Genomic DNA, 114,557 nt, shown 5'->3' on the forward strand with positions numbered 1-114,557 from the left:
GATTTACTCACCCAAGCACTTTCACAGATATCCTTGTGGTTAGCATAGGCTGCTGTACCTAAATCAGTAAAATCAAGAATAGTGTAATATAATAGTAAACTGTTGTGCATTTATGCAAAGTGGCAAACAGACAAAAATCTGTGTGAAGGCTCAATGTTCAGATAACTTCACTTACTAGAAAAAATGAGTGTTTTGTCCCACTGTACCAGCAGTCCTTTCTGGTTGTATTGGGCTCGGAATATGGCTTTGCAGCACCATACAATAGATGAGAGCTGGCATCATATGGCCAGTACGAGGAGAGGCCTGAGAATATTCTTGTTCAAGGACTAAAGAGGATCCTATCTCCCAGGGGCTTGGGTTAAAGTCTTGCTGTCTGGAGTGAGTGCCAGTGGAGTGGTGGGGTTTTAGAGACATTGCCATGAAGAGTCACATCACACAGGGAAGTCAGCGTAAGAGCAAGACACACACTAGCACTGGGTGCTAGTGAACACTTTAATCTTCCATATTTGAATCAGCAATTTTATAGCCAATTGTAAACAAGCTCTAAGTAAGGCAGAAGTTATAAAATGCTTTGGTTAAATCCCATTTAGAGTACTACAAGCTGGGTCGCTTATATTAGACTCTTTCACAGCCTTTTTCATAAAAGCAGGGTTAGAAAGGAGAGATGGACACTGGAAGGAATCCAAGGGAAGGTAGTTAGTGTAATACAGTACATCACAGTCATAGAGGCAATTGGATCAGAGACCAATCAATATTAGAAGGAGGCCAACCCCCCACATTTATGGCACATTTGGGGAAGTTTTTGGTCAGTCAAAGCAAAAGCAAGGTGGCTGTAAGATTCTATTCTGACTCAGTAAGGTCATCAGTACCATATCAAGAGAAGCACTGTTGTAAATACAGAATCTCACCAAACCTGTCTTACCACATGCATCATTGTATCATCTAGGTGCTTTCTACCACCAAATGTGTTTGACATTAAGGCGAGTAGAATAGATTATTTTTAAACTCAACTGTTCCTTTGGTAGTTTAATATGACATTGTCAATTCATTTAGGTTTGAATTTTACGTAGTTAAATACTGTACTGCATCCGTGGAAGAGGTTATGCATTTTTTACCTGAGTATTTTTAAAGGTTGCTTGGAATCCCATACATTAAAAGAAAAATATATCTCACGGAGTTCATGCACAGGATTTATCTCCTTTAATGAAGGCAACTTCCTGTGACAAACTCCATGTGGCTCAAAATGGTTTCAATCAAGATCTGCTACAAATTTCCATTTGCAGAACCTTCAGGGTATAAAAGAGATAGGGCCAAATCTGTTCCATACTAGTAGGATCAGGAACAGTTTGCCAGCACAGCCTTTTTCTGCTTAAACATTCAGGACCAAGTCACCACTTGCTCTGCTATTAGCAGCTATATTGGCATTGCCAGTATAAACTGTCAAGCAGCAGACCTAAGTGAACACTTCATAAACACACTTGGGAGTAACTGTTAAAAAAATGTCACTAAGTTAGTCTAATAATTTAACAATTTATTAAAAAGATTTCACTCATTCACTCATTTCTAGTTGTGAACAGACTCACTTCTGAATATAAACCAAGTTCTAATCAGTAGGTTTATATCCACCTACTGCCTTGATTTTAAATTAAATCTACATGGCTGTGTATGAAGTGTCCAATAACAAAAAACAGATTACTATCAAGGGATGCTTATTGTTTTCAATTTTTTTAAAACTCCCATTAACACTCTGAATATCATTCTGGAGTTTTACATCATAGATTTTTTAAAAATGCCTCTTATAAACTCAGCTAGTGTACAGTATTTTTCATAATTTTTAATATGTATTATCTGCATTAACATTGTAACAGCTCCATTTTGTGGATTAACATGATACTCAGTACAGATTTCTCAATTTGGTCTTCAGGTAAATAGAGTTTCCTAAAGCTGCCTAAATATAAGCCGTTTCAGTCCATCATGAAAATACAGATTTTTCTTTTTTGAAATGGAAAACAAATACTTATATAAATAATTGCATGATAACAACAGAGAGTAACAAACTGGAATTCAAAGTTTAAGCCCACTCTCCAGCCTTCACTCACCTCACCGTATGAAGGAACAAGACATTATGTGAATTAAAGACTGAACAGCAGCCTAAACTTTTAGTTTAATTTGGAAATGTAAGGTGGAATCTATTACCACAATTAAAGTGAATAATTACCAATACATTTTAAACTGTTCAACCGCAGAACACACACTTAAAAAAAAAAACTTTTATTATAATAATATGGTAGCCACTGTTAGAAAACCACAACAGCTACTCTTAATGGAGACCCCAGAGGGTCAGTGTATGACATCAAAAGTTTTATGGATAAACTGGTCAGATTAATTTCTACAGATGGGTGTTTAAGCTTAAAAATACTGAATATACCTCTGACAAGATAATTTTTACTCTCTTTTTAAAAGGACTTGTGATAAAGAATTTTATCTTTTCTAAATGAAGAACAGTCTGTTATCTTAAACATACACAATATTAAGCGAGACTCTTGTTTTACTTTAGACTGGAAAAATATGCCAGGGACAGTTAAAGTCAACACAAAGTAACAAACAGCAAAAGGTAGCAAGAAAGAGAAACAGGTAAGTGCAGCTCTGGTCAAATTCATAGCAGTTCTTTACGTCAGTTAACGGCTCATTTACATTGTAATTTCTAATCAGTTACATGCAAGCCCGAAGAAGCATTTGATCACTACACATGGTAATAAAATTTGATTAAATTTATCAGGCAACTGCTAAAATATGAAAATTTGCAGATGTAATAAAGTAGCTTTATCTGAACTTTAACAGGACAGACAAAAGTAAATCATTCCATTGGTTAAAAAAAACCCTACATTCAGTTTTTTACGAAACAAAATTTCACATGAAAAGTATTGTGTGATTCCAAAGTTTCCGGAGTAGAAATGGAGTGATTTGAAATGTCAAAGACCCCATTATTTTGCAAAGAAATGAAAATACACCTCAAAAATTTCTAATTCCACATGTGAACAACAAAATACTGCATATCTACCAACAACTGCATTGGGTAGGTCATTATGAAAGGCTAGCTGCCAAGATGTAGGAAATGGCTCCTTGCCTCTGTTCCCTTTAAGGAATATACAATCGTTTGAAACCAGTTCACACTAAGCGCTTATCATGCTGCCGTTACACTGAGATACTCAGTCCTTAAAATAATCCAATAAAGATTTTATAAAGCTGCAGACCTCCCCAACACTGGATTTCTCCTCAGTGTACACAGAGTTAGTTCAGTAGGGGGTGGGGAGGAGCAGGGTCACAGCCTCTGGAACAAGATGTTTTGCAGTTTGATTTTTTTTAAATTACTGAGTTTTAAGGCCACCTGTGTTGTTTTTTCAGTGCTGAAAGTTGAAGTCTGATCACAGGGCCCCTTTCCCCACTGCGTGAGAACATGTTCCAATGTTTTAGGTGTTATATTTAAGTGTCTCCTTTTGGCACCATGGAGTTGATTTTTTTTTTTTTTTCAAAAAAAAAAAAGAAAAAAAAAAGAAAAAGAAAACTCCACTAAGTTTCTAGTTCTGGCTGCCTTGATCGCTCACTGCAACAGATGGGGTGTCCACATTAACAGCTAACACTATGCTTTCTCCATCCTCTGTTTTGATACGTTTAAGTTCTTGTTGTTCTGACTGGTCTCCATTCTGGCGTTTTGTTGGAAGAGATGCTGATGCGGATGCATGGGTTGCTAACATATGCAAAGGACTTGCAGCAGCTGTAAGAAAGATAATGAAAAACTTCAGATTCCAAATTAATTTTGAAATAGATAATACAAGAGTCAAACTAGCATTGTTGTTAAACATTATGAACATTATGAATTCCTTTATTATTTGTTTGACAGCAGCGCATTAGAGGCCTCAATCTGGATTCAGGGCACATTCTTCTAGTCATTGTACAAACATTAGAATCCCTGCCCTTGAAGCACTTACCATTTAAATAGTCAAGAAAAAGGGTGGGAGAAAGGAAATATCTTCATTCTGTGGCCAGGAAACTAAGGCATAGAGAGATTAAGTGACTTAACCCAGCATCACAGTGGTGGTAGATGACAGAACAAGGAGCAATGGTCTCAAGTTGCAGTGGGGGAGGTCTAGGTTGGATATTAGGAAACACTATTTCACTAGGAGGGTGGTGAAGCACTGGAATGTGTTACCTAGGGAGGTGGTGGAATCTCCTTCCTTGGAGGTTTTTAAGGCCTGGCTTGACAAAGCCCTGGTTGGGATGATTTAGTTGGGAATTGGTCCTGCTTTGAGCAGGGGGTTGGACTAGATGACCTCCTGAGGTCCCTTCCAACCCTGATATTCTATGATTCTATGATTCTATGATCACACATGGAGTCTCTGGCACAGCTGGGAAGTGCTCTCAGATCTAGTTACTTTCTTTGGCAACAAGGGACTAGCATACTATGCTGAAGTTATATTTTAAACCTTCACTCTGCACTCCATTTGCAGATTTCCCCAATATACTGATGTAAGCCAGATGAACAGAATCTGGAATTTCCAGAAAAATATTTACAAAACCAAAACCAAACAACAAAACTCACTGTTCTGAGATCAGGGTTTGAATGGTGTACAAATAATGCAATGCTGACCACACACACAACAAGAAGGATAAAACCAACTATTGAGTGGCTGTTCATTCAGTGAACACTGAATGAGGCAGGGGTCCTGTAGAAAAAGTAGTATGTGATCATGTAATTAAAGACCGTATCATAATGCATATGGGGGCTAAATTAAGGTTGCATGGGGGCAGTTTCTGTATGCAATAGTGTAATGTATACAGCAAATAAAACACTGATGCACTGTAGAACAAAACCTATCATATTGCTTAATTCCTTTTTGAAAGCAGGCTCTTATACATAGCAAAGTTCCACAGTCCTGTATAGCTAAATTAGGGGGTAGCTGATTAAGTGCATTGCTACAGTTTAGCAGACTGAACAGTTAATGCTACGTAAAAGAAATTTAGCAAAGTATTCTGCACCATACTGAATAAGTGAAATGTGTATCTGGTGCTTTTTTTTTTTTTTTTAAATGTTTTTCCTCTCAAAGTATTTTAGTTCAATTTTTAGATTTAAAGGACCAGATTTGTTGACCTGGCTGAGCTGTGCTCAGCGAAGTATCATGGGAAGATGGGGAAGACAGCTTTAAGTCACCTTTACTTCTCCCAAATCCTGAGGCCACCTTTGGTTCACAGCATAAGTTACTGTGGTCTGAAAGCTGCGTAGCTGATATCTGACTGTTCGTGCCCCAAAGTTATTTTGGTGGAGATTTTGCTCTGTTGCATGATGTATGTGTACTGAGTAGGGCCTGCTGAAGACTGGGGATTCTATAAGTGGCTGAACTGTTGCTGTGTAGAGTGTTTGACTAATCCAGCGTTTCCCAAGTTTTAATGTTTAGGTTGGTGGTGGGTGTACTTGAGAAACCCCTAATTGTTACACATTATATTGTATTTCCTGTTGGAATATATGAATAAAAGGGATAGAAGAGAGACCCAGCTGTCCTAAGAGCAGTATATAAACCTCATCTGAAGTCATGTGGCCAGAGAGGAGCCAAGGTCCTAAGAAGCTCTCTCCCAAAGCAGTTGTCCTCTACTTGTCAGCATTTAGGAAAAAAATCACAGGTCCTAGTACTACTGTATAACATCCACTGCAAATACTACTAAAATACTATTATGTTAGACAATGAAATATCCAAGGACTTGGAAATGATAGGCAAGAACTTTGAATTTAACAAGGACACCATCAGGCTACATACAGGAGCTTCCTTTCTGCACTCTCACAGCTCTAGTGAAAATATAATTTCAGTTAGGGGGGAATAAATGTGACTGAAAAGTGCACAAACCACTCTAATTTTATAGACACAATACACCTCTGACCTTTGTAAATATGTCTTGCAGAAAAAGGATGATGTTATAAAGATGACAAAATGCAGATTTTTAGAAAACAGTTCATATTCTTCTTTGATGTTTACACTACAACAATCAATGAACCCAATGGCCAGGAATGGGGGCAATATACAACAAAAAAAATTTCTTAGATTCTTAATCCTATTTTTGGCCAAAGGGCAATGTTTTCCGCAGCAGAAAAATCCAGCTCCCAACCAGAATAAATTAATGGGCAAAGGAAATAAATTTCAACATCACCTTGAAAAGGAAGCTAGACAATATATGCAGCACCATGTTTTGTAAAATCAATTCCTGTATATAGCAACTGAATCACCAGCATCTGGAATATCAGCATCAGTATTTTAGTCAAGATCAATTTAACATCCTGCATCACTGTAATTTAAACTAACAAAAGACTGTTCAAAGACTGATTTTGCTTTTACCCATTCAGAAAAGACATTAATGGTTGTAATGGAAAATGAAAATTAAACAGGGATGAGTGCCTATCGGAAATTTGGTTTGGAGACTAGACAAGGTTTCATTAACACTTTATTAAAAAGAATTAAAAGCTACTTGTTCATTCCAACAATAGAAACATGCATTTCTGATAGATACTCTGATTTTAAACTTGATTAACTCCTAATCTGACCTCTGAATAGCTAGCAAGGAAGATAGATACTTCAGATGGAAAAAAAGAAAAAGAAAAAAAAGAGACCACTGTCATTACATAAAAAGCGGTTTTAAAACCCAGATGTTTAAAAAGTCTGAGCCTTACTTTAAAGATTCTACAGTTTCTACATGAAAAAGCTCCTAGGGAGAAAGTAATGTATTCTAAACACAAGCAACAGTAGGCGACTTCAGTCACCTGCATATAAGCCTGTTTAGAGAAGTAATCCCTTGATTCCATAAATACTTGCTTCTTGGAACAACTAGCTTTAGCACACACAAGAGGAAAGGTGACTTTGGATTTGGGGTAAAATTTTCAAAAACTCCTAGGATTTAAGAACTTAATTTCAAAAACATTTTCAAAAGCAAAAATGAAGGGAAAACTGAAGTGTCACAATGACAAAATTTAGGACACTCAAAAAAAAGACTAAACTTCAGACGGACCTATCAAAGCCAGGCAAATAGACACCATGATAGTAGTTCAATTGCAATTTGGAAATATGCAAAGTGGTGCACACTGGACAGAATAATTTAAACTAATAAACATTACAGCATTCTATTTTAATTGAAACCACTCATAAAAAGGACCTAGCTTTCAATAAAATACCTGCTCATATCGAGAATACTATCATGCCATTATATAAAATGATGTTACATTCTCATCTTGAATACTGCTTTTAGTTCTGGTCATCCCATCTCAGAAAAATTTAGCAGATACAGAAGGGACACAAAGATGATCTGCTACGACAGAGAAATGGAAAGGTTCCTATACAAGACACTGAAAAGATTAGGACTGCTTAACTGAGGAGACAAATAAGAGGGGGCATATAGTAAATTGTTCAGAAAAAATAAAGAAGATGGTCCAAATTATTACCATAATTCAAAAGGATGCATCCAATTAAACTAAATGTCAAACAAAAATTTAAACTGATAACAGGAAATGTTTTGTTTTGTTTAGAAAATAAAGGTATTAACTTGTGCAAACTACTAGCCAGAAGACAAGGCAGCATTCAAAAAATGACAGTCATATGGATATGACCATCGAGTTACAGTTAATAAGAGAAAATCTATGAGATATAAGCCTCCATGCTTCTGGGCATAAGCAAATACTTGGGTTAAGAACACAACTTCCCTTTTGAGTAGTTACTCCAGAACTGTCCATTAAAGGGGATTATTGCAGCTTTATCTGAAGCACCTGGTACAGGGCACTGTCAAAAATAAAGATGCTGACAATAAATGGATCACCCGTCTGTTCCAGAATGGCAAATTCAGGGTGGAGTGATTAAAGTTAAGGCAATTTTAAATTATTTAAATCAAAGATTAAATCAGGCTGAAGCTTTGTAAAACTAATTGAAAATGTGTGCTATGGCAATTTTAGATTTAGATTTATAATGAATTATAAATGAAGTGGTTTTTGTTTTTAAATGCCTTAACTGAAAGGGGTCTATTTGAATTTTATAAAACTGCTGTGGGCAAAAAAAAAAATGCAATATTGAAAATTAAGGTTCTGATTCTGCAAATACTGTACATACACATCTAATTTTACTCACATGAACTGTCCCACTGACTTCAATGGAACTAGTCATGTACTTACCTTTAAGCATGCATCTAAATGGTTATAGCATCAGGGACTAAAATTGTATTTTTATTAAAAACTTCTCCTAGTGACATAAAATCTTTGTCATTTCAAAACAAAATGGTTTCAGTGATAACAATGAAAAGTTACTCAGATTTTCAATAATAATAATAAAGTTATCGCAAACTTTTTTTTGTATACAAAGGCCAATATTTTTAAGAATAGAAGCCTAAAATTAGGTTCCGAAATACAAAGCCAGGCACCCAAGAATGGCATTTTCAAGAACTCTTAACTGACTTCAAACTGCAAACCTTGATGGAGGAATATAGCTTTGTTGAAGCATTCCAGGTATCTTGACTTGTGGAAGCTCATTATGTTGGAAGGAGTTGTTGTCTGACAACCCCAATAGCCTGTGCTATCTTTGCATTTTATGTTTGCGTTTGTGTTCTTCTCATAGTAAGGATGTTCACAAAAGCCTGGACTTGACTTTTCCAAGCATACATGAACAAGTTAAGTAGGAAAATTTCTTAGAAAGAAGTTCCTATGTAAAATCTGAAATTCCAGGAACAATTAGGAAACTTAATTAAAGAAACAAGTACGTATAAACTGAGAAGAAAGCAAAGAATTGGCAACCATGTAGATTAATCTTCTTTAAATAATCAACTGTAGATTTTTTTTAAATCATAATTTTTTAGTTCACCTTGGGCATATTTATTTCAAAGGGAAATTGTCAAAACAAATAGGCATGAAATTAGATTTATCAGCAAACCAAACCAAAAGCTGTATTTGATATGAATGTACGTTTGTCCTGCCATCCAATCAGACTGCCTACTCAAAAATTGAGACGTCAGAGGGTATTAAGACAGGCAAGAAGCTTTAAAAGAATCCTTCAGAATTCTTGTAAATTTTAATATTTTTTATTCTTCACAAGCTTTGGGGAAAAGTGGAGCAGAAGAATGACCTAAAAAGCTGACCCACAAAGAAGCCTTGCACCCAGTTTGTTCTTGACCACCCAGAGGACTGGCTGTCCATTTCAGTCCTATTGCAGCCCTTGCTTTTCAAGAACTAAAAAAAAAAAAAAAAAATTTTTTTAAAAGTCATTTTTAGGTTGGGTTTAATTTGGGAGTTGTAATCCCTGACAGTGCCCCTTTAAGAATTCCAGAGATTAACTTCCCATTCTGGTAACAACCAGTGAAAGGAAACACCAAATGTCTGTCTGTCTGTCTCTCTCTCTCTCACACACACACACACACGCTGCAGCTTGCAAACGGAAACTGTATGTGCAACTCTAGTTGCTTTCAGTGTGAGTACAAATGAGATTTTACAATGGACATTCTGAGAAATTGTACAAATTTGCTCATTCTGAAGGCAGTTCCTACACTGGAAATGTTTGTGGCTATAGGCAATATTGATCAAAAGCTTACCAGCGTTGCCCTGTCCTTGTATCGCTGTGGTGATAGGTACTATGTGCGTTCCATTCTGCGTTACAGTTTTTATTGGTAGCTGGTGTTGACCTAGAGGTGCCTGTTGCACTATAGTAACTGTCTGTAAGGGCGTGGTCTGAGATGTCTGAATGATACGACTAGCAGCTCCTATTGTAGCATGGCTAATAGCAGGTATAGGTTCCACTTTAACTGGAAAACAACAAAAGTTATTTAATATGTTATGTTAAGACAAGACAGCTTAAAACAGAACATAACAAAAAGTGATTTAGTTACTTTATCCCTCCAATGAACATAATTAATCTGACTAATAACCTCAAAGCATCTGAAAAAGCATGGAATAAAAATTCTATTTTAACTAGGGCTGTCGATTAATCGCAGTTAACTCCCGTGATTAACTCGAAAAGCTTAATTGTAATTTTAAAAAATTGCAGTTAATTGCAGTTTTAACCGCACTGTTAAACAATAGAATACTAATCAAAATTTATTAAATACAAAAAGTGTACACTGCTCACTTTCTATTATTTTTTATTACAAATATTTGCACTGTAAAAATGATAAACAAAAGAAATAGTATTTTTCAATTCACCTTATACAAGTACTGTAGTGCAATCTCTTTATCATGAAAATGCAACTTACAAATGTAGATTTGTTGTTTGTTACATAACTGCATTCAAAACAAAACCATGTAAAACTTTAGAGCCTGCAAGTCCACTCAGTCCTACTTCTTATTCAGCCAATAGCTCAGACAAACAAGTTTGTTTACATTTATGGGAGATAATGCGGCCTGCTTATTATTTACAATGTCACCTGAAAGTGAGAACAGGCGTTCACATGGCACTTTTGTAGCCAGCATTGCATGGTATTCATGTGTCAGATATGCTAAACATCTATATGTCCCTTCATGCTTCGGCCACCATTCCAGAGGACATGCTTCCATGCTGATGATGCTGAACTCCTTGGGGGAGAATTGCATGTTTCCTGCTCTTTTATACCCACATTCTGCCATATATTTCATGTTATAGCAGTCTCAATTGATTACCCAGCACATGTTGTTCATTTTAAAACACTTTCACTACAGATTTGACAAAACCCAAAGAAGGTACCAATGTGAGATTTTTAAAGATAGCTACAGCACTCGACCCAAGATTTAAGAATCTGACGTGCCTACCAAAATCTGAGAGTGATGAGGTGTGGAACATGCTTTCAGAAGAGTTAAAAGAGCAACACTCTGATGCAGAAACTACAGAACCCGAACCACCAAAAGAGAAAATCAACCTTCTGCTAGTGGCATCTGAGTTAGATAATGAAAATGAACATGCATCGGTCCGCACCGTTTTGGGTCATTATTGAGCAGAACCCATCATCAGCATGGATGCATGTCCTCTGCAATGGTGGTTGAAGCATGAAGGGGACATGTGAATCTTTAGTGCGTCTGGCACATAAATATTTTGCAACACTGACTACAACAGTGCCATTTCTTACTTTCAGGTGACATTGTAAACAAGAAGCAGGCAACATTATCTCCTGAAAATATAAACAAACTTGTTTGAGCAATTGGCTGAACAAGAAGTAGGACTGAGTGGACTTGTAGACATTGTTTTATTTTTGAGTGCAGTTATTTATTTACACATAATTCTACATTTGTAAGTTCAACTTTCATGTTATAGAAACTGCACTACAGTACTTGTATTAGGTGAATTGAAAATTACTATGTCTCGGTTTTTTACAGTGCAAATATTTGTAATAAAAAAATAATATAAAGTGAGTGCTGTACACTTTGTATTCTGTGTTATAACTGAAATCAATATATTTGAATATGTAGAAAATATCCAAAACTATTTAAATAAATGGCATTCTATTATTGTTTACAATTGCGATTAATCGTGCAATTAATTTTTTTAATCGCTTAACAGCCCTAAGTTTTAAAAAAAAAATTCACTTGCACCTATGAAGTGATTTTTTAAAGGCAAATAAGGCATTAAAGGTAAATAAGACACATTTATATAAGACTTACTGAACTAAGCCAATTCTCACCTTTTACTTCCTTGTGATCTCCATTCTCTTGAGGTTCTACCTTGGGCTGGGTTACCATTGCAGCTTGTGTAACCACTGCCTGTCCAGCTACCGTGTAAGTGTTTGCTGGTGCTAATCCAGTCACATTTGTGACTGACACAGCTGGTATCTGATGAACAACATGAACTGTCTGAACTACAGGCTGCTGGGATGTTGATGTTGTCACAGGAGTTGCAACAGTGTAGGTGACGGGTTTAATAGTTTGTGGTAGCTGCCGTTGTACAGTAATTAAAACAGGTTGGCTAGATAGAGGTGATCCTATCAAAAAAGGCAAAGATAAATTACACTGGAAGTTTGAATCATGTATATGTTTTTTGTTAATCATCCTCTTAAACACAATGAACACTGAAGCCTTGTAAAAGCAACAACCCTCACTACTCCCTTTCCCTGGTTGCTACAAGAGCTAAAACATGGAAAATAAAGACTCTTATTGCACCTTACAATTACACCTTACAATTTTAGCATGTAGAGTTGGAATGATCGGACTGCTGTTGCTGACTCCATGCATCTTGTCACAAGACCTACACAGGCCTTCACTGTATCATAAGGGATATCATTAGGAAACTTGATAGCTAGAATACAAATAAAACTACCAATACAACACAGGTAAATATGGGGGAGTAGGGAGGATAAATCAATACAAAAGAAACATCCCACCATTCAACTCCTTAGCCCTTCCCAATTCTGGTTCTCTTGCCTTCTGCTTTGGGGGTAAGAGCAAAATGGCTACAAATGTGTACTATAAATAAGTAAGACATTTATTTATTTAGTATAGCAACCCTTGATCCAGGAAATCACTTTGGTTTTCACCAACCATTCTTAATGGAGCTTTTTATCCAAATTCATGTTCTGCACATGGAGAATCTGTGCTGCACAAAAAGATATAATCGTTTTCCAGAAGAGATGTCACTGATATGCCACTGTTTTCCTAACTGAGATAGAAGTACAGTCTCTGCTTACCAGCAAAGCAAGCATCTATCTGTGCTGGAATGAACTTACATAAATACCAGGAAGGAAATGTATCGACCGTATTAGCCATTTTCAGGAAATATTTCACACACCGAGTTTATGCACTTCTCCATGCTTTGCCTTAAAAGTTAATTATCTATCTGAAAACATTCACTGATTTCTTAATTTAGGTGTGAATTCCACAAAGACTGTTTCAGGCAACATATTTTACAAATTTTCCCTCATCACCCCACACCAAAAAAATATTTTAAAAATTCTCACCTGGGGCACTCTGTGCAAATCGTGCTTCTTGTATTACTGCTAATTTTGGCTGGATAGCACTAGGCTCAGGTTCCATTGGGACTGGAGATCCTTCCCTTGACAAACTCTCTGGGGTCTGTACGCCACTGGAGTGGGCAGATAACACTCCAGAATGATTAGGAGAAGCTGGGGCACTTCTGTATTTTAAGAAAATGAAAGCGGCAGCTGGTATGTTTTAAGTAATTGTGAAAGATGAGTGACCTTGCTTCTAAAAAAAATTGTAATATATCTACTTTCCACAAGGGGGAACCCTTTGCCTTCTACCAAACAAGTACCCACCAAATCCATGATTTTGATTCTGCATAAAGCCTCTGTTATAACCAAGGGGAGAATTCAAAGGCAGGCTTTGGCTAAGGTTAATGTAATAGAAACATTTGGACATTTTCTGATGGAGTGTTTTCAAGCAATCCATGCAACAGTACAAATGTTTTTTCTAGGGGGGCAGAATAATGAGCGGCTCTATCTAAGGGTAAGTCAAAGGAAGCCAGCAGCAGCAGAAAGGGGACACAATCATTACATAGCTAGTAATTAAGTCTGTATATTTCACCATTAAGAATACTAGTAAAACATTATCAAACGAAACACAATTTTTAAAGGCATGGGAGGGATAAAGTTAGCAATTAAAATTGTAATTGTGTAACACTAAAGTACAGAAAGCCCTTCATATGTTAACAAGCTAACAATTACTTAAGTAAACTGAGCCAGTACATTAGCACTAAAAAAAGCAATAGAAAACAAACCTCGTGCATGAGGACAATCTTTTACTGGTGTTTTAAATTAAATAACTAAACTTGTGATTTTAGTACTGTATACAAAACTATCTAGTTTGTACGAGCCTGAAGGTTAAAAACAGCCATTGTTTTTGGTTCTGTTATAGAATTATAATTCAGTCTTACCGTACCAACATATTACTATTTAAAGTACTGTTCTCTCTTACTTCCAGCAGGAAATTTAACATTTAAGGTAAACTTCTGAAAATTAAATGTCTTTTTGTTCATCTGTTTTTCCTTACCTAGAAGAGAGTGGTCCCAGAGGGGTTCTAAAGCAAGGTACTCCCCTAGGCCGCCTTTTCCTAAAAGCCTGCTCTATTAATTTGCTTTCAGAGGCAGGGTCTATCCTCCAGAATGAGCCTTTGCCTGGTTCTTCCTGGGAACGTGGTACTTTGATGAAATAACGATTCAGAGAGAGATTGTGGCGTATTGAATTCTATGGAACATAAAAAAATATGTAGAATTCATATATATTTTTACTAAAAAGTCAGAATGTGGCCTAGTGCAGTGGTCTGTAGTATGGGAGACTCAGGGTTCAGGTCTCCAGTTCCTTAGGGTAGCAGGTCCCTGGTAGTGCTATAAAGGCAGCATACTAAGCCTGGGGAAGGGAGCCTTGGCATTGCTCAAACCTCTCCCAGCAATTAAAGAACAATGCTAACAAGCTCCTAAGGGAATCTCATTTCAATCCTCTCGCAAGAAAGACAGTAGTCACAACGCATGGTTTCCAAAGTTGTGTGGACATAAAGCAGTGGATAAAAAGAAGAATTAGTAGTACCTGAAATACCATACCTTCCTCCACTGCTCAACTGAAAGTCAAAACTGTTCCCACTGGGCTGCTAAAACATGCTATATTCACTGATTCTGGTGCAGAATTTGTACAATAATACTCTATCATTATTTCATAGTAAGGAAAGGAAAGGTTTTATTAGAGAAATTTCAGATACAGCTAGATACTTGGGAGTTCACCTTTCCTTACCAGAAGCCACACAAAAGGAGGAGGATTCTCTTGGCAACTTCAGTTCCCAGTTATTCTTCCCCAAAACAGGGAAAGATACCAATCACCTGACAGTCTCAACAGAGGCCAAGGATTCAGTGGGCCTAGGAAAACTCTGAATGGCAGTCGGTCCAAATGCAGTTCTCTAGGGTGATCATCATACCATGCTGTGGTCTGCATATTACCATATGCCCAATATGCAGTGGCATGAAGACTAAAATCTGTTGCCACTTCATAGAGGACTTGGATGGACATGTATGAAGGTACTGGTGTTCTGATGAAAGGGGAAAAATCTATCGTTGACTTTATATGCATCATATACATACATACACACACACACACACACACCACACTGAGACCTTTCAGAATTTGGTAACTCAGGTGGAGGGAAACAAATACAACCATTCAAGTTTGTACTAACTTTAACTGTCCAGTTCTGATCCACTGAATGTTAGCACTGAAATATCTGGGGAAAATTTTCATAACATTCCAAATCAACACTCTTCAAAATCCTCAAAATTTAATCCAATTCTAGTCACAGGTCAGCCTCAGATGCGATTCATGACCTTGGCAGCAGGCTTAGAGAATTTAGGGCAATGTTACTCTTGTACAGTTTCTTCAATGCAATCTGATGCTAACAAAAGCTGTTTCCCCTGCCAGTGACAAACAGAACTAGCAGGTGGTGTGAAGAATATAAGTTTATCAGTTGTATTTGTGTCTCCATCTGCTAGAAGAGAAGATTAAATCCAACTTTTCTAGATTGGAGGAAAAATACACGACAGAATGAGTCCAACATGATGGATCTTCAAAAAAAGTTCTAAGATATACATGAATATATCTATAGCCTCATTAGGTATTGAAACAATTATCTAAAACATAGCCTGAAGCATATAGGTTAGTTACCAAAATTGTCATCTACTGCCTGAAGCCAGAGGCTAAGAGTATTGTTCACAAATGAGGTAAGTTACCTACCATTATGGCAATATTTTACATGACTACTGACCAAAACAGCCACTCTGTTTTATTATATTTTCCTATTGTTGTTACGCATTAGTGTAATTCTTACTTAATTCTCTGAAACATAAGGGGTGTGCTGTGCCTGCCATTTTGTTTTTGCAAAGTATTATGCATCTAAACATTCAGTGATCTAACACCTAATTTTAAAACTAGAGGCCATAATGCACATCTGTATCAACCAACTAGAGTCTATGGAAAACAAGAGTACAATACACACAAATATAGATGTACTTTAGACAAAATCCTGAAATATATTTTATACAAGGTGTGCAAAAATATTTTAAACCCCAATTACTATTATTAGAATAGAACTGACCATATAAATACACACACACACACACAAAAATAATACTATATTATGTGTGTGAAAGAGGGGGGGAAAAAACATACATAGCGTGAACAATTTACTAGACACCTTCTAGCCAGAGCAAGAGCTGAGAAGTGTGAGGCTCTCTGCCAGCCAAGTCCCTATTGAGAAGCCCATAAACCTGGTATCCTCAAGCTCCTGGGATTGAAAAGGGTACTGGGATTCCTACCAGGGTGATCCATCTTTTATATACCCCTCTTGCTAGTAGGTGATCAAATCTGAAACCCCTGTCCGCCCTACTGCTGGGAAGGTGGAAGCATTCTACTTGTTGTGAATGTGAAAAGTAACTCTTTGCCACTACCCCTCCTCAGCTTGCATTGGTTGTACCTTCCCTGAAAATAACTCTGGTATCTGCCTCTGTTGCAGATAACAACTTTTCTAAGCAACAGAAGCAGTGAAATTGACATTACATAACTGACATGGTGATTTCAAAGGCATGCACTGGGTTCTGAAGAGCAGCAGAGAAACTGATCAGTCCTGCTAATTGCTCTCTGCTGTCCCTTGGTAAAACTAAAAGCAGCAGCAGAGGCACTGTAGTTGTATGTCTGTGTACTGGGGAAAAAAACAGTGCATTGGTTTATATTCAATTGGTTATCCTGGTAAATGTTTTGGTTAGAAATTTGTTTATTTAAAAGCTTAAAATTTTGCAGAAATAGATGGATTAGCCTTCCACACTCAGCAGTGATAGATTCTCATCAGCAGTTAAGTGGGCAAATGGAACTTTCTAGTCACCTGTGTGAGCACAATCAAAAATGAGGTAGTCAACAGTGCAAGATAAAGCAAGATATGTACACCTGTAGCTAAGGAGCTGTAAGGTCAAGACCATAGCTTTCAACAAGCTTGTATTCCGAGATTTTGGGATCTTATTTTGGCTTGTTGAGGTAACACAAGCATGTTAACGCAAGCAGAAATTCTAATAAAATATTAATTCTTTTATGGCAAAAACACACATAAATCCATTTCTACCTATGTTTATATTTTTCTCCACTAGAAGTCCTGTAAATTCCCCTATTGGAACTCTAGGGAATACTAAGGCTAGAGAATGATGCTGCCATAGTACACCTACGCTCCTGCCAACCTAGAGATTTTAAGATTAGAAATCCATTACATATGAATTTATGACCCATTCAGTCCACCAAAAATCTACTGAAGGGCTGTCATGGTCACTTAATATAACCAGTATAAATAAAACAAGTTGACTTGGATTATTTACTATCATTCATTTATCATACTAATAGTCGTTTTTATTCATGACTTTTAAAAGAAATACTAGAAATGAAATTTACCTGCCAGCCCTTGTCTGCTGTTCTGTAGTATGGATAGTTTTTAGTTATGTGCGTATAAATTCCATTTAGTGTAAGCTGCTTATCAGGTGCCATTGTAATTGCTTGTACTATTAGTTGTGCATAGGAATAAGGTGGTTTTGAGTCATCCTATAAAAAAATAAAAGAACCCTTAAAATATTTGCCTCCATAAACTTTACAGTAGTATACCTCTTTTCTAAAATTACAAAATGCAATAATCAACTTCATTTTTTAACACTTCTGGATGACCTGAGGATTTAAAAAGGAAAAGCTAAAACCAAACTTACATCTTCCAGTCAGGAGGATTTAAGATGACAGTAAATATCAAAAGAAACTAATACAACATTTAACCAAGGACCATGAATCTAAATGTCTAAAAAACGATGAGCATGCAAGTAACTAAAAGCCAGTACAGACATGAAACTCTTCAATGGAGATCTATATTTAAAAAAAAAAAAAAATCAAGATACAAGGCACACTGAACCACAAAGATCTCTGACTTCAATCTGTTTTCAATTTCTAAATGCCAAATCATGTCTAAGTTCATATACCTTGGATAACAAATTTGCAACATTGGTACATTGGGCTCAAGGCTTTATTTTTATTCTGTGCAACATTTACCTTTGGGCTATCACCACCCGATGCTTCCTTGTCATTTTCTGACTGTGAATTGTCAGCCATTAAATGTAGGTCAGATGGTATTACACGACTCATTTTGTACCCTGAAGAGCCTGCACCACGCGGGCTAGATGGGCAGGAATTTGCAGCACTGTAGAATATAAAAAGAGGATCCTACTATTTTGTTATACAGTATATCACCACGTTATGTCTAATCAAATAGCTCTAGCTGTAGGAAAACTCACTAGTGTTCCCAGACTGTCATTAAGGGTCTGTCAGTATTTCCATTATAAATGCTTGGAAAATGGGATTTATAACTTGCTGTAAGAATCAAAATCACTCCAGGAAGAAACCTGTCAAATGAGGTTTCAGCCTCTCTCTTCAAAGAAAGAAGATTAACTGTTTTGTAGGCTATATTATATTTATGTTAGCTTTGCTGACAATATGTACATTTTAGTTGGAGGTTCAATCTACTTATACAACCAAAAATTCTGGATACTCGTCTGAACCTCTGATCTGAAAGTTTTCAGAAAATAGGTCTACATGAGATTTCCACCACGTGCTTGTTCTTAGCTTAGTCAGAAACACTGATAATGTGTCTGGACAAAACAGCATGTTTGTGAAAATATAATAAAGTTACAAACTACAAGAAAGAGTTCTGGGTGATTCTTATTTAACCAAATATATACTTCAGGTAAATTGACTTAGAATTATATACAGACACTGAGCTGTATGAACACTATAAATCCTCATGTAACGTAATAATCGAATAGGCCAAAGACTGGGGAGATGACGACATAAGTGGAAAAGACACCAACAGAACAGTAGCCAAAGGTAAAATTTGATAATTGGCAGTTTGCTAAGGCTCATTAGTGTTGGGAAGGTACAAAATATTAAACTCTAAACTTTAAATGAATTTCTACCATATCTTTTGAAAGTTTATGTTTTTTTCCACCTTTTATAGTGCACCCGGAATCATAGCTGTATAAACAGCTATTCTTCCAGAATTCCCTTTTGTCCCTTTACAGTTGAGAAACAGTCAGTGAGCAATCATTTCTCTGCTTACATATTTTCATGTAAACCAATAAGCCCCAAAAATGTTTACATAATGACAGGATTCAATTATGCCCTCAGCAGCATAAAAAAAAAAACCACATATATGAAAATAAAAGCAGGAATCTGAGAAGTCTGCCAGGTCCCCATCCACTAGCCTTGTTACAAATCAAAGATACTATTTTAGATTAATCAAAATACATAAAATTTAAAACTTTAAGGAAACCTAGAGTTAAGGGATACCATCTGGACTGACGGGACAAAAAGTTGTATCTGCCAAAATTTGCTTTGCAAGCAGACAGGAACATCTTGCTGTCTCTCACTGCAGTGCCTGCAATGTTCTTGCATGTAGACAGAGTAACATACAAAAACACTGTTCTTGAAGAGAAACTTCTTATCTCCACAATTCCAACATTTGAAGTTAACTGTTAGTGGACTGTCCAACAGGGAAGATGGAATGTTGTTAATGTTGTGTGGAACAGGCCTTGTTTTGAGGGTTAAGAGTCAGAGGATCAGCACTTTTTAAAAAGTGTTAGTCACTGCTGTGCTATGTAAGTTTTGCGCATATCAACTGACAGTATCCCTTTACTTAGCTCACTGTACCATGTATTTACACAGCAACACATATGGTATAATCAAAGCAAGTTTACAAATCCTTCACACAACTTGGTGAATTAAAGAAGAAAATGTCAAGCTAGTCAAATAGACTCAGAACTGCTGTGATTTTTAATGGTATAGTTTAATAGTTGTTTAGTAGCCTTGGGAGATAACTGCAACAGCTGAGATAATGCAAAAAGCAATGGTGAAATACTTCTTGAAATATTTATGAATGCAGTCATTTCTTGTGGAAGATAAATTTTTCCTGGTTTAAATAAAAAATCCAAGACTGCTATACTATCAAATAACTTTTTCCAAATGCACAATTTGCAAACACCATCACAAAACTGGAATCAAGATCTCTGCTCTTGTTGAGTATCAACAGATTTACCTCTGAATTTAAACTTCATAACAGGATCCAAATGTAAAGATCAACAGAATTAGACACACTAGCTTTATATTCCTTGAATCAAGCAGATCTGCTAGAATCTGGGAGGAAAAGGTGGAATTTTCAAAAATATTTAAGTGACTTTGGTGCTTCTGAAAATTCTATTCAAAATGCTTTTATAATAGTTTGCAAGAAGAGCAATTAAACCTTTCGTTTAGTTGAACTTCAACCCAACAAACAAGTCAAATGATGGCTGCGAGTCTCTAATCAACACAGCTAAACTGACAGACCCAAATTAACCGCACCTACCAAAACATTTTTCAACACTATACTTCTCCTGATGCTATATTGAAATACTATAAATAAGAAACTTAGTTTACTGACTGTAGTCACTAGTCAGTAAGAGACTTTTTTTAATCCTTAGCTTTCAAAGTAAGCATTGCCAAACTACTAAAACATATTTTTCTGCTGACAAACTTACTGAGGGTACTGGATTTTAGTCAGCGGCTTAAGAATAGCACTAACAACGGAAATAAAAATAGAAACTACATTAAAGCGTTGTCACAGGTATAATGAAGACCAAAGGCAAGAAAATTGTAAGTTAAGATTGATGCTTAACTCAAACTCACTCTAGTGTGTCCAAACATTTCAGCCACTGGGAAATGTGGGCTCATTCACTGCTCTAACCATCCTAGAATACTAGGAACAAAAGGATGCATTCAGAGTACAGCCCTAACACAATTTTATTGCTTTTGTCAATTTAAAGTCAGACTTTAATGACAGTAACAGATTTGGATATTTATGTGAATAGGTAGCCACTGGAAAAAAAACAATGCTATAATTTTACTCCAAGGCTCATCTGAGGCTGCTCTGAACTCCAATGTAAGCATTATTACATAAGGAAAGCAACATCAAATGAACTACATCTCTGTACTGATTCTGTAACCATATATTACCCTACATGCAATTTTGCAAGTTTTAAATACCTGATAGTTCCTGTGGGAGACGGGAGAGGGCTGATCAGGTGCGCCATGTTGTCTGGAATGTTTATTGTTAAGGGAGAGATCTGGGGTTGCACAGGTTTCACTGGAGACTCTGGGGACTCCTGTTTTTCTCTCTTTTCATTGGACAGAGCTGTGAATGTTATCTTGATGTTTGTGCTGGGAAACCTGAAAGTACATCTGAAAAATAAAAACAAATATATATGCAACTTGTTTACAGGTAATACACAACAGACTTTTTTGAAAAAAGAAGAACAGGAGTACTTGTGGCACCTTAGAGACTAACAAATTTATTAGAGCATAAGCTTTCGTGGACTACAGCCCACTTCTTCGGATGCATATATGCATATATAGTACTCCTGTTCTTCTTTTTGCGGATACAGACTAACACGGCTGCTACTCTGAGACTTTTTTGAGCAACTCACAAGCAATACTTAACCCTGATTAAAGTAATAAACGTGTATCTTGGGTAATGATTTGCAATTATCTTCATTTTACACACAGGCATAGAGATATAGTAAACACTAGAAAGTCAATTTTAGACTTCAGAATACAAATAGAATTGTATTAAGAATATAAATTATTTTAACGCTGTAGCTCTCTCTAGATTTCCTGTAGTCCATCTTGAGATGAACTGGAAATATACTCCAAATGGGGTATTATTTTGAAAACATCTGAACAATGACATCAGAAGGAATGGGTTTTGTGCATTAACTTGCGAATTGTTTTTTATAGTATCCCTGACAATCAGTATTGCCACAGAAAAATCTCAAACCTCAGTTCAAGTATACTGAACTGTCATTAACTACTTAAGAGAGCTAACAAGTCCTCCAACATCCATTCATCCGTAGCATTTTGTTCACTATGGCCCTGATCCTGCAAACACTTATGAAGTTACTTAATTTTACTCTGAGTAGTCCTATTGTGAAACTACTCAGAGAAGTAAAGTTAAGCAGGTGCATAAGCGTTTGTAGGATTAGGGTTTATGTAATTTCACTAGTACACCTCTACCCCGATATAATGCGACCCGATATAACGTGAATTCGGACATAATGCGGTAAAACAGCGCTCTGGGTGAAGGGAGCGGGAGGGGGCTGCGCACTCCGGTGGATCAAAGCAAGTTCGATATAATGCGGTTTCACCTATAATGCGGTAAGATTTTTTGGCTCCCGAGGACAGCGTTACATAGGGGTAGAGGTATATTAGTTAAAAGCAATTTTTGTTCTTTTTCTCCTAAAGTACTTTATTTACTATGCATACAGCAAAGCTAATGGTGCTTAACTGTAAAAGCAATAGGTACTACAGAAATGAACAGTCATGGCAAATGTAGCTTTAATTTAGATTCAGAAAAATAGACTGTTTAAAACAGATTTAACACAAAAAATAGTCACTTATAAACAAAAAGTTAAACCATATGTCTGTATGTTTGCTTTAACTGTTAACTGTTTTAAATTTGATAAAATCCAGTTATATAAATATGCAAAAATGTTAATTTTTTGTATATATTCATTAAAAACCCATCTCTAATGAACTTTTAAAACATTTCCTTCCCCCCTCCTTCATTAGGCAAGCACTACAGCATATAGAAATTAACCCAATTAAACAGGAGAATAGGCTATTTATAGTTTAACTGTACACAAACAGATTGAGCATACCTCAATTTAATTCTGTTACTAACCATGGCACCAACAAAAAACATTTCAGGTAATTTTACCTTTTGCTCATGATCAGCAATAATCTAATAAATGTTAGATGTAGTGCTGCCCTCTCCTCCCTGGAAATCTGTCAGATATGCACAGGACTGAACTCATGTTAGATATGCAAAGGACCCAATGTATGGCCATATTTACATGCCCCTCACTGAGAGGCTTTGCCAATGACAATCTACAAACAAACTTTAGAAACCATATTGTGAAGTGATCCTTTTACAAAGATCTACAGTAGAACCTCAGAGTTATGAACACCTCAGAAATGGAGGTTGTTTGTAACTCTGAAATGTTCATAACTCTGAACAAAATGTTATGGTTGTTCTTTAAAAAGTTTACAACTGAACACTGACTTAATATAGCTTTGAAACTTTACTAGGCAGAAGAAAAATGCTGCTTTCCCTTTATTTTTTTAGTAGTTTACTTTTAACATAATACTATACTATGTTTGCATTTTTTTAAATCTCTGCTGCTGCCTGATTGTGTACTTCCAGTTCCAAATGAGGTGTGTGGTTGATCGGTCAGTTCATAACTGAGGTTCTACTGTAGTTTTATTAAGAAAGGAAACAAAGCTGCTTTGGAACAGGTGCAAGCAGCATTTGTTCCAAGTGTCACTATAACTTTGACACAACATTTAATGATAGATGCATCTAATGCAAACATGGACATTCACTGCTAGTGGCCATGGATCATGTTTTCCTGTGTTACATGCTTAAAGAGTAAGAGGGGGGGAAATGAGACTGTGACCTTCCTTTCAATCTCATTTCGTAAGGACCATGTCTGAGTTTAATAGACAACTTGATTCCGAAGCATGCTTGATGTACTAAATTGGGAACAGAATCTATGCCAAAACACTGCACATGGGTTGCAGCAGGAAAGTGAAATGGACTAGACTCTCCCTCCTTCACTATGCAATCCTACTTAATTGTTTTTAAACTAACAGCCACAATGAAGGACTGTAGCTGAGAAATGTAGAAAAACTTGAGTAAACAGTAATGAAGACATTACTGCTACACCATAAAGTTGGAATTCCTTGCTCTTTCTATAGAAAATAAAAATCTTTCTTCCATCATTTGTCTTTTCCTTAAATATCTGATAGAAGGAATAAAGTTTGTTTTGCTGGTCAAAGCCAATGTTATCCCAACCAACATTTCTCTCAACAATGACATCATCACTCTTCAAGAGCACACAAGTAGAAAGCAAGCAAAGGCATCCATTTTGTCAGCACAGAAGAACAAGCCAGAATGTTTACTTTAAGTAAACATTAACAACAGAAATTGAGTAGCAATATTGTATGTTTGAGACCTAAATATTTAGACTTTTGTGGGATAGACTTTTCTACATATTTTATGTAACTATTTTCCAGATTCAAGTGTATTTACTCCTCAGTCTCAATGACTGAATACCTTGTAGAGAAGACTCATTTCAACTGAAGAGCAATACAGAAGCAGTTGTACATAACTTCAAGTGCTGATTCAGTGGTCAGACTGGTTATTGCATAGTAAAGGATACCATCTACTAGTAAGCAGGCAATGCTTCAAAATGCTGCTGGACTTTTACTGGGGGGTGGGAGAGAGGCTTCATAACCTAAACTGAAGTACAGGCAAATCCAAAGCCACAAAATGTGAATTCCAGGTCAACTTCAGCACAAACCTCCTCTTCCTACATATCTATCTACACTCCACTAAAAATTCTCCCGTCTTGTGTTGCCATTCTATCTTCTGATCACTTCTTGCCCCCTGGCCATCATACACAAAGATATGGAATAGCTTCTCCCCTGCCAAGTCCAAGGCCCTGACTCCAAAAACTATGTTTGAGACCATTACGGCTCTCAAGTGTTGGTCAAGTGTGAGAAGATAGGAGCTTTGGGTAATCAAAGCTCTGTACTGGATATTAAACTCTGTGCCAAGCTTAACATCACTTGTTACAAGCTAGGTACTATATTTATACTGTGGGACCATTACCAACACACTTTTCAACATTTCAAATGCTGGGCTCTGAAAGGATGGTGTTATAAGGAGGATATAATACGCTTCCAGCTAAATTTCTAATCTAGTTAAACATGTGAACACCTAAATATTTGCATTTCATCTTACTGTACCACTGAAACCTTCCTGCTCTCTCACACATGGGAAGGTATTGCAGTTCACAATGAGAAATCAAATGGGTACATTTGGGATTGATCAAAAACACTTAAAATATTTTCAGATATTTTCAAACCACCCGTAACAAGGTGAAAAGTTTGTGTCATATTTCTAAGTGGTGAAAATAAATATTTCCAAAAGCGACATAACAACATGGTTTTACCTGCTCCAAAATTTGTAACTGATAGCATCCACTTTTAGGTCATTTAAAAAAAGAAGAATGAATCAGGACAACTGTACTTGTGTTGTATTTATTATTTACACAGCTCCAAATGGAGGACAGGTCCCTGCCCTAAAGCCCTTATCATCTAAGCAGAAAACATACCGAAGACAGACTAGAGGGTGGGAGTAAGATGCAGCACACAATTTTTTTATTCTAAACAAATAAATCCAGAATGCACTGAGGGAAACTGGGGAGGCCAGAGGGGTAGAGAAAAAAAGTGAATCCACAGATTGACTGTTTCCAATCACTCCTTTGGAGCAAGGACTGTCATTTACTATCTGTTTGTATAGCACCTAGCAAAATGGGACTGGGCAGGCATTACTGCAAAGTAAATGTTAAATAAATAAAAATAATTTCATAAGCTGCTAGATAATGGTCTCATTAGAGGAGCAAATGTGGACAGTATGGTTGTAATTGTCACATCCACATTTAAAGCATTCCCTCTTGGCTTTACCAGCTCTGTCCATACTGGAGGGAGAGGGGGGCAGAATTATTCACTGTAAGTCCTCTTCTCTGAATTTATCACCTGACTGGATTCCCAGTCCTGTCTCAGCACCCAAGCATGAAACAGGCTAGAACGCCTAGCTCTCACTGATGTGTCCTTTTGAGGCACCAGTATTTCAAGTCCTATTGTCAGACCCAGTGCTTCAATATCCCCTAGAACAGTGGTTCTCAACCAGGGGTAAGCGTACCCCTGGGGGTATGAAGAAGTCTTCCAGGGGGTACCTTAACTCATCTAGATATTTGCCTAGTTTTACAACAGGCTACACATAAAGCACTAGTGAAGTCATTATAAACTACCATTTCATACAGACAAAATGAGAAAGTAAGCAATTTGTCAGTAATAGTTTCCCATGACACTTTTGTATTTTTATGTCCGATTTTGTAAGCAAGTCATTTTTAAGTGAGGTGAAACTTGGGGTACACAAGACAAATCAGACTCCTGAAAGGGGTACAGTAGTCTGGAAAGTCATTGGATAAGAGGGAAGATCCTTTCATGGATTGAGAACTGGTTAAAAGACAGGGAACAAAGGGTAGGAATAAATGGTAAATTTTCAGAATGGAGAGGGGTAACTAGTGGTGTTCCCTAAGGGTCAGTCCTAGGACCAATCCTATTCAACTTATTCATAAATGATCTGAAGGAAGGGGTAAACAGTGAAGTGGCAAAGTTTGCAGATGATACTAAACTGCTCAAGATAGTTAAGACCAGAGCAGACTGTGAAGAACTTCAAAAAGATCTTACAAAACTAAGTGATTGGGCAACAAAATGGCAAATGAAATTTAATGTGGATAAATGTAAAGTAATGCACATTGGAAAAAATAACCCCAACTATACATACAATATGATGGGGGCTAATTTAGCTACATCTAATCAGGAAAGAGATCTTGGGAATCATTGTGGATAGTTCTCTGAAGACATCCACGCAGTGTGCAACAGCAGTCAAAAAAGCAAATAGGATGTTAGGAATCATTAAAAAAGGGACAGAGTAAGATGGAGAATATCTTATTGCCCTTATATAAATCCATAGTACGCCCACATCTTGAATATTGCATACAGATGTGGTCTCATCTCAAAAAAGATATACTGGCATTAGAAAAGGTTCAGAGAAGGGCAACTAAAATGATTAGGGGTTTGGAACGGGTAGCATATGAGGAGAGATTAAAGAGGCTAGGACTTTTCAGCTTGGAAAAGAGGAGACTAAGGGGGGATATAATAGAGGTATATAAAATCATGAGTGGTGTGGAGAAAGTGAAAAAGGAAAAGTTATTTACTTGTTCCCATAATATAAGAACTAGGGGCCACCAAATGAAATTAATGGGCAGGTTTAAAACAAATAAAAGGAAGTTCTTCTTCACACAGCGCACAGTCAACCTGTGGAACTCCTTGCCTGAAGAGGTTGTGAAGATTAGGAGTATAACAGGGTTTAAAAGAGAACTAGAAAAATTCATTGAGGTTAAGTCCATTAATGGCTATTAGCCAGGATGGGTAAGGAATGGTGTCCCTAGTCTCTGTTTGTCAGAGGGTGGAGATGGATCGCAGGAGAGAGATCGCTTGATCATTATCTGTTAGGTTCACTCCCTCTGGGACACCTGGCATTGGTCACTGTTGGTAGACAGGATACTGGGCTGGATGGACCTTTGGTCTGACCCAGTACGGCCATTCTTATGTAAAGGTTGAGAACCACTGCCCTAGAACATTCAGTTTGAAGCTGTCTTGTAGTGATCAAGACATGGTTTGGCAACACCATTTGCCCCTACAGAACAAGTCAATTCCTTCTATCAGCACCTCCATTTTTCAAATGGAAGTATATTATAAGGACTTAGCACTGATAACTCTACGAATCATCCTGGTTTCAAAATCTTCAAGGGAGATTCCTTTTAGAAGACGTTGTAAAACTTTCACTAAAAAAAAAAATCTGGAAAATGGGTAGGAACAATAAAGGGATAAGGAATGGGAGTGACAAGGATCCTCTATCTTCCCCATTGTACTTTATTTCAAATAGAAATGAAAGTAAACAACAAGAATCTTGGGTCACTCTGTAGGTTTTCACTTAGGATTTCTTTGATGGCAAAGTAATCACCAATAATGTGATCCACAGTCTCTCTTCCTCCCCTTCTCTGATTGTTGAACTGACCAAGAGAGAAAGAGAGAGATCAAAATAAAACCATCCTTCCCCTGGAGTGTCATTTACATCATAAAAAGGATCCCCTTTTCTTTTGGTTTCAGGATGGCTTCTCAATAACTTAGACTTTCTTCCCCAGTTTTGATTCCTCTCCTCTTTTACACAATTTTCTTTTACCTTGTCTACCCTTCACTGTACCAGAAAACCACCATGATCTTCACTGAAGATTGTTCAGCCTACAAGGAAGCATGACCCTTCCAAGGCGCATTGTATATAGACAGCACTTCCACCACAGGCTGACAATGTTGTGTGATATACATAGCTGGGGGGGAGGGTGTGCCTGGAGATGGGGCAGTTGCTATTAAGATGTTCCAGTGCATGCTTGCCCACTTCAAGACCTGAACTGTTGTTCATTTATATTTTACATAAAGCAACTCAACAGTTTTATCCAAAATAGTTCTAGCAAGTTTGGAATGTTACACAGCATTTTATTTCTTCCCTATTACTACAGCAATATTTAAACTGTTAAGTGAAAAGCTTTGCTACCAAATTTATGATCAAGGTGTAGAATTGGCTGCCATCCAGTCTTATTTAACATTACAAATTTAGGAAGATAGGATTTTAAAACATTTGTAAGCTGTTTAGATATTTAATTCATCATGAAAATAGTATATATAAAGAGCCACAATTGAGTCTTTTCTCCTTTTGCTGCTTCATTGATTATTAGTTTGCTAGGAAAAGGCTGACAGAAAACATATTACATAATAAACAAAATACCCCCCCCCATTTAAATTTTCAGTTTGGTACAGTGAATATACTGTTCAGTTATCACCTAAATTAGACCTGTAAGAGTAGAAGGGCTGTTCGGATTCAAAGAGCTGTGCTCAGTTTGCTTCAAACTCCAAAGCAAAGCATAGAAACCACTAAGGGCTTGTCTATACTTACGCGCTAGTTCGGCGGCAGGCAATCGAACTTCTGGGTTCGATTTATCGCGTCTTGTCTGGATGCGATAAATCGAACCCAGAAGTGCTCCCTGTCGACTCCGGTAATCCTGCTCAGCGCAAGGAGTACGCGGAGTCGACGGGGGAGCCTGGCTGCCGCGTCTGGACCACGATAAGTTCGAACTAAGGTACGTCGACTTCAGCTACGTTATTCACGTAGCTGAAGTTGCGTACCTTAGTTCGAATTGGGGAGTTAGTGTAGACCAGGCCTAAGAAATCCCAGAGATGGGGTAAAGCACTGCATTTTTAGATACTTAAAAGTGATAAATGTTTGTCAACTTGAGGAGTAACAAGTCTATCCCCCAGTGAGAAAGGGAGTCTGTTCCTTCACTTATCCTTACCACCAGTGCCATCCCACATCTCCAACAGAAGTAGGTATAAAACATAACATACCATCAGCTAAATTTTGTACCATGAAACTTCAGGTTCATGGGCACTTTGCCTGGCAATATGCAAACTGAACGATTCACTCCCAGAACATTTTGTAACATCAGCGTAAACAAGTTGGGACTATGTTTAAGAGAATTCCAAATTGACACATTTTGCAAGTCACACACCAATCAACTCAAACAGACTTCAAGAGCAGAGTTGTTCTTTTTAATTCGGCCCTCAATGGAACCAACATAAATGAAATGTATGAAAAACAGGAACTAAGATACTATGCTTTGTTTTAGAGTTAAATTTACAAGATATTCTTAGCAAGATTTTACATTCTAGTATTGTTGCTTAGTTTACAAATTCAGCATTGCTTAAAGTATTTCTGCTTAATATGATTCATATGAAACATGCAGAAACAATTAACTAAGTCACAAATACAGTCAGTCTTCAGAATAATGTGATCTTCTCTGGACACTAAAAATTATTTGTAAAAAGCAAAGATAGTTTTTAAAAGTTTTGATTTAATAATGTAATGACTTCTATAAAACTGTTAGGGTAAACTTTAACACTAACTCCAAAGCAGCTCCCAATTTAAACTATAGGTAGATATGTAAATCCATCTAGACAGTTCCATAAAATTAATTCAAACAATCCCCATTACTGTTTTAGATTTTTATCTCAAATTCCTCAGCATTAAATGTTTTTATTATGTTAATAACTGAAATGCAAGCTATTCAAAAGGTTTAAATATATTTAAAGAAAACAAATAATTGTTCAGAGATTCTCGTAAAAATTCCTTCCAAGAATATCCAAATAAGACAATCACTAAGGGCTTGTCTATACTTACGCGCTGGTTCGGCGGCAGGCAATCGAACTTCTGGGTTCGATTTATCGCGTCTTGTCTGGACGCGATAAATCGAACTCAGAAGTGCTCCCCGTCGACTCCGGTAATCCTGCTCGCCGCGAGGAGTACGCGGCGTCGACGGGGGAGCCTGCCTGCCGGGTCTGGACCGCGGTAAGTTCGAACTAAGGTACGTCGACTTCAGCTACGTTATTCACGTAGCTGAAGTTGCGTACCTTAGTTCGATTTTGGGGTTTAGTGTAGACCAAGCCTAACAGTGTAAGAAATGCTATAATGGAGACTTACAGGGGGAAAGAGTACTCTTTTCTTGGAATAAAAAAGGGAATGACATTGAATCTTCGCCCTAAATGAGGAGGTTTTGGTGTATTTTTTTAAGCTGCTTTTTAATCAGTACCATTTTTACCCATGTTTCCCCACTAGAAATTCCAGCTTTAGGGATTTTGTGACTAAGTTGTAAAAATTCACGTATGGTGTGAAGAGAGAGTGAGAATTTTTTCATAAGATTTCACAAAATTTGTTTACTAAATATTACAAGTCAAACGCAAGAGTACTGAAACATGAAGATTTCAAACACTGACAGCTTCTTAAAAAGGAAGTTTTCATGCCTCTTCTATTTGCTCTAGGCCACACCCTTTGTTGGCAATGTAAAAAACTACTCAAGCAGGAGAGCAGTGTTGCTTCCTATAAACAGGAAGACAAATTTTGGATCAGGGTATGGGGGTGGGGTTTTTAGTATGTGTGTTTTGTTTTAAAAAAACCCTGATTTGGGTAATTTGCCACCAGTTTCCACTTCAATTAAGTTTGGCCATTTACTGATTATGACTCATTTTTCTAAATGAAATCATCAAGAGCAGCTGCACGTTAAGTAGGGGCAACTAGCTGTTAGGGGAAATGGGGAGAAAGCATGTCCTCATGGATTCTTCTGTCAACTACCTCCACATGCTAATATGCCTTAGTGCACTGGTTTTCAAAACTTTTTTTCTGGTGACCCAGCTGAAGAAAACTGTTGACGCCTGCGACCCAATGGAGCTGGGGATGTGCGGTATGGGGTGTGGGAGGGGCTCAGGACTGGTGCAGAGGGTTGGGGTGTGGGTGGGGCCAGGAATGAGGGGTTCAGTATGTGGGAGGGGGGCTCTGGGCTGGGGTGCAGGAGGGGGATCAAGGCTCTGGGGTTGGGCTGGGGATGAGGGGTTTGGGGTGCAGGAGGGGCTCAGGGCTGGGGAAGGGGGTTAGGGTACAGGAGGGGGTCAGGGCTCTGGGGTGCAGGCGGGGCTCCAGGTTTGAGGGGGGCTCAGGGCTGGGGGTAGGGGTACGGGAGGGGGTCAGAGCTCTGGGCTGGGGGTGCGGGCTCTGGGGTGAGGCCAGGGATGAGGGGTTTGGGATGCAGGAAGGGGCTCTGGGTTTGAGGGGGATTCAGGGCTGGGGCAAGGGATTGGGGCGTGGGGCTGGGGTGCGGGCTTACCTCCGGCAGCTCCCGGTCAGCGGTGCAGCCACAGTGCAGAGGCAGGCTTCCCACCTGTCCTGGCACTGCAGACCGCGCTGTGCCCCAGAAGCAGCCAGCAGCAGGTTCAGCTCCCAGTCAGTGGCGCAACCAGGGTGGAGAGGCAGGCTTCCTGGTGCTGCGGACCGCGCTGCACCCTGGAAGCGGCCAGCAGCAGGTCCGACTCCTAGGTGGAGGTCCATGCAGCTCTCACCCACAGGCACTGCCCCCCCAGATCCCATTGGCCAGTTTCCAGCCAACGGGAGTGCGGAGCCAGTGCTCGGGCAGTGCGTGGAGCCTGGTCCTCCCCGCCCCTGCGCCTAGGAACCGAACCTGCTGATGGCTGCTTCTGGGGCGCAGCACGGTGTCAGAACAGGTAGGAACTAGCCTGCCTTAGCCGGGCAGCACCACCAACAGGACTTTTAATGGCCCGGTCGGCGGTGCTGACCAGAACCGCTGCAACCCAGTGCCTTACATTCCGCGACCCAGTACTGGGTCGCGACCCACAGTTTGTAAACTACTGCCTTAGTGAAACTTCCTTACAAGTTTCCATCATCTCTACTTCTTAATTGGCGAAGGGCTGAAAGTTGCAAAGTATATTCTCCCACCAATATCAGAGCATCAATGCCTCTGCAACAATCAGCTTCAAGATAGTTTGGGGGGCAAGACGTCAGGACTATTAAATTTACAGGTAGCTCTTTTTTGCATGAGGAACATTTTTCCACTTAAACATTTAAGTATTTTAGCATATGCTGTTATTGTTCACATGCTCTAACTATGAAAAAAAACTACCACAGTGTCAGATTTGTGATGCAAAAACTTGCATGTAAATTAGGATTCAGCACAAAAGGGGTGTCCCACTATGTCAAGATTATACTCCAGTTGCATATTTTCCCAATCGGTCAACATAATTTTGCAGAATCTCAAGGGCAGGCACAGAAATGTGCCAGTAAAACCATATGCTACCACACTGGAGATTCAAAGTACAATCTTGCAGCTTGAGTGGGGAAGTGAGCACCTTGAAAGTCTGTAGAGATCTCAATACCACTTCTGAAATGGCTACTGACTACTTCCAGAAGGATCTGGAACTAGCTCTCTCCTCTGCCAGAGAAACAGGATGTCACTATGACACAAAGATATTGAGGGTGGCTGAGGAAGAGGAAAAAAATAAATATTCACAAACACGTTTACCTTTATCAGCTAATGCATACTTGGGAATGAATAAATTTCAAACATGAACATAGGTATTTAACATCTCTTTCCCTTTCAAGGGGTAATTAAACCACAAACAATATATAGTGGCATCCCAAATTTTCAGCCAGCACCATAATTCTTCTATTGCAGTCAGACATTTAATGCCCTTCAAGTATCAGCCATACAAAAACTGGCATTCATCAGTTGCAAGTAATACTGAAGCTAGTCTACATTCTTGGAAGTGTGCTTTGCTGAATTAGAAATACATATACTGAAACTACAAATTCCCACCACAAGATCGTCTGATTCTGAAAAATGTTAAAGCCACCAAGGGGGTGGGGAAAGAAACAACCCTAAAGAAACCTAATACAGTAGCCCTGCACAGGCTGCAAGGAATAGTGAAAGAAACTGGCCTGCAGGCAGGAATGTAGGCAGCAGTTACTGTAGAAACCAAGCTCTTCACTGCTTTTCTCTAAGCAAAAGAAAGAGACAAAAGAGCTGGAAAACAGCGATCGATGGGAAGCAGCTTATAAAGCTGCTTGTCACATCTGCTGCAGCAAAACCAGACACTAATTCATTAAAACTGCTCATGTAATGCCTCTGGAATTTGAGGCTCCCCAGTCTGTGAATACAAAAGAAACTCCGCCTATGGAAATACTGCATTTTCAAGTATTTAGCATCTCTGTATACAAAAGCAGTGTGCAGTCTGGTTGTGTGGTCTCCATCAGTAAATTTCATCCTAAACTGATAAAGTTTAATTCATTTCTTTAAAAAGATACTTAATATGCCCATACCTGTACCAGACTTACAAATGGCTATTTCAGCACCTTACAAGTCATACATCACTGCACTATACCATAGCTTCTAATTAAAAACAAAAAAGTAAAATCAATTCCTATTTCTTCCTTTCATACAGTTGCATTTTAGAATGATTCTCCTATTACCACCAAATATTTAAGCCTACATTTTCAACTGTTCTGAAACACTTTTACTAAAAATAACACATTTTATAAAAAAGCTAAAGGAAGTAGACACTATATAAAATAACGGTACTATATTCCTTTACTATTGTGCGGGCCAGCCACAGATATCCAGTTCAGCATTTCCCCCCTTCAGCATATCATGGGGGTACTGCTTGGCTGCAAAGGAACATGTGGAAACACCGCACTCTAACAATATAATCATTCACTTCTAAGTAAACTGTCAGCAACAGATTTGCCTGCAAAACCCTATTAAAACCAACAAATACTTTAAAACAGAGAACTTTAGTGTTGTAGTATCCCTTACAATAAAAACAGAAGGGGGAAGTAGAGAAAGAGTGCTGTCATGAAATGTTGAGATGTGTGCATAATTATAAAAGGCATCTATGACTCACAGGTTAGAACAAAGGGGTATATGTATTACCTTACCAGATACCCATATTCTATCACAAGTTATGCCAAAATCCTCTGATCATTAAAACAGCTACCTGCAGAGGCAAGTCTGCATATATGGGACTTTACTTCTGAATCAAGAGAATGAGGTCTACTTAACACTAGGGGTTTGTCTACATTATACCCGCTACAGCGGCACACCTATGGCGCTGCATCCGTGTTGTTGTAGCACCATAGCATGTAAACAGCCGCAACAGCAACAGAAGTATTTTTTCCATCACTGTATTTAATCCACCCCCAAGAGAGGAAGTAGCTAGGTCAACAGCTGGTCAACCTAATGATGTCTAATTTTTTATACTCCTCAGTGACACAGCTAGGTCAACCTAAGTTTTATGTATAGGCCAGGTCTAAGCTTCTGAGAAGCCCAGTCTCTCTATCCTTGGTAATACTGTCCATTACCTCATCTGTTAATTCATGATTACTGCAGCCCACTGAAAAAGTGAGCCAGAGGCTACAAGTACACCTCTACCCCGATATAACGCTGTCCTCAGGTGCCAAAAAAAATCTTACCATGTTATAGGTGAAACTGCGTTATATCGAACTTGCTTTGATCCACCGGAGTGCGCAGCCCTGCCACCCCTCCCTGGAGCACTGCTTTACCATGTTATATCTGAATTCGTGTTATATCGGGGTAGAGGTGTAGTATTTCATATTTATCCCAACTTCAAGCAGACAAATGTTACAGAATTTTGTCGGACTCCTCTCCCAGCTGCATCCCTGTTAGGTCTACTCCACAACTGGCCATGCAGTGCAGCGTGAAGTGCTAAAGGACATCCATGGTTTTAGCTGTGCTCTGAGCTTTATGTTTTTAACATAACTGTACTGCTAATGGATGTGTTTAGATCAGTGGTTCTCAACTCGCAGGCCGCTTGCAGCCCAATTAGCCCACGTAACATCCCCAGGGGCATACAAGCAGTATATATATTGTGTGGGTGCAGATGACATAACACAGAGCTGCATATGTGGCCAACAATGGGTAAACAGGTTGAGAACCACTGGTATAGATCCAAGTACAATGTATGGATTCTCACTCAGGAAACATGCCTCAAGAGAGGTCCTGAGAAGATACAACCGTAAGTATGCGTAGTCACAGTTCATAATTACAGTATGAATAACAGGCAACAGAAAAGTACAATATGGGAAAGATTAACGAAGAGGAAATATATAGTAATCATATTACTAAATCTAACAAGACATTCATGTTATTGGAAATCCTTTTTGCACAGAAAGAATAAATACTACAGACATAGATCCTTGCATCAAGTATTCTGAAGAGCTTTCATTATCCCCATTTTACAAATGACGAAACAGACATGGAGAGGTTAAGTAACTTGCCAAGAGTCAATGGGAGAGTCAAAAACAGAACCCAGTTTTCTGATGCTAACTTAAAACTTATCATCTAGAAACCAATTCTTAGAGCTCTTAGTTTAATTCTTTTATTCTAATTATACCCACGAGCTCATGAAACAGAGAGGCCCTTTGCGGCCTGTGACCCTTTGTTCTAAGCTTTTCATCTTCACATACCCATCTTCTCTCTAAGACGACAAAGTAAAGTTGTTAGAATCCATGACCAGATATCATGTCAGGTTAATTTAAAAAACATATTGTAAGAATGTTCTACTTTATGTGACTGCTCTAACCATATGCTTGGAAAAGTTATGAGAAACTTATGCCTTGATTTCAGGAAGTCCAAGCTCCTAGAAGTGACCAATTGTGAAAAGAAGTCTTCACCCTTGTTTACAGGTTCTACGCTCAATGCTGAACAACAGAGCCTAGTTACTTTAAGACATTTTGAGAATCCTGCTTTCTTGGTCAAAGCAAATGTGAAGATGTTAATGACATGCTGTCACATCACTAAAGACGAAATAACACACCCAAAAATACCTGGGCCAGTCTAAGCACCCGCCAATAGCAGAAATCAGATTAAGAATAAAATTTATAATCAAACTAAATTAAAGAGAAAAAACGAAATATATTTTTGATCTACAACCATATACTTCTACATACACACATGCTACCTTCTCTGTCACATCTGTGATGTAATAAAAACAAACATCCATTTACATTTCTATACCACCTCCCACCAGAGGATCTCAAAGCACTACAAGTATCAGCATAATGAATTAAGCCACACAACACACATGTAAGGTGGGTATTAACCCCACATTTCAGATACAGGGAAGAGGCACAGAGCGGTTAGTGACTTGCCTGAAGTGTTATAAGTAGTATGCAGAAGCACTAAGAACTAGATTTTCCAACTCCTGGTCTTTGCTTTAACCCTATAATCATTCCCCTCCCTCCCAACCTCTCCCTGATGCCACTTTGAGGGGGAAAACTTATCTACAGTCCTGCTAGCTGAAAAATTCCTTTAAATCAGGTTAAAGAATTTCTAATGTACGAACTGACTGCACAAGAGCAGTAGAGTGTCTCAAAGCAGTTAAAAGTCATTAGATTGTAGACAGCAAGGTGAAAAAAAAAATCTTGAAGTAAGTCAGAAGTTTGTAAGACCTGCACTTTCAGATCAATGGATTTATTTTCTTAGATTTGTTTCTGTGTTAGTAAACTACCTCTCCCACCATGTCCTTCCCAAAACCACAGCTGAGAGAATTTGTAGTCTCCTGCACTTCGCCCTCAGGCAAAGTGAGCATGATGGCAAAGCTACGTATCAGGTGCATGCATTCTCTTTAGGATCTGTATATACTCTGTTTGTGTTGTGGGGCTGTAGATGTTCATGTACAGCAGTTACATAGACATCTCACTACTTACGCATCTATTGGAGCTTACACAACAAATTTCTGGGAAATTGGGGAGATGACTACACGCTGAATTTGCTACTGTTTCTGCCTCTCTGAAAGAACTTCACTGCTGTAAAAAGGATGAACTAGGAATAGGAGAAATTTGTCTGGACAATGAGAGAAAGCTAACATCAGGAATGCGTTCTCAAAATATAAAAGTAAAAGTAAAAATTCAGGGCATCAGATTAAGACACAGCCATCAAACAACCTACTTCTTAAAACAGCTTTGATATTAAATTAAAATGACTAAAGAAACAGAACTTGCTTCTGTCAGGGGCAGCTAGCAATAAAGGAAAGGCTCATCAGCATTTAAAAACATCTAAAAAATTCAAGCTGACAGTATCTCTAAAAATGGAACCTTCTCCAAGACAACAAAATTAAAGTTAGTATCTCTAAGACTAGCTGATATTTTTTTAAAAATGCAGTTATATCCTTAAAAGTAAATATATAAAATATTAGGGGGGTAGTATTACTCTTAACACATAGATTGTTGGGCATGTAACTGAGATCCTAACCACTTGGAAGTATTAAAAATCCCAGAACACCTTTCACAAGTCCAGTCATGTTAGACTCCTGTGTCACGGCTAAATTGTAATTAAAGTATTTACATTCTGCTACCTACATTCCCCCATATCTTTTCAGCTAGCTAAGCAAGTGATACTTGGTGTGGGAAGAAGTGAGTGATATGAAACTAGAACAGCTTCAGATAGCCAAAAACGGAGCTCCTAGCTTGTCTTACACTGGAAGGTGGAGATTTAACACTGGGATTCATTTGTTGATAGTATCTTTAAATAAACTGTTGTTCAATTCCTGTCGCAAATGACTGAACACAATTCACCATTAACTGTGTTCTGCTTCAGAGGCAGATGCATTTCAGTAGGTGGGTAGCAAGGTATACAGTGTTCAGAGCGATCCTCCAGGATGAAAGGTTCTATATGAAATCATATTCAAAGATAATATTTAGTCCAGTCAGACGTGATGAATCCCCAACAGACATTTTTGCTTTAAGTCATACATTTTGTGCTCTTTTAGGAGCAGTTTCTTTTGGTTTTATTGCAGGATTGCCTGCAAAAAAAAAATTTGATCCTGTGACTTAGCTTTGCTGATCCATTACATTCCCTTAAAAGCCAATGGAGAACAGCTTTCCACACTAGAAGCACTGAATTTCTACTGTCTCCCCTAAGGCATTTTGGAGGATCAGAAGAATCTCTGAATTTTAACCTGAAGGTGTGAGGATTTCCACCATTTTTAATCAATTTCCATTAAATTCTTGTCCCTCTTTAGCCGTGCTAGACCTAATCCAAGATTGGAATTCCATTAAACCAGAGTTTAAAATTACAGGGTAGATGACAATTAGTCCTGTACTATTTAAAAGCTTCCACAACAGCAACTAACCCTGTACCACAGAATCCCCCCTTCCCTTCTGAGGAAACCAAGTTGGTCTAGCTATTTAAGTTGGTAAAATACTTTGGGATCCTTTTAGACAAGAAACACTACAAAAATGCAAGATACAAAGTCTGCAGCAGGAAGGGCATCATAGCACCACTAGACCAAAAGGGAAAATTTTTGCTCACTTACTCCAACAATTAAGTTGCCTCAGGTGAGCAAAAATTTGCAAATCTGCTCTAAATGTATTAGAGCTTGCTATAAAAAAACCCAGCAAAGTTTGCTCAGTCCAGTTTCTCCAGCATATCAACTGGACTTCATTTTTCACTGAATGGGACTGTCAAACTGACATGTAAACCACTTGTTATCTTGAATTCTCAAAGTTTTCATATATTGTGAAATATCTTTTTCCTAACCTTTCACAGCTGACACCTGATGGATTTTAACCTTTTAAGAAAAAACTGAAAATGTAATACCATTATTTAATTTTTTCCACGCACAAATACTGGATAATATAAAAGTAACAGTTCATATTACTTTGTAGTACAAACGGTGAAATCAAAAATAGATTTGCCTATTTTAAAAAAAATGTCACCATTCATATGTTCTTTTCAAAATTCCACCGCAGAATTTACCTTTATGTCAAAACAGAGGAGCATGGAAGCATTTTAATTACTTTTAAAAAGGTTTGTGCATATATTTCACTACCACTTAAACCAGAATTCCAGTCATTCTTTACAATATGCCCCACAACCACCGTATTAATATAGTGTCATGTTTACACTCAGACATGAAGATGGTCAATGTCTGAATATTTAGAAAGCTTGAATTAGGTTTCAGCCAGATGCCATGGTGATGAGAAAACTTACACCTTAGCAATAAAAACTTCAGTTACTTAAAGCTTCCTAATTTCCAAGCACCTGCTACTGTTCACTGATGGCAAAAACTTTCTATCCTGAAGACATTCCAGGAAAACAAAAACGAACAAAACCCTTACAATTGCTAAAGTAGGTGCCATTGAAAACTGGATATTTACCACATTATTTATGGCAGTTCTGTTTAAGCATATCACAATACAGTGGCAAAGGTAAATGCTACCAACCAATAAGTATCCATTTTACCCAGCTTTCCTCATTTTTAAACTTATACTTCACAATGTATTTATACATTAAGATGATCTCAGTTAATATTGGTACCTGGAACAGTGAAAGACAATATACTATTTCTATTTCTAGACTTTACAAGAACTAGTACCAATAGAAAGTGTGTGTGTGTGGGGGGGAGAAGCTAGGGGGGAGAAGAGGAAGAAAATAAAAAAAATAATAATAATGGTATGTACATTTGTTGGGGGCACTTGTGTGGCTTTATCCAGTATTACGCTATTCTCTATGACCATATATATCCTTTCCAGCATTTAGAGAAAGTGGTAAAGGTTTTGAAATCAAATGGGAGCTGAAAAGGAAGACTACAGACACATGGACTACTTAAAGACTAACTGTAAAGACAATTAACATCTGTAACAGTATGTAAAACTTCAAACTTTTCCCATATATAACAAACTTGCCATAAAACAAGAACTTATTTTTCATTATTTTCTATACGAGTCAAAAAGTTTTAATTGATATTTTAAAACTAATTTTCCCTTCATTATCATCAGGAATCACAATCACTAAGCTTAGAACACTAATTAGCTCAGTAACAAAATTGTATTTTAAAGCTAATTTGCACTCTCATGAGATAATTCCAACTATTTTAGAAAAAAAGTCATTGACTTTCACCTTTATTTAAGGGTTAGGAAGGCAGTAAGGGAAGAGACCACCAGATGATGCAGAAGACTGGCAATATGATATGAAGCCCTTCAGCTTTAGATCACCTATTCAAATCTACCACAGGTTAGTAGTGACAAAAAATCCTTATCTACTAGCATTTTTGTTGGCCTATATGAAATCAGTTGTGTCAATCTAATTCTTAGTGGATCAGAATCCCCACTAGAAAGCTACCAAACAATTTCATAGAACGTCTCAGCAAAGAGCACAGACTTTCTGACTAACAAGGTTATTGCCGAATCTAAGGGGCCCAAGGCATAGCAGCATTTTGGAAGCTAAGGGAAATGATACACTGCCTTGGAAAGGGCAGGACTGTACATCATGTTTGCTCCTTGTCTCACTCACCATTTTCTCATGGAATGGGATACAGACCCTGAAGGGAAGCTATTTCTCCCAAGACTGAACAGAGATTTCCTGATTTCAGAGCATCATCTTCAGATAGTTGCAGGACTGTGTGACTGTGGACTTTGACAACTCCTCACAGAAGCAGTATCATCACTTCACTGCCCCCTCCTCCAGGCCAGGAATCAGGAGTTTGGTGACTGGGACTACGAACAAGATGCCTCCCCCTAAACAAGTGCAGTGGGCTTGTTAATTACTTCCCAACTGGTAAGCCACAGAACTGCAATACTTAAACGCACTGCCACTCTAAAGTATTATCTGAAACATCAAAGACTAGAGCTTCCTCACAGTCTTTTCTCATGAATACCTTTCATGCCATGTCTACACATCTTAGTGATTGATCTAGGTTTATCAAGCATCTCCGTCTCCCCACAATGAAGTTCCTTCCCCAAGCTGCCATGGCTATAGCAGCTTGTGTGTCTTTCACACAAGACCACGAAAGGAATTAAGGGTCTGATTCTCATTTATTTTAAGACAACTTTACAGCACTCTGGCAGTGTACAATGGTTAAATGTCATTTACATCAATTTTACACCCCCCTTATGCTGCCAGAGTGGGGGAAAGTAGCCTTAACGTAAATACTATCAGGCCCTCAAAGTTCAAGGTACCAACGGTTGCCATAAAGCACTACTGAAGACAGGCAGGGACTGTGGTAGTAGTAGAAAACAGGTGGCACTCTTGCTTTTGAAATGTGCTGCTGTTGGTTGTCCTCAGCAGCGATTCCCTAGTGTGTAGGCCACTTTCATTACAAAGTTCATTGCAAAAAGCTAAACAGTAGAGCCCTGAAAATCCGTGGATATCCACTTCATATCTGTGGACCATTTTTGCAGATAGTGGATTGGATGCAGATACAACCACGCAGGGCTCTGCTCACTGGCTGCGCCTGGCCACTGTGTCTGGCTCAGGCAACCCGGGCGGAGCAGTTTGCTAGGGGCCAGCAGCTGGGGCTAGGCGACAGGTTTGAGTCAGGGCTGTCCAGCACCTGCTCGCTGCGCTGCTTCCTGTCCAGCTCAGGCCCCTTGGGCAGTGCTAGCATCCCCACCATGGCCCGACCTGGCAGCACTGGCCGCGCTCCCAGACCCGGCCCACTGGCTCCTGAGTGATAGGGCCTGCCTCTGGCCATGGGGATTGGAATGGGCGGGGCCCCGCCGCCCCACCCCACTATGATGCAATACGCACTGCTGCTTCTGTGTTACCATTACTCGCAAGCCCTGGGAGCAGTATGTAATGAGACGTCCGTCCCCCGCAACCACCTCCTCCGCGACACCCCTTCTCCTTGAGACCCAGCCACTGAGCTGCCCCTTACCCCCAGTCCTCACCCTCGTGCGGCCTCTTCCCTGCAAGACCCTGCCCCCCCACTTGCTCCCTTCTTCCCCTCCGTTGCTAGCCCTTGTGAGACTGTTTGCTGGTGCAGGTGCGGATGCATATACAAATAAAAGACGGCTAGCAGATTGCGGGTCGATCTTAGCAGATGCAGATACACATTTTTGTATCTGCGCAGGGCTCTACTAAACAGAGTCAAACAGCAAAGCTTAGAAAAGACAATAAGGGTGACTCTTTGCACTGGAAATGATTGGTGAACCTGAAGTTCAAAAGGATGACTGTACCACCTAAATATTTTTAAAATATGCTGCCAATTTCTGAATCACTTATATTGTAAATGAAAAAAACAGAATTAAAAACATTTTATAAAAGTAATATAGTAAAGTACTTCAAGGAGACCCATTTTAATTATGATAAAATTCCATTCTCCTTTAGTGGTTAATAGTACGGATCCCCCCCAGTTATAAATATCTCCACTGCTTGAACCTTCCATCTATTTTCTCCTTTCATAATGTTACACAGATATCAGGGACTACTCTTGAAGTTTTAATATTTCTTGTCCTATGTAAGCAGCTAACTTATGTAAGAAGAGAAATCCATAAATTCCCTGTTAAAACAAACAAGAGGAAGAGAGTTTATGAACAGAACTATTAAAAACTTAAAGGAATGAACTACTGCAGCAACACATAATACTAGGAGCAAAAATGTATCCCCTTCAGAGTTTACCATACACAATTCAACGAGTAACACGCACTACCTTAGCTGACTGCAAAATTCAACAGAACTGTATGTATTACAGCAGTACCTGGAAGCCTCCATGTGCTAGGCACTGTATGGAGACAATGAGAGAGAGAGTCTTTACCCTGAAGAAGCTTACAACCTAAACAGGGAATACAAAGGATGGGAGAAAGAAAATATTCCTATTTCACAGACAAGGAACTGAGGTAGAGATATTAAATAATTTGCTGGAGGTCACATAGGAAGTATGTGGCAGCCCAAATGAGACATACATGTCACTCAGCAGATGAATATATACTAATTTCGTTTGGCTTGCCTGTTATTCCACAGTACCCCAAACAATGGCTTTGCTTGGCATGGATTCATTTGAGGGAGTTCTGTCAAATATTACGTGTGGCGGCAGTTAAACTAATTCCTACAACTGCTAGATTCGATTATATAAAATGGCTATTATAGTATCTATTGATCTCTGAGGCGACTGCCTGCATAGATCCAGGAAGGGTGCATGAGCTATGAACTTTTGAAGAGTAGTGATCTCTGGCTGGGCACACGACCTCCCTTTGTCCTCATGCCCCCAAACAGGACAATATAAAAGGTGGCACAGACCAACCGTCAATCAGTTCTCTTCTAACACAGTACAACTCCAAAATACAGAAAGAGTGTGTGCAATATGGGTACAACTGATTTCTGCAGCAATCAACTTTGTTCTTCAATATACATAACCAATTCACTCTGAGGCTGCCAGCAAGGGTCCTTGCCAGTTGGTGCTAATAGTGATATGAACATATGTCCACTGCAAATAGACAGAGATCACCAACTAGCCACCAGATAGTAACTTTTGATCATTTGGGCCCGTTCTGGATTCAGAACCGATGAAAGGATCTATTATGAATTCCCCCACATGATGGTATTTGAGTTTCACTTCTCTGCAATTTTACACCTTTCTTGGGGGGGGGGAGGGGGCTACCTTTCCTATATAGATGTTTGTGATGTTATTGTAGCTATGTTAGTCCCATAAGATCACAAGAATGGCCATACCGGGTCAGACTAATGGTCTATCTGGCCCAGTATCCTGTCTGCTGACAATGGCCAGTGTCAGATGCATCAGAGGGAATGAACAAAATAGGGCAATTACCAAGCGATCCATCCCCCCGTCATCCAGTCACAGTTTCACAGGCTGACTGTGAGTTGTATGAAGTAGTACTTCCTTTTGTTTTAAACCTGCTGCCTATTAATTTCATTAGGTGACCCCTGGTTCGTGTGATGTGTGAAGGGGTAAACAACATTTCCCTATTCGCATTCTCCACACCATTCATGATTTTATAGACCTCTTATCTCCCCCTTAGTCATCTCTTTCTAAACTGAACAGTCCCAATCTCTTCAACCTATCCTCATATGGAAGCTGTTCCATACCCATAATCATTTTTGTTGCCCTTCTCTGTAGTTTTTCCAATTCTAATATCTTGAGATGGGCTGACTAGAACTGCACACAGTATTCAAGGTGTGGATGTACTCTGGATTTATACAGCGGCATTATGATATTTTCTATAATATCTATCCCTTTCCCAATGGTTCCTAACATTCTGTTGGCTTTTTTGACTGTTGCTCCACACTGAGCAAATGATTTCAGAGAACTATCTATGCTCTGGTCCCAGGATACGAGAGAGATAAGGGTGAAGTAATATATTTTATTGGACCAACTTCTGCTGGTGGAGGAGACAAGCTTTCAAGCTTCACAGAGGTCCATTTAGCATGTCTTCAAGCTGGCTAGTCTAACAACTTATATTTCAGTACTATTATATTACTCATGCCATCATAGTATTTGAGAACCTCCCAAGTATTTAAAAATAAAAGCCACTCACAGGGAATAGACTTATTAGCCCCCAGTCTTTGCTCCTTATTAGCGCTCTTCAGTATAGCCCCAATCCTACAATTGTTCCTGTATAGTCAAGATCAGGGTCTAAATCTCCCTACAGGCTTACATACATTCTCCTCCGTAACACTTCCACAGAAAGTTTGAGCAGACAGCTCCTACAAAGACTAATAATAAGTAGGACAAAAGTGCATTAGTATTAACACATCCAACAGCCAATGGTTCCTTAATCAGAGCCCAGGGACCTCTAAGTTGAAATGCAATGTCACTGTAACAGCAGCAACCCAACCCCCAGGGTATTTACCTATATTTATCTGGAAATAATTAGCCCTGCACTACTCAATCTTCCAGTGTATGAAATCCAACTGGAACAAGAAGCTAAATCCAGTATCAGAACCAGACGAACAACAACTATTTAAAAAAAGTTTTAAATCTAATAGAACATCTCTGAAATAGGGTAGACTTAAAACTAATACTAGAAGAGTCTTCTACATTAGTTACACATCTGGAATCAGTCACAGTAAATATTACTTGTAGAACAGTTTATGATTAGAATTTTTTTTATTACATTAATTCCTCAAGAGCAGAGACTAAAGCAAATGATTTCAACAGTTATTCCTTCACTTCCATAACTGCAGTTTTTTGCTATACTTTAATAGTAACTTTAGAAATTCCAAAGTGTACTACTACGTGCAATTGTCAATTTTGATTAAACTGCCAAAGATGATCATGATGAAATACTTTCTTCCTTGATTTGCTCTCCTCAGCCTCCAATCTGTCCCTCAGCTTGATACCTTAAATAGTCAAACCACGTTCTCTCTCATCTCACTACTTTTCTTCTCTATTATACACACTTTTTAGATTGTAAGCACCTCAGGGCAGGGACTGGTTTTGTTTCATAAACCTCACGTACAATACAGCATATTGTGTATACCAACAACAGACCATCCTCTCTGTGTAGATAGGATAGAACACTATCCCTCTTGGTCCCTGTCAAAGCTGCTCCTAAGAAGGCCAGAGGGATTGCTAGAGATAATGCTCCCATACTCAAACAAAACCACATTTTCTTTGATTATACTTTTACACTTCCCTTTGGGAGCTGAGTCAGCTGCATCAGCATGTGTGTTTTTGTGAGAAACAGACTTCTGCAACAACCATTATTTTTATAAAGGCTGATATCTTGCTCCATGGAAAGCAAAGCAAACGCTAACAGCAGTGATAGCTAGCATCAGCAGAGTATATAAGGAACAACTTCTACTAGTTCTTTCTTTAGAGGGTTTAAAGTACATCCATTTTGGCGGTAACTCAAGATAATATTTAATTCTCTCAAAAAAGATTCCTGGTTACTTATTACTGCCACTCAGTCCTCTCAAGATCAGCTTTATTTATAGTCCAGTAGTAAGCTGGGGCTAGTGATCACTTCCAGCCTCACCAATCTTCTAACCTCAGAAAAACAACACTGTTATAAGCAGGACTGTCCTACTGAGACAGAAACTAAACATACTCATGGACAAGGTGGTGTATATGAGGGTTGGGTCTGACTCTACCTAGTGGCAGCAAAGACTAAAACCATTCCAAATTGTCTGAGATTGGGGCTAGTAATTCCAAAGGGTTTACTGGGAAAACTGGAGAGCTGTGTGTTAAAGGCACTGGAAAGGGAATTGGGGGATCGGGGTTCTACCCTAATCTGGGCCAGTCTTCCTGTGTGATCTCAGGCAAGTCATTTAGCCTCTCACTACCTCAACTTCCCCATCAGAAAAGGGATAATAATAGTTCCCTACCTCATAGATAGTGAGGCCAAATTAATTAACATATGTGAAGATATTACAATGATCACAGATGAGCCTAAAACTGAGAAAACTCTTCAAATATAAAGCAACAGAAAGTCCTGTGGCACCTTTAAGACTAACAGATGTATTGGAGCATAAGCTTTCATGGGTGAATGCCCACTTTGTTGCATGCCACAGGACTCTCTGTTGCTTTTTACAGATTCAGACTAACACAGCTACCCCTCTGATACTCTACAAATATAATTATTCATCTTCTGTGATTCTGTCATCAGAGATCTAAAATACTCATGCCCATCTCCACCAGCTGATGCTCATTCTGTACAGTCCCCACACCCAATCAAGCAAGGAAGGACTTCCTTGAAGTGGGAAGAGTACCTCGCTTGATCTAAAGAAACTGCCAGTTCCCAACCATAGAGGCAGAAAGCTTTAACAGGAGCTTATTACGGGACAGGATATAAAGAGGAAACCGTACTAGGCTGAGAAATGTAACCTCCCTCCATCATGTCCAAGGAAGAATTTGATAAAGGAAAGCCTGGAACCAACAGGGACAACCTGAAACTTCTGGGGAGGAGCTACACAGCCCAACATCGTGATGACTCAGAGAAAGTGGACTTTACTGAAGAATGAAGCCAGTCGGAGACTATTTGGAAGTAATTTTCCCTGCCTCTGGAAACAAAGGTGAGTGTCTGCCTGGGCCCTGATAAAAGCAGAGACTGTGTATTGGGAACTTGGTCCCTGTTCCTGAGAGTGAGGGATTGCATTTAAGGGGGCAGTTTTATTTTAGTTTCTCTAAGAACAGGTAACTGGTAAATCCTTTAATAAAGGCCCTATTTCATATTCCAAGTCAAGGCTAATAAGTAATAGGATACAGCAAACATATTGGGTCACTGTTGCTGAAACTCTTAATGGAGTGTCTGAAGAGAGTCCTGCATTGCCACCAGACGTACAGGGCCAGTACCATCTCTGTAGCGTATGGCTGGCTGAATCATAGGCCACCACCTAACTGCTATTCCAACCTGCAAAAATTCCTGTTGAGAAGAAAAGGCTCATCCAGCAAGCATGCTTGATCAAAATATAGTTTCAATAACGTTTAAATATGCTGTTTCCTGGAAGATAGCAACGTTATTACTGAAAAATTGGACATTCACAGCTTTCAATATGGAAACGGAGACAATTTGTCAAACCCAAACAGTTTTCTCTAAACATTTTGGGTTTGACAAATCAGCACTTTCTGACTAAACTGTTTCTTGACCAGCTCTATTCACTGCACACTCTGACACTGTGTTTGAATAATTCTGGGACATGCTGGGAATATGAATTGGTTGCATTTCTCAATCTTATGAACAGGCCAGTACCAGCAACACTTTGTAAAAGCAGAAAGGTCTACACTTCAATTTTTAAGAGAACAAACAACTGAAGCTCTTCTGTGGTTTTTACCTACTGCATCTCTTTCCTGTATGTTGCCAATGTGCTTGTTATTTGATCATTTCAACTGACAAATGCACTGTGGTTTTCAGGTCCAAAATCTGTTTGTTGGGATTATCAATATCTAGAAACCTGAATGAATAACTACAACTGAAAAGTCTACCCTAAACTCAAAACTCATTTCTGCCTTCATTTCAAAACACATACTCATATTGAAATGGTAACTATTTTAAACCATAGTATTTACTCTTGATCTAGGTGATGTGGCTGCAAACTTGCTGTAAGGAAAAGGCAGTAAACTAGCACTCCATGACATCATTTTAAGTCAGACTGTGGGTTCCATAATTCAGGTCATTTTAATAAAAAATAGCTAAGATTATATTACAAACTCTTCAAGACCAATACTGTTTCTTTATATGTATTTGTACAGCATAGAACACAATCGGATCAACATTTTGCCTAGGGCCTCTTGAGTGCTTCCATAAAGTTATATTAATTTTATATATTTAAAAAAAGAAGCAGAAAAGGGAGATGGAAATGCTTGCACCATCAATCCTTTCTAGTTGAACAAAAAAGCATCCCGGGTCCATGCTTTTTGCAACCAGAATCTGCTGCAGTTGGTGACTGGCCCCAAGACAAAAAAAGAGGTGAATTGATGGCTGTGGAAGTTGGGAGATCATCCATGGGACAGTGTCACAGGACAGTGTCCCCCGATGGACCCAATCAGTCAGCCCAGAACATTCACACATCATAAGAGATAGATTGCTTCCTTCAATAGGGCATTACTCTTGATGCACTTGGGGTATTTCATGCTGGCTACCAGTGCTCTGTGTACTTATGCTGACATGCTGTGGAGGCAGCAAACTGCATTTAGACAGATTTTTCCCAACTAATTTACATTAAACTCCTGCTGACTTTATTTGCCAGCTTGAAAGTCCAAAAACCTTTCATAGTGGCTATAGAAATGAAAGATGCTGGCTGATGCAATTTGAGCTCCCTCTAAACCAAAGATTTTTCCTAACTGCTTCATCCATTTTCCTGTCTGAAAGATCCTTGAGAGTGACACTACTCTCGCTCACAAGGCAGTGAAATGATGCAGTCGACCTTAGGGTCTGCTAACCAGGTGTCCTTCAAGGACAAATCCCACTATAAAGCTTCTAAAATTTCTAGGGCATAGCCAAATCTGCTTCAGAAGTGGCAGTCTGATTCTACCATTTGCACAGAGGGGTGTGGAAGAGGAATTTTCTCTTATTTTTCTTCCCTTTCTCACCCATGTAGAAAATAAGCAGTGTCAATTCTTCCTGCATTTTTTTTATTTTTTGTCCTTCAAGTGGTCCTGAAGACCCAGTTATTCAAGACACCAAACAGGAATTCAGATGACAAAAAGATAGGCAAGCACATGTCATCTAGATCCAAACCACTTCAGCATCTTCAGGTATTTCCTGATGAAAGTCAATGGATGTGTGTGGTTCCTGCATCAACCAAGCAGAAGTGGGTGAGGGGAGAATCCTAAAAGACTTCCAGAAGTTTTTTCCAGGTGGAGGACATGGATCCTTTCAGGAGGAAAGTAAGCAGGTGGCATAAACCTTATTCAGTTGCCTGCTCCATAAGCAGAAAATCTCCCTTCTGTGATAAATGAGTGTTCTGAAATAAAAACCAGGGCCACCCACCTCCTTTGCATCCTACTTCCTCAACAACACCTGTAGGTTGTCATTTTCCTCCAGTCTTCAGTATGCTCAAGCACTATCTACACTGGGGACACAGGAGAGGTACAGGCCTTGGAGCATACCAAGATAACATGTTGCCATCATCTTGATGCAAAGCCTGCATTTGAGCTAGATCTGCAATGCTTTGGAGCACAAGGTACAAACAGGCCCTACAACAAAGGGCAGTCAGTGGTGGGGAGTTGCAATCAGGGTACCTGTGCCTTTTCTTCCAGTGATCTTCTCCATGTATTTAGATTTAGGCCAAGATGCAGGAAAATTCTCAGCCAAAGCCAGGAAGCAGCTGAGGAGCTGACTTTTGGGACAGACAAAGGAGGAACAGTCATAAAATGTTCTTCTGACTGAATGCCATAGGTAAGGAGGAACACACCCAGGATCTATGCTCCTTGCATTTCCTTTTTGAACTATTTTAATAGTTTAAACAAATATTTATAACCCCCATCACACTGAGAAGCTCTCCAAGTGCTCTCATGACTTTGCACTGTTTTTCTCTTGCATGGCCAATGTGCCTTCAGTGGCTACGCTATTTTCCCTTTTCCTTTGGTGCCTCTGCAGCCTATCAGCAGCATCAACTTTTGTCTCACCCCACTTGCCTTATGGGTGAGCTTACCTGCTCTTATGGCTGCAGTTACCACCTTTATGACTGATGAGACTCCAGATCCTCCTCAATAATGATATTTCTTCAAATTAAATGCCAAAAACCAGAAGCCTCTTTACTCTCTTATAGGCTGACAACCGCACATCAGTCACTCAAGCTCTCATCATCTTCAACTTCTTCCCCCATCTTTACCTCTTATCAAATATTGCTACATCTCCCTCTTGAACATTTCCAAAAATCCACCATTTCTACTCCATCCCCAATGTAAAAATACTGGGCTATGTTTTTATCTTTATCATATGACTACAGTAACCTCCTCTCTCCCCTCTCCAATCCACACACACTAACCATAAGGCTAAAATCAACTTCCTTGTCTGATGCTTTTGTTATAATATTCCCACTTGCTCAAATTCCCCCGGCTGCTTATCAACTCATTCCAAATCAAGTTTAAACTCCTCATCCTTACATTCAGGCTCTGCATGAGGATGTTCACTCTGAGCTGTCCTTATTTCTCACTACTTCCCTTTTCATATTCTGTGCTCTATTAACTCCTTCTGCCTCTTCCCTCTCACATGTGACTTTTTTTCCCATACAGGCCTCTACACGTTAACACCCCCCGCCCCTTGTGTTCCAAGCTTCCTAGATCTCCTCCTCCAAGCACTTCCTACAAAAATCACTATTGCTTCATCCTTCACCATTCCTACACCCAAACACATTAACTTTTATTTACAAAATTAAAAGAAATGTAACACCTGGAACCAACATATTTGTGCAAGTCCAAATTATCTGATTTGTGTGCCATATGCCTCTTTTGTCTGATTTATACTGAAAATTTATTGGGGCAAGAGTTTTATCCATAAAGCACCCCCATATTACCATATAAAATGACAAATTAGGTTTCTCACTCATAGGCTTTATTTAGCACACCCATTTTTAGTTCTTTAAAAAAAAAAAAGCTGACTAAGTGCTTGTAACTCCACAGCCATATAGGATTTTTAGCTTCAGCTTGGTACAGTAACATTTTATAACATTGTGATCCATAGCCTCAAAATATCAAAATTCCAGGTCCAAGTTTTTGCAGAAATATTTGTGCTTAAATAGCAATTTCACTTATTTTTTTTCGCGCTGTAGTAGTTTTGGATTCTTAATCCAATTACATATTCTAACATTTTAAATCAAATACTCTATTCCCGCTCTCAGACACACAAATATATTTTTCTTCTGACCTGAATAAGCACAGGATTCTGTAAACATTGGTATTCTAAATAAAAATGATTAGCATGTACATAGCAGTTTACATGCTCAAAGCACTGTACATTCACACACACACCCCGAACACCCTTTTGTGGTAAGTCGTTATCCATATTTTACAGATGAGAGAAAAAGGACAAAAAGGTTAAACAAACTGCCCACTGTCGCAAACAAGAAATCAGTAGCAGAGCTAGGATTAGAATTCCTAACCCTGTGCTCATACCTCCAGATCATAATGCCTTCTCTTTTTAATTTTCTTATTTACTTCTAGAAAATCCAAATTTAATTTACATTAAATGTGCAAAAAGAAATAACCTTCTCCAGTCTGTTCACGTAGTGACCTGACTTACTACTAGTATCAGGACTAACAGAAAGGTTTTGGCCTTACCAGCTGTATTTCAGTTCAAGAATTTGCACAGGAGTTGATGTATTTTTATACTGTTAATAAGCAACTGATCTTTGACATTTATTGGTGTAAGCCAAATTACATGATTAAGAAAAATGTATAAATTACCAAATTTGTTTAATTATTCATGAAGACATATCTAATCTTATTTCCCATCCCTCACAGAAACCTAAACTGTGGAACAAACCATACTTGACAGTGCTTCTTTAAGAAGCTTATATACAATTTCCAGTATTGTAGCAAAAAGTACAAAATAGAAGCACATTTAAAAGCTGTGATACAAATAACACAAGCAAATGAGAAGAGTCTTAGAAGATCTTAACTGTTCGAGCTGAAGGAAATTTTTGAACCTGTCTACTACCTTGAAATGTGAGGTGCTACAAAAATCATTATTTCATGTACTTTGCTTTGGTGATCTGCTGGGGTTCCCAGAAGTGTGAGGCACTGTGTTACCCCTCTCAGCCTCAGCAAGTGAGAGCTTTGGGGCAGCTAAGCAATGTGTCACCTTCCTGACACACCAGCTTGTCTGCCTTGCCAACAAACTCTTCAAGACTCTGCAAGTCCAAACCTTGCCTAGAAGATAACAATCAGTGAACTCCAATTCTCAAGTTCCTCAGAGACGCTTTTCTCTGTAATGTTCAGCCCCTCCTTACTGTAGCACCCACTAAACCTTAACAAGTGTGCTGTTCCTTTAAAGAGACAGTACATAGATTATTAAGTGGAGTTGCCAAACCCTCCACTTAAATCAAAGCAGAGTTAGTTTATAGTAAAAGTAAAACAAGTTTGTTAACAAAAGGTCATAGGTTTAAGTGACACCAACTAAAAAAAAATAAGATAGAAATTATTACAAACAAAAGTAAAAATACACCTCTGAGTTTATGTCTACACTATCCCTTATGTCGGTCTAATGTAAGTCACTCAGGGGTGTGAATAAGCCATCCCCTGAGCTACATAAGTTACAACTATTAAAGCGACCATGTGGACAGCTCTGTCAGTGGGAGAGCTTCTCCCGCCAACTTAGCTACCACCGCTCATTGGGGATTGATTAATTAAGTCAACAGGCAAGCTCTCTTCTGTCAGCTTAGGGCGGTTAAATTAGAGAGCTTACAGCGGTGCAGTTGCAGCTATCTACTGTAGCCATAGCCTGAGACTAAATCAAAACTTAAACTCGAATCTTTTGTTCAAAGAAGTTTTTTTCATGACAATCCTTTCAGCATGGCCGGCCTGCTCTTTAGCCATAACCCCAACACGCAGAGCTCAAAGTGTTTGGTTTATTTGACAACTCAGGTAAAGGGTAACTATAGGGTTCTTTCCCGTTCTTCTTCTAGTCCAGTAAACCTTTGAAATACATAAATTTCTCTCTCTTGCTGTGGTGTAGATACTATACTACCTTCGCCCCCACTTCTTAGCTTGATATCTTTGTTTACCTTATATGTAAATATACCTTCACTGTCTCTGCCTGATACCCACGCTGGTCTGAGAAACAAATACACATTCCTTTGTCTAGGGCAGACTGGTCTTATGCACTGCTTGCCAAACACATTTGAAGGATTTAATTTCAGCACACATTTATGACTTTTTGTACGCAACCCATACATATACCATGCAATGATTTCCGAGACCAGCATATTACAGTTTGTACATGATACCTTATACGACACCTGTTAGACACAGATTGTGACAACAGTGTGTTAGGTATAGTGAGTATGTCAGGCCTTTCAAGGGTTGCTGACAGAATAGTGAACCGCCAATGGGCTGTGTCACACCCACCCATCAAAGTCATAAAACCCCAATCATTCCAAAACAGTAATGAAATTTCAACTAAGGAATATGACATTCATTTCCAATACCATCCAACAAGGAATAGTTGCAGAATTAACAAATTTACTCCCCTCCCAGCTATAACTAGGTTAAAAAACTCCTCAAAGGCAGAAGATCACAGGAAACAACGGTCATTACATTTCAACTCTGTATAGTCAAAATAAGCGAGGCAGTTGATAAAGCCATCACCGTCTCAAAAACTCAGTATGAACTTTCATGGGAGATGTCAGCTAGTTATTACTTAGTCCGCTATAAACTTATTAGATGTAGTAGAAGAGATGACCTCAGATTACTGCATGACCTAAAGGTTGAAACTTTTTTCAAAATATAAGCCCTTTGATTTTCTAATATTTATACACTTTTAGACAAGAAAGTTAGGATTAGGATTTCTTGAAGACATTCTTGTATTTTTCAATAAATGTAGCAGAGGCACAAGACAACTGAATTTCATACTTTGACTGGTTTAGTACTGGTATTGATATGAGGAAAAAATATTTGTATTGTGCACTACACAATTACCACTTCCCAGAAGTACAGGACAGATCCCTACAATGTGATATTACTTCACAGGAGAGGACAATTTTCTAAAATTCAACCTTGATTCAGGCTTAAAACTTACATGGCATGTCCTAATTACTTTGACATCTTTGGGTTGTGGTATATTATGTACAAATGTTGATAATTGGCCAAAACTATTCTCCTGATGAAGCATAACAGCCCAACAATACAATATTACTCCATTTTGGAAGGGAGAGTGGAAGATACCACGGTGCTTATTTTCCCTATTTTCATCTTAAATTCCCCATATTAATCTTAGTAGCAAAAGAAATAGAATGCAAAACAGCTTGTTACTCTGCTCCCCTCCCTCCAAAAACAAAACAACCCCACCACATTATGGTTTAATTTCAAGAGACAAATTGTAGGAAATCATCATGTTTACTATATGCATGTATTACACCATGTATGCAATTGTGAAGTAGGGATTTCAAAAGCGTTCTTGTATTTCTACAGTATGTTGGTCAATTCTGAAAGGCAATAGGTATTTTTCAGGCTTTATAAAACGGATATAAGATGTTTTCAATTTGTCTTGTAACATTTACTGCTTCTAAAGCAAAAAAACATATCTCTTCTTTCACATGATTAGAATTGTAATAGTGTGACAGAAAAACTACCAATTCTTGAATGTATTTCCTGGTTTCTACTAATTCATGTAACAATACAGAGAATATATTTCCTCTTATAGTTAACTCAGGTGTATGGTCATTAGTAAGCTTACTAAAAAAAGGCAGTAAAACTCTCCTATGTTAAATCATTTTACAGAGAGATACTGAGGGCGGATATACGGCACCATAAACAGGTTTACATATACAGAAAATATAGCATCATATTAGTCTGACTGCATACTGCACTCCATACCAACAGATTAGTATCTGAATATTTATATTACTGTAGAACTTTAAACATTGATACTCAAATTGATAATCTCAGTGTAGAATTGTGAAATTTTGGCTTTTGCATATTGACAAAAGACAACTGCTACATAAAAGACTTTATATAAATATCACATTCATTTTTGTAGTCTCATTTCAAAGAGCACGTGTTTTATCTTTATTCACAACACATTCTTTTGCACCTTAATCTGTTAATGATCAATGCAGTGTGGCTTCACTGTGCTTGATGTTTGAGATTCTACTTCTGCTACCCACAAGTTTAAAGTAGCCACAACTCCAATTAAATATATCCCCAATTAACATTAGTCATTTTTGTCAATAGACAGCACGTTACCCATTCTAGACCATAAACTAAACAATTCTGAAGTCTGATTCATAGGCTGCAGCCAAAACCCACACTTTTCTTAATATTATGCTTAAAATTATTAAACAAATAAGTTACTTTAGTGGTCATCTGTATGAAATTCTCAGCCACCCCATCAAGCCCCCAAATGCACCACAATATTTCAACTTTGTGTCCCTTTCAAAAAATTTTATCTAGGGCAGTGGTATCAAAAACCCTGTCCGTGTGTCAAATACAGCTTGCTTGAGGTATTTATCTAGTTGCTGTGACACTCAGATTTTTCAGAACATGAGCTTTTTGTAAAAAATAAAAGTATCCACTTCTTATATTCATCAAGCCTTTAAAACATGAACTGAACATATGCCAAGAAAACTAGAAGAATTGTCTTTCTGAATCTGCAGACTCTGGGCAACAGCTCCAGGAGAGCGAGGTTACCCTCCCATCCATCTCAATTGTTAACTCAATCCTGGTGACACTTTTCACATCGCATGTGTGCAATTATGAACCTAATTTATACAATAAGTGGACTTGTGCACATAAATCAAGCAATTGCATTCACTAGTGTCCAAATAAACAAAGGGCACTGAAATAGTGTTGGTTTTGGAGTGCCTCATTTTTTCCCCCTAAAAAACTGATGCTGAACACAACAGTAACTTCACTAAGTAAAAGTTCAGGTAGTGTACAGAGCCTTGTTCTTTGTACAGAACCTCTTAGTTTTAATAAGTGGGAGAGATGCTGTAATTTAATTGCACTAATAGAGCTCTAACTTTGTAGACCTGGACAACATACCATAACTAAAAGTGTAACTTAATCTTCTCCACAGAATAAGTGAGACTCTGAAAATTACAAATGTTAAATATTTATATGCCAGAGTGGTGCGAGTTTGTGTGTGTGTGTGGGGGGGGGGGGGGGTTTCTATTTCACAGTTGCAAGAGGAGACCCTGAGTTACGTGGTGTGCTGAATATCTGTACTTCTCCAGTGAGTTGGAAGTATTATATGTCTTGCTACATTATATTCATACTACTATTTTGCAAATTAAATGGTATTTTTTATTAATTCATTTTTAGGATGCCAAAACCCATCAGTAATCCTTGATATACAAGTCTGTGGTTTAATCAAAATACCCCAGTACCAGAGGTGGTGTATTAGGACACTTAAGGCCAAAGTTTCAGGTACCTTCAAGCACTCAAGTGTGCATTACTGCCTTTCCAAAAAATAATTCCTAACTACTGATAGCAATATGAAAAAAATACTATAAAAACTTAATAGCATTGTTACCAACTGCTTCTACTCCCAGCAAAAAAGATACTTTTCATTCTTCAAATGCACTGCTGAAATTCTGTAATGTACTTTGAGTTCCTATTGACCAGCTGACAGAAGGACTGAACTGGTGGCTCCTTCAAAACTGTGATTTGTAAACTCTTACAAGTACAACCACTGATTTTACTTCCTTAAGACATGCTATAAGCAGCTATTACATCACACTTATTTTCAATGTCCTAGATGTGCTGTAGTAGTCCTCATCAGATAAAACAAAAATTTATACTGCACTATGGTGAAATCTACCCTTGTCAGGTGGAAGAGGTTTACTATTATAGGTTTACCGTCTATTTCTGGTCAACATGAGAGAAATATATGTAATACACACTTTACTTTAAAATTCAATTCTCCAATTTCATTACTATTTATTAGCCCAATCTGGTTTCCAATGAACCCAGTGGGAGTTCTGACACAGACTTCAACTGGAGCCAATTCAGAAACTGTATTTAATAAAAAATGGCAAACTGTGGGTCTTTCAAAGGTAATTACAACAGGTTTTACTTAAAGCTATGCAAACTCAAGTAGTTTAACTGGTTTCTGAACACTTTATGTCATGCTTCAGAATGCTCAGATTGAGCAAAGCCCTATTTATTGTTGAGTGTAAAGTTGCTACTAATTTTTTCCCCCATTTTGTTCATCTAGCAAAGTGACATGCAGTCTGTGTATATGCAAATCTGTTAGGCCTAGGAACAAAAACCACATTGCTCCCACTAATAGTGCCTCCTGACTGAAAAGACATTTACATTATGATTTAAAGTTTCAGAGAAGTGTAATCAAAACAAAGTTACAGTGACTAAGACAGTCAACTAATCAACAGTAATTAAACATTACATGGTGTTCATCTTTGTACCAATCTTTATTATTGAAACAAATATGCCACTTTGTTTACCAAACTGTCAAAGCTTCCCTTTTCCCAGATTCTTAAGGTTCGTATTCTGCAGGAGATTGACAAATTTTATTTCAGTTCCCCACTTCCAGGAACAGGTAGGAATGTAAACATTAAAATTTTAATTATATCATGTTCAAATATTAATTGTACTGAAGTCAGAGGCCATGAACCTTGTAATTGTAGATGCTTAACAAGAACAGTGACAAAAATTAGACATTTCAATTATTTTTTCAAGAGTAAATGCGTTTGTGGTATTTAGTTTTTGTCTTAAGCGTCATTGTTTGCATTACCACTGAAAAATTGGGAAAGGTTTTCTTTCATCTTTACTAATTGTGCCCTTTACCATTAGGACACCAATTTCCCTGGCCTTCTACTGGAATTTGAAACTAGCCTGGATTTTTGTTTACTTCCTTATTACTGCACCAGCACTTAAACTGCTCTGGGAATAAGGTTGCTGAGTTAACTACTGCAATTGGTTGCACACACACATGTTCAGATCCTACAAAAACAGTGGCCATTAACAGCAAAAACAACAAACAAAAAAACCTCACACGTATATTCAGAAGATTATCCCATAGCACCCGAAAGCTTAATTCCAGAAGACATTCATATTCAAGTGTAACAGTTTAAATACAGGTAAACTTCCAGGCCTTAACTATTGGAATACCACCTTGGTGTAAAAGTTTACAGCAGTATTTTTTATCTTTATGAAATGAATATCATACATCTACAAATACTCTTCATAACAATTAAAATTTAGGATTAGTCTCCAGCCTCTTAATTAGGTTGAGAAATATTTAAAAATTGAAATGAAGGAGGGGACAAGCAGGTTTCAGATTTGCTTAAGCATATTTGCCACTGGACAATCTTTAAAACTATAATTTTATCACAAGCCAGGCATATTGCTGGCAATTTACTACTGTATTTTTTTTTAAGTCTGAGTAATCACCTTGGCCATAGGTGGAAAGATATGAAACTTGCATCACTCACTTTTAATTTTAAAATATATTTTAATTTCAAATACATAACTTGCTAATTAATATATTTAGCTCACCTGGACTCAAAGTAATTTTATTTTTATTTAATCTTTGCAGATAACGTTCAATGTGTCAATTTAAATCCATAGTGAAATTCAAGGGACATGGCTTCAGTGAATAACATTAGTCATCAACATTTCATAGTAATTACTTGGTATAAGCAATTGATGTCTGCTTTAGATTTGCCTAAGCACTGCTGCAAAAGACCTGCTAAACTTAGAAAGGTACGACTACGCTATACATTTTTTTAAGGCTTAACTTCCACAAAAGTGGGCTTTTAAATATTTCAGAAATGATACAGATCATAAGCCATTCAACAGTATTTAGCAGAAAGTAGATCTCATTCAACAGCCTACTGGTGACATTATCAATTTTGCCTGCTCTTACAGTTTTAAAAGTTATCCTCACATCTGTCAAAGAAATCATAATCTATTTAGGCCACATCTACACTACCCGCCGGATAGTAATCGATCTATCGGGGATCGATTTATCGCGTCGCATCTAGACGTGATAAATCGATCCCCGAATCTACACCAGCACTCCACCTCAGCAGGAGAAGTAATCGGCGTCGACGGGGGAGCCGCGGCGGTCGACTTGCTGCCGTGAGGATGGCCAGGTAAGTCGAACTAAGACACTTCGACTTCAGTTACGCGAATAACGTAGCTGAAGTTGCGTATCTTAGATCAATCCCCCCCTAGCATAGACCAGTGTAAAATGTTGTTCTACAATTTCTGATAATGGCTGCAAGTGTACTACCCTGTTTACAAGGCTCAACTTAAGGACATTCTGTAACCAGGAAATATTACTTTAACCAACTTACAAAGCTTAAATGTTAATGTTAAAAGTATGCAGTCCAAATAATCGTGCAATCATTTGATGCAATCAATTTCAAACAAATATTAATTTACTTAACTCCACCTATGCTCACAAGACAATTTAACCTTATGTAAAAATTTCCCTTTGTTCGCTAAGCAAAATGTTGTGATGCGTGTAAAATTACCCTGAACAGAAGTTAATTCTTATGGGGGCTGAAAATGTTATGTGGCAAAATTACAGACTTGAATTGTATTTTGCTTTAATCCTTTTAAGACCCACACTGATAAGGTAACAGGAGAAGCACACAGTAAATGTAATGTGATTTGCTTCTTATGACCTTAGGTATTTAGTGGAAATTTGCTACCAGATTAAGTTGCTCAAATTATTTTTAAGTCTGTTTGCTGTACATCATATACAAATTTAAAGACCTGTTTAAAATTAAATACATAGTTTTGTTAAAAATAGTGCATTCTTGCTCCTGTATTTAACAAATATCCTTAGATAAAAATACTTTAAAATAATATTTAAAAGCCAGTTATAAAAGGAAGAATAAATAGATTAGCCATATGACAGACATGGTTATTACAATAGGAAAAAAAAAAGCAAAAATAGAAGTTACAGTTGTTAGAGGTCAAACAAGTCATCCAACTGTATTTATGGATTATACAGCACTACACACTAACAAACCCTTTCAGAATTATAGCATTTCCTAGAAAGCACAGGTTTAAAATAGTATGATTTTTATAGGTGAACTGCTTAAACGACATAAAAAATGTTAAATAGCTAAGCCACACTCTCAGTCTCCAAAATAAAGTTAAAAACCTCCGCGGTAACAAGATTCTGTCAGTGACAGCATGCTTTCTATGAAACACACCCCTAAAACATTTCACAACTACTCCTCCAGAAATAATGAAAAACAACCTTTTCATATATTTTAGTGAAGATACGCTATGTTTTTGAAATATTTTGGATGCACAGACTGTGACCAATGCCTCACTTTTCACACATAACTCCTCAAAGGATGGAATGTATATTTGTAGTTCAATGCACCCTTAAAAATACCAGGCCTAACACACTTCACCAGAAAAATATTCTGCAGAAAAAGATTAATATTTGCTAAAAGTGAAGGAATATATTGTTGTTTGCAAACTTTCTCTTCATTGTTAAATTACCTAAAAAACTACATGTTAAATTTCTGAGTGTATTAATATTTTAGACATAACTCAATTTAGCTAACCATAAATATAAAACTAGTCTTAAACTACACAGAAGATGCAGAAAATACTACAAAGACTTATTAAAACAGGACAAATGGTACCACAAAATTTGCTTAGCGCTGATCTGAAATCCCAGATACGTGGATAAACATGTAACTGAGTTCTCCTTTGCAACACACAAACAATACGCAAGAGTGTATTCGATTCTGTTTACCAACAGTAATAGCTCCAAGCAGTGGTGCAAGCTGATTTATACCCACAAGGTACTATTACTGAACACTGTTATGTGCCAGAGAAGACAGAGGGAGAAGGATTATCCCTCGCCAAAACACAGCCCCAATGCTCCTGTGATTTTATGTTTGCCACCTGTATCTTACAGGCCAACCCAAAGGAAGATGAATGTTGGTGGAATGGATACAGCTCCGGGGCACCAGCCGGGGCATCCCGCATGCTGGACAAGGAAGCAAAGACCCACCGCGAAGCCAGTTTACAGGGATGGCTGCAGCGAGCACTGGCTGGGTGCTCTGGGGGACGTACGGATGGGATTCATGATGCGTGTCCCCGGCACCGAGAGGACTCCCTGCCTGTCATGCACCATGTGCCAGCAAAATGGAAACGGGGCAGCCGGCGTGCGGAGGCAGCACCACCCGCCCTCCAGCAGGGGGTCCTCGGGGAGGCTGGGGCATGGCTCGCTCCCCGGGGCGGCCAGGCCAGAGGATGTCGGGCTGCAGCCGTCCCGCTCCCCCGTACTCACACTCGGGGCAGCTGCAGCGGGGGCGCCCCCCGCCTCTGGAACACGCCGTCCACGAAGACCCCGTTCTTGCCGAGGCAGCGCAGGTAGAAGTCCCCTCCGCCGCCTCCTCCCGCCCCGCCACCGGTGGCGGGGGCGTCCCCCTGAGGCAGCGGCGGCCCGTCCGCCCCGGCCGGTGGCGGCGGGGGGGCAGCGGTGAAGATCTCCAGGTGGCGCCGGGAGATGAAGCTGGAGTGGCCCATGCTCACGTCCACCGAGCCCTGCGACGAGTTGCGGCCGATGGTCACCGAGCGCTTCTTCATCAGGTACTCGAACTCGCGGCCCTCCAGCCGGGCCACGGCCGCCGCCGCCGCCGCCGCCGCCATCTTAGCGAGCGAGCGAACGGGCCGCCCTCCCTGCGCCCCTCCGCCCGCACCGGCGCCGCAGCCGCCGCCAGACACTGAGCAGGGAAGGGGACGCCGCTCAACCCAACCTGACGCAGTCCGCCGCCCGCTGATGGACAGCCAGGCAGGGCCAATGCATGGCCCGCACGCCCATGCGGCTATGCCGCGCCAACCAATGGCGAGAGGCGCTGGGGCCAGCGTAGCTCAACAAGTTAGCGTGTTAGCCCCAAGAACAAGGCACACACCCGGAGGCCGGGAAAATGCGGAGCGGAGCGCATGGGAGGAGCGGGAGCGGCTCAGCGAGGCGCCTCCACTGCCAGCTCCAGCCACACTGAAAGCAAAGGCGAAGTGCTCTCTAGGGAAGGCAAGGGCCAGCCTTAGCCCAGGCTGCTGCAGGGACAAGGGAGACACAAGTAGGCCAGTCCCGAGCCGCCCAAGGGCGAGACGAAACAGTTCAGCTAACAGCCCCTCGCCCCAGCAAGAAGAGGGCACTATGCCCGCTGCTCTCCTCCCCCCAAACCTTTCTCTTTAAGGCAACGGGACAAGTGCTTCAGCCCCAGAGTGACAACTCTCACTGGATGCCCATGAGGCATGGGGATACGCTAGCCTGTGCCTTAAAGGGGACTGCTGTCACCTGCAGGGACGCCATGCTTTACACACACCAGGACACTTCCAAAGGGATGATGATGTATTTCTCCCAGCCAACAGCCTGGGTTGAACCCCAGTCTGATGCTGGGGAAGCGGGGGGAGTTGCCTAGTCCCACACAACCCCAGGGGGTTGACTAAGGCTACACCATCATTAAGCAGCCATCCCCTGTCCTTTAGTACACAACAGCAGCCCATCCAGAAGAAATACTATCATCAGTTTTTGAGCCCTTGTTACCCCCTTCCCTGGCTGCTTTCAGAAACAGGATGTTCCTTTTCACCATCAACCACTCGTAAAAGGAAATAAAACAACAAGAATAGAAATACCTAAGCTATGTTTACTGTAGGTACTATTTGAGAAATAATGTGTTGCCTACAGCTCCTAGGCTGTAAGGATGGCTAAGTGCTCTATCAGCACAAATGAGTTTTTGTCCCAAGGAAAAAAAATAAGGTTCTCTCTCCCTGCAAAAGATATACAATGTTAGCTAAATTAGTTTAGGTACTGATTTAGTTCATGGGTACAACCCGCTAGTGGATACTGAAACCAATTTAAGAGTGTCCACATAAGGCACTTGCACTACTTTCAGTAAGTTTCTAAACTAATGTAGTTAAATCTGTATAAATTTTAGATGTAAACAAAGACCCAATTATTCCAATTTTACAGACAGGCACTAAAGCACAGAGGCCAGTGCCTTGCTTGACCTTGCAAAGACTGGATGAGCTAAGACTCCTGTGCGCCAAGGTAATGATTCAAGCACAAGACTGCTCCCACCCTCCAGTCAGGCTGCTACCAAAAACTACTTAAATTAAATCAGGCTTTTCAATTTCTGAAGACAATCTATCTTGTATTGTACAATACATACACCACCATGAGCAGAAAGCCTGTCTTTACCATGTGAGGTGATACCAGCTGCACCTCCCATATCTCCCAACAGTTGAAGGGCAGGATGGATCAGAAGAGGCCTAACAATATGACTGTCAGAGACATTCTGCAGCAGCTAAGCCTCCTCCCTCAACACACTAGAGATTTTGCTCTGTTGATTCCAGAGGAAGCTAAGTAGGGTGTAAAAGAGACTAACTTTCCCACATGCATCCTCACACTCAGGCCATGGTTTTGCCTGTAGTCTGTCTCATAAAGGAGTTACTTCAATTTTTAAAAAATTTTACGGAGGGCTCTGCTGTATCTTTAGGTATGTCAGAAGGATGCAAGTTTCTCCTACATATGTTACCACCATCTCTTTCCCATCTATATTTACAATGCAGATATCAGATGAACCATGACATTCGCTAAGGATTGTTCATGGTTTTAATACATTAGAGGAAGGACCTGAAGTATAACAATATGAAAATATTAAGAAAGGCCCTCGCTAACTGCACTCAATACTTTGCCTTCAAAAGAACAACACCTGTGTACTTAAAGTCTGAATTGGGACTTTAGATAGCACAGCTATACATTTCTTAGTTTCTATAATTAGCAGCGTGATGTTGCACACTGATGATGAAGCCTATTTATATTTATACGTAGATATAATCCCCATAAATACTTCAACAGAAAAAGTCCTCAAGAGATTTTTGTTTGGCTGTTAGATGACTCCAGTAGATATTGATGAAATAGTGGCTAACAAGTCATTTTATTTCCAAACCAAATGTCAAGGTGTTTAGAGACATAGGTATGCTTCTCTACAGAACTTAAAATACATTTGGAAATGTATTTTTTCATGTCCTAACCAAAACACAATTCACTTATTAAAAGGCATAGCAGATATCTAGTCCAAAATATGAAGACTTGAACTAAAGGTTTTTTTAAGTTTAAATTAACAGGTATTTAACTGTAAAAGTGGATACTAAGAATATATATTAACTAACAGGCTTAAAAAAACCACATTGCATACTATGTGCAAAGTAATATCAAGCCAATGTTCTGTGATCTTAGGATCAAATTCACTGCTGGTGTAAGTAGGTGCTACACTTTTCAAGCCAATGGAGTTGCCTGCTTACACCAGCAGTGAATGAGTTCATTAGACACTCACATATTTGTTACTCTGTGATCTTCAGAGAGATATGTGCATTACCAGTTCCAAATAAAAAAAAAAGTCAGACATACAGTAATATATTGCAGTGGGTAAGGGTTAAGCTCTTTTGATTAATCTTGCACATATTTTGGGATTTAGGGACAGATTTTCTCCTACGTGAAGATATGCTAAGTACAGACAGAGCAGGGGCTTCAAGGAGGCAGTTATGACTCCTGATTCTCAACCTGTCCCACCACTGGCTCGGATGTAAATTAGAGCAGCCTAGGGGATGCTCTAGTTTACAATAGCTGGCTATGGTCCTTAAGGTAATACCAGCTGAGAGTTGCCATAAAGGAGCTCCACCTCCTCCTCACCACACTACCTACACTCAGGGATGGAGGGAAGAGGAAGGTTGGAATAGGAGCCAGGTAAATTCCCAAATGGCCAGCTGCAGCCAGTTCACTTTGCATTGCTCTTATACCTGCACTTATCATCTATTTATGCTAGTTTAATAGCGGATAGCATTCACAAATTAAAACTGTTGAGAAAAAACATTAAAAAGCAGTTAGTATTCACATGGTGGGAAAACATGAAATATACAAACTGAATTCATTTTTTTCCCTTTGCATAAAGACTGTACAGAAAAATTATTTAAATATCAACAACTAAATTAGACTATAGATTACTAAATGCAATAATAAATTATCTTTTGAAATGTCCTGTAACCAGTATGCTACTCTGCAAAAGATTATACACAACATTCAGGAGTAAGTCATGTAATGATGTATTGATAACAGCTATTTTAATGAGGCGACAGGAGGAATTTTTCTGCCAGTACTTTCCTCATTGAGGAAAAAATTCATCCCCCTTCTCTGTAGGGAAAGAGGGACCCATGACAACGGGACTCCCATTTGTGGTTCTGCATTCTGTTCCACAAATGGGACAGAGAGGCTGGACACAGTGGAGCCATACCCTCTGCACAGAGCTCAGCAGTTCTGTGCTTAGCCTCCGTACAGATGGGGCCAAAAGATTCATCACTGCATATATCCTCTTGTTTGGAGGTGGGGGGCTACATAAGGGACCACAAATTATTCCATAGCAGCTTCACAGCCTTGGGGGGGCGGGAGGGGGGAAAGAGAGATTCATCTGCCCCATGCCCATCCTGACTATTTAGACCAGGATCTGGGCTGTAGATATGTAGAATCTAATCTTTTGAGGGGACTGAGCATGTGCGACTCCCACTGAAGGCAACTGGAGTTGTGGGTGCATAGCACCTCACTGGCTTGGGCCTGATTTGCTAAACAGCTGAATGTAGTCTAATCCACTCTGACATATTATAGCAGCACCTGTTAGCATCACTGTAATTAAGGGTCTGTCAGCAATTCTGTTGAAGAGCCCTATTTTCAGTGTTTATCACTCAACCTTAAAATGAACCAACTGATACTTGGTATATAAGGTCTCATCCAAAAAGACACACACACTATCCATTTTTAAATTAAAATAATTCTGATTTTTTTTTCAGGATCTTGTTTTATACTCAACACACAATGGGTATGATTTACAATATATCTTCATAGACAGTTGGTATTATCTATAATACTCCAAGCCTGTATTACTAAGACAGGGAAAAATAATTTAAAGAAAAGTTAGAGGATTTCTCTCATGCATTCTTACTGTATGCACGTGCCCTATTTATGGATAAAGTATCATTTTCTAGAAATACATATTTCCACTAACATGACAAAATGGATTATGGAGCAGCCCAATTGATCTGTGCATTAAGAGTCCCTAAAAGTACACATTGGCAACTGAAGTTAACAGCTCCCCAAACCATAATGATCTATCAATAATCCCTGTGTTACAGAAGTCTCTCATATAATTCCACTGAGATTGTTTTTATTCACAAAAAATGTTGACATATAAACCCACGTAAGTAACATTATGGATCCAATTCAATACAACAAAATATTTCAAATTCAGAAGTTCCACTCTATCCTTAAATTATACTATTTCACATAGTTCTCATTTTACAAATATAAAAACATTCACACTGGCCTCATGTAGAATGCAGGTAAGATGAAGAGAAACTTGATGATCCTTAAATTGTCAAGAGCTCTCTTTCCTTAAATTATGTGAGTTTTTCCCTGAGGAGCACACACATTTTCTCTGTTTATCATCTTGCAAGGCCATTGTAAGGAGTAGTAATAGCTCCCCAAAACAGGCCCCAGTCCTGCTGAGATTTATGGATACGTTTAATTTTAACCATGCAAGTGATCCCATTGACTAATGGAACTATTCTCATGCTTAATTGTTTAAGTCTTTGCAGGACAGAGGCCATAGTCTAATGGTTTGCTTTGCAAATGGCAGATTATTTTGGTGAAAGGCAAGATTTTTAAAGTTAAAATTATGGGTGTAATTCTAAAAAAATCTATAAAAAAATCCAACAGGGTGAGGTCTGGTGTGGAAATCTCTCCTTTAATAGAAAAAATTGCCATGTGTACACTTAAATATCTATAAGTTGTTGCAATGACTTGAAATCCAGCAAAATAAAAAAATGTCATCCCAGAATAGTTATTTTTATTTTCAATAAATTAATTGTATACAACTTTCGAAAAACAGCACTTTCTCTCTGAAGGCAGAAATTTTAGCCTTCACAATATAGATTTTAACTATCTTTAAAAACAGTACAAAAATCTTCATCAAAAGGTGTGATAATTTTTAGGCCATTTTAAAAGTAATTTAAAAGCCACAAATAAACACGCCTCCCTCCTCTAGTTTGCTTGTACACTCAGTTTTGATTTGTTTTTGGTTCTTTTTGGCAGGGAAGGGTTTTTAAACCAGACCCTCTAATCTGCATCATGCTTCTGTACTAATCTACTTGGTGCTGAAACGACAACATAGGTGGAAAAAATCTAAAATAAATTCCAAAAATATACGTCATTAGTTATTAAAATACCAGATCAAAACTAATCAGCTGTCTTTGATATGTAAATACTAATTATCATCACTAAACATTTAAAGCTAAGTATTATATGGTACTGCTGAGAATAAGGACAAGTCAGATTTTCTCTGCGGTAGTTTATAACCCTAGGTTAGCTCCAGTCCAGCAAACTGAGAAATCCATGCCAGTTATTTTATCCAACACAAATGTCTGCAGTTGGTTTACAAACCATGTTACCCAGCATGCTCTAGGTCCCAAGCTGCTTATGGAGGTTGCAACGTGCAGAGCAATAATCTCTGATTAACCAAAACCATGTAGCACTGGAACAGCGAATAAAATGTATGGAGATGTCTGCTTCATCAGTAGGGTACAAGCTAAACCCCTGCCCCTTCAAACTGCATTTTACGCCACCCTGCTGGGAGAAATATGCAAGCTTTGAAACTGCAGAGAGACATGTGCTTTCTAGATGACATCATCAGCAATGTCTGGGCAGTGACCTAGGCAGTGTGTGTTTGTAAACAGTGAGAAGGGCCCTGGGGGTGGAGCAGGCAGAACAATCACCACCTGAGCATACACCAGCCAATTATGTCCATGAAACACTGCCTGCAGTTGCCCGAGAGACTGTTTCAGAGGCAATAGGTAGTATGTGTTTTTAGAGATTACAACAGTTTCTAATGAAAGAAACCATGTGATGCAGCAGAGCCAAGGGCAGCTCAAAAGGACACTGTCAACTTGAAATCTAGTTAATTTTTTTTTTAAATAAGTTAAGTTGTTTCAGGTGCTATACCAGCCCCAAGTTCCTATGCCAATTTTTGTAGTTTTACAATCCCATTTCCCTGTTTTTGAAAATATTTCCTCTCCATTGTTGCAGTGTGAAAGACCCACACAAAAAGGGAGAAATTATTATGCAAATAAGACAGTGAAACTAATGCCAACCAAAATGTAATCAAACGCAAAAGCAAAGTTAGCTAAAAAATAGGGGGGGGGGGGGTAAATGGTCTTCTCATTTCTAAATTGTTACAAGAAACAGAAGGTTAACACAATCAGACGGAAGTATGATTTTTAAATATGCAACATCCCCCACCCATAGAGAGTAATAACTGTGTTTAAAAAGACCTACAGATCCACATAGGCACTCAAAGGTACCCAACAATAGGGTTTTTTAAAACAATGCATAGGATTATTATGTTTTACTTGGAAATTGTAACCCCACTGTTCATTACTTTTGTAGTTCAACCTAGTATGGGATTTAAAATAATGTTTGCCAAATAAAGTGGCAATAGGATAAATTTTTCACTGTTCTGTTTTATTGTTGCTATTTTAACAATTCATTGAATATGGGGATAGATTGTTCAAAGGCATTTTTAATCTGGTATTTCTTCCACTTCTACACCGCAAAAATGTTAATTTTGCCCCATAAAACAAGTCTTAATATCACAGAAGCAAAACACACACTGATTGCAGCACTGCCTGTATTTAGTATTTATCATCGTGGTTAAGGTTGGATGCTTATCACAACCATTGACAAAAGTGAACTTCAGTGTTTTTGTTCATATGCTAGTCTTGTTCACACCAATCAGCTTGCTATTGAGCAAAACTTTTCCATTATTTTGTAACCATATTTGGCCATTTACAATAATTTGGTGTTTTGCTAATTAGATAAATTTAATAATTATTATTGACACCTATGGATAAGCAGTTACTAAAATATTATGCCATAACTTTCTTTAAACTGAAATTATGACTTTTGCATTTTTTCTGTAAGAATTAACCAGCCTTAATCATACTGTATTGTGAAAGCGCTTCAAGGAAACATCATATATTGAGACTTATTAAACAACTATTTTAAAATGTTTAGGCACTCTTTAGAATAATTTCTACATATCCTCAAATCAGTAGACTTGAGTAACATGGCAGGATGCACTATGAGAATTAAGAGTGGTTAGTCTTTCTGTATTAAACCCTTGATAGGATCTTCCCCCATTGTAACAGTAACCACTGGAGTAAATGGGTGCTGACCCGGCCATGTGACAGGGGTTTTAACCTCTCATAACTCTGACCCATGTCAGGTAATAAAGTTTCAGTCTCTTATCAGCACAGCCTTATTACATGGATCAGATGTAAATTAAACCTTGTCAAAAAATGGAGTAAATGAAGCATACATCACGCAATCTGTATAGGGACCCTGACCGAATTGAAGAAAGTAGAAATAGCGGTTGTAGGTTATACCAGTATAATTATATCAGTTTTAAACAATAGTGTCATAGATCAACAAGCCCTAGTGTAGATGTAGTTATATTAGTATAAAGGTGCCTTATACCAGTGAAATTATTCCCCTTCCCACATGGGAAAAGCTATAACTTTAAAGCATCTTTATACCAATAAAACTGCCTTCACAGGGGAGTTTTATACCACTTTAGACTATACCAGTATATTAGTTAAAACAGTATAACTTCTTAGCATAGACATGCCCCAGTTTTCTTGGAAGCTAATGGTGTTAAAGAGAAACTAGATAGGGTGAACCCCTCTACAACTGCTGTAAGTGGAAGGCCTTGAGGCATCTGAGATCTATAATACTTTTCTGTGGGAGCATGAAGGAACTACAAGACAGCTTGATAAAGTCATTCAAATATTTGAAGAATACTCTGATCGATGCAAGAATATCACTGGGAAAGACATATTTTCAAAACCAACTCCCAGGTGAGTCAGTTGACCATTACAGGCCTATATAGTAAAGCTAAGTCATGGAAATTTGACTTGTCAACACACGGACTAGTTGGAGACTGGTTTTACCAATTATTTTTTGGTAAAACCAGTAACCAGACCAAAGAAAGGTTTTGATGAAAATGGACTGGATTTTGCAAAGGACAGTGCATATTGGTAGGACTAATGAAACCTGTACTTCCCTCATGACAGGGTATTAGATGCACTCCAATTATTTCACTTATTTTGATTAAAAATACATACCAAGGCGTTAAAGACAGCATAAAAGAGTAAACAAGCAGCAGGAACCAGATTTGTTTGCAATAAACAGAGGAAATCATGACACAAAAGTGTCCAAACAGGGGTGCTGAGTAATATATGCAACAAAAACAATCAGTTCACAAATGTGTGTTGCTCTCAGCACAAAGGCAAATACAAAAGCAAAATACATTTAATGAACATACAGTTGGAGTGCAAATTTCTGATAACACAGCAACAGGAGTTGTTTATTGAGTAACTTAATATGTTTATAAAGTAAGGTTCCCCAAAGATTGGTTTGTGAAATCAGAAATAAAATGAATGGCAAGTGAATTTAAAAAGAATGGAGTTAAGTGCAACATATACATAGCAATCATATATAAAAAGATTATCTAATGCCAATATTAGAATTTTTAAAAAGCCTAACTTTTTTCATATGGCAGGTACAAAAATGATCCCAAGTGATAACACCACACCAGTATGTCTGTTTAAGGATGGCTATCACTCTGGGAGTTTAAAATAGTTCAACAGGAAGTTCCATATGTGCTTGAGTTGGACAGCATTCTACAAATGCAGACGAGCAAATGTGTGTATAGCTTATGTACGCAGCAGGATGCAAAACATGTTCTCAGATTATGTGATGAAGTGTTTAATGTACTGGGATGCATTAAGGATATAAAACATCACACTGATAGAGGTCCCAATGTGCTGCCTATAATACATGCACCACATAAAGTCCCTGCAGCACCAAGTAATAGAAGATAAAAACCTGAACATAACCAGATAGTAAAATTAAATGTTATTGAGCAGATTCAGACAACATGGACCCCGTAATAAAAAGCCAAATTAAGTGATCTGGAAGTAGAGTGAGTAATGAGGTAGCAAAATTTGCAGATGACAAAGTTATTCAGGTTAGTCAGGACCAAAGAGGACTGTGAACAGGGCCGGCTCCAGGCACCACCAAAACAAGCAGGTGCTTGGGGCGCCACATTTCTAGGGGCAGCATTCTGGCGCCGGCCATCACAGGTGCCGACTCCGGGGCATGGGGAAAAAGTGCCCCCGCCACCCCAGCTCGCCTCTGCCTGCTCCCCTGAGCGCACCGCCGCCACTCCACTTCTCCCCCCTCCCTCCCACGCTTGCTGCGTGCGAAACAGCTGTTTTGCGCAGCAAGTTTGGGAGGGAAGAGAAGCAGGGCAGCGGTGGTGAAGCGGAGGCGAGCTCGAGAGGGGAGTGGTTCCTCTACCACCCGTTACTTCCTGTGCCCCCCCACCCTAGCTCACCTCCGCTCCGCCTGCTCCCCTGAATGCGCCGCTGCTCCGCTTCTCCCCCCTCCCTCGCCTGAGAGGGAGGGGGGAGAAGCGGAGCAGCGGCACACCCGGGGGAGCAGGCAGAGCAGAGGTGAGCTAGAGCGGGAGGTCGCGGGGGCTCCCAGGAAGCAAGGGGGGGGGAGAATGCAGCACGCCCGGGGGAGGAGGCGGGGCTGGGGATTTGGGGAAGGGGTTCAGAAGGGGTGGAGTTGGGGCGGGGGTAGGGGAGCACGAAAAAAAAATGGGGGGCGGACAACATTTTTTTTTGCTTGGGGCAGCAAAAATCCTAGAGCCGGCCCTGACTGTGAAGAACTTCAGAGAGACCTAAACAAGTTAGGTGAATGGGCACCATGATGGCAAATGAAATTCAATGTCAATAAATACAAAGTAATGCACATTGGAGGGAACTATTCATACACCATATAGGGTTCTAGATTGACTGTATCAACTCTAGACAGAGACCTGGGCATCACTGTAGGTAGCTCAATTAAAAAAAAAAGTTTTCAACAGATGCGCATTGAGCAAACAAGATGCTAGTATACATAAGAATCGCAATTGTGAATAATACAAAGAATATTATAATGCCTTTATGTAAAATCAATGGTGCAGACTCTTCTTTAATACCATGTGCAGAACTGGTCACCCCAGTTCAAAAAGGATATTGCAGAACTAAAGGGATGTCAAGGAAGAGCACAAGAACTATCAAAGGCATGAGAAAGCTTCATGAAGAGATTGAAAAGATTGGGATTGTTTGCCTAAGAAAGGAAATTAGTAAGAGGGCACGACACAAATATATAAAATAATGAATGGCATGGAGAAGGTAGATCTGGAGCGCTTTTTTTTTTCTCCCTGTCTCATAGCTCAGGAAAAAGGAGACATTCAATTAAATTAAAAAGTGGGAAATTAAAAACCAATCAAAGGAAATACTTTTTCACACAACATTGACTAATCATTGCCACAGGAAGTTGTTTAGGCCAAGAATTAAAGACTCAAGAAAGGACTTGATAGTTATGTGGATATCAAGAATTACTGGTGTTATAATTAAATGACAAGAAATTCTACGAGATATCTTAAACCCTGTACTTCAGGGCTTAAGCCAGTCTCTAGACTGTAAGCTCTTTGGGGCAGGGACTGTCATTTTCTGTATTTGTATGGTGCCTAGCATAATGGGGTCATGGTTCATGACTAGGGCTCCTAGATACTACAGCAATTACAAATATACAGTAACTATTAGAGTCCCGGATGAGTCCTTTTCAGGAGGTGAGGAAAGAGAAATTATCCCATATCTGTCTATTGCAAATTCTTATCCCTTCCTCTGACGCATCTGGTACTGACCACTCTCAGAGACAGGATAATGGTCTAGATGGACGTTGGGTCTGGTCCAGTATGACAATTATGTTCCTATAATGATTCAAAACCTCTGAATAAGGCCAAACGGTGCTATTTCATGGGAACAATTGAAGAAAGATAATGTCTAAAAGTTCAGAATTCATGACAAGGGTTATGACAAGTCCAATTAGATAGAAAATGTGCAAAACTCTGCATCTTCAACCTTTTTTTTGGAAGGTATGCGTTTAAGAAACTTTCATTTGGGATTGAATGCACCTGTGGTACACCAAAGCTACATGTCCCAGATTTATAAAGATCTGGACAGGGTAAACATACTGATGATGTGATTTGGGGAGAAAATAAGAACACAGTACAAGACTACAGAATGATCAGGAGCAAGCCATAGGAAAAATCTTAACAAAATCAAAAGGAACACATGCCAAATTGGTTTGAATGAGATTAGTTATGCAGGAAACACATACTCAGTGACAAAGGATTTCAACCAGACCCAGAAAGGTAGAGAAAATCGGACAACTGTAAAGACTTCAAAATGCAGGAGCCTTTCAGTGTTTCATGGGCACATTAACATACCTAGTTTGTCACAATTAAGTACTCCACTCAGAATTCTGTTTGAGGACAATAAACAGTGGCACTGGGATAATCAGCAAGAGAAAAAAATTGGAAATTAAGAATGGTCACAGAAGCACCAGTGCTGAAATATTTTATAAGCATACTATGACAAAAATGTCGTACAATGTACCCCCATTGCAAATGGGGAAGAATGTTAAATTCCAAAACAGAAAGCAGGCAATATACCATTTCTATCATATTCACCAAGGTCACATGACCCTAAAAGTCTCATGAGAAAAACAGAGAACACCCAAACAAAAACAAGTATGGCAGTGGTTCTCAACCTGGGGTCCCGTAGGGGGCCTCGAGCAGGTTTCAGGGGGGTCTCCAAGCAGGCCCGGCATTAGACTCACTGGGGCCCAGGGCAGAGAGCTGAAGCCCCACCACATGGGGCTGAAGCCCAGTCCCTGAGCCCTGCCACCCAGGGCTGAAGCTGAAGCCTGACCAATGTAGCTTCATGGAGGCCCCTGTGGCGTGGGGCCCCAGGCAATTGCCCTGCTTGCTACCCCCTAATGCTGGTCCTGGCTTTTATATGCAGAAAATCAGTTATTGTGGCACAGGTGGGCTGTGGAGTTTTTATTGCATGTTGGCGGGGCCTCAGAAAGAAAAGGCTGAGAACCTCTGATCTAGAACACTACTGGCAGAGCTCCTGCTCTACCAGATGTAAGAACCACTAACCACTAAAACACCAGGAGCAGCAAAGAGAAGCTCCAAGTATCAGATCAATCTCAGCAATCAAAGAGGCCACTGCAGAAGGAACTGTTTTAAAAACAAGAAATGCCTGTGTGTTCAGAATGCCACTGATGTTCAAAGATAACAAATACTGACAGATGTCCAATAAAAGGCAGAATAATCCTGTCATCTTGCAGGAGTTCAAGTATTCTTGCCTGGCCTTCATCCTACCCACCTGCATTTGTGTATTGTGTTAATTAAATTAGTCTGTTGTTATTTTTAGCTGGTATTATTGTATTTACATTTGATTTTCAGAAAGGAGAGAAGATGCAACAGAAGCTGCTGGAGTCAGTAGATACTGACCCTGTCATGATTGCAGCCAACAAATAAAGGTATGCAAGCAAATGTTTCACACATTTATTACACCTAGCATGTTCTGAAACAGTCCCCTGACAACAGAAACTGCCCTTCTGGAGCAAGATTAAGCTGAACAGAAGAAAAACACAGAACAATTCACTTAAGTTTGATTTTTAAAGGTGCTTCACTTTTTTAATAAATTGTCATTTAATTAAATAACCTTGCTACATGTAGTTTCCCAATAACATACATATATGTTAGAAGAAAAGTGCCTATTTTGCCAAGCACTACAATCTGAGTTCACAAAATGAAAAATCCTCCTCACTGTGTGTAATCTGTGGCAAGTAAAGGTGGAGTGGAAACCTTAATTTAAAAAGGTACTCTACTCTTAGAAATGCAATAGCAGAAAAGATAGCTGCAATGTATACAAGCTTCTTAGTTATGCTTGTACATTTGTTGTTTGCTATGGGCTTGTTGGCTAATGTCAAAAGATATCTGTGCAAATCCTGAGCTGAAATCTTGCTACTAAAAAACTTTTACAGTTTTCCATTTGAGAATATAGTATCACAATTATAGCAACCGAGGTAATTAAGCTGGGTGAAACAGAAACTAACATTTTCTGACTCAAGAAATAAGAAACTTTGAAGAAGCAAAAATGAAGGTGATGTGCTATCTGCAGAATCTAAAATACTGTTTTTTCTGTTCCAAGCGCAGAAACTCAAAATCTAAAAAAGTCAGTTTTCACTACTAGCATTTTTAAAGACATTTCTGCAACACTCTTCTCACCATCAGAACACTTTCTGGAACAAGATGGCACTGAACACCACAAAATCTACACCAATGATTCACCACAAAAGGAAATCAGTGCAGTTCATGAAGCACAGGTGTGATTTTTTATGCCAATACATACTACCAAGATGGTGGGGTGCTGCATTTTATACTAGCTGAATCTTCCAAGTGGTCTTCTAGCATAGCCCAAGGTAGAGCACATTGCAGTAATGCTCTCAAATGGCTCTATGACTGTGTAGTTTCCCCCATAATGCTGACTAGATCTCTTGGTAGCAGTTGTGTTAGGATTTTGAAAGCTTTTGTTGTTCAACATTTAAATGCTTAGAAATCGTCAAAATAGTGTATGCAGAACAACACTGCATGTACTGACAGTCATGTCACCAACTGCAAGATTTCTATATACTAATGGAACAGACTAGCAGACCCTGTCTACTAACAATAGGCTCCCACAGATATTAATCTTGGCACTATCACTCTTTAATATTTGTATCAGCAATATGCCATTGACCCAGACTTTTGGACAGCGGATGATCTCACATTCACCATTCAAGTGAGCACTTTTACCCTAGCAGAATGAATCATAGAAGCTCTGAAAACACTGGAGGAGTATTATTGATTATGGAGACTGACCAAACCTTCAAAAAAACAACTGTCTCCGCATTCCATCTGAGCAACCATCATGCAAAGAAGCACCTAAATGTCACTTTCTGCTACATGAAATTTAGGCACGAGGATTTCCTGAAATACCTTGGAGTGGTTCTGGATCATAGCCTCACATACAACATCTGACAAAGACCACTGTCAAAATAAAGCCTAAGGATAATAAAATCCACAAATTAGCTGGGACCAATAGGGGAGCAGATGCTCACACCTTGCAGACAGCCATCTTGGCACTTGTCTTCTCAGTAGCTGAATACTGCGCACTAGTATGGATAAAGTACATATGAAACTTGTCAACATGCAATTGTTCACTGCTATGGGAATTATCACAGGAGTGCTGAAGTCAACACCAACAGTCTCACTTCATTGCATATATCTCACCATCATCCCTCCAAAGAGGAGCAGCAATAATACAGCACTATGACAATGCAATAAACAAACCCAGATTTTCCCATTTATGAAGATCTCTAAACTTGCCCTCCCCTCCCCCCCCCGCCCACCTGACGATGCTGTCTTAGGTCCAGGAACCCTGTCTGAGTAGCAGCCAAAGCTCTTAAAACTTGGGACTGTCATCAAAAGACAACTGGCTGAGGCTGTGAGAAGACAGCAGGATCAAGAACAGATAATGGATATTACAGACCAACAACGTGGCTTCACTGTGCCATCTAAGATATGGATCAAAGTGAACCATGTCAGAACCTCGCACAGGTGTTGCAATTATCTACTATACAACTAGAAGAAGGACAAACCAATATGTGAATGTGGAGAAGATATCCAAACTATGGACCACCTAGTCAACTGCTGTCCTCCAAGATCCTTCTCTGGAAGGACAACCTTGGTTCACATCATGTCACTACAAGCCACAGAGTGGATGACAAACTTGAATGTCAATCTTTTATGTTGCTTTTCAAGTTGCCACATGAAAGAAAAGAATAAATCACTTTCCATCCTGCTTTTATATTGGTTTAACAATCAGATCAAGAAATACATGGTTGAATCTTGTCCAGTTCTCAGCTAGGATCTTGGTTGTGGCAGAGAGTTTTAAAGGTGGGAAAGCTAATGGTCAAAATAGGGATCCCTAGGTATTGAGATCTTGTATCAACAGAAACCAGAGTACTTCCTGGGAAAATACTTTCTCAGAGGCATTTTAAATCCATCATCTTTGTGTTTCACAAGGTATGATCTTAACACCTCACTATGGACATGTCTACACTGCATTGTAAGCTCAAGGTTAGTGGGACTCCAGTTGGTTGACTCGTGTTAGGGAACCCTGGGCTTGAGCATCTACAGTTTGGGGTTGGAAAGCTGACTGTTAGTAAAGTAGTGGCAGAGGCAACTGAGTGGCTTACCCCAAGGTGCCATGCATTAAAGATATTCCAGAGGTAATTGCTGGCTTTGGGAGAATGGGGTTTCCTACTTGTGCTGGGGCCATTAATCTGACTCATGTGCCCATAGTTTACCCTCCTCAAGGAGCGCGAGTACCTAAACTGCAAAGGGTACTCATTAGTTATGCAGGCACTAGTAGACTATAGAGGCAGATTTCCGAACGTCAGCGTTGTCTGTACTGGAAAAGTTTGTGATGCCAGAGTTTCTCGCCACTTGAGAGTCTGCATTCATGGCCACACTGGGACATTATTCCCACCAAATGACATTGACAGAAATAATGTTGCTTTCCCCATTGCTATTCTGGAGGACCCCGCATACTCCCTTTTGCCTTGGCATTTGAAACCATTTCAGAGACCCTGGCAAAAGAAGGTTTAATTACACGCTCAGCATGTGTAGAATGGTTGTTGAATGTGCTTTCGGCAGATTAAAATCACATTGGAGGTGTCTACAATCTCATTTGGATGCCAGTGTCATCAACGATGTCAATTACTGTGGCTTGCTGTGCTCTTCACAGCCTTTGCGAAGCCTGAGGTGAGCTATTTCCCCCTGACTGGACCTCTGATAGCAAGGGGATACTGGATCAGTACCCTCAACCAGAAAGTACAGGTACCACTGTGGGAGCTGGTTGCACCGGACAGCAGAAGTCACAGATGCTTTGTGTTCTCACATTATGAACTTGCATGGCCCAAAGGAAGAGGAGGAATAGTACCTTTAGGAATGTGCTTGTGAGGAAAAAGTGGCCTATTAATTATTTTGAGGGTGGGCAACGCTTGGGAGGGGTGTAGGCTTGATTCACATGCAATGTAAGTCTGAATGACATGATGAGTAATGAACTTGGCTGTGGGGGGAGACCAGAATGGGTGTACAGACAGTTTATTGAAATGTGAATTGATGTACCTTACCTAAATAAAAGAAGCATTGGTAAGTAAACCTATCAATTGCTCCTGAACATATTTTAGCTTTACTATCTCAAGCCATAATTCTATGATGCGATGCAATGCAATGCAATATCAATAAACGTTCTCGAAAATATAACATGCTTTATTTGTAAACATGTTCTAAAATAGTAAAACACACAGCGTTGGGCAGGCCAGCTGCCATTCCAAAACCACACACCCAAAAGGGCAGGAAATAGTTAATACATGACATAATCCCCCTATCACTAAATGTTCCCTGGCCCAACAGTCTCCTGTCCCTTCTTTACACATTTCCCCCTCACTTGGTGGTGGTGGTGGTGTGTGTGGGTGGGTGGGGAAGAGAGGAAGATTTCCACCAGACGGGTTGAAGGTGGCAGCGGTGGTGGAGGTTTCCTCCAGAGGGGGGATTGGTGAAGGAAGGCTGCACAGGGTTTAGTTGTCCTGCCCAGCCACTCACGAGTCCTGAATGCATAGGCCACCCGACAGAATTATCTAAGTTACTGCTGGACTGAGGGTATGTTGCAGGAACATCATGCCATGGAGTTGGAGAGGCAGCTGGAGATAATACTCTTCAGCCAGTATGGACAGGAGTTGCTGAAACAGTTCTCTGTTGAGCATTGTCCTCCTCTCTTAGCTGCCATTCCTATGCCAGGCACTGCTTTGCAAGTGCCTGCTCCCTAGTTGAAACCTGTCCTCCACCTGGACAGCAAACCTCAGCCTGTCCTCCTGCCTGTCAACATGCCATTGTTCCAGTCTTTTGTCACTCTTCTTCTGGTACTGGACTTGGCTGGTCTGTCCTCTCAAGAACAACAACACTTCCTTTTGGAATGTGAAGGTACGTTGAGCCAGAGATCGAGTTCCTGAAAAAGAGCAGGCGATACATAGGTTGAGGGTCCTGAAGTAGGACATGAAATAGGGGGTAATTGTCTAAGCTAGAGCACAGAATTAATTTTTGTGGAATCTCAAGGACAAAATGTAATATTTCTAAAGTGAACTAACACATAATGTGAAGGGGATGCTTCAGTCCTCAGACTGTCTCTGGATACAGCCTTGTTAATCGCAATCACAGAAGTGCAGAAACAACGGTAAGTTTAAAATTATAACCCTTTTTTGTGTTTCATAAAATTGTCTTAATTTCCATGGGGGGCAGAAGGCTGGTGTATATAGTGCCCTTGCTGCAAAAGGCTTTTTCTGTCATTTCAGGCCTTCCATATTGTGAAAGACAACTGTTCTTGTTGTACCCTGTGGGCAGAGGGAGATGTTACTCCAAGCACCTGGAGGGAAACCTGCAGTGTATGCAGCTGAAGTATTCAAATGTATAGTGACCAAACAGCAAATCTGTTGTTGGAGTGGACTAGTCAGCTATACAAGGGGGTGGGGGGCCTAGAAAATACACCTTTCCCTGCAATGTGATTGACTATCTGGAGTCCTGCTTCACAAAAAGTTTGCAGCTATCAGCAGCCAAGATTGGGTCATAAGCCATGAGGGAATTAATATGATGCTGTGTTAGCTCACATATGGCTTACTCGGTTATTGCTGCACGCGAACATTCTGAAATTTGCAGCTTTCCTCCACCCCGCACCCGGCATAGTTCTGGGGAAAAACTGGCAGCCCACTCATACTTTGGAGAAATGATTTTGTGACCCACATACTGCATGGATTACCTCTAGCTGAAATGGACTAAATTTGGAAATAGAATACTGTTTCCCAAATACAACACACTCAGTTCACTGTTTAAAGGCTGCTCCATGGACCCCAGAGGAGTGATTACAGAGTGGCAAATTTATTACTGAAAGGCAAACATGAATGACCCTACCAAACATCTGTGACTTAACAGTTAAAATAACAGCTGTTTATGAAGTTTGAAATTCCAAGTTGTCATTTTGAACTCCACATGGGGTGGGAGTGGAGACACCAAGGCACTGTGATACAATCTGCCATTGGTGGCTGCACACTGCTAGCCGGGGCTTATCATTTTTGCATTGCTTCTTACAGCAGAAATCCCTCCCAGTACTGTAATAATAAACTGTACATTTCAGTCATACACTTACCGGGCTCTGGGGTGGCTTCTTTCTCCACCAAGTTTTCTATAGATTCGGCAAAGGGCTGTTCCTTGAGGGTGGGGGGAATCAAACAGTTCTTCTAAGTAGGGACCAAGAATTTGCTGTCGATCCTGATCCACAGCCTGCTCTCGGGATGATTTCATTAAAAGAGTCACTTCATGCTCCTTACTGGGAGCCTAATGCTGGCTCCCATCAGTCTCCATGCTGGATTCAGTGACCAAGAGGGCACCATCCTGACTGACAAGATCTTCATGAAATATGGTTGGCTCTGTGTTGGGCACAGTGCCCAGAACCTTGTCAAAGTCATCATAAAGTGGGCATGTTGTTGAACAATTGCCCAAGGTGTGGTTCTTGTCCCTGGTCTTCTGCTACTCGCTCTTCAGCCTCTTAATGCGCTCCCTGCATTGATCACCTGTCCAGACAATGTGCAGATCTGCTAGTATGTGTGGTCATTTTTGGTGCTTTTGCTGAAGTCCACAGTTTTACTTGCTTTACATCAGAAATTCACCAAAATTTGGCTGTGCTCCCATGACCATGAAGCAGCTCACTTTGAAAAAAGCTTGATTGGCTTACTTTCCATTGCAAACCCAGGAGGTTCTCTAATACTGTGCTTTCAGTTTGGTGATCAGAAGAGAATGGGTTAGCACAGGGTAGGGAACCTATGGCACGCATGCCAAAGGCAGCACGCAAGCTGATTTTCAGTGGCATTCACACTGCCCAGGTCCTGGCCACCGATCCGGGGGGGCTCTGCATTTTAATTTAATTTTAAATGAAGCTTCTTAAACATTTTAAAACCCTTATTTTCTTTACATGCAACAATAGTTTAGTTATATATTATAGACTTATAGAAAGAGACCTTCTAAAAACGTTAAAATGTATTACTGGCATGTGAAACCTTAAATTAGAGTGAATAAATGAAGACTTGGCACACCACTTCTGAAAGGTTGCCGACCCCTGGGTTAACAATTAGCTGAGCTGCTGCCATTCACCAAGGGGTGTGGCTTCAATTTTCAATACAGTGGATTGCAGATTGTTGAGACTAAGAGAGGACTTAAGGAAATTGTCCCATGGAATTGTGGTACTTCTGGCAGACTCCCAGGACCTGAGTAAAGCGGGGCTGTATCTACACTGCAAATCAAAAGGGCTGGGACCCTGGATCTCAGCTTGACTTGTGCTTGGACCCTCCAGCCCTGCAGGGTCCTGGGACCCGGGTCTGAGCCCTGGGACCCTGGGTTAGCACAATTGCAGTGCAGATGCAAAGGGGAGTTAGGCTTGAGCCCGAGCCCAAGCTCAAGCAGGGGCTTACATTGCAGTGTAGACATGCCATATAAGGTCTTGTGCATGCTCCTTCTCTTTCATTCATGCTCTGTTTTGATTAAACAAAAAGCAAAGAGATACAAATCATAAGAGCATGCTTACCATAGCTTTACCCAGGACTCATTTTTGGGCTACCTTTACACATTCCATTTTTGCTTTAGGATTTTCACAACTTATTTTTCTGAAGCTTAGACATACATATGTTCCATATGTTGTATATCTATTATACACAAAATATTAGAAGCCTATCAGTGTCGACAGACCCAAAAATCTAATATTAAAAAAAAAAAATCACCCCCCAAAATTCTCCATTTTTAGATACTAATTTCTCTTATAAGAAAGACAGACTATTACTCCAAACCAGGAGCTGCAATAACTTCTCCTGAACCAGGGCTTTAATAAGCAACACAAACAAGACTCAATATGTACCAGGATCACAGATACATGCTACACCATTTATCACTTATCACTGCTGGCTCCATGATTCAGAGCCAGCAGGGGTCTGAAGTTGGTAAGAATCTTACATTCAGACATTTGGAAAGCAGGATTTTAGTCAGTTTCAGTTCCCTTCTGGTTCACAGGAAAGGAGCCGACACTGCTGTAACTTTTTTTTTTTTTTTTTTTTTTTTATGTTTTTACAATGCAAGGAAGATATTTTAGAACAAAATGTGTCATTTCTAAAGGGGGGAGGTTGAATTTTGGAAATCATCCTACCGCTTTAAATAATAAATATCTAATTGACATTCCAATCTTAAAAGGGGATCTGGAAAGCTGAAATTAAAGTTGACTTAAACCCTAAAACATCCACTGAATTGCACCACTAACCAGGCTTTTTTTTTTTCGGGGGAGGGTGTGAGGAGAGAAAGGGTCATTTAGCACAAAGTGTTCATTAACTTAAGTTCTTTCCAAGAGTTCTGACTTCCAAATTTAATCAAGACACTAAAATAAACAGTTCATTAACTTAATTGATACCAGAGATCCTGTGCAATTCATGATGCAGAACGATCTAAAGTGTCTTTAATAAATTAGTAATTGCCAAAGGATTTCAAGAGGCAGAAATAAAGGAATTACAAAAAAATTAGCTAAGATATTTCTTTGCTGAATGCCCTATGCAACCTGGTTAATACAAGCTGTCAGTATTTCATCTGTTACTCATAATGCTCAGAAAAAGGCAGCATTATTCTTTTTATTTCCTGAAGTTTATCATTTTAAAATCGGATCCTTAATAGTACTAAGTTTCTACTACTGTTTTTAATTGGTCACTGAAAGTTAGCCCATGTATTTGTCTAAAGCAGCGGTTCTCAAACCGTAGGCCGTGACCCTGTTTTAATGGGGTCGCCAGGGCTGGCGTTAGACTTGCCGGGACCAAAGCCAAAGCCTGAGCCCCACTGCCCAGAGCTAAAGCCGAAGCTCTTGAGCGTTGGCCCCCCACGCCCATGGCGGCGGACTCAAGTGGGCTCAAGCTTTGGTCCCCGCTCCTGGGGTCATGTAGTAATGTTGGTTGTCAGAAGGGGGTCCTGGTGCAATGGAGTTTGAGAACCCCTGTGCCTAAGCTACCGCTCCTTCCAATTGTTTTTGTAAATGACTGAAGTGTTTGGCGTTAACTATCTTAGACTGGAATAACGAAGGGGTTTTTTTATTACAAAAAAAGCATTATCTAGACAATATTAAATAGTCATAATTTAAAATCTTACCTTAAGACAATAGCTTGCATAATTACAGAGCATATGCTACATGTAGTAGAAGCTTATAGAAATATTGTGCACATATGCAATAATATTTAAGATCAGAAGAGTGTACCCTGGAATTTTCTGAATGTCTATTTCCACAGAACCGAAAAACCCAAGGAACTATATCAAATGACAAGATAAAAAAATCCTAAACTGGAGTTATGGTTTAAAAAGAAAAGTAACAAAATTAAGAGGAAAACAATTTGGAGAGCACTATTGAACTAAAAAAAATGTGTAATGTCAAGAAGCAACAAGTTAAGGTTCAATTATAAGAAGTTTGAAAATCTGGAAATGCACAGCTGGAGTCATCCAAACCACCTTTGCTCTATCCCCTATGACCAGCACTCTAGGCCCCTGCCATTTGTGGCACATGCAAGTTTGATATATGTATCTCAGTTTGACAAATCCTGAGAGTCTTATACCTCAGGGGATTGGTCCTAGTCAATCTTGAAAGTGTAACTAAGGATTTTAAGAAGTTTGCCAACTCTGGATATCTTAAATCTAAACTGTTTTAAGACTCTCCCTGGAATTTTTATTAAGACTCAAGCTTGTGGTTTTTGTAGATGTATCTTAAATAGAAGTACATGAGCCTCACATATAGCATCTGTGATACACCAGATTGTCACCATCTAATACGCTGAATGCTTTGATAGGTCAGTTGTACTTATTTTCAGTCTTGTAAGAAGAGCACACAGAATTTCCTGTGGACATCTTAAATCCAGTGTATTTTCAACTACAGACTACTGTATAAATAGCCTGAAAGATTAGTTATACGGATTACAGCACCACCCACTATGTACTAAGTGCTTTCTACACATATCTGAAGAGAAGTCCCTGTTCTGAAAAGCTTACATGTTGCTGCTACTACAGCTATCTTGAACTAAGCAATACTTCATAGTTCACAAGCAACAAGTAATTAGCCAAGCTACTCATGTACAAGATTAAAGCTGAATACTTCCACAGTTGTCATAAACTATTAAAGTGTCAATGCAATATCAAAAGGTTCAGGATGTGGCAAGATAATGATCCAACTTTTTCATTTGGAATTGGTTATGCCCATGGATAAGGCATTCATATGGATTTCAATAGGCAGGATTTTTAGCTCTTCCAGCATAATCTGTGGATATATTAATATTTTAGTGGGTTAATTAAGGACCATTTGGTGTGATATATTCTGCTTACATTATCAAAGCTTATTTTTGTGGATTTATAGTTCCTACTATTAGCATTGCAGCTGTCTGATGTTCAGGCATAAAGTTACATGCAGCGTTACACACATTTTTAGAATACATGCATGCACCCAGCACAGACAATACATACATCGGATCTACGCACATATTTTGTAGCTTGCATCAGATCCATGTACATTTATTAATGTATAATGCTTGCATTATATGTGCCAGATAAGAACTCCACCAAAATCAAGCTGGACTCCCTCACCCTTTAAATAAAGGCTCACCTGTGGCATTAAGCCATAGCCTTGTGTTGGCACAGCATTGTAAAGCATTCTCCGAGACCTCTGTGGGTGTATTAGAGGGAGTGAAATCTATGACACCCCACTAAGCGGTGTGTCACACTCTTATCTTTCCCTCCCTCCCCTCTCCCATTAAGGCTGGACAGCAAAGCTAGCAGGCATGGATGGGGGCAAAGCCATGATCTTCCCTACTCCTCCCCCTTTTTTGAGGGGGAGCTTGCCCTAGGCAGAAGTCACTTAGCAATAGCACCTGCACACCCACATGCATGGGAGCTGCAACTCTATCCTACCCATGCAGGAAGTGCAAGGGGGAAGAAGTAACTTATGCTTCCAACCACACTGCACAGCTGCATAAGGGGCAATCTACAATCTAGCCCCAAAAGAGTTAGAGCCTCCAGCCACCCAAAAATTAGTCATAAGTGCTTCTCCCTTTTTGAAATTCTCTCTGATATTCTAATGACTTTGAGCTGTAAAGGGGCAAAGTAAAGAAATTTCACGTAGTCAGAACACCCATGTTTCAAAAATGCCTTGGCCAGTTTCTCCTTAAACTACCTAGAAAGAGTTTTGTCCTGGCAGAGGATCCTGCATGCAAGTTTCCACTTATTGTGGTTAGAATGTGATGAAATAATGCAAGGAGAAATCAACCTTCACTATATCATTAATATTTCCATATCCATATAAATATGGAGATATTATAACAAGGTATGCAACCCCATGCTCTGTGAGCTCCTACACAGTTTTCACAGTGATATAAATGTGGAATAATCAATGCACCAAATATACTTAAAAACAAAATAAGATGTCTCAACAGCAGACATTGTATTCAACCCCAACCAGCACAGCCCATGCTCTCCCTAAATGCCTGGGAAATTAAGGCCCTTGCAGTATATCTGAAAATTCATAAAACACTTGTTACATATACTTGTGCAGACAGTTTGTTGTGCACATGCAAAAAAAGTATTTAAATTCAGTATTTTTTTATACCTGCACAATGCAGACAGCCAAACATGTTTATTTTAAGTTGGGAAAATAAAAGAAAACTACTCCTATGCTGACAAGTTATGTCTTTTTTTAAACTTTGTTACAGTAGTGGTGAAAAGGACAAAGAGAAAAGAATATAGTAAAGCAAGATGAGTGCACATACTGCATCCTATTCTTTGTAAAACCATTCCAGCTTTCCAAAATAAAAGAAATTGGAGTGTGTTTATACACAAATAAACAAGCCTATTGTTTCATTGACTATTGCACATAAAGCAATACTAAAACAGCTGCATTTCACATATTAATAACTGATTTAGTTCCATATATAAAATACAACAACTTCAGAGAACAAGTGAATTTTCCATAATACTTTTTGGTCAAAGATTTAGTAACATTGGTAGAGAAAGCATTTCAATATAAATATTTGAGCCTTGTTACTAAAGAAGCAGCATCACCACAAACTCCAAAATTCTTTCGCAAACATTTTGATGACATATCACATGTAGAGCAGTTTTTAAATTTTACATCCAAGTTATTACTCTTATTCAATATAAAGTAAATTACATTTGAAAATAAATGAAATGAGAACTGCTTAGATCCACCAGCTACTTTCACTCCTAGAAGTTGCCTAGTCTATTTCTCAACACCCCAGGTGAATTCCACCCATATGTCCACTCACCATAGACTCTGGGTATCATGGTGGTGAGGGAGAACTGGAGTTCTGTTAAGGAATGGAGGGGATGGGAGAGCAGTTTCTGGAACAGGGAGAGGAAGTAGAATTAGAAAGTAGCTGTGGCTTAGGACAAGCCACAAAAATATTCAGATTGCAGTTCCTCTTCTACTTCATCTCCCACCCCACCAAACTGAAACCCCACTGCCCTCACAAAATGATCCCCCATACAGTCCTCTCCTTCCTTGACCCTCACACACAACTGCTTCTCCTCTCATGCCATCAATCATAGCCCCCCCATCCAAAACTTCCTACTATGCCAACTCGCCACTATTACCAACACCAATCACCCCCTGCCCAGCCCCTTTAAAAAAAACAGCCTTTTCCTCCTCTCTATTCCCTGCTTAACATTAACTTTTACTTAATTCCTGAATGCAAAAAAAGCTTTTTAGAATTTAAGAGCTCACTGTGATTAAGTAAACTGGTTTATTGCACAGCTGCAGTGCTGTCTCTAACCACCAGTTCTCCTCCATGCAGTCCATGGACGAACTTTGCAAGGAAATTTGTTTTAAAGTGTTGTTATATCCAGCCATTCATAACAAAAATCCTGAAGGGCCTATCAAGCATACATTTAGAACATGAAAATCATTGACCAAGATTTTCAAAAGTGACTAGCGATTTTCTGTGCTCAACTTGACACACTTTAAAGGGGCTCTTTTAAGGTATCTTGAGCTGGGTACACAAAAAAATCAAAGCGAAGAAAATCACTAGTAACCTTTGGAAAATCTTGGCTTCCACTTCTACAATAATCATGGTTAGAGCTCAGTCTTATTTACTGAATACTTTGTACTAATGTGCCTTTCTTCTAAGGTTCAAAACACACTTGAACCTCACAATTCCTCTATAGTAGGTATTCTTCCCATTGCATCGATGAAGAAATGGAGGCACAGAAAGAAAACTGACTTCCACAAAAATCACCCAGCAAGTCTATGGAAGAGCTGAAACTAGAACCAAAGACTTCTATATCTCTATTATATATCCTAAGTAATGTGCGTGACTAGTTTTCCCTTGTTGATTTATGACTGCATGATAAATCCTGAATATAGGCATTTATAATAGAAACAGAATTGTTAATGTCTCACAAAAAATGGATGTTCATTCTATATTAAAAACAGTTTTGATTAACTACCCTATTTTCTTTATTCTTTACTGTATAAAGGAATACGCCTGCATTTCTCCAAGGTATATCTGCTCCCACTGCTTATTCCTCACAAGAACTACAATGTAGACATCCAAACATGTTTATTTTAAAGTTGGGAAAATAAAAGAAAACTACTCCCATTCTATGCAGACATCAGTTGTGATGTTACAGGGCTGATCATTCCACACTTTAAATAAAGGGAAAGAGCTATTAAAAAGAAAACTGTTCTCATGAAGTTTTACAATAATTAACCAAAAAAGAAAATCTCATAAAATACAGGACAGATTATCAGAATTATTTCTAAACTAAGCATATTTGAAGTATTCCATTTCATATCAACAGATTTTATGGTTTAAACAAGAAAAAAATTATTTGCCAAAGCAAACAGGAGAAAGAACACAACTACCAAATTTAGTAGTTATGAAATTCTGTATTTTTGTACCCAAATTCCCATGTAAGTGAGTGGTAAGTGTACCTGCATTTATAAGGAGGTTTCCAAATGTATCCCAGTTTAAATACAGCTAGAACACTTACATTTAAAAGATTCAGTAGCTCTTTCTGAATTCCAGTAAAGGAAATAGAAGACCTATGGCTACACAAAAAGCAACTGCAACAGTAATGCTACATTCAAAAAACCAACACTCTATAGCAAACCATTTTTTTCCTGTTTAAAATCATACTGGTGGGGGCTATGCCCTGTAGCTAAATAACTGTTCATATGAAATGGAACACTTCAAATGTGTTTAGTTTAGAAAAAATTCTGATCTATCCTGTGAAAGGGTGGAAGTTTTATCCATTTCTTAGGTACTTCAACTGTAAACTAATACCTAAGAAATGGATGAAACTTCCACCCTTTCACAAGTTCTCTGTAGTCATATATCTACATTTAATGTTCCTGGAAGGCTAGTTACATATTGGCTCAAATGGCCATTTGACCATGAATCTTTTCTACTTAATATACTGGTAGCACAACAGCAGAACTAACTTTTACAGCCAGATAAGATTTTTTTTTCCCTCGTACTTAAACATGTACTCTAGTTTACTGTTCTACTTGATGCATTGGGCCAAACCACTGTCCAGTATTCTACCCTCCAAAACCTGCTACTTAAAAGTATTCAACTATGTATCAACTTCTAGAGATAATCACAGTATATTGTAACAGTCCAGAAGAAAATATGAAGCAATATCTACTCTTTCCTTCAACTCCAAGTGCATATTCTACAATAGAAATTTAAGAAAAATTGACCAGTAAGGTGAGGTAAAGTGTATGGACCATACTATATTCAGATATTATCCATCAGCCAAACGGCCATTATTTTGCTTAACTTGACACTGAAGATTTAATGTGTATGTGATTTTCAGTCTATTTCCATAATAAGTTTAACAGTATAAATATTTAAATTATGTATTTATAATGCATAAGGTCTGGAAAGAGCGGATGGTAGTTCAGTGCTCAGCCACCACATGGGGACAGAGTTCCCTGACAAAATTCTCTTTATAGTTATGTGCACTAGGGTGACCTTGTATGTTTTGCTTCAGGGTGTGATGGACCACACTGAGCATTGAATCCTTTGTCTATGATGCCATTTACAAAGTTGAAGACTAAACCTTTCTTTAAGCTCTTTCATCATTGAAGTGACTGCCACCAGTAAAGATGCCATTTTTTCTAGGCCAGATTAAGTCAGCAATTAGGCTTGCATTACTGAACATCAGGCAGCCAGGGACAAAATTTTGAACAAACAGAGAGAAAGATATAATACAAAGTGCTAAAACATTCCTTCTCAATAGAAAGTTTCCAACAAATACCACCCCTTCTGTTTTATTTCAACAAGTTGGTGGCCCATGTAACGTTTGACAATAGTTATTTTATATTATTCAATAAGACACAGAATTTCCTCAGTGTTACCGTACTTCAAAGCCAGCAAAAGAAGAGTTAAAGAAAAAGGGGTAGCATTTGCTTTGTAACAACAGCTGAACTAAAGTGCCTTTTAAAAATAGCATATTTTGTGTAATGGTCTAGTTGGAAGCGTTTGTCTCTAAGGGCTTGATCCTGGTCTCATTCAAGTCAATGGAAAAGCTCTGATTGACTTGAAGGATACAGGATCAACACCTAAATCCCCATGAGTGTGTTAGATGGAAGACTATAGGACTTCATTCTCTTTGGCCAATTAGGCTCACAGTTTTATCCAAGCCATTTTATACGCACATATTGAACATACACACATACCTAGTTCACTATTGCTAGATGAAAACTTTCCAGGATTATTCATATTTAGTAACTACACACAAACTCTCAATTATATACAGAATCAATACTACTCTATTGAGCTTTAATAATTATTGTGATGTTCGATGCTGATATGGCCTTTGTAACTGAAACATATAATCAAAGATTCAAAAAGCACTATTTTGGTTTTAAAAAAATGAAAACTAATACATGAGTGATCAAAATAATTAACACACTGAAATTTATCAAAGTAAGTATTTGCACATGCATGTCATCACTAGCTATCAAAACTCATCATTCAGTGCATAGCCTCTCTGCAGAAAATCTAGGCATGTATTGAACCTGCTCCATAAGAAGAGGACTTTTGGGGGGAAAATTACAGGAAAGAAAACATGAACATCAGATGGTATCACCGCTTCTAGAATGTCATTTGAACATTGTCACCACATATTTGTGTGTGAATAAAATGTTCAAAGGTTATAGAAAGTAAGCCATCATTCTCAAGCTGATCAGAAATTATTCTGCTAGTATTGGTGTAGTTTGCTGTTTCTCTTTCCCATTAAAGAGCCATGTCTGACCCTGATGCAGTTTTCATTATGGACTTCCATAATGAAATAGTACACTCCACACTCTTTATTAATGTTAACATACCACAATGAAGTTTCCAGTTAATGAATTTTAATTTGTTGCTTGACAATTAACATGGAATTTTATACTACAACTTACAATAAGTTCTCCATAATAAATAACATCCTCACAGCAAAACCAGAAGGGATCAAAAATGTCTCAGCACCATTATGTAAACGCTTGATATTCTTCTTGTTGGCCAGCCTGAAAAGTAATGTGACAATGATCATTAAGGTGCTTTTTTTGTGACCTTCAGAAACCTAAATAACAAATATGGTTTCATTTTCACTGAAGTTATATTAATACAAGTACTTGTCAGTGGAATTTTACATAAATTATTTGTTTCCAATTATTTTTGGATTATGTTAACCTATTTACATCGGTAATGACTCATTTGCATTTTTGCATGTGCAATACATACTTTTTGCCATACTGGTATTCTACACTTTCACAATATTTCTTCTCGCTATGGTTCAATACAATTTAACATATATTGTTACAATTAAAATAACTCAATGACTGTTGTATTTTACACTAAAATACCCCCATCTTATTTTTCTAAGGACAAAAACAGTTACACATTCACTTAAAAATGATAGTAATAAAACAGTGATAGAAGATACAATTTACAAACATTTTCCAAGGCAAAAATATTAATAAAATAGCCTGAAGAAAAGGAAGCTGAATACATCAGGGCTCATTTTACTTCAAGTCGTAATTTCTGTGTTTGATACTGACTACACTTCAGCTGAAAGTGTGCTAGCAAAAACTGCCAGGGCTTGAAAAATAACCCACTTGCCAGTGGTGAGCAGGAAACTCTCCCTGGTGACCTGGGCAGCTTATCAGTTTTCTCCATAATTTAAGCCTTTAAAAAAAAAAAAGTTTCTAGCCTTTATAGCTGCAAAGATACCCCTCCATATCTGAACCAGTGCTATGTTGTCTTACTGAATCTATCCAAAACGATTAGAGGTGTAAACTGACTTCAGTTCAAATCCTAGCTCTGCACTCAGCCAGAGTAGCCAGGTCCAATATTGGGAGTTTCTCTAGGGCTGACAGTCATTCTTTTCCTTCATATTCCCAAGGCCACCGTACAGCAGCAGAAATACCATGTGGATGTTTGTACAGCCACAAAATAGCCTCCTCCACATCATTTGCTATAGTGTGTGAGTGGAAGTGATGCACTGTTAACTAGATCCACCAGCACCTTATCCAAATACCCACTGTTCCAAGAGGTGCTCATTTCTCATACAGGCTCCCCAAAATCCTGTCCCATCCCCCGCAAGGTTGAACTACAGTGTTTCCGCTAGTGGATCTTATTTACTTTGAGGATTCTCAGAAATTCTCCCACCATCACTCCAGACTGGTTACACTGCTCTACAGCCAAAATGCTTCTGAAATAAATGTAGTCAAACTTTACTAATTCTGGGTCACTGAGAACGAAAATGATGCTTAAAATTGTTGATTGGCTCTAGTTTTCAAGATATGCTATTGGGTCAGTATATACGACCCTTGACTTGGGAATGGCAGAGGATAAGTGAGTTATAAAGGGAAGGGATCTCAATTTAAACCAGAAATGACTAAAATACATCTTTGACTGGATCTATGAATAAATCTATGACTGGGTTTGGACAGTACTTGCTTTTTAGGCAAAACAATGAATGGTGCAATCTGAAGCTGGTATTGCGTCATACATGATATGCATTGCCTCATGTTATTCCTAGAAGTCATGGGTGATGCAATCATAACGAAGCTTACATCACTCTGCTGAACAAATTGCCCTATATCAGCTCTAGAAATCATACAGTGTCGTGCTCTCTTATTTGTCAGTTTTTGATTTTGCAAAGGGACACATTTCTGTTTAGCCAAAGTGAGCAGAGATGCCTCGTACTTGTGTGAACAGTGCAGATAACTTCTGCTATGTTTGTGGTGAAGTGACTTTTGCATCACAAAAGCCCAATATAACCACTATGGTTAAGAAAGCCTATCACCTTTATTTTGGCTGCAAAATTGGAGATCAGGACAAGAGGTGGGCCCCACACATACGCTGCAACACTTGTGCAACAAATCTTTGCCAGTGGTTGAACAGGAAAAGGAAATCTATGCCTTTTGCAGTGCCAATGATTTGGAGAGAGCCAACAGATCATACCAGCAATTGTTACTTCTGCATGGTGCCTCCAGTTGGCAAAGGTGTGTCAAAGAAGAAAAAGTGGACTGTGCATTATCCAAACATTCCATCAGCTATATGTCCAGTACCCCACGGAGAAGGGCTGCCGGTTCCTGATGCATCAGAATCATTCTCACTTGAGTCAGACGAGGAAGAGGATGAAACTTCTGGTCCTGAACCATCAATGTCACAGGACCCACATTTTCTCCCATCCTCCTCCTCTGAACCACACCTCATAACACAAGGTGAACTGAATGACCTTGTCAGGGATTTGGAACTACCCAAGAGTAAGGCAGAGCTGTTGGGCTCCAGACTACAGCAGTGGAATCTCCTGGCAGGTGATGTTAGGGTTTCCATGTTCCGTGATCGTCAAAAGGATCTTGTCCCATTCTTCTTCATGGAAGGTGATCTTGTAGCCTGCAACAACATCGATGGTTGAGGTGCAGCCCTCAACATCGTTCACAATCCAGATGAGTGGAGACTGTTCATTGAGTCATCGAAGATGAGTCTTAAAGCTGTTTTACTGCATAATGGCAATGTTTTGCCATCAATTCCAGTTGGTCATGCAGTCCATATGAAGGAAACTTATGACAACATGAAACAACTTTTGAGGTGCATAAACTATGACCAACATCAGTGGCAGCTGTGTGGCGATTTGAAGGTTGTTGCTCTCTTGCTTGGTCTGCAGACTGGATACACAAAGTACTGCTGTTTTCTCTGCGAATGGGATAGTCGTGCAAGAGATTCCCACTACATCAAGAAAGATTGGCCACTCCGACAGTCATTGGAGCCTGGAAGGAAAAGTGTTCAGCATCCACCACTTGTTGAATCGAGGAAGATTTTGTTACCACCCTTACACATCAAGCTGAGTCTGATGAAGAACTTTGTCAAGGCCATTGACAAAACAAGCAGCTTTCAAGTACTTCCGTGGAAAATTTCCAAGCTTAAGTGAAGCTAAGATAAAGGAAGGTGTCTTTGTTGGTCCTCAGATTCATGAACTTCTTCGAGATGATGCATTTGACCATGCACTGCGTGGCAAGGAAAAGACGGCATGGAAAGCCTTCCAGTTAGTGGCAATAAATTTTCTCGGAAACAACAAGGCAGACAACTACAGGTTGTTGGTGGAAAACCTCCTCAAGGCTTACAAAAGCCGTGGTTGCAACATGTCACTAAAGGTACATTTTTTGCACTCTCATCTAGATTTTTTTCCACCGAACTGCAGAGCAGTGAGTGACGAGCATGGCGAGCGATTTCACCAGGACATTGCAACAATGGAGAAACGCTATCAGGGCAAATGGAGCCCATCAATGCTTGCAGACTATTGCTGGACAGTGACAAGAGATGCTCCATTTAATGAATACAAGAGACAAGCCAAGAAGCGCCGAGTAGACACTGAATAGGACTAAACTATGTACAGAATAGTTTTTTGCCTTTTGTTTCATAATAAATTTTATTTATATAACCGTTTTGCTGATTTTTAAAGTGTTGAACAAACAGGACAGGTGAAATATTATCATGTAAAGCAACCATAAACACATGAAAAGACCCAGGTTTACAATTTATGATTAAAACTCTACTATCTACACAATATATATATATATGTGTTTCCGCTAGTGGATCTTATTTACTTTGAGGATTCTCAGAAATTCTCCCACCATCACTCCAGACTGGTTACACTGCTCTACAGCCAAAATGCTTCTGAAATAAATGTAGTCAAACTTTACTAATTCTGGGTCACTGAGAACGAAAATGATGCTTAAAATTGTTGATTGGCTCTAGTTTTCAAGATATGCTATTGGGTCAGTATATACGACCCTTGACTTGGGAATGGCAGAGGATAAGTGAGTTATAAAGGGAAGGGATCTCAATTTAAACCAGAAATGACTAAAATACATCTTTGACTGGATCTATGAATAAATCTATGACTGGGTTTGGACAGTACTTTGGACAGTCTATATATATATATATATAGACATAAAATGTAAAAACTTAAATATCTTAGAAACAGTAGCCAGTTGTTTTAATTGTCATATTTGAATTCAGCACATCAAAATACATAATAAATAGCACATTTTATCTCTGAAGCAGACGACTTCGCAAAAAACTGTAGACCAGTGCATTTTTAATCACATCATTTAACACTGCCCAGAGAAGGATGGGAGAATTTCAGAAAATCCTCAGTGTAGGCAGAGCCAAAAAGAGTCCTCTATAGCTGCAAAGTAGGGTGTAATATGTCCCTAAGAGTGATAGGAACCATTTCCATTCATCTCAACAGAGTGTTGATTCTAAAGATTTTAACCTCATGAAGGTGGAATAATAGAACTGGAACTTCAAGGAAGCTGCAATGCACCCCCCTCCCCACACACCGTTGGAGACTAAGACTCCAGCTTAGTAGGCTACTGGCTGGTTTGCCAGGATCTGAACTTTGTTTAAACATGGTGGTGGTCACCATATTTCACTGAACAAGTTGGACAGAAATTTCCCGGCCCTCCAAAACAAACAAAAAAAAGCCAAACTACTTGGGGAAGGAGGGTTCTATAGAGAGAGTGGTTTCTCAGAAAAAAAAAATCCACAACTGTCAGGGAAATTGTCTAGGAATAACCATTTAAATAGTTGTTGCCAGAACCACTTCAGCATGGACAGGATTAACTGGACCCAGAAACATAGCTTAGTATTAGTATGTTACTCTGTGAGCAGTACTAATGAGCACCACCAATTTATCTCACAGATATGCTTTTACCCAAACCAATAACTATGACACTGGTGGGAACAGGATTATTGAACAAACTGATTGTTAATGTGTAGTATTGCTCAGGCAAAAAAAACTCTGTATAACATGAGGACAAAAGGTATTTGGTCTAGATATATACAGCCACCTAACATTATGTTCCAGGATTAAGTCCCTGAAAAAAACAGCCCTTTTATCTCAGGAGGGCCATCTTCTTCCTCTCCTCTTTGAGAGGATATGTTAAATAGGAAGAATAAATGGCTTCTTAAAACTTACTGGGATAGCCCTATACTCAATGTAATTGAACTATAAAGATGGATTTGAAAGCAACCAATGTGGTCACATGGCTGGCATTCCAAAATGTTAAGATTGAGATGATCAGAGGATACATGCTCGAAAAGAACCAGCAACCGAGGGGAAAGTGTTCAACTGCTTCCCTTCAGCTGCAGCACTGTAATACATTATTGCTCAAAGCGGCCTTTCAGACACTGGAACCTCTTCCTCCCTATTCCTGCTTTAACTTTTCTCAGCCTCCAGTAGCAGAAGCCTTGCTACCATTAATAACCAACAGCTACTTTGCCTGACAAGCACTTTTAAACCCAAATGTTCCACTCCCTCACACAGTGTCCTTCCTCCAAAATAGTCCCCCAATTACTCAGACCCCATCCCAAAGGCTAAAATCAAGTCGGATGGATGGGATTCCAAAAGCAAGACAGAAAAAAAAAATCATTAACGTTGCTGAGAAGGCCTATGAGCTGCAGAGCTACCCCCGGGATCTCTGAAAGATAGTGTTCAAATAGTTTGCTTCCAAAATTAACTAATTAGAGTGCTTGGAAAACAAACTGCTGTAATACTGTTAAATAAACTATTATGGTGTAGTTAAGCACCCACAATGAGACCTCACTATATGGATACTGCTTTACATTAATGTTACCCCACACTCATACTTGCATATAATGAAAATATATCCTACATATTCAAAGGCTGACAGGAAACTCAACAGGGCATTACACTCCCAGAGAAGCAGGAAATACTTGCCTGCCTACCCACCCTTCACTAGGAAGTACATTCTCAGACCTTTAAAACCAGGGAAAAGATTGCCAGTGCCAATATTCTTTGTCCATTAAAATATCCATCATCACGTTTTTCAAAAGGTGAACAGAATTCTCCTCTATGAGGCTGACAGAGAAACATCTTAATAGCTCTCATATCCATCTAAGATATCACTGCTTTATTGGTTAGGATGCTAGCCTCAGACTTGGGAGATCTAGGTTCAATCCCTTGTTCTACCATAGATGTACTGTGTTTCTCTGGGCAACTCACTTGGTCTCCCCGTGCCTCAGTTTCACGCATCTGTAATATAGGATAACAGTACTGCCCACCTCACAGGCAAGTTGTGAGGAAACATATATTAAAGATTGTGAGGCGATCAGATACTAAAATAATGAGAGGTATATATGTACCTAAAATATAAAGATAGTATTTTTCTACAAAAAACATCCATGGTCAGCCATTCAAGTGATCCAATTAAATAAATATTCTTAGGTAGTTTGTAATTACCTAAAATACTACTTGTTCCATAAATGAGAGACTTCACCTAACTTTCCTAGTTCTTAAACATAGCTAACATTTCTTTGCTTTGAGCATGCATGTGCCTAGTGACCTGGCCTGTTTATTAACAATCATTTGAAATGGAAAATGCTGGACAAAGCACTGGAGTAATATTAATTCATATATTAATCTTTATATAGATGAAGATTATAAGATTGTTCCAAAGTACTGTATAGCTACCTAATACTAGGCTATGAGGAAATTTTAACGATGATCAACCAATTTGTACAATATTTCTGACATACTAAAAGGCCATAAAACAAGTATTCCATAGAAAGTTTCACTTACCCATGATATATCAATCTCACAAAGTCAATCTTAGATTCTTGCTGCTTTCTAAAGCAAACTGAAGTTCTGTTGTCAGAATAAGATGCCAACTTGAATGTACTTGAATGTATCCACTTTACTGATTTTGCAATTCACTCAGTTTTTCCAAACATTCTTCTGAATCACAAGAGGACTCACTTTCAGAACCTCCAGTTAGTTAATCTGTCAAAATCAAAGTAGGAAAAGTTTAAAAAGTTACAAAAAAGAATAGTGGAAATTAAGATTCATGCAAACACATGCTTCATGCCTTACGTACTTCACCATATTAGCGAGGGGTTTGGACACACCATGCAATGCCATTGTAATGTCCTAGGCTCTCAGTGTCCCCTGCACACATTAAAAATACATTTTTAAAGAAAGTTAGGTAACTAAAATATGGACCAAATTAAAGTATTCAGTAACGCTGTTGTGGATAATTGAAACCTAAAGAAAGAGTAATGGACAAGCATACCTATTTGAGGCTCCTTTGATCTCAACTGTGAATGCCTCAGTTACTGTTGGTATTGCAGTAAAAGAAATCAGTAGAGTCGACTGATGGTGTGGTTGCCTCGAAGAACACAGCACTATTTTAGATAGGTTAACATGTCACTTTGTATGTATGTAATATCATTCCAAAACAGGCAACAATGAAACATTTGTCTTTTGAGCAAATTTAACTGCACACACAATAATTGCATTAGTCTGCAGGCTGCATTCTGCTACAAGTATCAAAATTTACTCACAATTTCACTGTAAAATACCTGAGACACTATATTTTCTTGTTATGTCAGAGAGCTTTACATACAATTATGGAAGGCAGCAAACAGAGATGCAGGTTTGCTGTGTGCGTGCCCCTTGAGGTTTTCAACTTTCCCACAACGTACTTCAGGTTTTCCCCTCATCTGGACCATCCAAAAACTTTCAATTTGTTTTTAAATAAGAGATAAGAGCATGAATGGTATGGGTTTCTAATAAGCAAAATTAAAAGTGATAATAAACTGATGCAAAATAATATATTCAGATATAAAACATGCAAAAGTAAGAGTGTCACTAACGTGTCATCAGTCTCAGTTGAACAGTCATCAGGCAAATCCCTCTCTTCTTTCACAGTTATGATTCTTACATCTTCGGGTCCAGAACAAGTAGATTCTTTAGACAACTGGTCATCATTGTCATACCTGTAGCACAGAAATATGCATATTAATTAATATTGCTTACTTCTACATTTATTCTCTTCAAGCATTCTGAAGGTATATATTTAACTTTGAAATATCATTAAAATTCTATAGATATCATTAAAAGTTCTAAAATCTATAGATAATGGGAAGTCCAGCACCTCTTTTGTGCACATTCTGAGGTTTCCTATTTTATTAAAATGGGCTGCCAATTTTTCTGTACATAAACGCTCTTAACTGTAATTAAAAAGACTTTCCTGTGATCTTTTAAACACAAATTAAATTTTGTTTATACTAATCATGTAAAAATAGAGAATGTTACTAACGTTCCATCCGCTGCTATTAAAGAAGTGTCATCTGGCAACTCTCTTTCCCCTTTCACTGTAATTCTTCTCACATCTTCAGGCAGGGAACATATTGATGCTTTTGACAATGGGTCATAGTTGTCATATCTGTATTACAAAAATATATTCGGTATTAAATTAACTTTGAGAATAGTCTTTGGTTCATTTAATTGTAATAAGATGTGGTGATATTTTACTTACAAATCTAGTAAAAATCCTGCGACTTCTGCATCATTTCTGAAATCCAATTTTTCCTTAAGTGTCAACCATCTATCAATATGATTTCCCACATAGATTCTTGTTTTCCCTCTTCTTCTATCGAGACTTTGCTTCCTCTTTTTCTTTTCCAAGCAGGACAGTACAGGGGGTCTACCACATCTCTTTGCCGGTAATGACATTGTAAGCTTACAAATAAAGAGAAATAATAGTAAAAATGCAGTTCATGGTAATTATGCAGATGTCAGTGTTCTAAGTCATCGCTGTAAACGCTGATTTCAAACACTGCAATATTTACACACATACACAGGACCAAATATACCAATTAAATCATCTTACACACAGTTCAGGCTCAACGAGAACCGAGGTTCTCGTGGAGCCTGACCAGAGAGCTGCCTAGCACCTCTATCGCCTATCGACTTTAAACAAGGATTCAGCACCTCTCTGAGGAGCACATACATAATTGAACATAGATCACAATATACTCCGTAAAATCAACTAACATCCATGCACGCATACACGTAGTAGCTCATTTCAAAAAATTTGCTTTCTTGTATATCTCCCCCATCTATGAAAATAAATCAACTGCTACATTTCTTTAGCCCCTGTGTATCCGGCACCCTCCACTCCCCTTTGGTTTGCCTTCTCTCCCTTCTCGTGGCTCTCCTTACTGCTGCAGCTTCCCCCTGCTCGGAGCAACTCCTAACTTCCACTTTCCCCCTCGTCTGCCCAATTTTGCAGCTCTTCTTCCCATGGTGCGGCTCGATCCCTCGCGGGATGCAGGAGCCTCGCACGGGCGCCGTCCTTAGCCTAGTCCGTCGCTCCCACAGCGAGGGCAGGAAGCTTCAGGGCTTCACTCGGGAGCGGAGGGAGCTGAGCGCCCACCCCCTGCGGTGCGGCTCAGCCCGGGCAGTGCCAGCGGGACGGGGACGGGCCCGTGCGGGAAGCGTTGTGTCCCGGGGCTCCCCTCGCCCCGCTCCCCCCTCACGCCCTCCTCCCGCTCCCCCGGAATCCCATCACCGCTCCCCTTCCGGGCACCTGGCGGGGCAGGGTCCCGTCTCCCAGCCGCGCCCCTCCCCGTGGGGCCGCTCGCTCGCTTCCCAGCGGGGAGTCACGGCGTCGGAGCCGCCGCCGGCAGTAGCAACAGCAGGTGCGCGCGGCCCAGAGCGACGAGGTCGCGCGCGCGACCCGCCGAACCGAGATAAACACGGGACACGTGACCGCCCGGTCCTGGCGCAGGCTGATGACGCACGTTTTGGGTGGGGAGGGGGAAGAGCCCCGCCGCGCGGACCGTCTCGCCTTTGGGGCGAGCAGCAGCCCCTGACCAAGGAGTCCTACGGGCCGCGCGGCCCCCGGGCAGCCCGCCGGCAGGGCGCGGGGGCTCACCGCGGAGAAGCGCTGCGAACAGAGCGATAGGAAATGTAAACTGAAGTGCCCCGCATCACCGTATCTCCCCAGCCAGGCTAGTGTCATTCATCCACCTGCTCGCCCACGCCGCAGCATTTGTCACACTGTTCAATGCCATTGGCTAGCAGCAGTGACTGGAAAAAAGGTCACGAAAGGAACTCACCAGACACTTTGGCTGTTCCTCTTGGTTACTAGGCTCTGTAGAAGAGGGTAAACGCGTTCCCGGTATAAGCACACATCAGATTCATAAAACCCAGAGTCCACAACACTATTTTGTGATAAAAAGTTCTAACTTAGCAGTGCCACTGGCTAATAAGGTGCCAACCCTACCATCTAAATTATGAGCAAGTGTGGTCATTTTTGTTGAAAAATGAATACATTTCACTGCTGGTTCCAAAATAAAACTTAAGTGATTAACTCAAATTAAAAGTTAGAGATATTATTCTTTTATTTATATTCAGTATATAATAATATCTGTATGTGGATAGGAAACAAGTCCAGTCTGTATAACATGCCTCTTGCAATCAATATTATTGCTACTGATACTGCAGTAGTACCTACAGCCCAAATAGGGATCCAGGCCCCATTGTGTTAGCACTGCACAGACACACAACAAAAAGGTGGCTGTTGCCCTGAAAAGTAAGCCATTATATGTTTGCTTTCTTCTATTACTTAAGGGCTAAATGAGCAAAGCTGCATTTTTGGTGCTGAACTTCTGTAAACATGGTTATCTGTATGTACACACATACTTTTCAAGCACTGTCTTTGGATCACATCATCTATAAGAACTTAATTCGGTCTTATGCCAGAAGAGTTCTCACACTGTACTCTAAATGTTAAATATTCAGACTTATTTGATGTACGTTAAGAGATAAGCATGGCTGTCTGAAAGGGAAATTGGGAAGTGCCAATTCATAATGCAAACAGTGACTACTCACAACCTTATTAATTAGGTTAAACCTAAAACCAGAATGAAAACAAATCACAGGGTAGGAGCTTCTCAGTTGGGTGACTGATGGCAAGTCTGATCTATTCAAAGCCAGAATTAGTGACCAAAGTTGACAAGGAACTGATAAACCAGAATTAAAGGTTAGAAATGGGTTCTTAGAAGTCCAACAGATTAATTAACAAAAAAAAAACCAAAAACCTGAATCATTTAAGTAGTTAGAGCTCACCTACCCTTCACAGCCTGTCCTGAAGAACAATACTATTTCTTAAATCTGCTATTAAAAACTAAGAGAGACGTACAATAGATGATCAAATGGGTATGAAATAGGCAAATACTTGCTACAAAGGCTCTGAAAACAACAAGACTGTAGTTACAAGGTTATCATTCAAACAAGTAAAGACTGAATAGTGGAAGCTGCTTAGATTTAAAGGAAGTCCTCAAGAATGCTAAATATTCATATCCCAAGATGCCAGCCCCAGGAACCAGAAGAGAAATTAAAACATTGAGACAATATAATTTTAATATTCCTTTAATAAGAATATTTAGTAAATACTTTACAAACAATATAAAATACATTGCTCTTCAAAGTACCAATTTATACTATGCACAAAGAAAATACCTTCTGTTTTAAATAATTTTACCTTTCTGAAAGGTCAGATTCAGAGCCAATAGGAGAATCTTCACCTGAATACCAGGAAACCTCGTTGTATGAATGCTGACTTATCTGTTAAAAGGGAAATATTCAAATTAATCACATTAGGAAAAAATCAGAAATAGACAATTCAGGAATAATAATTTTGAATAGAAAACTCATATTTAAAAGGTAGGCCTATGTTCTTGGAATACATTACTGTATATCCAGGAGACTGGACACGATGCAATTACACTAATTTCTTAGGCTCTCTAGTGTCCCGGGCACGTTTTAAAAGTACATTTTTAGAAAGATCACCTTATATATTTGGTTATAACTGTCACATGTATGTTAAAAGACTATGGCTGTTAAAGAAAAAGTTTCACACTCATTTCTGTAGGTGCCCTGAATAAATACATTTAATGTGTTTGTTTAAGCAAGCTTCACATTTAATATGGAATGGATTGTGTAGGCCAGCAAAATTGCTCTGTGCACCTTTAAATTGTTGCTGATCTTAAAATGACCGAAGTCCTTCCCTCCCTCCCTCCCACCCACCCGATCTCTCCAAAACATATTTCTGAAGTCAAGAAAAAGAGGTGCAGAGAACATTTCAGTTTGTAATAGCCAATGTTAAAGGACCAACATCAGATTCAAAATGATATTTTTAAAGATACCAAGTTTCTTCATCTGTGTTACTGAGAACTACTTACATTACTAAAACTTAAAGATTTAAAAGACCACATTATTTTTTAATGTTATTTATGCAGTTTATTTTGTGTAGTTCACTCAGCACACCCAACCAAATAGATTAGTTAGTTTGAATTTCCAGCTCTTGTGTCCTTGTGCAAAGCTTCAGTGTCTGGGTTGCAAACACAGCAAGGTACTGTTTCAATTAAAACAGTTGTTTGGACTTAAATCTTCCCAGTCTATTTATTCACTTTTATTAATATTGATTTTACAACTTTTTGTTGTGTGTGCATGTCATGTATCCTTACATTTTGTCACTGAAGTAACTGATTCAAGCCCTTTAAAATACTTAGTGTGTGTATACACACATGCCACCTCTATATGCGTACATTATAAATACAGCAGCAGCTGCCATTCAGAATTGGATTTACAAGGCCAACAGCTCTGAATGGTTTACAGCAGCAACCACTCCATGCACAGTACTGGTGAGAAGGCAAGAGTTTGGATGCTCACTTCTCCTCACCCCAGAGACAGGGGAATCCAACTGAGCACAATAGATGCAGCAACATTCCCCCCCAACTATGGCCCACACCAACAGCCATCCAGGGAGGAAGTTCAAAAGACAATATTGGCTAACAGCAGCAGCTACTCCAATAGGAGTACTTCACTGTACCTGCTCCTTCTGATGTCAATATCACACTAAAAATCCCAGAACTCAACACAACTGACTCTTCATTGTTACCTGTCTTAAATCTGTTAATCATTAATAGATTTTGCTTTGCTTTGCTTCATAGCTCTGCTGCACAAAGTATCCCTGTCAACCTCCTGATCCTTAACTTCCTGTGTGTATAAATGCAAATACAGAATGGAAATATCAAGGCATCTAACTCTAAAAATCTATGTAGCCAATTAACCTTACTTTAGTAACCCTCATCCTGCTTTCCCTCCCAGTCCCTAACATTTTTGCTCTCACTTGTTAGATCTGTCTAATTGTCACAAACTAAGCTCCTTGAAGCAAGGAGAGTGACTTCTTTCTTTTGTGAAAGGTCTAGCATGCTTTCAGGAATAAATACATACATACTTGTTTATATATAACTGAAAATGTTTAATCCATTCATTTTAAACTTTTGAAATAAGCAGCACCATTTGCATTGTCCTGACTGTTGTGTTCTGCATTGCTGCATGAGAGAAACTTAGTTTTAATTTTTAAACCAACGTTTTACTATACAGACCAGAAGTAATAGGGCATACTGTGAGGAGGGAACACATTCAATGATTGCAGGCTCCATAGCACCTCACATGATTCTATTTTAATCATTTTGGCTAAATGAGAAGTAGCACTAATGTGCTCATTGACTTAAAGGATAGCAGTGTTGATGTGGGACCTCAAGGATATGACAGAAAGAGAAAATATGCAATTTCTCATGATTTCACTGACTCTGGACCAGGAAAGAAGTCTACTTTTGAGTATGTAACAAGTTTTAAGAGACACAACAAAGCATCTCTGGAAACATTGAGTGAAAAGATTATATACAATTGCTTCAGGTTCTTTCCAGTTTGATTTCACCATAGCTGCTTTTTGACATGAGCCATATAAAAGCTGTTGCACTATTGGCTGGAAATTTTCAGCTAATAAAGCAAACTCAATGTGGATTACTAGGGAAGTCAGATTTCAATTTCAATTTAAATTGGAGAAGTAAAATGCATTTCTAACAGAGAAAAAATATTTAATATAAAACCCAGTCTCCAGTGGTTTAAGGAAGCAACACCATGCAATAAAACAGAGAAATAAAATTAGCTACTTCTTGCTTTCGATAAATTGCAAGGTACCAGACTGAAAAACAATGGTCTCGTGAGAATCCAAGAAGAGTAGGTGTCTCAATATTCAAGTTAACTCTTGTTTCCTTTTTAGAACATTGGTTAAAACTATATAACTAGGAGATAACGAAACCCTGCCCTTTCAGTTATTTTGGATACCAGCAAATATTTTAAAAATATTTTTACTTTATCGAAAATTTTAAAAGGTAGGGAAAAAAATGTATCACTAACTTTTCATGACTCTGTACTGAAGAGGAGTCATCCTGCAAATGCCTCTCTTCTTTCACGGTTCTGATTCCCCTACTTTGTGGTAAAGAACAGGCTGATTCTGCAGTCAGTCGGTCCTCACTGTCACATCTATATTACAGAAGGTTTGATATTAGTAAAATATTTAAGAAAGCTTAAAGTTAGTTTTATAATTGTTGTCTTTGAAAGTCCCATGGCTTGAAGGATTTCCTCACAACGCCTACTCAACCATTAACTCAAGCTGCTAGGTCAGGTGAGATACTCGGGTTGCCAAATGCCCTGCCAAAATCATGCATATTTTATGTCTATTAACCCATCTTCAAGCCACCCAATGAAATACATGATCATTACCCCATCCCACTCACCAACCTATGCTCTGCTTCTCTGCTGCTGCCTCTGCTCCTCTCCTGGAAATACGGATAGCCTTTGGCCTCCCAGGTCCTGCTTTCCTTGTGAGCCCTCTGCTACTCACTCCGTCCCCTTCTCTTAAAGGAGAGGCAGTTCAGAGACTGTTCTGCACCCTGCTCTCCCCATCTCTACTTCTATGAAAATAGCAGTGGCTCAGAGTGCACTCTACTCCCTCATTCCCCCACCCCAGCATATGGAAAAAACATCACTGGCTTTAACTACTCCTCTTCTTGTCTCTCCCTCACATCCTGAAAGAGAAATGGTGGCACTTGCTCCCAGCCTCTCCGTCTCTGATAGAGCCAACAGCACCATGGGCTCAATTCCACCCATTCATTCAGGCAGATGTTTTACATTAAACAGAGTTTTTAAAGCCCTGGAGAATAAAACACAATATTTAAGAAATGGACTCTGACAGGCAGATCAATGGATTTGGTGTGGACACCATCAGAAAAGGGACACCTTTTAAAAGAACAAGTTCTCCTTATTAGGATACTCCAGAGCATAAAATGCCATAAATCTGATATGAGACAATAAAGCAAAATTAACTTAAGAGAAGGCTAGAAGACTTGTATTCTACATCTTATCTTTATGAGTATCAATTGCATAAAATAAAGTAGTATCACTAACATTCCAACAGCTGAAGAGGAGTCATGTAAATCTCTTTCTTCTTTCGCAGTTACGATTCTCATATCTTCAGGTAAGGAGACTACTGCTTCTTTAGGTAATGGATCATCATTGTCATAGCTACAAGAATTAAAAGGACAGTAGTTATATTCAAATAGCACCCAAAACACAGTAGACACTGCACAGCCATCAGATCACAGTCCACATCCCAAGATCTTACTGTCTAAAAACAAAGATGCAGGGTGGAGGTAAAAAAATACAACCAAGCAAGCAGAGTGGTCAGAGTGATGACTATCACATGTCTAAGGTGAGGTAATATCTTTTGTTGGACCAACTTCTATTGGTGAGAGATGCAAGCTTTTGAGTCACACAGAGAGCTCTGTGTGGCTTGAACGCTTGCCTCTCTCACCAATAGAAGTTAGTCCAATAAAAGATATTATCTTACCCACTTGCTCTCTCAAGTATCCTGATACTCACACAGCTACAACTACACTGCATACATGTCTAATCAGCTCCTTTAAAAAATAAGAAAAACAAGCTACCTCCAACTATCTTTCTACTTAGTCATGGTTAATTCCTTACTTTTACTTCCTCCCCTTCACCATCTGTCCCTGTTCAGCCTTCCATTCAACAAAAGCCATCCTTCTCCACCCCTCTTCTTCACAGACTCTGCTGAGTGCAACCAGATCCCCAGCATAAGGAGATAAAAGAAAAAAAAAAAAAAACAAAAAAAACTAGCCAATCATGAGATGCCTTACTTTAGATAACTGTGGTTCTTTGAGATATGTTGTCCACATGGATTCCACTCTTGGCACACATGGACTGCATGCATGTAAGATCCGATTCTTTGGCCAGCCATGTCTATTTGGGCTATGTCTGCACCCTAGATGCCCTCATACCCCACCCACTCAAGGGCCCAACCATCCCTCAGTTTCTTTGCCAATACCGAATTCCAGAGGAGCAGGACTTTGTGGTAGCAGGGAAGGAGGGTGGATCATGGAATCTATGTGGACAACCTCTTGAAGTTCGTGTAAGGTAAGTAACTTCTTTCTTGTTCAAGTGACTGAACAAGATTCCACTATTTATGACTAACTAGCTTCTCTTTGCTTGGAGACGTGTAGGAGTCCAACTTAAACAATGACTGCAGAACAGCACTACCAAAGCAAGGGTACAATCCGGAAGCCTCTACCAAAGAGAAGCATCCTGTAAAAGTGTGGGTCGAGCAACATGTAGCTGCCCTAGAAGATTTCAGAAATAAAGATGATCTTCAAGCATGCATTAGAGGCTGCCTAAGCTCTGGTGCAATGAACTCTAACATGGCTGGGTGTAATGGAACTAATCTGCCTAAATCATAACACGTCCTTATACAGCTGGAGACCCACTTAGATAATTTCTAAGAAGATATTTAACCTGATATTTCAGTCACCTTTTCAAAGGCCCCTAACAGTTGAGGTATGTTTCTGAATGGTTTTGTCCTGACAATACACACAGTTAACTTAAAAAGCAACAAAGAGTCCTGTGGCACCTTAAAGACTAACAGATGTATTGGAGCATAAGCTTTCGTGGGTGAATGCCCACTTCATCAGACGCATGTAATTAACTTACTACATCAAGTGTGTGAAGTTTAGTTTACCTTGGGGCTGAGTGAGGCTTGCAAAAGAAAATTGGGAGATGAATGAATTGTTTTACATGGAATTCCAAAACAAATTTAAGCAGGAACATGGGATGAGGCCTGAGATTGACTCTGTCCTTATAAAACACTATATAAGGTGGATCTGCCATGAGGGCCTGAATCTCTCCAACCCTGTGAGCTGATGATATAACAGCCACTAAAAAGGCAGACTTTATAGATAAATGGCAGAGGGAACAGGTTACTAAGGCCTCAAAGCAGGGAACTCACTAACCCTGCCAATATTATACTGAGGTCCCAAGAGGGATGGGGAAAAAAACATGAGTAAAGCCCTGAAGGAACCTTACCACTGTGTTGCTGCTAGACAGACCTTTATGGTACTGACAGGAAGCCCAGATTGTTTCAGGGCTAATAAACAATCCAATATTGCTGAGCAATTCTAAGGACAGAAAGCTGGTGCTGAGAGGCTCAAAAAGCAAACCTCTCCCACTAGGTTTTTTAAGTTAGTCTAGCTGAGGCTTTTCGGCTTTGGAGCACAATGTTCTGAACTTCAGCTGAACAGATTCTTTTGGTGGGTTTCTACCATCCGGATGCAGGGTTTGACCATTGGTCTGCAAAACTAAGGAGGATAGGGATGCCCTTAAGTATTTAATTAAAAAGGTTTTCTTGTGCCAATTGGCAAAAGACTAACTCTAACTATATAATAAAATAATTAACTATCCTAAAAATACACACACACTATACTATGCAGTGTGCAGAGATGCAAGTGGAAACTGCAGGGATTCAGTCTTTTGCGACATGGGCAGTAAGAAGAAACTGAGGGCTAGTTGGACTCACTCTGCCCTTTATATCCTCAGTGAGGAGGCACAAGGACATCTAGTGAGTTGGTACAGCCTCAACAGACACTGCTAGCCAAAAGAATATGATATTGTGTACCTGGGCATATGCACAGCAAGAATGGAATCCATGTGTACAATAACTCAAAGAAGAATCCTAATTTTCAACATGGCACAAGGTTAACCGTTGAGTACAGCAAGGACTAGTGTTTGTTAGTGATCTGGAAAAAAGGCAGTGAGTAATGACATGGCTGAATTTACAGATGAGAGAACATTACTTGGGTTAGTGAAGACTAAAGACTATTCAAACCTGCAAAGAGACCTAATCAAGTTAGTTGAATAAGCAACACAATGGCAGACAGAATTCAGTGTTGACAAATGCAAAATAATGTCCATTGGAGGGAATAATTTAGAACTCAGTGTATTTAGACTTATCTGCTAGCTCAAGAAAAAAACCTGTGCATCAGTATGGACACCTCAATGGAGGCCTGTTGCGCAGCAGCAGTCAGAAAAGGACAATTATTAGGATGCATAAGAAATAAGATGGAGAATAATTAAAATTATATATAGCTATTAAGTAATGGTACAATCTTACCTAGAATACTCTGTTTAGTTCTGGTCATCCCATGGCAAAAAGTTGTAGTAGAAATAAAGAGGGGATTCAGAGATGGCCAATAAGAATTACAGACATGGACTATCTTCATAAGAGGACACTAAAAAGACACACACCTTAGAAAGGAGGTAAATAAGGAAGAGATGCAGTAAAGGTGTACGAATTAATGACCGGTTCTGAGAATGTAGATCAGGCACTGCTACTCACCCTCTCATTTTACAAAAACAAGGGGTCGCTCCCTGAAACTGAAAGGTGACAAATACAGAATCGATTAAAATTTAACACAACACACTATTTGCCTATCAAACTTGATGACAAAAGATATAATTGAGGCCAGAAATATAACAAGATTCAAAAAGAAAATTTTATATATTTAACCTGATATATCTATATCTATAGATATAATATCTAGAGGTATACGGAAAAATTTAAAAATAAAATCAAGAGTTCTGGAAAGCTTCAGGGCATAAGTCAACCTCTGGGGAGTTAAGAAGACAATCTACCTGGAGTAAAACTATTCCATAACTGGGACTGCAGGGCTTTTTGGAACCTTCCTCTAATGTAGCTGATACTGACCACTACTAAACTATATAGACAGCTGGTCTCCTCCAATATGGTAATTCCCAGATTCCAAAATGGTACTATGATGGAGTTTGATTTTGAGGGGAACATCAAAGGCAAAGCCCTCCTGGATTCTCCTGCCCCCATCCTGGGAACTTTCTACCACTTCTATCTAATATACAAAATAATAATCATAATACAAAAAAAAAAGTAATTAGTTTCATATTCATGCAAGTGAGGTACTATTTTACTTACAGATCCAGCAAAAATCCTGCAAGGTCTGTGTCACTTTTGAAATCCAGTTTTTCCCTTAAGGTCAGCCATCGGCCAATTTGATTCCCCAAGTATATCCTTGTGTACGCCACCCTTTTATCAATAATTTGTCTCCTGGTTTTCTTTTCTGAAGAAGTTAATATTGTGGGTCTTGCGCATCTTTTTCTCAGCATTGTTGGCTTTTAAATATTAAAGAGAAAGAAAGTCAGCAAAAGTAACAATCATAATTAATACACCATGCTTAGTGCTTACATAGTGCTTCACATGTTCAAAATAAAGACCTTAACTAATCACTTCACAAATTCTTTGCAATGTTAAATCTTGTACTCCCGACCAAAAGCTCCAAATTAAGTGTTTAGCATTAATACGTTGAACAGTTAGATTTTTACAATTCTGCTTTAGCAACATACTGTCTTGCTAGAGCATGAATCAGGCTCATCAATTTATTTCATATTTAATTATAAAGAATGATTTTACAAACAATAGCAGACCCTATGCCAATGTTGCTAGAGCTAGGCCAAGATTTGGTAATTGTTCACAGAAAAGTTTATACAAAAAACTTTTGGTTTTCAACCTACTGATTGTTGCCCAAAGTGTTTGGTAATAAAAAATACAAATAATAATAAATAATAATAACAACAACAATATAAAAATACAATACATAATTCAAGATTGTTGTCACACATTACTGATTCCAACTGACAATTTGTGGACACTGAGATTACTTGTTTTGTTCAAGAGTAATGAACAAAATCCTGTTTCAGAATGTTAGCAAACAAAATGAATAGATACAGAGACATAGAATCATAGAACTGGAAGGGACCTCGAGAGGTCATCTAGTTCAGTCCCCTACACTCATGGCAGGACTAAGTATTATCATTCTAGACCATTCCTGAGAGGTGTTTGTCTAACCTGCTCTTAAAAATCTCCAATGATGGAGATTCCACAACCACCCTAGGCAATTTATTCCTGTGCTTAACCACCCTGACAGTTGGGAAGTTTTTCCTAATGTCCAACCTAAACCTCCTGTGCTGCAATTTAAGCCCATTGCTTCTTGTCCTATCTTCAGAGGTTAAGAAGAACAATTTTTCTCCCTCCCTCCTTGTAACAACCTTTTATGTACTTGAAAACTGTACAGAAGCTGAGGGAACTGGGGTTATTTAGTCTGCAGAAGAGACGAGTGAGGGGGGATTTGCTAGCAGCCTTCAACTACCTGAAGGGGGGTTCCGAAGAGGATGGAGCTAGCTTGTTCTCAGTGGTGGCAGATGACAGAACAAGAAGCAATGGTCTCAAGTTGCAGTGGGGGAGGTCTAGTCTGGATATTAGGAAACACTATTTCACTAGGAGGGGGTGAAGCACCTAGGGAGGTGCTGGAATCTCCATCCTTAGAGGTTTTTAAGGCCCGGCTTGACAAAGCCCTGGTGTTGGTCCTGCTTTGAGCAGGGGATTGGACTAAATGACCTCCTGAGGTCTCTTCCAACTATAATATTCTATGATTCTATGTCCCCTCTAAGTCTTCTTTTCTCCAGACTAAACAAACCCAATTTTTTCAATCTTGCCTCATAGGTCATGTTTTCTAGACCTTCAATCATTTTTGTTGCTCTTCTCGGACTTTCTCCAATTTGTCCACATCTTTCCTGAAATGTGGTGCCCAGACTGGACACAATACTTCAGTTGAGGCCTAAACAGTGCAGAGTAGAGCAGAAGAATTACTTTGTGTGTCTTGCTTACAACACTCCTGCTAATATATCCCAGAATGACATTCACTTTTTTTTGCAACAGTGTTACACTGTTGACTCACATTTAGCTTGTGGTCCACTATAACCCACAGATCCCTTTCCGCACTACTCCTTCCTAGGCAGTCATATCCCGTTTTATATGTGTGCAACTGATTGTTCCTTCCTAAGTGGAGTACTTCGCATTTGTCCTTATTGAATTTCATCAGACCATTCCTCCAGTTTGTCCAGATCATTTTGAATTATAATCCTATCTTCCAAAGCACTTGCAACCCCTCCCAGCTTGGTATCATCCACAAACTTTATAAGTGTACTCTATGCCATTATCTAAATCACTGATGAAGATATTGAACAGAACCAGACCCCAAACTAATCCCTGCGGTACCCCACTCGCTATGCCCTTCCAGCATGACTGTGAACCACTGATAACTACTCTCTTGGAACTGTTTTCCAACCAGTTATGCATCCACCTTATAGTAGCTCCATCTAGGTTGCATTTTCCTAGTTTGTTTATGAGACAGTATCAAAAGATTTACTAAAGTCAAGATATGACACTACCGCTTCGCCCCTATCCACAAGGCTTGTTACCCTGTCAAAGAAAGCTATCAGGTTGGTTTGACATGATTTCTTCTTAACAAATCCATGCTGACTGTTACTTATCACCTTATTATCTTCTAGATGTTTGCAAATTGATTTCTTAGTTATTTGCTCCATTATCTTTCCGGATACAGAAGTTGAGCTGACTGGTCTACAATTTCCTGGGTTGTACTTATTTCCCTTTTTATAGATTGGCACTATATTTGCTCTTTTCCAGTCTTCTGGAATCTCTCCCGTCTTCCTTGACTTTTCAAAGATAACCGCTAATGGCTCAGATATCTCCTCAGTCAGCTCCTTGTGTATTCTAGGATGCATTTCATCAGGCTCTGGTCACTAGAAGACATCTAACTTGTCTACATAATTTTTAACTTGTTCTTTCCCTATTTTAGCCTATGATCCTACCTCAATTTCACTGGCATTCACTATGTTAGACATCCAATTGCCGCCAACCTTTTTGGTGAAAACTGAAACAAAGTAGTCGTTAAGCACCTCTGTCATTTCCACATTTTCTGTTATTGTTTTTCCCCCCTCATTGAGTAAAGGGCCTACCCTGTCCTTGATCTTCCTCTTGTTTCAAATGTATTTGTAGAATGTTTTCTTGTTACCCTTTATGTCGCTAGCTAGTTTGATCTCATTTTGTGCCTTGACCTTTCTAATTTTGTCCCTACATACTTATTTGTTTATATTTATCCTTTGTAATTTGAGCTAGTTTCCACTTTTTGTATGACTCTTTTTTGATTTTTAGATCATTGAAGATCTCCTGGGTAAGCCAGGATGGTCTCTTGCCATACTTCCTATCTTTCCTATGCAGTCGGATAGTTTGCTCTTGTGCCCTTAATAATGTCTCTCTGAAAAACTGCCAACTGTCTTCAATTGTTTTTTCCCTTAGACTTGCTTCCCATGGGATCTTACCCACCAACTCCCTGAGTTTGCTGAAGTCTGCCTTCTTGACATCCACTGTCTTTATTTTGCTGTTCTTCCTCCTACCATTCCTTAGAATCATAAACTCTACTGTTTGATGATCACTTTCACCCAAGCTGCCTTCCACTTTCAAATTCTCAACCAGTTCCTCCCTATTTGTCAAAATCAAATCTAGAACAGCCTCTCCCCTAGTAACTTTCTCCACTTTGTGAAATAAAAAACTGTCTCCAATACATTCCAAGAACTTGTTGAATAATCTGTGCCCTGCTGTGCTATTTTCCCAACAGACATACTGAACTGAACATTGGTAAATAATTTAATTCACTGATCCATTTGTGAATAATCTTGATCAGTATTAGCCCAATTTGTACCTATGTACTTTCATATAGTCAAATATGCCAAGTAACCCTTAATATTGCACAACTACTGATGGGTTTCCATAGGTAACAGAAATACAACCATCAATATCAGGATTTGTCTTCATTCCCCCCAAAAACTTATGTTTTTAATCTCAAGGTAAAGGAAGGTACAGGAGCGATACCAAGGTGAAGCCACAGTGAGGACAGGACACTTCAGATTTATCTGAGGTAAATTCACAGAGTTCAACGCCAGACAGGCCTGATCTCAGCAAGTTAAAAGTGATGTACCATGATGTCGTCCCTGTGTTTTCACCTTGGGATAGCTTTTACCTGGAGGTAAAAAAAAATCCAAGTTTTTTTTAACAGCAAAGACAAGCCCTGCCGCCCACTTTGTCCCACTTCTCTATTCGTCCTGCCACAGCATCCAGACACCGCGACAAAAACTTTATTACTAGCTCTGCAGCCTACATCACCCCTCACCTCATGGGAAGCAAGGGACACAGGAACCTGGGAGGTGCAAGAGTGGCACCCAGCCAGCGGGTGGGGGGGAGCAAAGGACACCTACCCCAAAACCCAGCACATACTCCGGACCCAGTTCTTCACCCTGGTACGGCTGTCCCCCGCATCCAGCCGCACCGCGCCGCACCAACACTCCTCCCCGGCTTCTCCCACAAACTCACAACTACTCACCCCTCCCCCGCAGCCTGACTCTCAACCTCCCCCAAGAACCCCGGACCGACGCCCCGCCCGGATCGGTCGCTCCCCCATCTCGGAATACTTCCCCCTTCCGATGACTTTAACCCCCATACGTAGCCCCGCCCCGCTCTGTCTCTCACCTCCTGCCGGGGATTTCCGGCCCCAGCCGCACCAAACGCGCGCGGGACCAACTCAGAGACTCGGACGCGTTGCTGAGGGGGGGCGGTCCCACCACTACCACAGCGACACACGGGGCACGTGACACCGCGAGACCGGCGCTGAATGATGACGTCACCGCAGAGTCAGGGCGCAAGAAGAAACCCAACGCTTCTTCCAGCAGCTACCCCGGCAAATACCGGGGGCTCCAGACTCCGCCCCACGGGACGCCAGGCTCCGCCCACAGCAGTTTGTCACGCCCCTTGGGTGCAGGGCTGGA

General features: G+C 39.3%; 2 protein-coding genes across 8 annotated transcripts in view; both read right to left on the reverse strand.

Moving 5' to 3' along the window:
- Positions 1–450: 450 nt before the first annotated feature.
- Positions 451–62,156, reverse strand: FOXK2 (forkhead box K2). Its single transcript, XM_024101751.3, has 9 exons — positions 61,310–62,156; positions 21,064–21,258; positions 18,043–18,190; positions 17,404–17,550; positions 13,982–14,175; positions 12,931–13,106; positions 11,662–11,958; positions 9,607–9,816; positions 451–3,775 (listed from the first exon to the last, which is right to left on the reverse strand). The coding sequence occupies exons 1-9, from the start codon at positions 61,669–61,671 to the stop codon at positions 3,579–3,581; spliced, it is 1,926 nt and encodes a 641-aa protein (XP_023957519.2). The 5' UTR covers positions 61,672–62,156; the 3' UTR covers positions 451–3,578.
- Positions 62,157–101,996: 39,840 nt separating this feature from the next.
- LOC112058978 (zinc finger protein 692-like) overlaps positions 101,997–114,557 on the reverse strand; it is a 13,047-nt gene continuing 486 nt past the window's right edge. Inside the window, exons 1-5 of one of the 7 annotated variants that reach the window (XM_065562699.1) lie at positions 114,262–114,557; positions 109,795–109,991; positions 105,903–106,019; positions 104,853–104,978; positions 101,997–102,209 (exon numbers count right to left, since the gene is read on the reverse strand). The exon at positions 114,262–114,557 is cut by the window's right edge and continues 486 nt beyond it. In XM_065562699.1, coding sequence (XP_065418771.1) covers positions 102,206–102,209; positions 104,853–104,978; positions 105,903–106,019; positions 109,795–109,985 — 438 coding nt within the window. In that variant the 5' untranslated portion in view covers positions 109,986–109,991; positions 114,262–114,557 and the 3' untranslated portion in view covers positions 101,997–102,205. The other 6 variants (XM_042841190.2, XM_065562696.1, XM_065562698.1 and 3 more) reach the window with 6 other exon arrangements.

Source organism: Chrysemys picta, chromosome 12, assembly GCF_011386835.1.
Source record: "Chrysemys picta bellii isolate R12L10 chromosome 12, ASM1138683v2, whole genome shotgun sequence".
NCBI lineage: Eukaryota > Metazoa > Chordata > Testudines > Emydidae > Chrysemys > Chrysemys picta.

Excerpts from the sequence above, each read along its gene's own strand:
- FOXK2 (XM_024101751.3), bottom strand. The coding sequence starts at position 61,671 with ATGGCGGCGGCGGCGGCGGCGGCGGCCGTGGCCCGGCTGGAGGGCCGC. Across the intron at positions 17,551-18,042 it reads CGGGTGGTGATAGCCCAAAG|GATGACTCAAAACCACCTTA; the intron begins GTAAATGTTGCA and ends ATTTTTTTATAG. Across the intron at positions 9,817-11,661 it reads AGATCACAAGGAAGTAAAAG|TTAAAGTGGAACCTATACCT; the intron begins GTGAGAATTGGC and ends GTTGTTTTCCAG.